Source organism: Salmo salar, chromosome 06, assembly GCF_965601325.2.
Source record: "Salmo salar chromosome 06, fSalSal1, whole genome shotgun sequence".
Taxonomy (NCBI): Eukaryota; Metazoa; Chordata; class Actinopteri; order Salmoniformes; family Salmonidae; genus Salmo; species Salmo salar.
The window spans coordinates 15153921-15298099 of NC_138296.1; the positions used below are offsets into that span (position 1 = coordinate 15153921).

At 41.9% G+C, this 144179-nt stretch overlaps 4 protein-coding genes and 3 long non-coding RNA genes across 12 annotated transcripts; 3 read left to right on the plus strand and 4 right to left on the minus strand.

Annotated features, from left to right (window-relative positions):
• The first annotated feature begins 3346 nt into the window (after positions 1-3346).
• Positions 3347-20001, plus strand: LOC106606342 (elongation factor Tu, mitochondrial). The gene is made up of 10 exons (XM_045719790.2): positions 3347-3479; positions 4115-4161; positions 4389-4533; positions 4745-4911; positions 9437-9706; positions 11000-11132; positions 11781-11885; positions 16292-16443; positions 19311-19430; positions 19578-20001. The coding sequence occupies exons 1-10, from the start codon at positions 3410-3412 to the stop codon at positions 19746-19748; spliced, it is 1380 nt and encodes a 459-aa protein (XP_045575746.1). The 5' UTR covers positions 3347-3409; the 3' UTR covers positions 19749-20001.
• A 13678-nt stretch (positions 20002-33679) lies between these two features.
• LOC106606345 (NLR family CARD domain-containing protein 3) lies at positions 33680-57099 on the minus strand. 4 transcript variants are annotated; one of them, XM_045719773.2, is made up of 8 exons: positions 56947-57099; positions 42667-43716; positions 40458-40571; positions 40284-40349; positions 36903-38654; positions 36579-36752; positions 36298-36471; positions 33680-35917 (listed from the first exon to the last, which is right to left on the minus strand). In XM_045719773.2, the coding sequence occupies exons 2-8, from the start codon at positions 42831-42833 to the stop codon at positions 35740-35742; spliced, it is 2625 nt and encodes an 874-aa protein (XP_045575729.1). In that variant the 5' UTR covers positions 42834-43716; positions 56947-57099; the 3' UTR covers positions 33680-35739. The 4 variants fall into 4 exon arrangements, with proteins under 4 accessions (XP_045575729.1, XP_045575728.1, XP_045575727.1 ...); XM_045719772.2 differs by lacking the exon at positions 56947-57099 and adding an exon at positions 56672-56943; XM_045719771.2 differs by lacking the exon at positions 56947-57099 and adding an exon at positions 55896-56033.
• LOC145879738 (uncharacterized) lies at positions 56777-66137 on the plus strand. Its single transcript, XR_014392503.1, has 4 exons — positions 56777-56956; positions 61030-61160; positions 65511-65647; positions 65886-66137. It is a non-coding gene; the product is annotated as an uncharacterized LOC145879738 (long non-coding RNA).
• A 1694-nt stretch (positions 66138-67831) lies between these two features.
• LOC106606341 (elongation factor Tu, mitochondrial-like) lies at positions 67832-81088 on the plus strand. The gene is made up of 7 exons (XM_082976080.1): positions 67832-67850; positions 68195-68464; positions 74644-74776; positions 75418-75522; positions 76851-77002; positions 79113-79232; positions 79380-81088. The coding sequence occupies exons 2-7, from the start codon at positions 68198-68200 to the stop codon at positions 79548-79550; spliced, it is 948 nt and encodes a 315-aa protein (XP_082832206.1). The 5' UTR covers positions 67832-67850; positions 68195-68197; the 3' UTR covers positions 79551-81088.
• A 2998-nt stretch (positions 81089-84086) lies between these two features.
• LOC145879739 (uncharacterized) lies at positions 84087-85452 on the minus strand. The gene is made up of 2 exons (XR_014392504.1): positions 85284-85452; positions 84087-85052 (listed from the first exon to the last, which is right to left on the minus strand). It is a non-coding gene; the product is annotated as an uncharacterized LOC145879739 (long non-coding RNA).
• A 1704-nt stretch (positions 85453-87156) lies between these two features.
• Positions 87157-93903, minus strand: LOC106606349 (uncharacterized). Of its 3 annotated transcripts, none has more exons than XR_006770152.2 (4): positions 93741-93903; positions 93266-93379; positions 89357-93172; positions 87157-89165 (listed from the first exon to the last, which is right to left on the minus strand). It is a non-coding gene; the product is annotated as an uncharacterized LOC106606349 (long non-coding RNA). The 3 variants fall into 3 exon arrangements; XR_006770151.2 differs by having other exon boundaries at positions 87157-89176; XR_006770150.2 differs by having other exon boundaries at positions 87157-89104; positions 93741-93902.
• A 12448-nt stretch (positions 93904-106351) lies between these two features.
• On the minus strand, positions 106352-117318 carry LOC145879735 (NLR family CARD domain-containing protein 3-like). Its single transcript, XM_082976078.1, has 4 exons — positions 115551-117318; positions 115222-115395; positions 107553-107726; positions 106352-107334 (listed from the first exon to the last, which is right to left on the minus strand). Exons 1-4 carry the CDS (start codon positions 117137-117139, stop codon positions 107322-107324), a joined length of 1950 nt encoding a protein of 649 aa, XP_082832204.1. The 5' UTR covers positions 117140-117318; the 3' UTR covers positions 106352-107321.
• Between the last annotated feature and the right edge of the window lie 26861 nt (positions 117319-144179).

The window sequence follows — 144179 nt, forward strand, 5'->3', positions numbered from 1 at the left end:
ATACACACACACACACACACACACACACACACACACACACACACACACACACACACACACACACACACACACACACACACACACACACACACACACACACACACACATACCTGATGATGTGTGAGGACAAAATTAAGGATGATTCAGAACCTGTCTGATGGAGAGGAGATGAGATTAGAGGACAGGAGAGGTTTAAAATGCTCGATCTTAGAGTTGTCAGACCCTAGGGGGGTGGAAAATTTAAAAAGAGGACTTTCCCCATCTTGTGTTTTGAGATTCAGAGAGATTACGGGTACAGTAGGACAGAGATATGAACACATCCGGATTGGAGGTTGTTTTGGAACACTGAAATATCCAGAACTTTTGACATTTCTGTAGCCTATAGAAGTAGCATTGCTTTTATTATTAAAAATGATTAAAGATGAGAATATGCATCCCAAATGGCATCCTACCTAGTGCCCTACTTTTGACTAGGGCCCCACTGCATAGGGAATAGGGTGCCATAGTGTGCCACTCAATGATTAACAATTAGATGAGGAATGCAATATTAATGTAACCTGGTGGATTTAATCATGAAATAACTATTCCTGTAGTCGCCACCTTTATTATGCAAGAGGTGAGGTCCTCGGGAGTAAACTAAAAACACACAGGTTCTTTAAATATGAGGCAGAGCATGGGAATTAACAGGCCAGGTGTAATACCAAAATAGATTTTATTCACAGAATAGGACCAATGGAAAGCTTAGACTATGACATCATCTTCAGCGCCTAGCGCTCTGTGGGGAATCTGACGACCAGAGAATCAGAGTTATATCATCATCATCACCATCATCGTCATCATCATCATCAACCAGTAATCAATAATCAAAGTATCACATCTAAGTTCTGTTTTACTCTCGACACAATACATACCAGAGGAGGCTGGTGGGAGGAGCTAATGGCTGGAATAAAATAAATGGAACGGAATCAAATATGTGGTTTCCATATGTTTAATGTGTTTGATACCGTTCAATTTATTCCATTCCAGCCATTACAATGAGCCCATCCTCCTGTAGCTCCTCCCACCAGCCTCCTCTGATACATACCAACAACCCAGGAGGGTATGCCAATGGAGACGGCACTCGCCAGAGAATATTTACTCACGATTAAACTCAATGAAATTAAATGTATTTGTCACATGATTTGTAAACAACAGGTGTAGACTAAGAGTTAAATGTTTCCTTATGTGCCCTTCCCAACAATGCAGAGAGACAAAAGCTATATAATAGAAATATTTTTAAATAATAAAACAAGGAATAAATCCACAATGAGTAACGATAACTTGGCTATATACACGGGGTACCAGTACCGAATCGATGTGCAGAGTGCGAGGTAATTGAGGTAGATATGTACTTAGGTAGGGATAAATTGACTAGGCAACAGGATAGACAATAAACAGTAACAGCAGCATATGTGATGAGCCAAAAGAGTTAGTGCAAAAAGGGTCAATGCAAATAGTTAAATAGTTAATCATATAGCTACCCGGACTAACTATTTAGCAGTCTTATGGCTTGGGGTTAAAGTTATTCAGGGTCCTGTTGGTTCCAGACTTGGTTCATCGATATCGCTTGCCATGCGACAGCAGAGAGAACAGTCTATGACTTGAGTGGCTGGAGTCTTAGACAATTTTTAGAGCCTTCCTCTGACATCGCCTGGTATAGAGGTCCTGGAAGTTTAGGGAGCTCGGCCCTAGTGATGGACTGGGGGCATACGTACTACCCTCTGTAGCGCTTTGTGGTCGGATGCCATGCAGTTGCCATACCAAGCGGTAACGCAGCCAGTCAAGACATTTTTAATGGTGGCGCTGTATAACTTTTGTGGATTTGAGGGCCCATGATGAATCTTTTCAGTCCCCTGCGGAGGAAGAGGCATTGTCGTGCCTAGTTCACAACTGTGTTGGTGTGTGTGGACAATGATAATTCCTTAGTGATGTGGACACCGAGGAACTTGACGCTCTTGACCTACTCCACCATAGCCCCGTCGATGTGAATGGGGGTGTGCTCATCCCTCAGTTTGTAGTCCACGATCAACTCCTTTGTCTTGTTGAGGGAGAGGTTGTTGTCCTGGCACCACACTGCCAGTTCTCTGACCTCCTCCCTGTAGGCTGTCTCATTGTCGTGGGTGATGTCTGCAAAGTTAATGATGTTGTTGGAGTCTTGCGTGGTCACGCATTCGTTGGTGAATAGGGAGTACAGCACAACGCATCACCGGGGCAAACTACCTGCCCTCCAGATCACCTACAACACCCAATGTGTGTTGCGTCTCACCCGATTTGATAAGTTTGAAGTGTCGTGTGTGTCTCTTAGGAACAGGGCACCCATCAAGGGGGTTATATCTGGCGTCTCGTGGGAAGTCGATGTTGAAGAGATTAAAAATATTCCTGGAGTGATTTATGCACATCCGATGAATTGTGTGGTGAATGAAGAAAAAGTTAAGAGTCTATCAATTATTTAGTTTTTGATATGGAGTCTCTCCCTACTCAAGTTCAATTAGGGTATATTAACTACAGAGTCAGAGAATTTATCCCAAGATCAATGCAGTGTGATCATTGTAAAGATTTTGGTAATTTTTCAGGTATTTGCAGAAGGGAAAAGCCGAGATGTCCAAGTTGTGGAAAAGATCATATCATGTGTTATAAAAGTGATGAAAATGTGACATGTTGCAATTATGGTGGGAACCATGAAGCCACATCTTCTGAATGCCCCACAAGGGTGAAAGAGAATGAGGTGGCCAATGTCAGGGCTGTCTAGAGCATTTCATATGCAGTAGCTGTTAAAAGGGTTGAGGGTTTGAATGCTGCACCTGAAGAGTCCATGGGGGTGGATAGGCCTCTCACTGCAGGCTGCAGGGGTTGCCTTTAACCAGCAGGATCTTGACATTTTAAAGGTTAAGAAGGTGGACTTTGTGGCCTTTTTAGTTATGGTAATTAATGGCACTGCCAAGGTGGAGAGAAGGTCCAGGAATATATAAATCATTGTGGATGCGGTGGAGCGGTTCCTGGGGCTGAAAGATTTCTTATCGAATGAGTTACATGGAATTTTGTCACAAGCCGTACCACCCTCTCATGCCCTAGAGCCCGAGAAAGGAGATATGGAGAATTGAAAGCAGGAAGAAGTGGGAGTTTTGTTTTGTCAATGTACTATTTTTATTTGGGTGGATTAAGTTAGTTTCCCTATCACGTATGGATTTTCTTTTTACCTTGTTTTGGTTTCAACCCATCCAGACGGTGGCGGCAATACACCTTTTTGGGTTGTAGTCCGCCATATAACCCACAGAAGAAGAAGAAGAAGAAGCAAAAAAAAACAGAAGAAGAAAAAACAGAAGAAGAAAAAACAGAAGAAGAAAAAACAGAAGAAGAAACGTTACATGTAATGACGTCACTTTCATCCGCTTGTCAGTCCAAGATGGCGGCGCTCGTTGGGTTTCGTGCATGTTTCTCTGGTTAGTTAAAGTTATACAACGTATTCACAACCACACGTCCAATATTGTAATTTACTGCGTTCAATTATTAATGATCTTTTTTTACCATTACAATGTTTTGCTTTTTAATCGCGACGAAACGTATGTGGGGTTTGAATGAACCCTAGTGAGCAAGGATGCTGTAGCAGGCTAGCCGCTCGACTCGTTCCGCAGGCATAGCAAGGTCACGTTAAATAATATTAGTTAAACTAGCTATCTCTTGCGTTGTGGAACCTTAGGGCTATCAGATACGTGTCAGATACAGTTAAAAACGAAATTAGTTTTCTAACGATGTAGCTAGCGTCAGAAACATTTGCATTTCGAAAGAATGACATATAGGGAACAGTAATGTGTATTGAAGTAGCCCGGGTTATAACATAACTAGCCTATACACATTATGCATGGCCTAGCTTCGTCCCGCAACATAGCTAAGGGGTTTTGTTGTGACATTGGTCTTATGAGTTTTATATAATAATCCCTTATGTTGCAGGACGAAGCTAGATGGCCCTAAGCCATGTATGTACACCTTGTGATATTTAGCTAGCGACTTCTCTTGACACAGTCGACGGTGTCGGAGTCCACCTGATTACTAAATACATGTTATCGTTCTGTTCTAGCCCTTCAGCTTTCCTCACCGGGGCTCCTGCACAGCTCCTATAAACTGGTGAGTACCTAGACAGTGTTTTGAGTATGCAGTCATTCACACATCCTTTTATATCAGGGATATAAAATCGCAGTCCTAGGGGGTAGTAATGTTTGCTGGTTTTAGTAATGCATTGGGTGGCAAAAACTGGGTTCACGATTGCCTTTTTTTGACTGATCACCTGCCCATATGTGTTTTCTGGCCCTGCTGTCCATCAAACACTCTTCTTCATCCCTTTTCTCTCCCAGTGTGCAGTGCCATTTACCCGGCGGAACTTTGCAGCAGAGGCCAAGGCCAAGAAAACATATGCCAGAGACAAGCCCCATGTGAACATTGGCACGATCGGCCATGTTGACCATGGCAAGACAACTCTAACGGCTGCCATCACCAAAGGTAACTGGTCACCTTTTATTTTTCTCATTTTACATCGGTATTATTGAATTCAAACTAAACATAACAAGTGTGCTTGAAACCCACTGAGTTACTGTGGACTGTTGACCAATCAAAGCATCTGCCAGCAAAATAACAATGTTCTGTCAGATGCTGTGTGTTCTCTATATATGATGCTATTGTATGTTTCTAATTGAGCCTTTGTGGTTCCCAGTGCTGGCTGAGGCTGGAGGCGCCCGCTATAAGAAGTATGAGGACATTGACAATGCCCCTGAGGAGAAGGCCAGGGGCATCACCATCAATGCATCCCATGTGGAGTACACCACAGCCAACAGACACTATGCACACACAGACTGCCCTGGCCATGCTGACTACGTCAAGGTAACACAAGCACCTGAACACACGTTATTCCCATTCTAAAATCCGACCCCAAACCCATACCTCTCTGTTGCCTGGCTACCTAAACTCCTTGCTCCGGCCAAATGCCACGCTACGTCCACGGACAAGAGTTTTTTTTGCCGCAATAAGTCTGGATCTGAGTACCTACCTGACGATTTCTAGAAGACAAATGCATTGTAACCATTCTGATTGGTCCCAGAAATGGATGGGTTGGGCCAGAGGCAGAACACACGTGGGTAAAGTGGTGTTTTGAAAATTTGTCATTGGCTTTGATACTCTGATTGGTAAGAGACGATCCAATCACTGATGACTTTTGTTTTGTACAACACCCATCATTTTGACGTCACCACAAACTAAAATGATGGCAGTCTCAGACTGAAATATGTAGCGAACATAGAGCAGTGGAAGAATTCAGTTTGAGTCGTCAGGTAAACCCCTCTGTGGGTTTGAGAAGATCTGACAGGATTGGATGGGTATACGGCACAGGGATGTTCAGCATATTGCTTATCCATAACCCTGAGTCCCGTTTTCAACAAGTCTCAGTAGGAGTGCTGATCTAGGATCAGTTCCTCCCTCTTATTCACTATAATTTCAGACCTGCCAACCTGCACGCATTTTGCATACCATGGACGCAATTTGAGTTCCAAATACTCCGGTTAAAAAAAGACCCTAAAATATACAGAACACATGATGGTTTTTGACTCAACCATCTGACTTTGGAGCTGAGCCAATCAGAGGTCCTGGGCGAGGAGAGAAAATCTCTCGCTCTCTGCTTTAGTATTATTTGCTCCCTCCAGCTGGATGGCAGCTCTCCACGTGGTCTGTAGATACCACTGATGTGTGAGGAATACGGGGGAGGGAATGTGTTAGTCAAGCACATAACCACTATTATTTGGTTGTTGGCTCCTTAGCTAAGGCCTCATTACGATAGAGGTAGTTAGCTACAGCGTTTAGTCAACGAAGTGAGAACACTTTTTTTTGCCCACAGATGCTTTGATCTCCGCCACCGTAGTAGGCGCTTTGACGAGCAAGGAAACGTGCGGTGCAGCGGTAGTCCAGTGCTCGTCACTGCGTGGATGGAAACAGACATGGCCGTGAGAGCTGTTCCACTAATACAGTCTTTCCCTGTTAGAGATTAGTAGTCCCATGTTAATGAATCAGTTGTTGATCTGTCCTGTTCATATAGCTGGAGGTCAACAGTAGGCTGCTAATGATGTGATAATAGTCAGGTCAGCAATGACAACGAGGCATGTTGAATGAATGGCAGCCTGGTAGTCAGTCCTAACCGGATGGATGAGGTCAGGGATGACGACAAGGCATGTTGAATGAATGGCAGCCTGGTAGTCAGTCCTAACTGGATGGATGAGGTCAGGGATGACGACAAGGCATGTTGAATGAATGGCAGCCTGGTAGTCAGTCCTAACTGGATGGATGAGGTCAGGGATGACGACAAGGCATGTTGAATGAATGGCAGCCTGGTAGTCAGTCCTAACTGGATGGATGAGGTCAGGGATGACGACAAGGCATGTTGAATGAATGGCAGCCTGGTAGTCAGTCCTAACTGGATGGATGAGGTCAGGGATGACGACAAGGCATGTTGAATGAATGGCAGCCTGGTAGTCAGTCCTAACTGGATGGATGAGGTCAGGGATGACGACAAGGCATGTTGAATGAATGGTAGCCTGGTAGTCAGTCCTAACTGGATGGATGAGGTCAGGGATGGAGATCTGGAACCAGCTCATATAGGCCTAGTTCAGTTGTTTTATATTCCAGATAGCCTACAGTCAGTCAGCTGGACGGCTACAGTCAGTCAGCTGGACGGCTACAGTCAGTCAGCTGGACGGCTACAGTCAGTCAGCTGGACGGCTACAGTCAGTCAGCTGGATGGCTACAGTGAGGGGGGAAAAAGTATTTGATCCCCTGCTGATTTTGTACATTTGCCCACTGACAAAGAAATGATCAGTCTATAATTTTAATGGTAGGTTTATTTGAACAGTGAGAGACAGAATAACAACAAAAAAATCCTGAAAAACGCATGTCAAAAATGTTATAAATTGATTTGCATTTTAATGAGGGAAATAAGTATTTGACCCCTCTGCAAAACATTACTTAGTACTTGGTGGCAAAACCCTTGTTGGCAATCACAGAGGTCAGACGTTTCTTGTAGTTGGCCACCAGGTTTGCACACATACAAAATCAGCAGGGGATCAAATACTTTTTTCCCTCACTGTACACTACTACAGTCAGCTGGAACTACTACAGTCAGCTGGAACTACTACTACAGTCAGCTGGAACTACTACTACAGTCAGCTGGAACTACTACTACAGTCAGCTGGAACTACTACTACAGTCAGCTGGAACTACTACTACAGTCAGCTGGAACTACTACTACAGTCAGCTGGAACTACTACTACAGTCAGCTGGAACTACTACTACAGTCAGCTGGAACTACTACTACAGTCAGCTGGAACTACTACTACAGTCAGCTGGAACTACTACTACAGTCAGCTGGAACTACTACTACAGTCAGCTGGAACTACTACTACAGTCAGCTGGAACTACTACTACAGTCAGCTGGAACTACTACTACAGTCAGCTGGAACTACTACTACAGTCAGCTGGAACTACTACTACAGTCAGCTGGAACTACTACTACAGTCAGCTGGAACTACTACTACAGTCAGCTGGAACTACTACTACAGTCAGCTGGAACTACTACAGTCAGCTGGAACTACTACTACAGTCAGCTGGAACTACTACTACAGTCAGCTGGAACTACTACTACAGTCAGCTGGAACTACTACTACAGTCAGCTGGAACTACTACAGTCAGCTGGAACTACTACTACAGTCAGCTGGAACTACTACTACAGTCAGCTGGAACTACTACAGTCAGCTGGAACTACTACTACAGTCAGCTGGAACTACTACTACAGTCAGCTGGAACTACTACTACAGTCAGCTGAAACTACTACAGTCAGCTGGAGCTACACTACTACAGTCAGCTGGAACTACTACAGTCAGCTGGAACTACTACAGTCAGCTGGACTACTACAGTCAGCTGGGACTACTACAGTCAGCTACACTACTACAGTCAGCTACACTACTACAGTCAGCTGGAACTACTACATTCAGCTGGAGCTACACTACTACAGTCAGCTGAACTACTACAGTCAGCTACACTATTAGAGTCAGCTGGACTACTACAGTCAGCTGGACTACTACAGTCAGCTGGACTACTACAGTCAGCTGGGACTACTACAGTCAGCTGGGACTACTACAGTCAGCTGGGACTACTACAGTCAGCAGGGACTACTACAGTCAGCTGGGACTACTACAGTCAGCTGGGACTACTACAGTCAGCTGGGACTACTACAGTCAGCTGGAGGTACACTACTACAGTCAGCCGGAACTACTACAGTCAGCCGGAGCTACACTACTACAGTCAGCCGGAACTACTACAGTCAGCCGGAGCTACACTGGACGGCTGGACGGCTACAGTCAGTCTGGACGGCTACAGTCAGTCAGCTGGACTACTACATTGCATCCAGTAATTTTAATTATTCTGAATTTTCTTCCCATACAAAATGAAGACAGTTTACATATCCACCTATTAATTAGAATAATCATTACCCCTAAATTTAACCGAGAAACATTTGAAAATGTAATTGAGACCACTTAAATTTAGGCTCAAACAAGTCTTCTGTGTTGGCTACATTGTTTGATATAATTTAAGACTCTAGGTTTCAGGAAATGGCAGTTACAGGTTTTTCAAAATTGCTAAATGCTCCAACTTCCTGAGGGGGAAGTTGACTAAACCGCTCTGGACCTCCCTCTACCCAACCTTTGGCCTACATCAGGAAGAGCCCTGATTGCACATTTAAATGTATTTCTAGTTCACTACTGAAGAGCAGCAAATGACCAAGTACCTTTAACATTCTATAGCATACCATTCCTGCTGAGGCAGTCTTCTGCCAACATCATTATTATCCATCAAAAGGTGCATCTGCCTATGATTTCAGCAGTGTTGGTGTCACAGAGCGTTGGGCCAGTAACCGAAAGGCCGCTGGTTCAAATCCCAGAGCCGACTAGGTGAAAAATCTGTCTGGGCCCTTGAGCAAGACACTTAACTGTAATTGCGCCAGTAAGTCGCTCTGGATAAGAGCGTCTGCTAAATGACAAGTGTTTTTAGTTTTTTTTATCTGCGGGGCCGGGGGTGCTGCTGTCGTGCTGAAGTGGTTGGCAGGTCTGTAATTTAAAAAGCTAAACCGATCCTATATGTCCACTCCTACTGAGACGCTTTGTGATTTCGGGACTAGAATTGTAATGGAGGTTAGGAGCAAGGGATCAAATCCTCGTTGATTAGTCACGGGATACAGCAGGTATAAACAGTACAGAGAGATGGTGACTAGCAGGCTCTTCCTCAGTGTTCAGTATGAAAGGTAAAGAAATAGAGAATGACAGTATGAAAGGTCACACAGGGTGACATGTTGACCTTTCTCCTGTAGAACATGATCACAGGCACGGCTCAGCTGGACGGCTGCATCCTGGTGGTGGCGGCGACAGACGGACAGATGCCCCAGACCAGGGAGCACCTCCTGCTGGCCCGGCAGATTGGCGTGGAGCACGTGGTGGTGTTTGTGAACAAGGCGGATGCGGTGGAGGACAAGGAGATGCTGGAGCTGGTTGAGCTGGAGATCAGAGAGCTGCTCACAGAGTTTGGCTACGACGGTGAGAACACGCCCGTCGTCATCGGCTCGGCCCTCTGTGCCCTGGAGGTGAGTGCATGGTACGAGGTAGGGTTGGGGCGGTGACAGAATAACCTCACAACTCCAGATAGGCTATCAGCTCGCTAGCAAGGTTGATCCATTTATTTAATTTGACCGTTTTATAATACAAACTGTTGCTTCAGCCATGTTGGTACAATAATATATACATACATAATAATTGATGTTTAAAACAAAGTCAACTGACTTATTCAATGTGGTCCTTTTAGGTAGCCTCACAAATCCGCCTGACCCCACGAGCTTACATTAAACACGAGCTTACATTAAACGCTGCAGGGCTATCAGTCTGGTAGGGCTATCAGTCTGGTAGGGCTATCAGTCTGGTAGGGCTATCAGTCTGGTAGGGCTATCAGTCTGGTAGGGCTATCAGTCTGGTAGGGCTATCAGTCTGGTAGGGCTATCAGTCTGGTAGGGCTATCAGTCTGGTAGGGCTATCAGTCTGGTAGGGCTATCAGTCTGGTAGGGCTATCAGTCTGGTAGGGCTATCAGTCTGGTAGGGCTATCAGTCTGGTAGGGCTATCAGTCTGGTAGGGCTATCAGTCTGGTAGGGCTATCAGTCTGGTAGGGCTGCGACGGCATGAGTCCCGCCTTTTCTATCACCGTTGCTTTAGACAAATCAGCTCCCTCTTATGAACAATGGGAGTGGTTTAGTAGCGCTGTTGCTGACAGACAGTAGACAACCACATGTAACATGATATTTCCAAGGTGATGGCTAAATATAAAGCTTTACATGACAGTCTGAACTCTGCTAAATAAACTCTGCTCCCTATCAGAGCTGTTCCATTCTGTGTGAAAGCATCTCATCTAAATGAGAGAACTGAAGGCTGTCTGAGGTTACTGTATCAAGACCGTCTGTATTGAATCTGATGCAGTACCCTCATCTCTATCATCTCTACCGTTTGGCAAAGACATTAGGTGTGAATTCATTAGATATACCCCTGGCTGATGTTGGGCTACTGTATTTATGTTAACCTCACGTTGACGTTTATATACTTAGCTGCCTTTTTTGGCTCATTTAGCCGACTTGTTCTGGTGTTAGATATGCCTTTCTCTTGAGAAATGGCAAGTGCTGGTGTTACTTCTGAAAAATGTAGCACTGTGGCTTCTTTTTTTCTGATTGGTTGAAGGTGATCCAATCACTTTTGAATTTGTTTTGTGCATTGCCTCTTGGCCCAAACGGCATCCCTTCCAGACAGATAGTGCAGCAGTAATCAGTCTGGTAATTATGAGGCTAGCTTTTAGGTGAAACCTTACCTGTTGTCTCATCTCATCTAACCTCCCCAGAACAAACAGCCTGACCTGGGGGTGAACGCAGTGCTGAAGCTCCTAGAGATAGTGGATGAATACGTCCCTCTGCCCAAGAGAGAGCTGGAGAAGCCCTTCCTGCTGCCTATCGAGGGAGTCTACTCGATCCCAGGTGACTGAGAACTAGCTCACATTGTAAAGAAACTCAGTTTTGTCATTTAGTTTAAAAGCGGTGTTGCCACTAGGTGGTTTCCTCTCCTCACTATGTCATCGACTCATTGTTAACCTATTTAAAATGACATTCAGAAGTAGTGCATAAATTCAAGCTCTTGCACTGTGCACCTCAGATAGAAGGCGTTTCCTAATGAAAACATGACAATAGATAAAACACTGCGATAGGATCCCACTGTCCCGTGCATACAGAGCCTGCCCCCTTGCTCATCCCAGTGTTTGACTACGGTTTCCGTAGCCACTGAGCTATCTTGATAAAACGTCTTTGAAATGATTCCGTTATGTCTGTGCTGCATGTGTTTTGTGACGGGAACAACGTGCCTGTTTCCTGTACATCTGTGTAGGAATGATCAGTGAATCTATAACATTCCGTTCTCCTCTCCCTGTCGTTGTGACTTAGTAACAGTAACTGTTTGGAAGCACTTGTATCAGTTTCCTTTGTACCTTTCTGTTTCACCGTTTATTTGATTGATGTACTTGTCCCGTCAGCTGTCAGTACTCATGTCTCTGTTCTGTCTGCTGTTGTCTAACCACGTCTCCCTCTGAGTATAAAACCGATGTATTAAACGTGTATTCATCCCTCTTTCAGGCAGGGGTACGGTGGTGACTGGCACTTTGGAGAGGGGCGTCATTAAGAAGGGCGATGACTGTGAGTTTGTGGGACACAACCGTGCCTTCAAGTCTGTGGTCACTGGTAAGTGAATGGGGAGCCACACCACTATAGAAAGGTTGATTTTCAATTCATTTCAAACATTTGTATTTTTAGTCATTCATAGAGCTTTCATTGTTCTAATTGTAGAGCTGTAGCACACCGGTAACAGATGCTGTAAAACTGTGTTCATATTACTCTGTTCATATTACTAGAATTATTCCTGTATGTACAGTTTAACACTAATTAATGTTCATTGTCACAGAGTACTGACAGAACTAGCCCTAACCCCTAGTACAGAGTACTGACAGAACTAGCCCTAACCTCTAGTACAGAGTACTGACAGAACTAGCCCTAACCTCTAGTACAGAGTACTGACAGAACTAGCCCTAACCTCTAGTACAGAGTACTGACAGAACTAGCCCTAACCTCTAGTACAGAGTACTGACAAAACTAGCCCTAACCTCTAGTACAGAGTACTGACAAAACTAGCCCTAACCTCTAGTATAGTAACAGAACTACCCCTAACCCCTAGTACAGTGTAGTGACAGAACTACCCCTAACCCCTAGTACAGTGTAGTGACAGAACTAGCCCTAACCCCTAGTACAGAGTAGTGACAGAACTAGCCCTAACCCTATAGTACAGTGTACTGACAGAACTAGTCCTAACCCCTAGTACAGTGTAGTGACAGAACTAGTCCTAACCCCTAGTACAGTGTAGTGACAGAACTAGTCCTAACCCCTAGTACAGTGTAGTGACAGAACTAGCCCTAACCTCTAGTACAGTGTAGTGACAGATCTACCCCTAGTACAGTGTAGTGACAGAACTAGCCCTAACCCCTAGTACAGAGTACTGACAGAACTAGTCCTAACCCCTAGTACAGTGTAGTGACAGAACTAGTCCTAACCCCTAGTACAGAGTAGTGATAGAACTAGTCCTAACCCCTAGTACAGTGTAGTGACAGAACTAGTCCTAACCCCTAGTACAGTGTAGTGACAGAACTAGTCCTAACCCCTAGTACAGTGTAGTGACAGAACTAGTCCTAACCCCTAGTACAGTGTAGTGACAGAACTAGTCCTAACCCCTAGTACAGTGTAGTGACAGAACTAGTCCTAACCCCTAGTACAGTGTAGTGACAGAACTTGTCCTAACCCCTAGTACAGTGTAGTGACAGAACTACCCCTAGTACACTGTAGTGACAGAACTACCCCTAGTACAGTGTAGTGACAGAACTACCCCTAGTACAGTGTAGTGACAGAACTAGCCCTAGTACAGTGTAGTGACAGAACTAGCCCTAGTACACTGTAGTGACAGAACTAGCCCTAGTACACTGTAGTGACAGAACTAGCCCTAGTACAGTGTACTGACAGAACTAGCCCTAGTACAGTGTACTGACAGAACTAGCCCTAGTACAGTGTACTGACAGAACTAGCCCTAGTACAGTGTACTGACAGAACTAGCCCTAGTACAGTGTACTGACAGAACTAGCCCTAGTACAGTGTACTGACAGAACTAGCCCTAGTACAGTGTACTGACAGAACTAGCCCTAGTACAGTGTACTGACAGAACTAGCCCTAGTACAGTGTACTGACAGAACTACCCCTAGTACAGTGTACTGACAGAACTACCCCTAGTACAGTGTACTGACAGAACTACCCCTAGTACAGTGTACTGACAGAACTACCCCTAGTACAGTGTACTGACAGAACTACCCCTAGTACAGTGTACTGACAGAACTACCCCTAGTGTAGTGTAGTGACATAACTAGCCCTAACCCCTAGTACAGAGTACTGACAGAACTAGCCCTAACCCCTAGTACAGAGTGGTGACAGAACTAGCCCTAACCCCTTGTACAGTGTAGTGACAGAACTAGCCCTAACCCCTAGTACAGTGTAGTGACAGAACTAGCCCTAACCCCTAGTACAGTGTAGTGACAGAACTAGCCCTAACCCCTAGTACAGTGTAGTGACAGAACTAGCCCTAACCCCTAGTACAGTGTAGTGACAGAACTAGCCCTAACCCCTAGTACAGTGTAGTGACAGAACTAGCCCTAACCCCTAGTACAGTGTAGTGACAGAACTAGCCCTAACCCTATAGTACAGTGTACTGACAGAACTAGTCCTAACCCCTAGTACAGTGTAGTGACAGAACTAGTCCTAACCCCTAGTACAGTGTAGTGACAGAACTAGTCCTAACCCCTAGTACAGTGTAGTGACAGAACTAGTCCTAACCCCTAGTACAGTGTAGTGACAGAACTAGTCCTAACCCCTAGTACAGTGTAGTGACAGAACTAGCCCTAACCTCTAGTACAGTGTAGTGACAGATCTACCCCTAGTACAGTGTAGTGACAGAACTAGCCCTAACCACTAGTACAGTGTAGTGACAGAACTAGCCCTAACCCCTAGTACAGAGTACTGACAGAACTAGCCCTAACCCCTAGTACAGAGTGGTGACAGAACTAGCCATAACCCCTTGTACAGTGTAGTGACAGAACTAGCCCTAACCCCTAGTACAGTGTAGTGACAGAACTAGCCCTAACCCCTAGTACAGTGTAGTGACAGAACTAGCCCTAACCCCTAGTACAGTGTAGTGACAGAACTAGCCCTAACCCCTAGTACAGTGTAGTGACAGAACTAGCCCTAACCCCTAGTACAGTGTAGTGACAGAACTAGCCCTAACCCCTAGTACAGTGTAGTGACAGAACTAGCCCTAACCCCTAGTAGAGTAGTGACAGAACTAGCCCTAACCCTATAGTACAGTGTACTGACAGAACTAGTCCTAACCCCTAGTACAGTGTAGTGACAGAACTAGTCCTAACCCCTAGTACAGTGTAGTGACAGAACTAGTCCTAACCCCTAGTACAGTGTAGTGACAGAACTAGTCCTAACCCCTAGTACAGTGTAGTGACAGAACTAGTCCTAACCCCTAGTACAGTGTAGTGACAGAACTAGCCCTAACCTCTAGTACAGTGTAGTGACAGATCTACCCCTAGTACAGTGTAGTGACAGAACTAGCCCTAACCCCTAGTACAGTGTAGTGACAGAACTAGCCCTAACCCCTAGTACAGAGTACTGACAGAACTAGTCCTAACCCCTAGTACAGTGTAGTGACAGAACTAGTCCTAACCCCTAGTACAGAGTAGTGATAGAACTAGTCCTAACCCCTAGTACAGTGTAGTGACAGAACTAGTCCTAACCCCTAGTACAGTGTAGTGATAGAACTAGTCCTAACCCCTAGTACAGTGTAGTGACAGAACTAGTCCTAACCCCTAGTACAGTGTAGTGACAGAACTAGTCCTAACCCCTAGTACAGTGTAGTGACAGAACTAGTCCTAACCCCTAGTACAGTGTAGTGACAGAACTTGTCCTAACCCCTCGTACAGTGTAGTGACAGAACTTGTCCTAACCCCTAGTACAGTGTAGTGACAGAACTAGTCCTAACCCCTAGTACAGTGTAGTGACAGAACTAGTCCTAACCCCTAGTACAGTGTAGTGACAGAACTAGTCCTAACCCCTAGTACAGTGTAGTGACAGAACTAGTCCTAACCCCTAGTACAGTGTAGTGACAGAACTAGTCCTAGTACAGTGTAGTGACAGAACTAGCCCTAACCCCTAGTGCAGTGTACTGACAGAACTAGCCCTAACCCCTAGTGCAGTGTAGTGACAGAACTAGTCCTAACCCCTAGTGCAGTGTAGTGACAGAACTAGTCCTAACCCCTAGTACAGTGTAGTGACAGAAATAGCCCTAACCCCTAGTACAGTGTAGTGACAGAACTAGCCCTAACCCCTAGTACAGTGTAGTGACAGAACTAGTCCTAACCCCTAGTACAGTGTAGTGACAGAACTAGCCCTAACCCCTAGTACAGTGTAGTGACAGAACTAGTCCTAACCCCTAGTACAGTGTAGTGACAGAACTAGTCCTAACCCCTAGTACAGTGTAGTGACAGAAATAGCCCTAACCCCTAGTACAGTGTAGTGACAGAACTAGTCCTAACCCCTAGTACAGTGTAGTGACAGAACTAGCCCTAACCCCTAGTACAGTATAGTGACAGAACTAGCCCTAACCCCTAGTACAGTATAGTGACAGAACTAGTCCTAACCCCTAGTACAGTGTAGTGACAGAACTAGCCCTAACCCCTAGTACAGTGTAGTGACAGAACTAGCCCTAACCCCTAGTACAGTGTAGTGACAGAACTAGCCCTAACCCCTAGTACAGTGTAGTGACAGAACTAGCTCTAACACCAAGTTACAACTACAACAGTTGCTCCACTGCACTTCTAGCACCAATTACCCAGTAATAAGACTACTGGACGGAGTTACCCAAAATATCCCTCTGGTAACCCCTCAACTCCATCCAAAACCTCCAAACACGCCACCATTCTGAGTCTAATTGTTCTCCCTTCACCTCCCTTCTCCATCTTTCTTTCCCTCGCTCCCTCTCTCCTCCCCAGGCATTGAGATGTTCCACCAGTCTCTGGACAGAGCAGAGGCAGGAGATAACCTGGGGGCTCTGGTCCGAGGGCTGAAGAGGGAGGACATTAGGAGAGGGATGGTGATGAGCAAACCAGGCTCCATCCAGCCCCACCAGAAAGTCCAGGCCCAGGTCAGTATCATAAATAAATAAAGTCCAGGCCCAGGTCTGTATCATATAAATAAATAAAGTCCAGGCCCAGGTCAGTATCATAAATAAATAAAGTCCAGGCCCAGGTCTGTATCATATAAATAAATAAAGTCCAGGCCCAGGTCTGTATTATAAATAAATAAAGTCCAGGCCCAGGTCTGTATCATATAAATAAATAAAGTCCAGGCCCAGGTCTGTATCATAAATAAATAAAGTCCAGGCCCAGGTCTGTATCATAAATAAATAAAGTCCAGGCCCAGTTCTGTATTATAAATAAATAAAGTCCAGGCCCAGTTCTGTATTATAAATAAATAAAGTCCAGGCCCAGGTCTGTATCATATAAATAAATAAAGTCCAGGCCCAGGTCTGTATCATATAAATAAATAAAGTCCAGGCCCAGGTCTGTATCATATAAATAAATAAAGTCCAGGCCCAGGTCTGTATTATAAATAAATAAAGTCCAGGCCCAGGTCTGTATCATATAAATAAATAAAGTCCAGGCCCAGGTCTGTATTATAAATAAATAAAGTCCAGGCCCAGGTCTGTATCATATAAATAAATAAAGTCCAGGCCCAGGTCTGTATTATAAATAAATAAAGTCCAGGCCCAGGTCTGTATCATATAAATAAATAAAGTCCAGGCCCAGGTCTGTATTATAAATAAATAAAGTCCAGGCCCAGGTCTGTATCATATAAATAAATAAAGTCCAGGCCCAGGTCTGTATCATAAATAAATAAAGTCCAGGCCCAGGTCTGTATCATAAATAAATAAAGTCCAGGCCCAGGTCTGTATCATATAAATAAATAAAGTCCAGGCCCAGGTCTGTATCATATAAATAAATAAAGTCCAGGCCCAGGTCTGTATCATATAAATAAATAAAGTCCAGGCCCAGGTCTGTATCATATAAATAAATAAAGTCCAGGCCCAGGTCTGTATCATATAAATAAATAAAGTCCAGGCCCAGGTCTGTATCATATAAATAAATAAAGTCCAGGCCCAGGTCTGTATCATATAAATAAATAAAGTCCAGGCCCAGGTCTGTATCATATAAATAAATAAAGTCCAGGCCCAGGTCTGTATCATATAAATAAATAAAGTCCAGGCCCAGGTCTGTATCATATAAATAAATAAAGTCCAGGCCCAGGTCTGTATCATAAATAAATAAAGTCCAGGCCCAGGTCTGTATCATAATAAATAAAGTCCAGGCCCAGGTCTGTATCATATAAAGAAAGTCCAGGCCCAGGTCTGTATCATAAATAAATAAATAATAAAGTCCAGGCCCAGGTCTGTATCATAAATAAATAAAGTCCAGGCCCAGGTCTGTATCATAAATAAATAAAGTCCAGGCCCAGGTCTGTATCATAAATAAATAAAGTCCAGGCCCAGGTCTGTATCATAAATAAATAAAGTCCAGGCCCAGGTCTGTATCATAAATAAATAAAGTCCAGGCCCAGGTCTGTATCATAAATAAATAAAGTCCAGGCCCAGGTCTGTATCATAAATAAATAAAGTCCAGGCCCAGGTCTGTATCATAAATAAATAAAGTCCAGGCCCAGGTCTGTATCATATAAATAAATAAAGTCCAGGCCCAGGTCTGTATCATATAAATAAATAAAGTCCAGGCCCAGGTCTGTATCATATAAATAAATAAAGTCCAGGCCCAGGTCTGTATCATAAATAAATAAAGTCCAGGCCCAGGTCTGTATCATATAAATAAATAAAGTCCAGGCCCAGGTCTGTATCATAAATAAATAAAGTCCAGGCCCAGGTCTGTATCATAAATAAATAAAGTCCAGGCCCAGGTCTGTATCATATAAATAAATAAAGTCCAGGCCCAGGTCTGTATCATATAAATAAATAAAGTCCAGGCCCAGGTCTGTATCATAAATAAATAAAGTCCAGGCCCAGGTCTGTATCATATAAATAAATAAAGTCCAGGCCCAGGTCTGTATCATATAAATAAATAAAGTCCAGGCCCAGGTCTGTATCATATAAATAAATAAAGTCCAGGCCCAGGTCTGTATCATATAAATAAATAAAGTCCAGGCCCAGGTCTGTATCATATAAATAAATAAAGTCCAGGCCCAGGTCTGTATCATATAAATAAATAAAGTCCAGGCCCAGGTCTGTATCATATAAATAAAGTCCAGGCCCAGGTCTGTATCATAAATAAATAAAGTCAGGCCCAGGTCTGTATCATAAATAAATAAAGTCCAGGCCCAGGTCTGTATCATAAATAAATAAAGTCCAGGCCCAGGTCTGTATCATAAATAAATAAAGTCCAGGCCCAGGTCTGTATCATAAATAAATAAAGTCCAGGCCCAGGTCTGTATCATAAATAAATAAAGTCCAGGCCCAGGTCTGTATCATAAATAAATAAAGTCCAGGCCCAGGTCTGTATCATAAATAAATAAAGTCCAGGCCCAGGTCTGTATCATAAATAAATAAAGTCCAGGCCCAGGTCTGTATCATATAAATAAAGTCCAGGCCCAGGTCTGTATCATAAATAAATAAAGAAAGTCCAGGCCCAGGTCTGTATCTTCCGCTAGCAGGCCTAAAGGAGTGTGAACTGTTGGTGTACCGTATGCGCAGTGTTGCAGTCTAGTATTCCCAGTATTTAGTCTTCTGAAATAATTTCCCTTTATTCACCATTTTAAATTTAACTCTCTTAACTATTTGGAGTAGTTGATCAAATGAAATGTGTCTGTCTAGAGCTATGGTGTAGTATGTGGTATATTTGTAAATTGTGTTTATGTACTAGTGTATTGTTCTAGTAGTCCAAGGTTAGGATATGTGTTATTTAATTGAATGAATGTATAATCTGTCATTAAAACATCTCTTCATCCCAGGTCTATGTTCTGAGTAAGGAGGAGGGGGGCAGACACAAGCCCTTTGTCAGTAACTTCATGCCAGTCATGTTCTCACTCACCTGGGACATGGCATGCAGGGTCTCCCTGGCAGGAGACAAGGTGTGTGTCCATCTGTCACCTTTTGAAATGGTCAATCTTTTTCCCTGATGTGATTTGTGTATTCTAAAATAAAGTGTGCACCATAGTCCAGGCCTGTGCTTTATCTTCTTTGAGGAAAGACTGACCCTCTTCTCCTCTCTCTAACAGGACATGGTGATGCCAGGTGAAGACACATCTCTGACCCTCACGCTGCGCCAGCCTATGATTCTGGAGAAAGGTCAACGGTTCACTCTCAGAGATGGCAACAAAACTATTGGCACCGGCCTGGTTACTGACATACTGACCACCACAGAGGAAGACCAACACAACTGGGGCTGAGGAGAGAGGAGGAGGAGAGATGGGAGGGGGACTAATGATGGGGAAGGAAGTATCTGTCCAATATATCGGTCTTTAGACACACACACACACACACACACACACTACAGTAAGGAGCTGCTGAGACTGCATGTCTCTCTGCTTTACTGACCAACCAGAAGACCCACAATGAGATGTTCAGAGTTGTCTTCCTGTGAAAAGGCCAGACTGTCATTGTTTGCTTGTGAAATAAAATGTATTTAATAGTTAAACATCCTGCCTGTTTTCAGATCTACTTCATTGTTTGGTGACTTCGTATAATACAGGTTTTCTAAGTTGTTTAGATTCAGGTTTGGGCAGCAATAGCCACCTGACCGAGCTGCTTCTATGGGTTTCTTGATGTAGGATTTTGAAACTATAAGAAGTGTTATAGTAGTGACATTTATTTTGTTCCATGTCAAATACATTTTAGTTGGAGAACACCTTAAAGGGGCCATCTGCAGTTGGTACATACTTTTTTGGACTTGTAAATGTATGATTTTTACTCATTGATTCTTCAAGAATATAACTTAAATACCTCATGAGCTTAGTTCAACTGTCCTAAATAATCAGAACCCAAAATATGAGATGGTTTTCCTTGTTTGTTAACAATGTAGTTGTAAACAAACAATGTATTACCTCAACATGGTTACATTTTAATATCATGGATGGTCAGGTCTTGTATCCATAACTCTGTCTATTAATTTGATAGTGGTTACATTTTTCCAGCCCCATCCCTAAAAATGTTCACTAAAACAGTGGCAGCGTGACCGCTTTGCTATAGTTTAAGCTGCCGCTTGCCCCCTTTAAAGCCATTGAGTTCACAGTTAGGCCTATAATGTGAGTATGAACATTCATAGCTGTAGAAACCAAGTCATTCAATTAATCACAGATTGACGCAATAGGACAGCTTTACTTCATATATTTAAAGAATATCAAATACAGTTTACCATAGATTAACACACAGGGTTACATAGAATGTAAGAATTTCTACCAAGGTGCTACAATAAAAACACATCCAAGCAATAAGTAGTCAATAGTAGAAAGACTACAGAGGCCTATAATACACTGAAATAAAAATATAGGACATTGTAAGGACATAAACTATTCAAATATATACAACTTTTTTGGGGTAAATGCTGAATATGTCGGCTCAATCGGAAATGACCTTTACATTTCTATAGTGCAATCTGTACCGAAAAAAACTAGTATTATTTGTTTTACTATTCAAATGAAATACTATTTATATTAGATTAATTGGACTATTATTCATTTGTATATACAGTATATACAGTATATTAAAGATTAACACAGGGTCTACAATGTAAGTAATTCTACATTACTACAAGAATATTTTAATTAAATTTGATTTGTAACACGCTTTTCAAAAACCCAAGGTGCTACAATAAGAATCCAAGCAATTAGTACACACACATGACAATCCAGAGACATCTAATACACTGAAATAAAGCTATCAGTCTGGTAAGATGTACAGCAGAGTTACTAGGAAGACAATAAGGTTGTTGAGATCCTGTGACACCGGGTGCTGTAGTTGTCCTGCAGGGCAGGCAGTATGTCCCCAGTGATGAGTTTGCTGATGTTGAGGGAGAGGTTATTTTCCTGGCACCACTTCGCCAGAGCTCTCTGATTGACTGAGAGATTCAAGGAGTTATCATCGTCGAGTCGAAGCATTGAATATTTACATTCATGCACTTTGAAATTAATTTTGTAATTGTTCCAGGAAGCATTTAATTGCAGGGCACTCCAACGACCAAGGACTTGGAGCTGAGGCCATTCCTTCACTGAATCTCAATCATTTAACCTGGGAAAGAATGAAGGGAAGAAATACAGCAGCATAGACATATAGGGATCATATTCACTAGACATCAAAGAGAAGGACACGGAACAAAACGGGCAGGGACTACCTGAACTTATCCAAATATTTCAGAAAATTTACATTTTGCATCTGTAGCGATGTGTCATTTTAATGTCATATGTTGAACCTTTTATTGAATTGAAATGAACACAACTAAACTGACCAATTTTGTTGAATAACGAGCTGGTGCCCCAATTCATAATTTCAAGTGATACCTTTTTGGGGGGTACTGTACCCCTAAAACACTTTAGTCTGCCTGAAGTACCCCCTCATGCGGTGCGACCGGCGTGATTCCTAGATTAGGTTTAAATTTGACAAAAATGTGGTTAAGTTTAGCAGACTTGTTTTCAATGTCAGGGAAGTAGGAGTTGAACTCACTGTTGAGTTTGGATAAACGTAAGCTTACTATTTGCACCATAGGAGCTCTGTCAACATCACCTGTAAAACGTTAGGTGTCATACTGGTGGAAACAACCTACTTCTTCATCTTCACATTTCCTCCCCCTGAGTTTGATCTTCTTCATGAATCCGCACACTTTGTCATACATGTTTAGAATGTGTGTCTACCTTGCAGTTAGATTCAGGTTGTTCAGTTTGCGAACCGATCAGCAAGATGGGCAAGGCGGGCTCCCCCAGTCTGTGTCCTCGAACACAGCCATAAATGGCTGGATTCGGTTGACCGTTTTATGTGTGGATTAATTGTCAGAGTAGAGGACCTTCTGCATTTCTAACAGGGTTATATTGGTGATTCCCCTTGCCACTTTATTGTTAAGCCAATGGGGTTTTTGGTTTTATTTTTGTCTTGCCTTCACCTACTCAACATGGCATCTTATTGGCTGGTTTGCGTAGTTGCTTACGAGGGAGGATGTTTCAGTTAGAATCGTCCCAGTGAACAAGCACCAAACCAGCGGTAAATTGTTGGTTGCAAAGCACTGTACGTCAAAAGTGATTTTTATACTCCCAAGTGATGACTTAAATGTACAATTTATATCAATTTGTTTGTAAATGTTATTGAAACATCACACATAAGATGCAGCGGTTTTTGGTGAATATTGGTTGTGCATTTTGTTGTAAAGAATTCCAGCTAATACTAGCTAGCAACTTACTGTGTCTGGTGGGGGGGGTTGTATATTTTGTACAGTGCGTGAGTGCAGAGTTGGATGGTGAGCCGTGCATTGCATGACGTGCAATTTTTGGGCTGTTCCTATCAGAATAAAGCTCCATGACTGGTGTTACAAGTTGGAGTTCGTGTCGATGATTGATTGCATACAACGCAAGAAGAGTACTGTTACAGTGGTGCCGTGACCGTTCTTCTGGATCGGATCATCCTTCGCTGGATTTCCATCTCAGAACTTCGCCGTGGTTGCCGTTGAAGAATCAGATAAGACGCTGCTGGTGCAGTTTATGGCAATATCGCATTTCGCCACAAGAGGGTGCTACTGCAACGTTTTACTATCGAAATGGATGATTTCTCTGGTTGAGACTTTCTCTTCACGGATAACGATATAACTTTTGTGTTACTTGTTTATTTGCAATTCTAACGTATGTCTGATATAAGTAGGGTGAGTTTTACCAGTGTACATGATATAGGTTAGATTTTGACTTGAGGTAAAAAAAAAATATATATATATTTTTTTTTCCATTTCCATTTTTATTAGTGTGTTGATTTCCCATTATTAACATGGAAGGTGTTGGGAGAGGTAGGGGTTTCCTGACATTTCATCTGTCTCCATCTGTTGGTAGGGGTTCAGCCAAAATTCCAGTTGCTTCTACACCTATGCCTACACTGGAGGGTTTTGGGAGTTTTGATGATAGTTTACCCATGGAAACGCCCAAGGATGTGTATGAAAGAGTTTTGCCAAATACAGGGAGTGGGGAGGTCTCCATGGATTTCATAGCAGACATAGTACAGCAGATTGGTCATTCCATTGGGGAGAACATTGCCTCCTGTTTGGAGTCAAAGGCAATTGTTGGACATTTCGGGGACAATGTTATGGGGAATGCATGCAGCTCTAGGGGTATGAATGTCTCAGGCCTGAACCTGGTATTGAAGTCTGATATCAGGGAACCGGTGTACTTTCGGGGGGATGGCTCTGAAAAGTGCACAGTGCATGAGTGGGAGGATATGGTCATGGTTTACATGCGTAAGAGGGGCGTATCTGTGGTGGACCAAGCAGATGAGGTTATGGGTAGGCTTATGGGAAGGGCCCGCGATGTTGTTAAAGTGGGCATATGCAGCAATCCCTCCGTTGATTTATCTAAAGGCCCGAGTCCCATCTTTGACATACTGAAACAACATTTTAGTGACAGTGCTTTTTCAAGCATGCCCCTCGCTGACTTTTATGCCACATTACCTCTGACTGATGAACAACCATTCGACTATTGGCTCAGACTGAACAGGGCTATGGAGGTTGCTGAAGATTGTCTAAAGAGACAGAACAAAAAGTGTTGAAGACCCATCTCGTGAGCTCACAGTCATGTTCATCAGACATTGCCCTAACGCTGAACTGTCGCTTATCTTTAAGAGCAAGCCATTACAGCAGTGGACCGCTGCAGATGTTCATGAGAGGTTGGATTAATACAGAAGGGAGCAGAGGTACTCTCACTTATCTAAGGTGACCCCAGCCATCGCAACAATGAAGCAGGAAGTTGGTGCTGTCATGCCAATCACCATGCCTGTTGTGAGGCCCCACATGGAAGTACCTAATTTGTTGCCTTCCCCAGCCCAGAGTATTCAGGGCTCAGCTGAGCCGATGGAACGTATCCTTGCAACGCTGGAGCAGAGGCCACAACAGTCTGACCGTCAGTTCCAAAAAGGGAATAGGAGCAAATTGAAGTCTAATGGGCCATGTGACGTGTGCGGGGATGCTGGACATGATACTTACTTTCACTGCAGGGCCAATCACCTCTGCTTTCTGTGTCATGTAGCTGGCCACGCACGCTCTCAGTGCCCCAAGACCGCAGCTCTGAGCACAGCTGGTGGAGTCCCTACAGTAATCACTGCTCATCTCCCGGGAAACTAGTAGGCCTGCATGTAGAAGGGGAGAGTGTTGGGCCTTTTGTAGAGTCCCCATCGGTGAGAGCTGTTGATTTGGAGTCTGTATATAAAAGTGTTTGTGACGAAATGGAGACTGAGAAGAGTATCATAATGCAGAACACACAGAGACTTTCCCCATATGATGATTTATTCTATGCCAAAACGTTAATTGGAGGAGAAGAAGAAGTGAGAGCTATGCTTGACAGTGGGTCCATAGCTTGTACCTTGAGCTCTAGGGTCTTACCTAAACTGTTGCATGCAGGAGTGTTGAAAAGTCCATCATTGAGTCCTACAGAGGTAGTCTTGGTTGGTTGTGGTGGGTTGAAGACGAGGCCTTTGGGAGTATGTGAGCTGGAGATGGAGGTGTACGGCTGTAGAGTTGCCGTGACTACACTGGTGGTTGAAGGCCAGAGTGATGACCTCATCTTGGGCAGCAATCTCCTAAAGCACTTGATTCGCCACCTGAAGACTAATGGAGATCTCTGGAAGAGGGTTTATACTCCTGTGTGTGACGGGGGTGAGGAGAGCAAGCTAATCAACATGATGGCTAATGTGGAGAGATGGAGAGACAGTGAAGTACCTGACAAAGTTGGAACTGTGAGACTAAAAGGGGCTGTGACTCTAGAGCCTATGCAGGAGCACTTAGTCTGGGGCAGACTACAAAACACTCAATCTATCAGCGGGCAGTGCTGTTCTCATTGAGCCCAGCAGTTCAAGGTCAACACCAAGGTCAATCCTGGTAGGGAGGACAGTAGCTCTATTGTGGGGGGATGGGTGGCTCCCTGTTAGAGTGATAAACCCTTATCAGAAGACGGTGACATTGAGACGAAACGCCACTCTAGCCGATGTCTTTCCTTGCATGGCTCTAGAGGACTTTGACTGTTCGTAGGTGAATGATGATTCATCAGCAGCTTTTCAGCAGCAAGTGCAGAGAACGGCTGATATACTCACTGACTGCCAAGATGACTTGACACTGACTGATGACGGTTCGAGCCAACTTCACCATACTGACGGACCTGACAGTTAAAGCAGTCCTGAGGTCTTACGTGACTTAGGTTTGACTGATATTGATGTCGACTCCTGTCAAGTATCTCCTGCTGGTAAGAAGAAACTCATCAAGCTCATAGCTGAGTACCAGTCCATTTTTTCCAGGCACAAGTTGGATTGTGTAAAAGCTTCTGGATATCTTCACTGCATTCAACTGAGTGATGAGAAACCCTTTCGGATGCCCTACCGATGCCTTTCACCAAATCATTATGAGAAGCTCAAGCAAGCATTGAATGAGATGGAAGAACGTGAAATCATAAGGAAGTCTAGTAGTGAGTTCACCTCTCCCCTTGTCCTTGTATGGAAGAAGTCTGGAGACCTGAGACTCTGTACTGATTTTCGTTTGCTCAGTGCTCGCACCATCAAAGACGCACACCCACTCCCTCACCAGGCTGACGCGCTGGCTGCTTTAGGTGGAAATGCCTTTTTCTCGACAATGGACCATACCTCTGGCTACTACAATGTGGAAGTGCATGAGGATGACCGGAGATTCACAGCTTTTACGTCGGCATTTGGATTGTACGAATACAATCGTATGCCACAGAGGTTATGTAATAGTCCTGCAACCTTTATGAGGATGATGCTAAACATCTTTGGGGATCAGAACTTTCTTAGCCTGCTGTGTTACCTTGACGATGTCTTGGTCTATGCGCCCACTGAAGATCTGGCTATACAGCGCCTGGAAATGTTTTTTGAGCGTCTCAAGGCTCACAACCTGAAGTTGGCGCAAAAAAAGTGTAACTTTCTGCAGAGGTCTGTGAAGTTTCTGGGGCATATCATTAGTGCAGATGGTGTAGCTACAGACCCTGAGAAGGTGAGGGCCATTACAGGAGTAACAGAAGCTGATCTGATGGAAGATGGCACTGACATTCCATCTCAGAAGAAATTGAGGTCATTCCTTGGGATGGTGGTGTATTATCAACAGTTCATTGAAGGTTGCTCGACCATCGCAAAGCCTCTCTTTGGATTGACTACTGGACACAAGGCTCCACGCTGGAAAAAGAAGCGACGCTCACCTGTCAGGAAGTTGATGGCTGCCGACTGAACAACAGAATGCAGACAGGCCTTATTCCAGCTAAAGCAAGCCTTACGGGACCAGGTTTTGTTGGCCCACCCCAACTTCGACAAACCCTTTCTACTCTCGGTGGATGAGTCTAGCAACAGCTTAGGTGCTGTGCTGTGCCAGGTGCAGCAACAGGGAGCTACAGCGAGACCTATAGCCTTCGCGAGCATATATATAGAGAGAATTTATAAGTGCAGAAATGGATGCAGCTGTTAGGACCGACGCTGGAGATGAGAAGCAGGTATGGGGAGCTGAACATTTAATGAAGAACAGACAGGTGACAGGAACAGCGTCAGCACACGGGTATACAAAGACATGTGAACATTAATGCTGAAGCTGGGAACAGAACGGGAAAACAGACAGATATAGGGGAAGTAATGACAGAGGTGATTGAGTCCAGGTGAGTCCGATAATCGCTGATGCGTGTGACTGGGGGAAGGCAGGTGTGCGTAATGATGGTGGCAGGAGTGCGCAATGCTGGGGAGCCTGGCGCCTTTGAGCACCAGGGAGGGGGAGCGGGGGCAGGCGTGACAGTAGCAACTACATATTGCCTCTAAGTCTATCAACAGTGTATGAGTTTTTTAAAATTAACATTAATTAGATGACCAATAAAATACCCACTTTTATTCCATAGACTGGGACCCGCACTATGCAGCTGTTGCAAGAGCACAATTTTCACTGGCTGATCACTGGTTTCAAAAACAATGATTGATAGGCAGATTAAACTTCTTGAATTCAACCATTATTGAGTTCAAATACACATTAGATTTGTGAACAGCCATCCACAACAACCACAATCCATGAAGCGCAAATAGCTAAAGGAGAGAGCAGCTATATAGATATCAATAATAAGTAATATCTGTATTGCCGTAGACTACACCACTGCTGTCATCCTTACCTCTAAGCGTTTATTCAAGTTGGATAATCTTTGGATGCCGACAGCAGTCGCACCATTGGAAGACATAGCTTGGATTGTAGCCTACAAAAGCCTATTCCTGCTCTTTCCCCGGGATCCATCAAACAAATTGGTGTGTCATCATAGGGATGGATCTATGACACATCGAACAAATTTAAACTTGCCCCTCTGAGAAAATAGAGAAGTGTCAAAGATTATTTTTATTCGCAAACACCCTTTCTGAATTTAAAAGTAATCCTCAAAGTAATCATCTAGTTTTTCAGAAGTATCTGTAATCTGATTACAATATTTTTACCGGTAACGGATTACATGTAATCTGTTACTCCCCAACCCTATTTATAAAATTGTCATCAATCTAAATGTACATAACAGCTAGGAATAGGTTAGTGATACAGTAAATGTGTCCAACAAAATGTCTGATTCACTTGATCTATTGCATGAAATAAAGACAAATCACAACAATACTGGCTTGTTCGATAGTGGTTACAAACTCTCAGCTCCTTCACACCCATTTGATGATCTTATGTCTTAACTTCACTGTCAGTGTCCTGTTCTGTAGGACAACTCCTTTTACAGGACAGCGCTCCCTCGCTCAGTGACAAACTCATTCCAGAAGCAGTAGCTTCTTCTTCTGTCTTTTCACAGATACTAGGAGGGCCTCCCCCTCTTCTTTCTCCCCAGAGAGACTCATTCTAGAGGGTTCTCTCCCCCTCTTTCTCCCCAGAGAGACTCAACGTCCAACTTCTCACAGTTACTGTTACAGGGACAGGTGCTTCCCAAACTCTTCTCGTAGCCCTACCCATGACATGTTTATTCCAAACATCTGCCAGCACAAAAGTAAAGTCACTGCCAACCATCTGGATTAAAACTGCTTTCAGAGTGCATAACCGCCTCTCAATCTTGGTTTCACATCAAACATAATGCAAATAAGTATTTCTCTTTGTTTATGCATTCATTATAGGCACACTAAAGCAAACCGGTTTGCAACGGAAACTGAACATCTGTTTACCTTGACACTGTGAGGGGTTTGACCTCACAGCCTTCTTATGTGATGATGCAGCCTTATAGCCTGAGGAAACCTAAGGAGAAAAGTTACACAATATAATATATTCCAGAAAATATGTCAGTTTTGAATCCCAGCCCAAGTGAAATGTAAATTAAACTCCATGAGGGTTAGCCTTACCTCAGTGTAAATTCTGGGAGAGGTCTTGGGGTCCTCTCCCAGAATTTTTTGGGGCATCTAAAGCTCATTACCTACAGAACAAAAGTAAGCAAAAATGCCCACAGTCATCAAGCTAGGTAAGAGATAATTTAAAAATATGTTTAAGCATTAATAAGACTGACCTAGATCAAAGGTAACTCAATTATAGATATTGTGTTGCATCTTTAACAAATAGCCAATGAAATGAACAAAATACAAAGACTTTTGATTGTCTTTATTAAGACATCCTCTATATCAAATTTCAGCCAGACCGACCAGCCAGCCTGAGCCGCCTGCACGCCCGACCCCCACCAGTCTAGTCAATAACTCTCCCAAAACAATATCCATCCCAGTTCACATCTTGAATTTTTTGAATTCCCATGGTAAAGGTTTGGGGAAAAGAACACATACACCTCAAATAGACAATAACATACAGAAACAGCAAATCCGCCATATAATTAATCTCATAGGACTAATAGTACTGTAGATCTATTTTTCCTTGCAGACAATATAGCTGGGTCCCCCTATCCTCTCCCTATGGGTCCACAACCCTGCAGCGCCCCAACCTAACACAACCCACTCAGCTTTAGGATCTTAATGAAACATTCATTATTGGTTTTGGGAGTGTGTTAGGCCAGAGTGACAACACACAGGAGAGCAGACCCCCAGGGCCAGGACTGAGCATCCCAGCAGCTAGGGATTGCCTAAATAGGTATCTCCCCTGACGTGGGCTTGTTTTCAATGCAGACCCCTTTAGTCATACAGTATTCCATATAAGGCCTCCAGACTTTATGAAAGTTGCCCAGTATACCCTTATTACCCTGGCAATACATCAAATCTAGGGATACATAACTTGACATTGTGGGAGGATAACCAACTTTCCAATTCATGGCAATGCATTTCTTAGCCGCTATAAATGCATAGTTACACAGTTTGTTCAGATAACAGTCTCTAGTATCAACATTTCCAAGCAAACAAAAACAGGAAGAAGGGAGCATCTGTAGACATGCTGAGACAAAAGAAGATAATCTTTGCCAGAATTCAGGCAACCTTTACAAGACCATAACATATGCAAATATGTCCCCTTTTGTGTTTTACACCTCCAGCAGAGGATTTCTGAGTGCATGTAACTCAGTTTCACTGGCATATAGTACGTTCTATCGATGGTCTTAAACTGGAGTAATTTATGTCTGAGATGATATGAACCTGATTGGGCATTGAAACATATCTGTATCCATTCATCATTATCAGTAGCTTCTACCAGGTCTTCCTCACATTTTTGTTTTCCTCACATTTTATGTTTTGTGTCATCGGGAAAAGCCTTTATCAACCGTTGATACAGTTTGGAAATCAACTTTGGAGGTTTGTCAGACTGTCTTAAAATAGCATCTGGCTTGTCCAGTGTTTGCTGGACAGAGAGAATAAAGTGTTTTATCTGCAAAAATTCACCTCACCTCTGTCACAGACTGGTCTTCCCTGGTTGCCTAACCTTGCTGTCATCATCTGATCCTCCTAAAATGAGACATGACAAAGAATTACCTTGGTGTACATTTATACATTATATTATCCAAGAATATAATCAATGGTTCAATAATTTAAATGACCTTTATTTCCAGATCCCAGAATGTAGCTTTAAGCTTAAGCTGCTGTCCTGTTGGTCTACCCATCAATTCAAAATGGAACTTTGTAGATTTTTTATTTACCTAGGCAAGTCAGTTAAGAACAAATTCTTATTTTCAATGACGGCCAGTGGGTTAACTGCCTTGCTCAGGGGCAGAATGACAGATATGTACCTTGTCAGCTCAGGGATTCGAATTTGCAACCTTTTGGTTGCTAGTCCAACGCTCTAACCACTAGGCTACGCTGCCGCCCCATCATTCACTGATATTGTGAAATTCACCTCAGCTCCATAGACTGGTCTTCCCTGACTGTCTGACCCTGCTGGGACCCGTCACCATCTGATCCTGCTAAGACATGATGAGCATAGTGTTGTGCACTGACTGCATAAGAGGGTGGCATTCCTGTGGGTCCATTCCACAGGACCCGACAGAGATCATTGAAGCATGGTCTACATTTTTCATGCTGCAGGCGAGAGCGGGCGTTCACTTTGGGATGAAAATATTTTTGTTGTCCCAAAGATTATTTGGAAACGGTCCTCTTTCTGCTTTGTATGCGTTAGACTACCTATTGTATTAAAAGCACATATTTTTCGCATTATTCACACACTCAGAATTCTCTGCTTCAACTTCAGTAGCCTACCTCTCCTAGTTGGGAGTACAAGTGCTCCTAGTATGTGTGGTCTCATTGAAATAGAGTAAGCTGTCTACATGTGCGGAGAATCACCTGGTAGTTAACTTGAACATTGACTTATATATGATTAAATTGTAGTTTACTACAGTGTCTGTTAATAAATATTGATAATGGAAGAAGTGGAGGGCGCTCAACCAACGTGAGTCGAAGTGCAATCCACAAATATAATCATCATTGAAAGCAAAAGGCACAACATGCACATACAGTCAGGTCCATAAATATTTGGACATTGACCAAATTATTATCATTTTGTCTCTGTAAGCCACCACAATGGATTTGAAAGATATGAGCTGAAAGTTTCAGCTTTAATTTGAGGGTATTTACATCCAAATAGGGTGAACGGTGTAGGAATTACAGCACTTTTTATATGTGGCCCCCCCAATTTTAGGGTCTCAAAAGTAATTGGACAAACTAACATAATCATAAATTAAATTGTGAGTTTTAATACTTGGTTGCAAATCAAGTCACTGACTGCCTAAAGTCTGGAACCCATAGACATCACCAGATGCTGGGTTTCTTCCCTGGTGATGCTCTGCCAGGCCTTAACTGCAGCTGTCTTCAATTCCTACTGGTTCTTGGGGCATTTTGCCTTCTGTTTATCCTTCAGCGAGTGAAATGCATGCTCAATTGAATTCAGGTCAGGTGATTGACTTGGCCATTGTAGAACATTCCACTTCTTTGCCTTAAACAAGTATTGGGTTGCTTTCGCAGTATGCTTCATGTCATTGTCCATCTGCACTGTGAAGCGCCGTCCAATGAGTTTTGAAGCATTTGGCTGCATCTGAGCAGATAATATAGCCCTAAACACTGCAGAATTCATCCTGCTGCTTTTGTCAGCATTCACAGCATTCACAATGAATACAAGGGAACCAGTTCCATTGGCAGCCATACATGCCCACGCCATAACACTACCTCCACCATGCTTCACAGATGAGGTGGTATGCTTCGGATCATGAGCAGTTCCTTCCCTTCTCCATACTCTTCTCTTCCCATCATTCTGGTACAAGTTGGTATTTGTCTCATCTGTCCATAGGATGCTGTTCCTGAACTTTACAGGCTTTTTTAGATTTTGTTTGACAAACTCTAATCTGGTCTTCCTGTTTTTGATGCTTACCAGTGGTTTACATCTTGTGGTAAACCATCTGCATTTACACTGGTGAAGTCTTCTCTTTATTGTTGACTTTGACACAGATATGCCTACCTCCTGGAGAGTGTTCTTAATCTGGGTATTTTCTTCACCAAGGAAATAATTATTCTGTCATCCACCACAGTTGTTTTCCGTGATCTTCCGGGCCTTTTGGTGTACCTGAGCTCACCAGTGTGTTCTTTCTTTTTAAGAATGTACCAAATAGTTGATATGGCCACACCTACATTTTTTGCTATCTCTGATGGGTTTGTTTAGATTTGTCAGCCTGATGATGTCTTGCTTCACTGGCAGTGACATCTCTTTGGACTTCATATTGCGGGTTAACAGCAACATATACCAAATGCAAATGCCACACTTCAAATCAACTCTAGACCTTTTATCTGCTTACTTCTAAATGAACTAATAAGAGAATAACACACACCTGGCCATGCAACAGCTGAGCAGCCAATTGTCCAATTACCTTTGGTCCCTTAAAAAGGGGGCAGGGGGGGTCACATTTAAAAAGTGCTGTAATTCTTACACACACCGTTCACCTGATTTGGATGTAAATACCCTCAAATTAAAGCTGAAAGTCTGCAATTTCAGCTCATATTCATTGTTTAATTTCAACTTCAATATGCTGTGGTAGACACCTAAAAATGTTGTTGTCACTGAATGTGAAGAGAACTGGGGTTGAGTCCCTGTCAGCATGCTGTCCGAATTCACGACAACATTCTGCTGCGTAGCCTAGGCCAACACTTAGCAAAAGATCTGTGCGTAATAGCAACTATTAACAACCCCCACCACCAGACAGCTACCCACATACACTATATATACAAAAGTATGTGGACACCCCTTCAAATTAGATTCAATTCATATGGCGGAAGTTCAGCATTACAGCGTGATTGAAATGTTAAAGGCAATGTTCCCGCTTTAGCGGAGACTACGTTCATGGTCAATGCTGAATATTTTGGCTCAATGGGAAATTACCTTTACATTTCTACAGCGCAATCTGTACCGCTTCAGTGATGCAGATTGAATAGCGCCCCAAGTCATTCAATGAGTTAATCACAGATGGCAATAGGAATAACAACTTTACTATTATCCATTTTTCTATGAAAATGAAATACTACTTGAAATAGAACTTAAATTAATTTGAATATTATTCATTTTTATTATTAATTTGAAATATACAGTATATCATAGATTAACATACAATGTGAGTTATTGTACATTACTGTAATAAAAATACATTTGATTTGTAACATGCTTTTCAAAAACCCATGGTGCTACAATAACAATCCAAGCAATTAGTACACACGACAATATAGAGACATCAAATACACTGAAATATTTTTTTATTTAACTAGGCAAGTCAATTAGGAACACGTTTAACCACCCGTAGCACGCGTTCCAGCAGGTATATCTCACTTGTCACCCCAAAGTCAATTCCTCCTTTGGCCGCCTCTCCTTCCAGTTCTCTGCTGCCAATGACTGGAACGAACTGCAAAAATCACTGAAACTGGAAACACTTATCTCCCTCACTAGCTTTAAGCACCAGCTGTCAGAGCAGCTCACAGATTACTGCACATAGCACAATCTATAAATAGCCCAAACAACTACCTCTTCCCCTACTGTATTTATTTATTTTGCTTCTTTGCACCCCAGTATTTCTACTTTGCACACTCATCTACTGTCAAATCTACCATTCCAGTGTTTTAATTGCTATATTGTATTTACTTTGCCACCATGGCCTATTTATTGCCTTTACCTCCCTTATCTCACCTCATTTGCTCACATTGTATATAGACTTATTTTCTACTGTATTATGTATGTTTGTTTTATTCCATGTGTAACTCTGTGTTGTTATATGTGTCGAACTGCTTTGCTTTATCTTGGCCAGGTCGCAGTTGTAAATGAGAACTTGTTCCCAACTTGCCTACCTGGTTAAATAAAGGTGAAATAAAATAAAAATAAAATGTATTTACAATGACGGCCTACCCCGGCCAAACCCGGACGACGCTGGGCAAATTGTGCGCCGCCCTATGGGACTCCCAATCATGGCCATATGTGATACAGCCTGGATTCAAACCAGGGACTTTAGTAACCGCTCTTGCATTGAGATGCAGTACCTTAAACCGATGCATTACCAGTCTGGTAAAATGCACAGCAGAGTTACTAGGAAGACAATAAGGTTGTTGAGTTAAAGAAGCTTACTACTACAGTCAATATGTATAGACATGATGGATATAGCATGATGTCATTATAAAATGGCTTTTTACTAAGCTAACAGAACACACTGAACTACAGTCAATATGTATAGACATGATGGATATAGCATGATGTCATTATAAAATGGCTTTTTACTGAGCTAACAGAACACACAGTCCACTGACACGCAACAGAAACAGCACACATCAACCAACATCAAACTATATTTACATTTCCTATAACGCCACCTTACTGACAGACTGACAAGTCATCATTCCAGCCGGGAGTAATAGTCAGTCCATGTACTGCAGTGTAATGAGGTGAAGTAAAAGTAATCAAACTGAATGACCAAATGCAGTTTCTTTTCGCATTTTCTTTGTTGGGGGGGGGGGGGGGGGGGGGTGTTACAGTAACAATTATCAAAAATATTGGTACAGGATTCAAACAAGAAAACTAAAAAGTGGGCCTCAACCTCTCATCCCATTTATCCAACCACCCACCCCTCCCCCCTATTTAACAGTCTGATGGCCTGGAGATAAAAGCTGTATTTCAGTCTCTCTGTCCTGGCTCTCTGTCCCGGCTTTGATGCACCTGTACTGTCTCCACCTTCTACATGGTAGCGAGGTGAACAGGTCGTGGCTCGGGTGGCTGAGGTCCTTGATGATCTTCTTGGCCTTCCTGTGACACCGGGTGCTGTAGATGTCCTGGAGGACAGGCAGTATGCCCCCGGTGATGTGTTTGTTGAGGTTAGTTTCCTGGCACCACTTCGCCAGGGTTCTCTGATTCAAGGAGCTATCATTGTTGATTTCAAAGCATTGAATATTTATATTCATGCAGTTTGAAATTAATTTAGTAACTGTCCCAGATGCATTTAACTGCAGCACACTCCCACAACCAAGGACTTGGGAGCTGAGGCCATTCCTTCACTGACTCTCAGGGAGCTTTCAATCATTTAACCTGGGAAATAAAGAAGTCCACATACAGCAGCATAGACATATAGGGGTAGTATTCACTAGACATCAAAGAGAAGGACACTGAACAAAAAGGGCAGGGGACTACCTGAACTTGTCCAATAAGAAACTAGCATGTGTTGCAAAATGTTTCGCTACAGTTTGCACAAATGAATATGATCCGGGTGTCTGGATGTCTACAATGGCTAATTGTTCACTATATTACTGTGTTCATAAAACTCAACTCAGTGTCTCCAGTTTATAGAGGGCATCCTCTCGTACAGAAGAGAGCAGCTTTACTCCAGAGTCTCCTGGAGTATTTCCACTCAGGTCCAGCTCCTTCAGGTGGGAGGGGTTTGACCTCAGAGCTGAAGCAAGATAAGTACAGCCTTCCTCTGTGATGCTGCAGCCTGCCAGCCTGTGGAAAGTGAGGCAGAAAAGTTACACAGTATAAAATATTCCAGAAAATGTCAGTTTAGCATCTAAAGATAATGACACAATTAATGATAAAAACAGACAAATTGTCTTCGATTAAGGACATCAGAGACCAAGGCCCAATTATGACATCAGAGACCAAGGTTGGTATTTATTCCAAGTCTTGAGCAGAGACTGGACAGCCGACAATGCTGACAACATTATCCCAATGTTTGTGGAAATCTCATTCACTCTAAATGTAGTGCATGTTGATCGAACGTAAATGAGCTTAGAAAGTCACACAGTCAGCTGTCCAGTGCACTGCCTTGTATTAAATCCAGGACCAGTGAAATGTAAGTTAAACTCCATGAGGGTTAGTCTTACCTCAGTGTCTCCAATTTACATTGTGGATTCTCAAGTCCAGCACAGATGAATCTCACTCCTGAATCCTGGAGTTCATTTCCTCCCAGGTCAAGCTCTCTCAAACTTGAGGTGTTTGAGCAGAGAGTTGAAGCCAGCACCTCACAGGATTTCTCAGTTAGGTTGCAATCATTCAACCTGGTGAGAGATAATGCGTCTAAGTAACCCACACAAATCTATAACTACCTTTACAACATTAAGAATTGACATCTTTATATTTACAACACAGTTACAAAGTCACTCACTTCAATGTCTCCAGTTTACAGTGTGGATCCTCCAGTCCAGCAGAGAGCAGCTTCACTCCTGAATCCTGGAGTTTATTGCCACTCATGTCCAGCAGTCTCAGACAGCATGAGTTTGATTTGAGAACAGAAGCCAGTGCCTCACAGCTTTTCTTGGTGAGTTTACATTTGTTCAGACTGTGGAGAGAAAAAAGCTGCATCTCAAGATAACCAGGTGCCCACAAATACATCCCCCCTTTGGGACCGAATTGTTAGTAATGCAAACTGATGTTCATTATTATGTTATATTAGCATGCTGTCTGGAATGTAATTTGACTAAGCACTTACAAGGCTGTTCTAGAGGATCTGACAACTGGGAGAAGTTTGAGAAGAGCGGCATCTGATCTGATGTATTTCTTCAGGTCAAACACATCCAGCTTCTCTGAGGTCAGCAACATGAAGACCAGAGCTGACCACTGTCCAGATGAGAGTTTAGATTTTGAGAGACTTCCTGATCTTAGGTAGCTTTGGATCTCCTCCACTAGAGAATGGTCATTCAGTTCATTAAGACAGTGGAACAGATTGATGCATCTCTCCAGACGGAGGTTCTTTCTGATCTTCTCCTTGATGTACTTGACTGTTTCCTTGTTGCTCTGTGAGCCGCTTCCTGTTGGTGTCAGTAGGTCTTGAAGGAGATGCTGATTGGACTGCAGTGAAAGGCCTAGAAGGAAGCGGAGGAAAAGGTCCAGATGACCATCTTCAAACTGCAAGGCCTTGTCCACTGCATCTTCATATAGACTGTTTTTGTTCCGGAGGGATTTCTCTTTAGCCATCAGATTGACGTTGTTGTTAGTGAACATGAGGAACACATATAGTGCAGCCAGAAACTCCTGGATACTCAGATGTACAAAGCAGTACACCTTCATCTGGTAAAGCCCAGACTCTTCTCTGAAGATCTGAGTGCACACTCCAGAGTACACAGACGCATCCTTGATGTCAATGCCACACTCTCTCAGGTCTTCCTCATAGAATATCAGATGGCCTTTTTCTAGCTGTTGAAAAGCCAGCTTTCCCAGTGCCAGAATCATCTCTTTATCCCAGTGAGAATCGTTGGCATGCTCTACAGGATACTTCTGACTCCTCAGTTTTGACTGGAAGATCATGAGATGAGCGTACATTTGAGTCAGATTCTTGGGGATCTCTCGACTCTCTGCTTCAACCAATAGTCTCTCTAGGACAGTGGCTGAAATCCAACAGAAGACTGGAATGTGGCACATGATGTGGAGGCTCCTTGATGTCTTTATGTGTGAGATGATTCTGCTGGCCAGGTCCTCCTCACCGATTCTCTTCCTGAAGTACTCCTCCTTCTGTGGGTCATTGAACCCTCGTACCTCTGTCACCTGGTCAACACACTCAGGAGGGATCTGATTGGCTGCTGCAGGTCGGGAGGTTATCCAAATGTGAGCAGAGGGAAGCAGATTCCCTTTGATGAGGTTTGTCAGCAGCACATCCACTGAAGTCGACTCTGTGACATCACAGCAGATCTTATTATTCTGGAAGTCCAGAGGAAGGCGACATTCATCCAGACCATCAAAAACAAACGCAACATTTTTGTTTTCTGAGAATTCTGATTCTTTTGTTTCTATGAAGGAGTGATGAAGTAGTTCTATCAGACTTTGATTTGTATCTCTCATCATGTTCAGATCCCGAAAAGGAAGTGGAAAGATGATCTGGATGTCTTGGTTTGCTTTTCCTTCAGCCCAGTCCAACATGAACTTCAGCACAGACACTGTTTTTCCAATGCCAGCAACTCCCTTTGTCAGCACTGTTCTGATAGGCTTGTCTTGTCCAGGTAAGGGTTTGAAGATGTCATTGAGTTGGATTGATGTCTCTTGTTCTACTTGACAACTGCATGCTGTCTCAATCTGTCTCACCTCATTCTGATTATTGACCTCTCCACTTCCACCTTGTGTGATGTAGAGCTCTGTGTAGATGTTGTTAAGAGGTGTTGTTTTTACTTGATCTTCAATGCCCTCAAATAAAGAATATGTCCTATTCTTCAAGTAGGATTTCGTTTTCTCCTGGATTTCTGTTGGGTACCTATATGTGGAAAAGAAAGATACATGTTCCTTGTTGAATTTAATTAAATTGATTTGGGTAAACATTTATAATATAACTAAACTCTAATCTGGATGTGATCAATGATGAAACAGTACAGAGTTTGACATTCTATAGTTTGGTAGGCTAAGTGAAGATTATAGGACAACATTTGGTGCATTTTACTGGGAGACAATGCAATCTGCCTCTCCTGATAGTTACACTAAACCTTGGGTACCTTGGGTCTCACCATTATGAACTCAGCAAAAAAAGAAATGTCCTCTCACTGTCGACTGCGTTTATTTTCTTATTTTCAGCAAATTTAACATGTGTAAATATGTGTATGAACATAACAATATTCAAGAACTGAGACATAAACTGAACAAGTTCCACAGACATGTGACTAACAGAAATTGAATAATGTGTCCCTGAACAAAGGGGGGGTCAAAATCAAAAGTAACAGGCAGAATCTGGTGTGGCCACCAGTTGCATTAAGTACTGCAGGGCATCTCCTCCTCATGGACTGCACCATATTTGCCAGTTCTTGCTGTGAGATGTTACCCCACTCTTCCACCAAGGCACCTGCAAGTTCCCAGACATTTCTGAGGGGAATGGCCCTAGTCCTCACCCTCCGATCCAACAGGTCCCAGACGTGCTCAATGTGATTGAAATCCGGGCTCTTCGCTGGCCATGGCAGAACACTGACATTCCTGTCTTGCAGGAAATCACGCACAGAACGAGCAGTATAGCTGGTGGCATTGTCACGCTGGAGGGTCATGTCAGGATGAGCCTGCTGGAAGGGTACCACATGAAGGAGGAGGATGTCTTCCCTGTAACGCACAGTGTTGAGATTGCCTGAAATGACAACAAGCTCAGTCCGATGATGCTGTGACACACCGCCCCAGACCATGACGGACCCTCCACCTCCAAATCGATCCCGCTCCAGAGTACAGGCCTCGGGGTAACGCTCATTCCTTCGACGATAAACGCAAATCCGACCATCCCCCCTGATGAGACAAAACCGCGACTTGTACGGACATCGCAATTTATTGCCCTGGCCACATCGGCAGTCCTCATGCCTCCTTGCAGCATGCCTAAGGCACGTTCACGCAGATAGCAGGGACCCTGGGCATCTTTCTTTTGGTGTTTTTCAGAGTCAGTAGAAAGGCCTCTTTAGTGTCCTATGTTTTCGTTACTGTGACCTTAATTTCCTACCGTCTGTAAGCTGTTAGTGTCTTAACGACCGTTCCACAGGTGCATGTTCATTCATTGTTTATGGTTCATTGAATAGGCATGGGAAACAGTGTTTAAACACTTTACAATGAAGATCTGTGAAGTTATTTGGATTTTTAATAATTATCTTTGAAAGACAGGGTCCTGAAAAAGGGCCGTTTCTTATTTTGCTGAGTTTGGTAATCATGCAATTTTATTCACATTTCTAGTATGTCAGACTGAATGATGTCCTGTAGACAAGGGATCTAATGACAAGCAAAAGTAGGCATCCTAAATGATGAATTGGAGCCTATTATCTGGAAATTCACAGAGTAAAAAGGTACCAGATGTCAGACACATGGCTGGTGAATAAAATGTATTGATAAAAGGTAGGATGCTGTGCAAACTGTTATAACTTACACTTTGTCATCAGTAGGGACTCTGGGTTGGTTATCCATTGACTGGTCATTCTCCTCAGAGATACCGCTGGGTATAAATGAGCACAGAGAGCAATAACATCAGTCTTTATCTATACAGAAGATGCTAAATAAAAGGAAATGCCATAATCAAACACCATGTTATGTCTCAGTTCACCTTTGCCCAGTGGATAATTCTCCCTCCTTGAAGAAAATAGGATGTCCCATAGACTGGTCACTCTTCATGGAGATACCACTAGGTACAGGTGAGACTGGTCGGTCTGTCTTGATCCTGTTTAAGGCAGGATTACAATTTCCAACATAGGTGAGTTAGCACACATTTTAGATTTGTGTAACTGCTTTTTATGGTTGGTTACTTATTTGTCACCAGTCAATGCACTTACAGCTAGGTATAGGTTAGTGATCTAGTAAATTTGTCTCCAACAAAATGTCTGTTTTGAATGAAATATCTGTTTTGACTGAAATAATGACAAAATTAAATTGTATGCGTCACATGCGCCGAATACAACAGGTGTAGACTTTACCATGAATTGCTTAATTACTAGCCTTTCCCCAACAATGCAGAGTTTACAATAAAATAACAATAACGAGGCTATGTACAAGGAGTACCGGTATCGAGTCAATGTGCACAGGGGTACGAGGTAGTTGAGGTAATACAGTGCATTCGGAAAAGTATTCAGACCCCTTGACTTTTTCCACATTTTATTACCTTACAGCCTTATTCCAAAATGGCACCTAAAGACTCTCAGACCGTGAGAAACAAGATTCTCTGGTCTGATGAAACCAAGATTGATCTCTTCGGCCTGAAAGCCAAGCATCAATTCTGGAGGAAACCTGGCACCCTCCCTATGGGGAAGCATGGTGGTGGCAGCATCATGCTGTGGGGATGTTTTTCAGCGCCAGGGACTGGGAGACTAGTCAGGATTAAGGGAAAGATGAACGGAGCAAAGTACAGGGAGATCCTCAATGAAAACCTGTTCCAGAGCGTTCAGGACCTCAGAATGGGGAGAAGGTTCACCTTACAACATGACAACGACCCTAAGCACACAGCCAAGACAACGCAGGAGTGGCTTCGGGACAAGTTTCTGAATGTCCTTGAGTGGCCCAGTCAGAGTCTGGAGTTCAATCTTGGTTTCATCAGACCAAAGAATCTTGTTTCTCACGGTCTGAGGGTCTTTAGGTGCCTTTTGACAAACTCCTAGCGGGCTGTCATGTACCTTTTACTGAGGAGTGGCTTCCGGCTGGCCACTCTACCATAAAGGCTTGATTAGTGGAGTGCTGCAGAGATGGTTGTCCTTCTGGAAAGTTCTCCCATCTCCACAGAGGAACTCTAGAGCTCTTTCAAAGTGACCATGTGGTTCTTGGTCACCTTCCTGATCAAGGCCTTTCCCTCCGATTGCTCAGTTTGACCATTCGACCAGCTCTAGGAAGAGTCTTGGTGGTTCCAAACTTCTTCCATTTAAGAATGATGGAGCCACTGTGTTCTTGGGGACCTTCAATGCTGCAGAAATGTTTTGGTACCCTTCTCCAGATATGTGCCTCGACACAATCCTGTCTCGGAGCTCTACAGACAATTCCATCAACCTCATGGCTTGGTTTTTGCTCTGACATGCACTGTCATCTGTGGGAACTTATATAAACAGGTGTGGGCCTTTCCAAATCATGTCCAATCAATTTAAATTTACCACAGGTGGACTCCAATCAAGTTGTAGAAACATCAAGTATGATCAATGGAAACAGGATGAACCTGAGCTCAATTTCGAGTCTCAAAGCAAAGGGTCTGAATACTTATGTAAATTAGGCATTTCTGTTTTTTGTTATAAATATGCCAAAAAATTCAAAAAACATGTTTTCGCTTTATCATTATGGGGTATTGTGTGTAGATTGCTGAGGATTTTAACAAATTGTATCCATTTTACAATAAGGCTGGAATGAAACAAAATGTGAAAAAAGTCAAGGGGTCTGAATACTTTCCCGAAGGCACTGTATTCTCCAAAGATAGCACGTTCGCCAATAGAATGGATGGTAGTGGCGGTCTATCCACTTGCCAACGTAGTTTCATAAGGGTGCCCGCACAGCGGCCGCTATAGTGACATATTTTTCTCTTCCAAGTGTCGGGGATTAGTGTCTAGTCCCTGGTGAGCAGTATGTATGTCTTGCGCTAAAGACTCATTGAAGTAAAAGTCCTCATCAAAACCGAGGTTAGTGATTGCTGTTCTGATGCCAGAACCTCTTTTCGGTCACGATGGTGGAAACATTATGTACAAATAAATTAATATTATCCATTCTTCGCAACCAATACTGGTTCGTACAAGAGTTTTGACAAAATATTAGCTCCTTCACACTTACCTATTTGATGATCTTACCTCTTAAGTTCCCTGTCAGTGTCCTGTTTGGCAGGAAAACTTCGTTTAGGGGACATCGCTCCCTCACTCCCTGAGAAACTCATTCCAGAAGCAGTGGCTTCTTCTTCAGTATCTTCACAGATACTAGAGGGAGTGCTTCCCTCTTCATTCTTCCCAGAGAGACTCATTTTGGCACAGTGTACCCCTTGTACACTGGACTTTAAAAAAAACAGCACTATTTGCAACACTTGCAGTGCAATGGTACATTCATTTCAAGCTTAACAGAAATACAATTTCTTAGACAGTTGAAGCTGATCTACCCTGATAGGGGGATGTGCAAAATAAAGTCTTGGTGCTTTGTAGCCTTATATACTTTATGCCTGTAATTCACTGTTGGTACATAATTAAGTATTGTTAGTAGTGCACAGGTGCAACCCAGCTTGCATCCTCCTTGCATCCAACCCACCAAAACTGAAACCAGGAAATGGAAAAGAAAGGTCCCTATTTTAACATTGAGATCCTAGAGTTGTGGATAGTTACCAATAACAATCAATGTAACAAAAAACTTATCTGACAATTTGAGTTAAGGTTTTTCTTCCGAGAGCAACAAAACTTTGCCTGTAACTTAAAAGTCTGTCATAAAGACAAAATGCTTACTTTATGTGCTAGAAGTGTGTGTGGTTGATTGGGTTGATTGATTTTAGTGTTGTGAGCACTGAAAACCAGGGATTATTACCACTAGTGGCAGTTACACTTAGCATATGTCAAGAGGTGCTTCATTTTCTCCTCTTGAGCATTAACTCATGGAGTATATTCCAAGTTTAATAAAGCAACGTTAGAAGAAATACATAATCTACCAATCACAAGTGGGATTCTGATCTGCTCTGAAAATTCTGTGACTTCTGGAAAAAAATACTATTGGTAGCACTGGAGGAGAATTAACAATGTTGGTTGATGATGACAACACAGTTGAGTCAGATTTGCATTTCAAATGAACTGTGTACAAGGGGTCCTACAATGTGCCTCTCCTCGGGGGAATTCATAACAGACCTCTGATCAGGATGTGCTGACCTGTGAACACACAAAGCACTTTACTTGACACACAGCAGAGAAGTGGTTAAATTGAATGTTAAAATCCCCCAAGCTGAATGGGTACTTGCCACACTGTGGTTTCCTTTGCCTTCACAATGGACAAGCCACTATTTTTTCAACTGTAACTAGCCCAAATATTATGGCTTATATAGCTAATATCAGCCATACCAAACAAAAACTATTTTGCCACTAGTTTTGTGAAGGGCATCTTAATACTGCTATTACTGCTGCTAACAGGCCTAATAATAATTATAATAATGGTAATAGTCATGTATAGCCTACACCTTCCATACTTAAAAATACAGCAAAACATGCACGCAGCATCACTTTAGACTGACTAAAGGAATGGTCACTGTCTTGATCTCTTAGTAATGATATCAACAACAGAAATACCCCCCACACACACAAGTTTGCTGCTGTGTCCCAAATAATAATAATAACAATAATAATAATGATTATTATAAACGAGTAGAATAACAAATAAGCCTACATAAGTGTTAATAACAATAATAATTTAGACATAATACTTGGAAATATTTTGGCTACTTTTCATTACATTTTCTATTCTTGGAAATGTGTGTTTATTTTAGTGTTGCATTGCCTATTTCATTGCCTATACTACAGTAATAAATCCCCTACAAAAAAATATATAAAATCAACACATAGCTTTGTTTATGGACATGACGTAGTTAGTTACTTCCCTAACATTCGGATCATAGAAGGAGAAACTTTGCCTACCCAATCATTCCTGTTTGACATGCAAATAGGCTACTTCAGAAATGCATGCCTAAGGAATATCAAGACAGAAATGTGTTTTCAGCAAGGGAGTAATTCAATCGCTTTGTGATGTGTCATGGCCCATTTATGTAAGCCACTTTACAAAGCAGTCTGTAACTCTATTGGAAGGATGCGACACCATTCTTCCATTAGAAATTCAATCAATTAACTCGTTTCAAGAAGCTAGGTGTATGTTGCATGTCACTACTTCACAGGAGAGGCATTTTAACTTATTTTTTTTTATGTATTTCTTATTTTGGCAGAAATGCCTTCTGGAACATGCAAACTTTCATGTGCCTTAATAATAAATGTGTATGTCATCTGTAAATATGAATAAAATTGTTAAATTTAGTCTTCCCTGTGGCTCAGTTGGTAGAGCATGGTGTTTGCAACGCCAGCATGGTGTTTGCAACGCCAGGGTTGTGGGTTCGATTCCCACGGGGGGCCAGTATGATTTTTTTTTATATGTATGAAATGTATGCATTCACTACTGTAAGTTGCTCTGGATAAGAGCGTCTGCTAAATGAATAAAAATGTAAAATGTAAATGTAAAAATTACAAACCTAGTTGGTTTAGCCACAGAAAAAGTCAGCAACCTTCCCTCTAGCCATGATTAGCTGAGATAATGGATAGGCTGGACATGCCGGGAGATGAGTTCGGATTGGTCTGCCATGTAGCATGCTTCTCTCTATAACATGAGCTGCTCAGAATGTGTTGATAATGCATTCTACCTCTGTTTTTTTGAAAGATATAACGTTAGCCATCGAAAACTACAAAAGTGTTGCTACTTTTCTCAACAACATTGATGCCCTGAATTTACCAGGCGCTATCGACAAAGATCAGTTGGATAAAGTTGTGATGGGCTACTTTCTACACACGCCACGGTCAGTGTGAACCGGAGTGCCTTGACACAAAGGTGACCAAACAAGATGTAGCTACAAACAAAACAGAGTTAAATGGATCCAGTCTGCTGTAAAGCATTCATCCATGTATATGGGTAAGAGTCTAGCTACATTTTCAGATATTGTATGTTTCTAATTTTGGCAGAAAGTCGTTTTCATTGCCAGTTAAAGCGTACTGTTAGCTAACTAGCTAACGTTAGCTTGCTGACTCGCTAGCTAACGTTACGTGTATGATCTGTGTAGTAATATTATTCATATCAGAAATCCATTTGCATTGCTAGTTAGAGCCTAATGTTAGCTATAGCTAGCTAGCTAACATTGAACCTAGTTGGTTAGCTTTAGCTACCTACAGATTCATACTACAGCTATGACAATCAATTTGTATTGGTAGAAGTATGTGTTGGGATTATGCTGGTTCATTGTTTAGCTAGCTACATGTCTAAACCAAAGACTCCACTTCGCCAGATGATGACCCATCAAGTTAGCCAGGTGGGTCTGGGGGTGATTACAGCCATCTATTGTATTATATGAACATGTGTACATGTCTAGACAATAGTGACCCATCCACTTAGCTAGATGTGTCTGGGGGGTGGTTATAGAATTTCTTTCACATGACTCATCAATTTAGACAAGTGTGTCTGGTTAAACATCATCTAATAATTATCAAATATTTATACAATATTTGTATCTGGACACTTTCTATTTTTTTATATTGCTAGTATGCAAATATGCAAGTAACCATTTTCACTGTACCGTTTACACCTTCTGTATCCTGCGCATGTGACAAATAAAATGTTGATTTTATTGTATAGTGTGTTTTTTACTAGAGACGGTAATGTGAAGAACAACATGACCTGCACCAAAGTCAGATTAGGATATAGTACTACTTTCACCACTTTTAGTCTTGAAATATTTGGTTGTTTATTACACCTTCTTACAACTCTACAACCAGCGCCTCATCGGCTTCCAGTGGCAGTTTTTTATTCAACGGAGAGACTGGGCCGACGGAAGAGCGGAGGTGCGCACCGACGGGGTAAGAAGAAACGACTATCAGAGGCAGAGGGACGGTCCCAGAACCCACGGGACTGAGTGTCTTTAATTTATCAAGCAAGATATTGAGCCCTGCCCATGTCTCCTTGCTTAATAAAGGGTTATCTTTTGTGTCTACATCCCAGTGCAACGATTTTGATGTTAAGGTAGACATGTTTAAGTTTTTTAGAAACATCCGTTTAAGGGAATACTTTAGCTCCCCCAATCCTGATGTTTCTATTGAACCAGTAGGTTACTCACCTGCACATACTCCAACTCCTTTTAGAAGTAAGAGTTATTTTATACCTCGGGCCAATCGCAATCTCTCTATCGAGACATATTGCAGACTTGTTGAAAAAGATGTTGTTCATCTCCTTAAGAACAAACAGGAGTACATATCTTTCCATAATTTACCTCAGGATGAAAAACAAGCTTTCCTTGATTTACAATCTGATACGTCAGTCCTTACCCGCCCTGCTGATAAGGGTGGGTCTGTTGTACAATCTGATACGTCAGTCCTTACCCGCCCTGCTGATAAGGGTGGGTCTGTGGTACAATCTGATACGTCAGTCCTTACCCGCCCTGCTGATAAGGGTGGGTCGGTGGTACAATCTGATACGTCAGTCCTTACCCGCCCTGCTGATAAGGGTGGGTCTGTGGTACTCATGGATAGGACAGCTTATGTAAATGAGTGTCATAGACAACTACTTGACAACATCTTTTACAAGAAACTCAGAAGTGACCCCACTTCCCAATTTCAGAATATTATCCTTACTGTCCTAGATGGGTATTTACATTCTGGTCAGATAACCAAAAAAGAACACGACTTTTGGGTATTCAACACCCTAAAATTGCCACTTTCTATACTTTGCTGAAATTACACAAGAATGTTACAAAACCTCCAGGGCGCCCTATTGTAGCGGGCATTGATGCAGTAATGGCCCCTCTATCTACTGTTGTTGACTTTTTATTAGACCACTCACAGAACAGCTCACCTCCTTTGTAAAGGACACCAGCAGTATGATCTCTATTACTCAATCTCTTGATCCTCACCCTGAGAATACCATGTTAGTTACTGTTGATGTTGAGTCGTTATACACAAATATTCCACACGAGGGCGGTATTGAAGCTATGGAACATTTTCTTCTACAACATGACCCTAATGAACTACCTTCCAGTGCCTGCATTATAACATTGGCTGAAATAGTACTCACACACAACTACTTCATGTTTCTAAATGATTTCTTTATTCAGACGAAAAGTACTGCTATGGGATCCCCCATGGCCCCTAACTATGCTAATTTGTATGTGGGTTACATGGAGAAAGTCTATTTTTAATCCTCTCAAAAATGTTTTCTTGCCTAACATCATTATTTGGAAACGGTATATTGATGATATTTTTGTTCTATGGAGGGGTGATGCAAAACAGCTACAGGCGTTTTATGCTTTTCTTAACTCCTGTTCTGAACATTTGAGATTTACTATGCAATCTGATACACGTCAAATCAGTTTTCTTGATCTTCTGAGAAAATAATGTTCTGTACACTAATCTACAGGAAACCTACTGATCGTAACAGTTTGTTGAGGACTGACAGTTGTCCCTTGAAAAATAGTTTGCCCTACAGCCAATTCTGTCGAATCAAAAGAATTTGCAAAAAACAATCAGATTTCTGAGACGCAAAGAAAATTCAAGGAGAGGGGGTATAAAAATGGTCAGCTTAATACTGCCATTGAGAAAATTCTAAACAAAATGAGACATGACCTTTTTCAAGGTCAGTCTCGCAAAAAGACGCATTCTTGCGTTCTAACTACCCGCTATTCAAAGTACTCTGGACAAATTAAGGGAATCGATCACAAACATTTGCACATTCTAAAATCCGATGATAGTCTCGGTAATGTGTTTTCGGACCTTCTCTTGGTCGTATTCTCGCGGGGCATAAATCTCAGAGACCAATTGGTGCACTCTGATTTACCACCACAAGATATTCCTGAACAACATCTATTTGTGCCCCTACTGGATGGACACTACAAGTGTAATGGCTGTGCTCAATGCAATGGCACTTATAAATGTAGATCAAACAGGGAAACAGATCCCAATTTAAGGTGTTATCACGTGCTCCACTAAGGCAGTTATTTATCTTAGAACTTGTCCTTGTGGTAAAAATGTGGGTAAAACAAAGCGTGAATTAAAAGTACGAATCTCAGAGCATCGTAGATAGGTGTGCGTTTCTTTTTCTTCTAGATTATTACACCTTCTTACTCACTCCTTTTAGCACATTGCCTCATATGTGAATCCTTAAAGAGATAGGTGGGGCTACGGTTTAAGAGGGTGTGAACGATTAATTAGGGTCGATTTCAAGTTTTCATAACAATCGGTGATCTGCATTTTTGGACACCGATCATGGCCGATTACATTGCACTCCACGAGGAGACTGCGTGGCAGGCTGACTACCTATTATGCGAGTGCAGCAAGGAGCCAAGGTAAGGTGCTAGCTTGCATTAAACTTATCTTGTAAAAAACAATCATAACATAATCACTACACATGGTTGATGATATTACTAGTTTATCTAGCTTGTCCTGCGTTGCATATACCGTAATTTCCGGACTATAAGCCACAACTTTTTTCCCACGCTTTGAACCTCGCGGCTTAAACAATGACGCGGCTAATATATGGATTTTTCCCGCTTTCAATTTTTTTTCAAAAAAAAAAAAACACATTCTGTGACGTGCTCAGTTTTTTGGCGGCATGAAGCTTTCATTAGACCAATGAAATTGCCAAACGGGTTAAGGTTAACTTTTTGGTTTACGGGTTAAGGTTTTGCCAAACGGGTTAAGGTTAACTTTTTGGTTTACTATTTAGATTAAATCGAGCGCGCTCAAACTTCCCATCATTCTGATTACGGTAGTCATTTTGTCACCCTCATCATGGCAAAGACACGGAGAAATGCATATGATGCAGCTTTCAAGCCGTGTTTCGTTAAAGCCTTGTTTCAATGTACCGGTAGGCACCTGCGGCTTATAGACATGGGCGGCTTATTTATGTTCAAAATAATATATATATTTTTTAATTCAGTGGGTGCGGCTTATATTCAGGTGCGCTCAATAGTCCGGAAATTACGGTAATCGATGTGGTGCCTGTTAATTTATCATTGAATCATAGCCTACTTCGCCAAACGGGTGATTTAACCTGTCTAGGATAGGGGGCAGTATTTTCACAGCCGGATAAAAAACGTACCCGATTTAAACTGGTTACTACTCCTGCCCAGAAACGAGAATATACATATTATTAGTAGATTTGGATAGAAAACACTCTAAAGTTTCTAAAACTGTTTGAATGGTGTCTGTGAGTATAACAGAACTCATATGGCAGCCAAAAACCTGAGAAGATTACAAGCAGGAAGTGGCCTGTCTGACAATTTGTGTTCCTTCTGTAGCATCTCTATCGAAATTACAGTATCTGTGCTGTTACGTGACACTTTCTAAGGCTTCCATTGGCTCTCTGAAGGCGCCAGAAAGTGGATTGGGGCGTCTGCTGTCTCTGGGCAAGGTACAGGAACTCTGTTTGTGAGTGGTCTGTCTAAGGACTCAGAGCCTGGAAATGCGCAGTCACGAGAGATCACCATGTTTTTATTTCCCTATTTGAATGAATACAATGTTGTCCGGTTGTAATATTATCGCTATTTTACGAGAAAAATCTCATAAAAATGTATTTTAAACAGCGTTTGACATGCTTCTAAGTACGTTAAAGGAACATTTTGAAATTTTTTGTCACGAAATGCGCCCGCGCATCGCCCTTTGGATAGTGACCTGAACGCACGAACAAAACGGAGCTATTTGGACATATCTATGGATTATTTGGAACCAAAACAACATTTGTTGTTGAAGTAGAAGTCCTGGGAGTGCATTCTGACGAAGAACAGCAAAGGTAGTCCAATTTTTCTAATAGTAATTCTGAGTTTACTTAGCCTCGACGTAGCTCGGCCTTGATGGCCGAGCTACGTACTCAGAATATTGCAAAATGTGCTTTTGCCGAAAAGCTATTTTAAAATCTGACACCGCGATTGCATAAAGGAGTTCTGTATCTATAATTCTTAAAATAATTGTTACGTATTTTGTGAATGTTTATGCTGAGTAATTTAGTAAATTCACCGGACGTTTTCGGTGGGTATGCTAGTTCTGAACATAACATGCTAATGTAAAAAGCTGGTTTTTGATATAAATATGAACTTGATTGAACAAAACATGCATGTATTGTATAACATAATGTCCTAGGAGTGTCATCTGATGAAGATCATCAAAGGTTAGTGCTGCATTTCGCTGTGGTTTGGGTTTTTGTGACATAAATGCTTGCTTTGAAAATGGCTGTGTGATTATTTCTGGCTGGGTACTCTCCTGACATAATCTAATGTTTTGCTTTCGCTGTAAAGGCTTTTTGAAATCGGACAATGTGATTAGATTAACGAGAGTCTTGTCTTTCAAATGGTGTAAAATAGTCATATGTTTCAGAAATTAAAATTATAGATTTTTTGAGGTTTTTGTATTTCGCGCCATGCGACGCCATTGGCTGTTGGCTAGCGGAACGTCTAGATGCAAGAGGTTAACAAGCGCATTTGCGAAAAAAGTGCCTTTCTTAAAATCAATACACAGAAGTATATTTTTTTAAACCTGCATATTTAGTTAAAAGAAATTAATGTTAGCAGGCAATATTAAACTAGGGAAATTGTGTCACTTCTCTTGCGTTCATTGTACGCAAAGTCAGGGTATATGCAACAGTTTCGGCCACTTGGCTCGTTGCGAACTAATTTGCCAGAATTTTACCTAATTATGACATAACATTGAAGGTTGTGCAATGTAACAGGAATATTTAGATTTATGGATGCCACCCGTTAGGTAAAATACGGAACGGTTCCGTATTTCACTGAAAGAATAAACGTTTTATTTTCGATATGATAGTTTCCGGATTTGACCATATTAACGACCTAAGGCTCGTATTTCTGTGTGTTATTAGGTTAGAATTAAGTCTATGATTTGATATTTGATAGAGCAGTCTGACTGAGCGGTGGTAGGCAGCAGCAGGCTTGTAAGTATTCATTCAAACAGCACTTTTGTGCGTTTGCAAGCAGCTGTTTATGACTTCAAGCCTATCAACTCCCGAGATTAGGCTGGTGTAACCGATGTGAAATGGCTAGCTAGTTAGCGGGGTGCGCGCTAATAGCGTTTCAAACGTCACTCGTTCTGAGACTTGGAGTAGTTCCCCTTGCTCTGCAAGGGCCGCGGCTTTTGTGGAGCGATGGGTAACGATGCTTCGAGGCTGGCTGTTTTCGATGTGTTCCTGGTTCGAGCCCAGGTAGGGGCGAGGAGAGGGACGGAAGCTATACTGTTACACTGGCAATACTATAGTGCCTATAAGAACATCCAATAGTCAAAGGTATATGAAATACAAATGGTATAGAGAGAAATAGTCCTATAATTCCTATAATAACCTCAACCTAAAACTTCTTACCTGGGAATATTGAAGATTCATGTTAAAAGGAACCACCAGCTTTCATATGTTCTGAGCAAGGAACTTAAACGTTAGCTTTTTTACATGGCACATATTGCACTTTTACTTTCTTTTCCAACACTTTGTTTTTGCATTATTTCAACCAAATTGAACATGTTTCATTATTTATTTGAGGCTAAATTGATTTGATTGATGTATTATTTTAAGTTAAAATAAAAGTGTTCATTCAGTATTGTTAAAATTGTCATTATTACAAATAAATAAATACTTTTAAATTATTTTTTAGTTTAAAAAATAAATAAATATATAAATATTCTTTATATATACTTTTTTTTGGGTCCTCCAATAATCGGTATCGGCATTGAAAAATCATAATCGGTCGACCTCTACCTGAAACGTCCCATAATTCTATTGGCGATGATTGTACATCCCCTAAGAAAAGTCAGCCAAAACATATAACCAACATCAATATGGAGAAGTGAACATACAAATGTAAGTAAAAACAAATGTAAATAAATTCAATTGTGCTAATAATGCACATGACGGCACAAACATGTATCGTAAAATGAATGATGTTTTTGTTTGGGTAGCTTTTGGAAACGTTAGCTAGCGCATACAACTTTCCCTGACATCACACTTATACATTGTAATTTTCGATTGACCTGATATCGTCGGATGGCTAGCATTCGACGTCTGCGGATGCATTGTCTTCTAGCCATGATATGAAATGACTGTAGTGCATAAGTGACACATTTCCCTGCAAGTGCCAACTGATCAACCAGGGACAGTTCTGGGAGGGGGGAGGGGGGCAGTGCCCCGGTGACAACAATTTTGGACCCCCTTGTGGCCCCCCTAAATGTGGAGTATGAAATCATTTTTACATAACACATTTTTGCTATCGTTCTTTTTTTTTTTTACATCCGTTATTAGAGAGTGGCAACGAGGAACACTAATGATTCTGAATATGGTATTTTGCCTGCTAATGCCAGCAATGCAGTGAAGAAAACGATATGACAACAATAATGTCTAATGAAACTGGCCCCTCTAACAGTACAACTGGCCCCAGCTTGGCCCCACCAGTTGAAATGGTCTAGAACCGCCACTGGATCATACATCATGATACATAATCAGAAGTGTCCCCTTAATTTGAGGGCTGAGGGGAGGTAGTGTGTATTTTACGTGTTTGGAATGCAGCCAAAGAATAGCTCTCCAGTAGATGTGACAAAACATTCAAGCAGTGGCGATCCATCATTCAGGGCAGGTGGCAGAGCCCCACATGTTTGGAGCTCCACATTTGTAGCAAAACATTTAACATTTAAAATTAAACTAAATATATATAATTATTTGGGGGACTTGCCTGTTTGGCATTTTATTTTGGCATTAATACACGTCACATATCAGTTTGCAAACAATGCAACAAAAAATATATATCATTGAGTTAATAAAGCTGCATACAAACATGGTCTCTTTTTTGTTTTCTTGAGTAAGGCAGCTCCAAAATGCAGGCGTTTCAGCCTAGCTCAGTGCTTTCTGTGATGGTGTGGCAAGATAGCAGAAAATAGGAGCATTGTGCCATGATTGGCTCAGTGTTCTGTCACTCATGGGGACACTACGTCACCACCAAGTCTAAGTCCTTAGTAAGAGTAGACATCAAACATTTAAGCCCTTTGGGCCCTGCCATAGAGTTACATAAGTGCCCTTCCAAGGTCATTGGCCACTGATAAAATGATGTCAAATCACGTTTTATGTACATTGGCTTTGATTGGACTGAACATGTCAACATCTTACTTTCAAAATCTTAGCTAGCAGTCATCATCATGAATCAAATCGACAATCTACTGGCAAATCCTTTTTAATCCTTGTCATATGAAGAGAAATAATGAAGATAAATTATAGATAAAATGTATCGGTGCTCATCGGCCATTGAACATAAACATTACACAACAAGTTGGAAATCGCAAATTCAACAATAAGTGGTTTGGAAGGAAACCGCGAGCATTGCAACTGGGAAGTCGGGAATAAACGAGCTCAGACTGGTAAAATACGTTTTGAACGGTCAACCAACTCGAATTGTAAATCTGGCCTCTTTGTCTTTGTTTGATGACAAAATTTGCCCACGAAGAACCGCCACGCCACCTTCCTGTTCAAGTGAGCACATCACAACAAGGTGAGTCCAAAAATGTCTTATCTGCAGCTGCATAAATGATGTAATATGCCAGGGAGATATGGAAACTGTAACTAAGAAAGAATACTAAGTGTATGTTGTGTAGTAAACTGTTAGTAGCCCATGTAATAATTTGGTCTTTTTCACCTCTTAACTTCACCTACTGTTCTGACTCAGTGGTGCACATGTAGCCTATAACCTGTTTTTGAGAAATGTAATCATTGAATATTGTAAGAGCTTTCATTGTCTGCTTATATGCCCCCTTTATTTATCCTACGGTTCTGACTTGGTGTACAGGGAGAACACTAAGAACGGCCCATGTTCTGAATTCTGTCGCTGTACATTTCAAAAGTGCTGTACAAATAGTTATATTGACTAGTCCGTCCTGACTCGCTCATTAATGTCAATCGAAATTACGGATTGCCTCTCATCCGCTTGTCTTCCCCTTATGCCATTGTTTGTACATCTCAATTGTCACTAGAAACCACATGTGTTTAAGCAAGTCAGCCATATCAGCTATGTTTTTTTAAAGGCTCTGCTGATAGCCAGGTGTAGCAGTGGTAAGGTGTTGAGACTCTGCTGATAGCCAGGTGTAACAGTGGTAAGGTGTTGAGACTCTGCTGATAGCCAGGTGTAGCAGTGGTAAGGTGTTGGGACTGCTGTTGGGACAGCTTTATGTAGGCCTTAACAGTTTCTGGGGACCGTTTGTTATAGTGCAATATTGTTTCGTGTTGTTGTGTAGTGGCTTTGCTGGCATGCATTCCACTCCCCCCAAGATTTACATGCTAAAATCGCCACTTCATTCAAGGGCCATTTTGTCAAAAGTGGGGTTACAAGTTTATCAACTTTCAAAGCAGAATTACTTTCCCATTGTTCCTCAAATGCAGTGTATGACATAGCATTTTCTAGAGTCTCTACTTTAATCCAATGTAAAAAGCAGTTTCAAATGTTGCTATATTGGATCGAATCCAGGTGGTGGGTCACATTTGCAGTTTTGTTAATGGTTCGCGGAAAAATGTTGTCTAGGGCATAGCTTGGTATTATGTTGCAAAATTTGAACTTTGGTGTTGGAAACAAACATGATGTTGTCATCCAGAGTCACACTTATTTATTTTCCCAGCTATAGCACACACTATTTCACATACAGTAGGTTTTTAAAGGACCAAAGTTGTTGGTCTGCTTTGCGTTTCCATTTGCGATACTGGTATCGCCACAGCCCTAGCAGCTGTACTTTATGGCGTTTTAACTTCAGGTTAGGTATGTTTTGTTTTGTACACTTTGTACAAAATAATAAAACGCAGAACTACAGGATGTTTCTTAACATAACTCTTTATTAACTAGCTACAACTACATGTTAGCCTATCTCCAACCACGATCAACTGCCCATGACCTAACCGTCTGGGTGGTCTTAACCAATCACCGCACAGTATGATACGGCGGTAAAATGCATCCAATTATAATTCAGTATGTATTCACATATGAATATTACAAGGTATATCTGTAAACACATGGATAAACAGTAGGCTAGCCTATTTTGTTACTGGTGCATGTTCTTTTAAGCAATCCGGAGAAGTTGCCTACCTGTCTTTTGTCTCCTGAAAATAGCATTCATTTTCCAGACACAGACAACTACATCCAGCGCCTGTCGTACAAGTACGTGGCGATTTCTTTGTTGTGTGCACTTCCTTGCCTACATGTATTTTGTCTACTGCAAATAGCATACATTTTCCATACACAGCCAACTACATTCAGAACCTGTTATATAAGGAGATGGCGTTTCACCTGAGGGGTATCCAACGAAGCAAGCTAGATCTACTCAGTGTTTTCTAAAGATAACCAGCTTCACATTCCAAATCAGGCTTCTTCCATACTACTACGGATATTGCTCTTCCGTCTGCTTGTTGCAAATTCTGTTTAGCCTCAGGCTAAAAGGGGACAGATCGAAAAAGGGGAGGGTTATCCCCCCCAAAATTGCTTTGGAGAGGGTTGTGTGGTTTTTCATTGGGTACAGGGGAGGGTAGTGCATTGTTTCCCTAGTTTACATTTGCTCTTTTGCAGGTTTTAATATATAATTTCTTCCATCCTATCCACATTTCCATATCTGCTTGCATATGCCTCCCCTGTATGTGACGCGCTCTTTCATAATCAGTTGGAAGTTGAAATGGATCATCATACGTTGTGTTTTTCAACATTTAGATTTTTTGCAACCCTCCCCTATTCCGAAATAATGAATGGATTTCAAACTAGCTAGCTACCTATATATATTTGAATCAAGCTACAATAGGCTATTCAATCGGATGATTTTCCTGTTTGCCCAAATTTGTCAAAGTTACTATCATCCGCAGAAAAAAAAGTGTACCTCACACTCGCTTTTCAAAACCCATCATACATAGTCACTGTTACTACTGACTACACATTAGCTTCTAGATAGTTAGCTTAGCTTTCTACTGTATCGATGGATTCCAGGGAGAGTGAAATCGCTAGATTTTTAAATAGTAATGATGTTGAGCTGGTTCAGACGATTAGTGGCGTCAATTTATTGGCTACTACTTTTTTACCTGAGCTGGAGCGCCGCCATCATCAGCGACTCAGACGAGCTCACCAAAGTCGAGGCCGAGCCCCGCCTTGGGAGGCAACCGATGAAGACCACCCGTGGTGGATCCGTCAATTACGGTGCTTCAGTCAGTCGAGGTGAAATATGTCAGTGATGCTGCGCAACAAATTGAAAATGCTCGCGTGTTCAGGTGCACTTGCAAATCCAACGAAGGGTAGCCCTGCTATTTACTTTTTACCCCCGAGGAGATAAGAGACGTGACCAGATGAATTAACTCACCAATGGTACTGTAAGTGCTTGTCATTCAACTATTAGTCCATTTTTGTTGGCTGTGTGTGTGTTTCAGTCTAACGTTATCTGTCAGTGTCTGTGTGATGAGGCACAAGTGTACTGACTAGCTGGCTAGTTTATTATAGCCAAGTGTGTGAGAGTGAGTGGGTGGCATTAGAGGGAGAGAAGTGGGGGATGTGTAGCCCATGCAACGTAGCTAACTACTGTATGTGGCTAGTAACTTATGGGACCCGTGTGTGTGTGTGTGTGTGTGTGTGTGTGTGATTGATTGATTATGGAACGCCGTTTGGGTATTTGCGTGTCTAAGATACACGCCAAATAACACGATTTTACGCGTTAAATAAGGTTATAAATGGACACGTCAAATAATACTGTTCTATTATAGAATGTTGTGTGTGATGAATTTGCACGTGCAAGCCAAGCGCCACCACTACTACCAGAGCACGGTCAAAGCTGTACAAAAAGTCTGCAAACAAGCAAACACCTGCCACGAACGATGTGTTTACAATACCGCCTTGGTAATAAAGCATTATTTGTTCGACCGCAACTTCAACTTCTGGGTAGCTAGCTAGCTTTAGCTTGGTACTGTTGGGTTGCGTCAATCAAATCTGGTATCAGAACAGAATTTAACACTAAGTCACTGAATATATTCTCTACTTTTTATTCAATTTAATTAGTCAAGCGAATAAATGGTAAATGCAATCTTCGGGCTCACTGTAACACCTCACAGGGCAAACAGAGAACTGAACTGTTCAAACACAAAGTTCTTCTTTAATACTCTGACAGAGATAGTTCCTGCTCAGAGCGGGCCTGTCAGAGTAGAGATTGAGCGTGGTTTAGACTTGCTCAGCCTATCGCAGGCGCACAGGCTGGTCCCAGCCTCTTGGCGCATCACTGTTGCCAGGTGTATTTGTCTGAGTCAGCCACCCCAAGGACAATGCCTGTTTTTATGCTACAGTTATTTTCCACTCTACCAGTTCCTCACGAACACATGTCCTTGAGCGGCTTCACAACCAGGCAGTGTGTGTGTGTGTGTGTGTGTCTGTCACGAGTCTAACTCAGCCTACACCCCTGCTGCACAGCAACCCTCCAGTTAGTCACGTCTATTATATGTTGCTCAATCTATGTTAATACAATACAAACCTGTTATGTTTAACATTAATGTATTCATAAGCTATGCACCACATCTAGTTTAATAAAATATACTGCTCAAAAAAATAAAGGGAACACTTAAACAACACATCCTAGATCTGAATGAAATAAATAATCTTATTAAATACTTTTTTCTTTACATAGTTGAATGTGCTGACAACAAAATCACACAAAAATAATCAATGGAAATCCAATTTATCAACCCATGGAGGTCTGGATTTGGAATCACACTCAAAATTAAAGTGGAAAACCACACTACAGGCTGATCCAACTTTGATGTAATGTCCTTAAAACAAGTCAAAATGAGGCTCAGTAGTGTGTGTGGCCTCCACGTGCCTGTATGACCTCCCTACAACGGCTGGGCATGCTCCTGATGAGGTGGCGGATGGTCTCCTGAGGGATCTCCTCCCAGACCTGGACTAAAGCATCCGCCAACTCCTGGACAGTCTGTGGTGCAACGTGGCGTTGGTGGATGGAGCGAGACATGATGTCCCAGATGTGCTCAATTGGATTCAGGTCTGGGGAACTTGCGGGCCAGTCCATAGCATCAATGCCTTCCTCTTGCAGGAACTGCTGACACACTCCAGCCACATGAGGTCTAGCATTGTCTTGCATTAGGAGGAACCCAGGGCCAACCGCACCAGCATATGGTCTCACAAGGGGTCTGAGGATCTCATCTCGGTACCTAATGGCAGTCAGGCTACCTCTGGCGAGCACATGGAGGGCTGTGCAGCCCCCCAAAGAAATGCCACCCCACACCATGACTGACCCACCGCCAAACCGGTCATGCTGGAGGATGTTGCAGGCAGCAGAACGTTCTCCACGGCGTCTCCAGACTCTGTCACGTCTGTCACGTGCTCAGTGTGAACCTGCTTTCATCTGTGAAGAGCACAGGGCGCCAGTGGCGAATTTGCCAATCTTGGTGTTCTCTGGCAAATGCCAAACGTCCTGCACGGTGTTGGGCTGTAAGCACAACCCCCACCTGTGGACGTCGGGCCCTCATACCACCCTCATGGAGTCTGTTTCTGACCGTTTGAGCAGACACATGCACATTTGTGGCCTGCTGGAGGTCATTTTGCAGGGCTCTGGCAGTGCTCCTCCTGCTCCTCCTTGCACAAAGGCAGAGGTAGCGGTCCTGCTGCTGGGTTGTTGCCCTCCTATGGCCTCCTCCACGTCTCCTGATGTACTGGCCTGTCTCCTGGTAGCGCCTCCATGCTCTGGACACTACGCTGACAGACACAGCAAACCTTCTTGCCACAGCTCGCATTGATGTGCCATCCTGGATGAGCTGCACTACCTGAGCCACTTGTGTGGGTTGTAGACTCCGTCTCATGCTACCACTAGAGTGAAAGCACCGCCAGCATTCAAAAGTGACCAAAACATCAGCCAGGAAGCATAGGAACTGAGAAGTGGTCTGTGGTTCCCACCTGCAGAACCACTCCTTTATTGGGGGTGTCTTGCTAATTGCCTATAATTTCCACCTGTTGTCTATTCCATTTGCACAACAGCATGTGAAATTTATTGTCAATCAGTGTTGCTTCCTAAGTGGACAGTTTGATTTCACAGAAGTGTGATTGACTTGGAGTTACATTGAGTTGTTTAAGTGTTCCCTTTATTTTTTTGAGCAGTGTATATCCTCACACTAGCCAGCTACTTAACCCTGTTGCCCAAAGCTAAAGTTATAAGCAGCCAGCTACCTTCATCTGGCGAGTGAGGATCGACCGACCGGGTCGTGTTGTGAAGCTAGCCACAATAAGGATTATGCACAATAGTGGAATTTGTGGGTTACCTTCAAAATAAAAGTACCTATTTGAAAGTGATGCAGAAGGTTACAATTGGTGGTATCATGCCATATTTAGACTAGATAATGTTAAACAAGGTTGGAATGTGAAGCAATTAAATGGGGTGTCAGTCTCCTCTGTGACACCCACAGAACACATCTGTGAAGAGTTTATGCAAATATTAGCACTGTAGCTCTTATCGCGGGACTGTGACTGTGAAGTCACCTCCCCAGTCAGCCTGTTGTGTGTATTGACATTCATATTGCACTGTACAGCTTTACCAAGATTGGGGATCAATGAATTAGGGTCAGTCTACTCAAGACCCAATATATTTTTTCCCACCGTCCTCCTCAGAGTTATCAGACGCCAAAACATCCACGCAGTATTGTTTTTCCTCTGGAATAGTGTTCAATACACATAGGTTGACAATAAATGTGGCTCAATTCACAGTTGTTTCAGTCCCACAATAAAACCGCAAAGTCCAACGAATCGTTGTGACATGAAATACGAGTGTTAGTGTAATCAATGTGTAATAACTATGTTAAAAAATGTATGAACGCGTTAAATTAGTATGTGACGTGCAGTCATATTCAGGTCCTGATTGGTCAACAAGCTTATTTGACATGTCAAATAGTGTTATTTGACGTATATCTTTTTTGACACGCAAAGACCCAAACGGCGTTCCATAATTGATTGAGTGAGTGTGTGTGCGTGGGCACGAGAGAGAGAAATGGGGAATGTGTAGCCCATAAAACATTTGCAGTAACTTGCAGTAACTTACTGAAAATGTTCTTATTCCTTAAGTGCAAAGTGCACATGGGACCTGTGTGTGTGTGTGGTGGGTGCTTATTTTTGTCCTAAAGACAGGTTCCATAAATGCATGAAATGGCCATCTATAAAGTTATGTCAAACATGACCCATTTACAATACCAACAAAAGTGTGTGTGTGTACTTTTTGTGTGTGTTTGTGTGTGGGTTTCATGCATGCATTTCAATAAGTGCAGGTTGTGTGTAGTATGTGTGGGTTATTGAAAGTGTTTTAATATTACTTAAATGTATTGGCTAGAATAGATTGATGATGACTGAATGTTAATGATATATTGTTATTTGTCTTATTTTTCAAATGAAAAACATGTAGTGCTCATTGGAAAGATCGCTGGTTCCATGAACCTCTCCAAGGAAACTGTCATCTCGAAAAGGAGTAAACAAGCAGAAAGGAGACATCAGATGATGTCATATTTCCTTGATAGCCAGCAGATCTGATGACTCGTAAGTTTTCTTTAGAGTAATACCACTTGATGCTTTCTGTTATTATTGGGGCTGCAACAGTATTAAAAGTGCTTCCCAAACTGTTCACGTTGCCCTTCTGCTATAGGACAACACCCATGACGTATTTATTTATTCCAAACATCTGTCAGCACAAAGATTCAAGTCACTACCAGCCATCAGGATTTAAAACTGCTTTCAGAGGGCATAACCACCTCAAACTTGCTTTCAAAATAATCAATTTGCAACTGAAACTGAACATCTGTTCAGGCAGTCATATCTAGGCTACTTCCCCATTTCACATCACAAAACATTTCCCAATTACTGAACTATGCAATGGAAATGCACACAGGTGTACACACACACACCATTCAAATGATTGTAAAAGTGCCATCATCCATTCTCCCTTCATTTAAGTAGCCTAATCACTCATTTGAACTGACTATAGAAGTGAAAGCCAAGGAGCCCTTTTGTTCACCTGTCCAATCAGTGATTCAAGGAAGGGAGGAGGGATGGATGCACTTAAGGAATAAGAACGGGGCTGAAATACCCAATCCTAGTCTTCATATATCAAGTCTCATTTTCACTTGGCTTTTGGAACAATTAACATATATAATACAGTTTATCATAGATTAACACAGGGTTACATACACTGACAGATTATACTGAGATTAACACAGAGGTACATACAATGTAAGTAATTCTACATTACGATAATAAGAAATATATTTGATTTGTAACACACTTTTCAAAACCCAAGGTGCTACAATAAATAAATAAATAAAATCCTCGAAGCAGTGTACAACACATATTCAAGACAGTCCAGAGACTTCTAATACTCTGGAATATAAAGATATCAGTCTGGTAAGATGTAGAGTTACTAGTAATACAATAAGGTTGTTGATATTAAGTTTACTATAGTGACACTAGTAGAGACACTGAACTACAGTCAATATGTATAGACATGATGGATATAGCATGATGTCATTATAAAATGGCTTTTTACTGAGCTAACAGAACACACTTTACTACAGTCAATATGTATAGACATGATGGATATAGCATGATGCCATTATAAAATGGCTTTTTACTGAGCTAACAGAACACACTGAACTACAGTCAATATGTATAGACATGATGGATATAGCATGATGTCATTATAAAATGGCTTTTTACTGAGCTAACAGAACACACTGAACTACAGTCAATATGTATAGACATGATGGATATAGCATGATGTCTTTATAAAATTGCTTTTTACTGAGCTAACAGAACACACTGAACTACAGTCAATATGTATAGACATGATGGATATAGCATGATGTCATTATAAAATGGCTTTTTACTGAGCTAACAGAACACACTGAACTACAGTCAATATGTATAGACATGATGGATATAGCATGATGTCTTTATAAAATTGCTTTTTACTGAGCTAACAGAACACACTGAACTACAGTCAATATGTATAGACATGATGGATATAGCATGATGTCATTTTAAAAGGAGAGCTTTTTACTAGGCCTGGGCTGTATACCGTTTTTTGCGATATACCGGTATTGATGCACGGACGGGTTTGGGTTTTACTTTACCTTCTGTACCGGTATTTGAATGTTTGGTTTGTTAAATGTGAGACGCAGTGTGTAACGTCCATTTTTATAGTTTACTTCGCTACTGGAGTCATCTCTCTCCACTCTCCCCTAGGTCGCTTTCCACACAGACCTAGCCACGCCCCCTGTCACTCAAGGAGCACATTTGATGTTCCTCAACCACGAGACACTTGCGTTCAGTCTACATGGTCAATGTAACATTATGAAACACTGTTGCTGACAACGATGCAGTTGTCACTTTGCTTCTTAATATTAATCTATTCGCATTCTATAATTACACAATTAGCTTGTGTTTCTTACATCTGCAAACAGCTAGTTTGTCTTTTCTAAACAAGTTTTTCCTAAATCTTGTTAGCCGCTAATGCTAATCGCTAGCTAGCTAATAAATGTACTGAGTAAGAGCAAACGTAATTAGCTATACAGCCTAATAATACCAGTGATCGTGTAGACCTAAATCAGCATGCTGTTTGTACAACAGTGTCTTCTAAATTAAAGCGGTAAACGCAAAGCATGAACGTTAGCTACATGAAGTAGCTAAGAGAACTTTCAATGTAGCCAAAGATTATAGGGTCCCCTAGGAAACACCCATCAACACATTAGTTCTTACCCTGTCACAATAACTGGAAATGACCTCAAATGCAGAAATTGAAGTTGAATTGAACAGTATAACAAAATCAGAATGGAGAAAGACCCATTGAAATCACCTAGAATATTTGTGTTGTCACACACTACTCATAAAGAAAATGTAGAATTATTATTAAAAAACAAAATACTGTCAAATCATAAAGCAAATTTAGAATTGTTATTATTAAAAAAAACATTAAATACTGTCAAATACAGTCATTATTATTTATATTTTTAATACCATGATAATATTTTGGCCATATCGCCCAGCCCTACTTTTTACTAAGCTAACAGAACACACACTCCACTGACACGCAACAGAAACAGAAAACACATCAAATCACATTTACATCTATTTACAGTTCAATCAAACCAAGGACTTGGAGCGGAGGCCAGTGCTTCATAGCATCTCAGTGAGCTTTCAATAATTTAACCTGGGAAATAAAGAAGGCAAGTGGATCTAAGTCCACATACAGCAGCATAGACATATAGGGGTCATATTCACTAGACATCAAAGAGAAGAACACGGAACAAAAACGGACCTGAACTTAGAAACTAGTTTTTGTTGCAAAACCGGTTTGCACAAATGAAGATAAGTGTCTGGATGTCTACAATGGCTTATTGTACACTTTATCAGTGTGCTCATGAAACTGATCAGTAAAACTCACCTCAGTGTCTCCAGTGTATAGAGTGGATCCTCAGCCTTCCTCTGTGATGCTGTCTTCAATTATGACAGAGACCAAGGCCCAATTATGACCGAGGCAAAGCCGGAATTTAGTCCCAAGTTATAGAGCTGTGCACTGGACAGCCGACAATGCTGATGAAATTTTCCCATTGTTTGTGGAAAACTCATTCACTCTAAATGTAGTGCATCACTCAATCATAAATTACCTTTGAAAGTAGCATTGTCAGCTGTCCAGTGCACTGCCATGTATTAATTTCAGGACCTGTGAAATGTAAGTTAAACTCCATGAGGGTTAGTCTTACCTCAGTGTCTCCAATTTACATTGTGGATTCTCAAGTCCAGCACAGATGAATCTCACTCCTGAATCCTGGAGTTCATTTCCTCCCAGGTCAAGCTCTCTCAAACTTGAGGTGTTTGAGCTGAGAGTTGAAGCCAACACCTCACAGGATTTCTCAGTTAGGTTGCAATCATTCAACCTGGTGAGAGATAATGCGGCTTAGTAACCCACACAAATCTATAACTACATTAACTAGGTTTCCATCCAAACCTTTTACGCACGTAAAGTACATGTCGGGTAAAAAATGTAATGACAGGCCTAATGGAAATAGAAAATCTGTCAGTTACCTTTCCAAATGAAATACTCTAGACAAGGTGGGATCTTTTTGTGTCTGTAAAATGTATTATCAGAGAAATGGCGGTGGAAACGCTTTTATCAGCAAATGTTGATATAATAACCATCATATCGAGGTATATTTGGAGTCACATGTTGTGTGGTCCTCCTACTACGACTCAGGAAAGCACGCAGTTTATTAGTCTTACAGGTGAGATTCGTTACGATGAACTTCACAGGGTGGTGAAAGATGAGCTTGATGCTCCTTTCCAAATATCAAGGGTCCTATTCTGGTGATATTATGATCGATGCTCGCTGCTGTCTCTCTTTTGTTCATAATAATTTCATCATATAGGCTATATACCTGCACTGTATCTGCCAGCTGTTGGCTAGAGCGCAAGTGCCAATACCAGAGAGGGCACATTCGCTATATAAGCAACATTTTTTGTTACAAAACCATCAGTAGGCCAACAGTTGAAAATGCGATGGAAACCATCAAGCACAGACTTATCTGCAACAAGTCAATTTTATAGGGAAATTAGCATATTTCATGTGTACGGATTTTTTTATATTCACATGAAAACCTGTTGCCAATTGTATGGAAACCTAGCTTTAGACAACATTAAGTTGTAATTTACAGCTTCATAATATCATCTGACAGTCACACATCTCAGTTTCTCCAGTTTACAGTGATGATGCAGCTAAGTAATCCACACAAATCTATAACTACATTTACAACATGAAGAAGTTACATCTTTATAATTACAACATCCACTTTCCTTTGCAGTGGAGACAGTCAAAGTCACTCACTTCAATGTCTCCAGTTTACAGTGTGGATCCTCCAGTCCAGCAGAGAGCAGCTTCACTCCTGAATCCTGGAGTTTATTGCCACTCATGTCCAGCAGTCTCAGACAGCATGAGTTTGATTTGAGAACAGAAGCCAGTGCCTCAGCTTTTCTTGGTGAGTTTACATTCGTTCAGCCTGTGGAAACATAGCTGCTTCTTACCCATGTGCCAACAAATAAATCCCGGCTTTTGGGACTGAGATGTCAGCCGAACTAGTAATGCAAACTGATTATGTTATATTAGCATGCTGTCTGGAATGTAATTTGACTAAGCACTTACAGGGCTGTTCTAGAGGATCTGACAACTGGGAGAAGTTTGAGAAGAGCCGCATCTGATCTGATATATTTCTTCAGGTCAAACACATCCAGCTTCTCTGAGGTCAGCAACATGAAGACCAGAGCTGACCACTGTCCAGATGAGAGTTTAGATTTTGAGAGACTTCCTGATCTCAGGTAGCTTTGGATTTCCTCCACTAGAGAATGGTCATTCAGTTCATTCAGACAGTGGAACAGATTGATGCATCTCTCCAGAGGAAGTTTCTTTCTGATCTTCTCCTTGATGTACTTGACTGTTTTCTTGTTGCTCTGTGATCTGCTTCCTGTTGGTGTCAGTAGGCCTTGTAGGAGATGCCAAGAAGGAAGTGGAGGAAAAGGTCCAGATGGCCATTTTCAGTCAGCTGGACTACTACAGTCGGCTGGGACTACTACAGTCAGCTGGAACTACTACAGTCGGCTGGGACTACTACAGTCAGCTGGAACTACTACAGTCAGCTGGAACTACTACAGTCAGCTGGAACTACTACAGTCTGCTGGAACTACTACAGTCGGCTGGGACTACTACAGTCAGCTGGAACTACTACAGTCAGCTGGAACTACTACAGTCAGCTGGAACTACTACAGTCTGCTGGAACTACTACAGTCTGCTGGAACTACTACAGTCGGCTGGGACTACTACAGTCAGCTGGAACTACTACAGTCAGCTGGAACTACTACAGTCAGCTGGAACTACTACAATCAGCTGGAACTACTACAATCAGCTGGAACTACTACAGTCAGCTGGAACTACTACAATCAGCTGGGACTACTACAATCAGCTGGAACTACTACAATCAGCTGGAACTACTACAATCAGCTGGAACTACTACAGTCAGCTGGACTACTACAGTCAGCTGGACTACTACAGTCAGCTGGAACTACTACAGTCAGCTGGAACTACTACAGTCTGCTACACTACTACAGTCTGCTGGAACTACTACAGTCTGCTGGAACTACTACAGTCTGCTGGAACTACTACAGTCAGCTACACTACTACAGTCAGCTAGACTACTACAGTCAGCTACACTACTACAGTCAGCTGGAACTACTACAGTCTGCTGGAACTACTACAGTCTGCTGGAACTACTACAGTCTGCTACACTACTACAGTCTGCTGGAACTACTACAGTCTGCTGGAACTACTACAGTCTGCTGGAACTACTACAGTCAGCTGGAACTACTACAGTCAGCTGGAACTACTACAGTCAGCTACACTACTACAGTCAGCTACACTACTACAGTCTGCTGGAACTACTACAGTCTGCTGGAACTACTACAGTCTGCTGGAACTACTACAGTCTGCTGGAACTACTACAGTCTGCTGGAACTACTACATTGCATCCAGTAATTTAATTATTCTAAATTTTCTCCTCAAACAAAATTAAGACAGTTTACATTTTCACTAGACAATCCACATAAAGACAACTATTAATTAGAATAATCATTACCCCTAAATTGAACCTAGAAAAATGTTGAAAGCTTAATTGAGACCACTTCAGTTTTATTTACGCTCAAACAAGTCTTCTGTGTTGGCTACATTGTTTGATATAATTTAAGACGTTTCAGGAAATGGCAGTTACAGGTTTTTCAAAATTGCTAAATGCTCCAACTTCCTGAGGGGGAAGTTGACTAAACCGCTCTGGACCTCCCTCTACCCAACCTTTGGCCTACATCAGGAAGAGCCCTGATTACACATTTAAATGTATTTCTAGTTCACTACTGAAGAGCAGCAAATGACCAACTACCTTTAACATTCTATAGCATACCATTCCTGCTGAGGCAGTCTTCTGCCAACATCATTATTAGGTTAAAAAAACTAAAATGTGTATTTGCCTATGATTTGAGCAGTGTGGGTATCGCGCGTGCGCTGTCGTGGGGCGGCAGGTAGCCTACGGGTTAAGAACGTTGGGCCAGTAACCAAAAGTTCGCTGGTTTAAATCCCTGAGCTGACAAGGGGAAAGATCTCTGTGCCCTTGATCAAGGCACTTAACCATAATTGCTCCTGTAAGTTGCTCTCGATAACAGCGTCTGCTAAATGACAGAAACATTTATTTTAAATGATCGGGGGTGCTTACGTGGTTGGCAGGTCTGTAATTTAAAAGGCAAAACCGATCCTAGATCTCTACTTCTACTGAGACGCTTTGTGATTACGGGACCAGAATTTTAATGGTGGTTAGAGGCTATGGATCAAATCCTCGTTGATTAGTCACGGGATACAGCAGGTATAAACAGTACAGAGAGATGGTGACTAGCAGGCTCTTCCTCAGTGTTCAGTATGAAAGGTAAAGAAATAGAGAATGACAGTATGAAAGGTCACACAGGGTGACATGTTGACCTTTCTCCTGTAGAACATGATCACAGGCACGGCTCAGCTGGACGGCTGCATCCTGGTGGTGGCGGCGACAGACGGACAGATGCCCCAGACCAGGGAGCACCTCCTGCTGGCCCGGCAGATTGGCGTGGAGCACGTGGTGGTGTTTGTGAACAAGGCGGATGCGGTGGAGGACAAGGAGATGCTGGAGCTGGTTGAGCTGGAGATCAGAGAGCTGCTCACAGAGTTTGGCTACGACGGTGAGAACACGCCCGTCGTCATCGGCTCGGCCCTCTGTGCCCTGGAGGTGAGTGCATGGTACGAGGTAGTGTTGGGGCGGTGACAGAATAACCTCACAACTTCAGATTTTTTTATTTATTTATTTTATTTTATTTTTATTTCACCTTTATTTAACCAGGTAGGCAAGTTGAGAACAAGTTCTCATTTACAATTGCGACCTGGCCAAGATAAAGCAAAGCAGTTCGACAACATACAAAAACACAGAGTTACACATGGAGTAAAACAACATACAATCAATGATGCAGTAGAAAAAATAAAAAATAAATAAAAAAATAAGACTATATACAATGTGAGCAAATGATGTGAGATAAGGGAGGTAAAGGCAAAAAAATGCCATGGTGGCAAAGTAAATAAAGTATAGCAAGAAAAACACTGGAATGGTAGATTTGTAGTTTGAAGAAAGTTCAGAGATAAAATATAAATAATATGGTGCAAAGGAGCAAAATAAATAAAATAAATAAATACAGTAGGGGAAGAGGTAGTAGTTTGGGCTAAATTATAGATGGGCTATGTACAGGTGCAGTGATCTGTGAGCTGCTCTGACAGCTGGTGCTTAAAGCTAGTGAGGGAGATAAGTGTTTCCAGTTTCAGAGATTTTTGTAGTTCGTTCCAGTCATTGGCAGCAGAGAACTGGAAGGAGAGACGACCAAAGGAGGAGTTGGCTTTAGGGGTGACCAGAGAGATATACCTGCTGGAGCGCGTGCTACAGGTGGGTGCTGCTATGGTGACCAGTGAGCGGAGATAAGGGGGGACTTTACCTAGCAGGGTCTTGTAGATGACCTGGAGCCAATGTGTTTGGCGACGATTATGAAGCGAAGGCCAGCCAACGAGAGCGTACAGGTCGCAGTGGTGGGTAGTATATGGGGCTTTGGTGACAAAACGGATGGCACTGTGATAGACTGCATCCAGCTTGTTGAGTAGGGTATTGGAAGCTATTTTGTAAATGACATCGCCGAAGTCGAGGATTGGTAGGATGGTCAGTTTTACGAGGGTATGTTTGGCAGCATGAGTGAAGGATGCTTTGTTGCGAAATAGGAAGCCAATTCGAGATTTCACTTTGGATTGGAGATGATTGATGTGAGTCTGGAAGGAGAGTTTACAGTCTAACCAGACACCTAGGTATTTGTAGTTGTCCACAAATTCTAAGTTAGAACCGTCCAGAGAAGTGATGCTGGACAGGCGGGCAGGTGCAGGCAGCGATCGGTTGAAGAGCATGCATTTAGTTTTACTTGTGTTTAGGAGCAGTTGGAGACCACGGAAGGAGAGTTGAATGGCATTGAAGCTCGTCTGGAGGGTTGTTAACACAGTGTCCAAAGAAGGGCCAGAAGTGTACAGAATGGTGTCGTCTGCGTAGAGGTGGATCAGAGATTCACCAGCAGCAAGAGCGACATCATTTATGTATACAGAGAAAAGAGTTGGCCCAAGAATTGAACCCTGTGGTACCCCCATAGAGACTGCCAGATAGGCTATCAGCTCGCTAGCAAGGTTGATCCATTTATTTTATTTTACCATTTTAATATACAAACTGTTGCTTCAGCCATGGTAGTACAATAATACATACATGCAACATAATTGATGTTTAAAAACACAAAGTCAACTGACTTATTTCAATGTCGTCCTTTTAGGTAGTCTGGTAGGGCTATCAGTCTGGTTGGGCTATCAGTCTGGTAGAGGTATCAGTCTGGTTGGGCATCAGTCTGGTAGGGATGTCAGTCAGGAAGGGCTGCGACGGCAGGTGCCCCGCCTTTTCTATCACCGTTGCTTCGGACCAATCAGCATCCTCTGAACTATGGGGGTGGTTTAGTTGATGACGGACATGTAGCGCTGTTGCTGACAGGCAGTAGACAACAGGACAACAACGCATGTAGCGTCATACTTCCAAGGTGATGGCTAAATATAAAGCTTTACATGACAGTCTGAACTCTGCTAAATAAACTCTGCTCCCTATCAGAGCTGCTCCATTCTGTGTTTAAAAAAAAGTAAAAATAATTTCACCTTTATTTAACCAGGTAGGCTAGTTGAGAACAAGTTCTCATTTACAACTGCGACCTGGCCAAGATAAAGCAAAGCAGTGTGACACTGTCACGTCCTGACCAGTAATAGGGGTTATTTGTTATTGTAGCTTGGTCAGGATGTGGCAGAGGGTATTTGTTTTATGTGGTTCGGGGTGGTGGTTTGTTTAGAAGGGTGTTTGATTTATTATTTCCGGGTTTTGGGTTATGTTCTATGTTTTTGTATTTCTGTGTTCTTTCTAGTTTAGTATTTCTATGTTTAGGTATTGGGTGTTGGACTCTCAATTGGAGGCAGGTGTTTTGTAGTTGCCTCTGATTGAGAGTCCTATCATTAGGTATGTGTTTGTGTTTGGAGTTTGTGGGAGATTGTGCTAGGTATAGCTTAGTTGCCTTACCAGCCTCTTATGCGTCATTGTGTTTTGTGTACGTGTTTATTTTGGTTTCCCTTCTTTTCCTAAATAAAGAAGATGAGTACACATGATCCCGCTGCGTTTTGGTCCGACAATGATTTTTCCTTATCGTCTGACGAAGAAGAATGTGACAGACACAGACAACAACACACAGTTACACATGGAATAAACCATAAACAAGCCAATAACACAATAAACAAGTCAATGACACAGTAGAAAAAATAAAGTCTATATCCAGTGTGTGCAAAAGGCATGAGGAGGTAGGCAATAAATAGGCCATAGTAGCAAAGAATTACAATTTAGCAGATTAACACTGGAGTGATAAATGAGCAGATGATGATGTGCAAGTAGAGATACTGGTGTGCAAAAGAGCAGAAAAGCAAATAAAAACAGTATGGGGATGAGGTAGGTAGATTGGGTGGGCTATTTACAGATGGACTTTGCACAGCTGCAGCGATCGGTTAGCTGCTCAGATAGCTGATGTTTAAAGTTGGTGAGGGGAAATAAAAGTCTCCAGCTTCAGCGATTTTTTTTTATTTTTTATTATTTATTTATTTTATTTTTTTTGCAATTCGTTCCAGTCACTGGCAGCAGAGAATTGGAAGGAAAGGCGGCCAAATGAGGTGTTGGCTTTGGGGATGATCAATGAGATATACCTGCTGGAACATGTGCTACGGGTTATCGTGACCAGTGAACTGTTGTTATCGTGACCAGTGAACTGAGATAAAGCGGAGATTTACCTAGCATAGACTTATAGATGACCTGGAGCCAGTGGGTCTGGCGACGAATATGTAGCGAGGGCCAGCCAACTAGAGCATACAGGTCGCAGTGGTGGGTGGTATAAGGTGATTTGGTAACAAAACGGATGGCACTGTGATAGACTGCATCCAGTTTGCTGAGTAGAGTATTGGAAGCTATTTTGTAGATGACATCGCCGAAGTCGAGGATCGGCAGGATAGTCAGTTTTACTAGGGTAAGTTTGGCGACGTGAGTGAAGGAGGCTTTTTTTGCGAAATAGAATGCAGATTCTAGATTTGATTTTGGATTGGAGATGTTTGATGTGAGTCTGGAAGGAGAGTTTACAGTCTAACCAGACACCTAGGTATTTGTAGTTGTCCACATATTCTAGGTCAGGACCGTCCAGGGTGGTGATGCTAGTCGGGCGGGCAGGTGCGGGCAGCGAACGGTTGAAAAGCATGCATTTGGTTTAAGTAGCGGTTAAGAGCAGTTGGAGGCCACGGAAGGATTGTTGTATGGCATTGAAGCTCGTTTGGAGGTTAGTTAGCACAGTGTCCAAGGAAGGGCCAGAAGTATACAGAATGGTGTCGTCTGCGTAGAGGTGGATCAGGGAATCGCCCGCAGCAAGAGTGACATCATTGATACAGTGGGGGGGGAAAGTATTTGATCCCCTGCTGATTTTGTATGTTTGCCCACTGACAAAGAAATGATCAGTCTATAATTTTAATAGTAGGTTTATTTGAACAGTGAGAGACAGAATAACAACAAAAATATCCAGAAAAACGCATGTCAGAAATGCTATAAATTGATTTGCATTTTAATGAGAGAAATAAGTATTTGACCCCCTCTCAATCAGAAAGATTTCTGGCTCCCAGGTGTCTTTTATACAGGTAACGAGCTGAGATTAGGAGCACACTCTTAAAGGGAGTGCTCCTAACCGCAGCTTGTTACCTGTAAAAAAGACACCTGTCCACAGAAGCAATCAATCAGTCAGATTCCAAACTCTCCACCATGGCCAAGACCAAAGAGCTCTCCAAGGATGTCAGGGACAAGATTGTAGACCTACACAAGGCTGGAATGGGCTACAAAACCATCGCCAAGCAGCTTGGTGAGAAGGTGACAACATTTGGTGCGATTATTCGCAAATGGAAGAAACACAAAAGAACTGTCAATCTCCCTCGGCCTGGGGCTCCATGCAAGATTTCACCTCGTGGAGTTGCAATGATCATGAGAACGGTGAGGAATCAGCCCAGAACTACACGGGAGGATCTTGTCAATGATCTCAAGGCAGCTGGGACCATAGTCACCAAGAAAACAATTGGTAACACACTATGCCGTGAAGGACTGAAATCCTGCAGCGCCCGCAAGGTCCCCCTGCTCAAGAATACATATACATGCCCGTTTGAAGTTTGCCAATGAACATCTGAATGACTCAGAGGACAACTGGTGAAAGTGTTGTGGTCAGATGAGACCAAAATGGAGCTCTTTGACATCAACTCAACTCGCCGTGTTTGGAGGAGGAGGAATGCTGCCTATGACCCCAAGAACACCATCTCCACCGTCAAACATGGAGGTGGAAACATTATGCTTTGGGGGTGTTTTTCTGCTAACGGGACAGGACAATTTCACCGCATCAAAGGGACGATGGACGGGGCCATGTACCGTCAAATCTTGGGTGAGAACCTCCTTCCCTCAGCCAGGGCATAGAAAATGGGTCGTGGATGGGTATTCCAGCATGACAATGACCCAAAACACACGGCCAAGGCAACAAAGGAGTGGCTCAAGAAGAAGCACATTAAGGTCCTGGAGTGGCCTAGCCAGTCTCCAGACCTTAATCCCATAGAAAATCTGTGGAGGGAGCTGAAGGTTTGAGTTGCCAAACGTCAGCCTCGAAACCTTAATAACTTGGAGAAGATCTGCAAAGAGGAGTGGGACAAAATCCCCCCTGAGATGTGTGCAAACCTGGTGGCCAACTACAAGAAACGTCTGACCTCTGTGATTGCCAACAAGGGTTTTGCCAGCAAGTACTAAATCATGTTTTGCAGAGGGGTCAAATACTTATTTCCCTCATTAAAATGCAAATCATTTTATAACATTTTTGACATGCGTTTTTCTGGATTTTTTTGTTGTTATTCTGTCTCTCGCTGTTCAAATAAACCTACTATTACAATTTATAGACTGATCATTTCTTTGTAAGTGGGTAAACCTACAAAATCAGCAGGGGATAAAATACTTTTTTCCCCCACTGTATATACAGAGAAAAGAGTCGGCCCGAGAATTTAACCCTGTGGTTCCCCTATAGAGACTGCCAGAGGTCCGGACAACATGCCCTCCGATTTGACACATTGAACTCTGTCTGCAAAGTAGTTGGTGAACCAGGCGAGGCAGTCATTAGAGAAACCAAGGCTATTGAGTCTGCCGATAAGAATACGGTAATTGACAGAGTCAATGAAGAGTCGATGAAGATGGCTGCACAGTACTGTCTCTTATCGATGGCGGTTATGAAATCGTTTAGTACCGTTTAGTGTGAAAGCATCTCATCTAAAGTAGAAGGTTGAATAAACTGAAGGCTGTCTGAGGTTACTGTATCAAGACCGTGTCTATTGAATCTGATGCAGTACCCTCATCTCTATCATTGCTACGGTTTCGCAAAAACATTAGGGACAAATTCATTAGATATACCCCTGGCTGATGTTGGGCTACTGTATTTATGTTAACCTCACGTTGACGTTTATATACTTAGCTGCCTTTTTTGGCTCATTTAGCCTACTTGTTCTGGTGTTAGATATGCCTTTCTCTTGAGAAATGGCAAGTGCTGGTGTTACTTCTGAAAAATGTAGCACTGTGGCCTCTTTTTTTCTGATTGGTTGAAGGTGATCCAATCACTTTTGAATTTGTTTTGGGTATCGCCTCTCGGCCCAAATGGCATTCCTTCCAGACAGTGCAGCAGTAATCAGTCTGGTAATTACGAGGCTACCTTTTAGGTGAAACCTTACCTGTTGTCTCATCTCATCTAACCTCCCCAGAACAAACAGCCTGACCTGGGGGTGAACGCAGTGCTGAAGCTCCTAGAGATAGTGGATGAATACGTCCCTCTGCCCAAGAGAGAGCTGGAGAAGCCCTTCCTGCTGCCTATCGAGGGAGTCTACTCGATCCCAGGTGACTGAGAACTAGCTCACATTGTAAAGAAACTCAGTTTTGTCATTTAGTTTAAAAGCGGTGTTGCCACTAGGTGGTTTCCTCTCCTCACTATGTCATCGACTCATTGTTAACCTATTTAAAATGACATTCAGAAGTAGTGCATAAATTCAAGCTCTTGCACTGTGCACCTCAGATAGAAGGCGTTTCCTAATGAAAACATGACAATAGATAAAACACTGCTATAGGATCCCACTGTCCCGTGCATACAGAGCCTGCCCCCTTGCTCATCCCAGTGTTTGACTACGGTTTCCGTAGCCACTGAGCTATCTTGATAAAACGTCTTTGAAATGATTCCGTTATGTCTGTGCTGCATGTGTTTTGTGATGGGAACAACGTGCCTGTTTCCTGTACATCTGTGTAGGAATGATCAGTGAATCTATAACATTCCGTTCTCCTCTCCCTGTCGTTGTGACTTAGTAACAGTAACTGTTTGGAAGCACTTGTATCAGTTTCCTTTGTACCTTTCTGTTTCACCGTTTATTTGATTGATGTACTTGTCCTGTCAGTACTCATGTCTCTGATCTGTCTGCTGTTGTCTAACCACGTCTCCCTCTGAGAATAAAACCGATGTATTAAACGTGTATTCATCCCTCTTTCAGGCAGGGGTACGGTGGTGACTGGCACTCTGGAGACGGGCATCATTAAGAAGGGCGACGACTGTGAGTTTGTGGGGCACAACCGTGCCTTCAAGTCTGTGGTCACTGGTAAGTGAATGGGGAGCCACACCACTATAGAAAGGTTGAATTTCAATTCAGTTCAAACATTTGTATTTTTAGTAATTCATAGAGCTTTCATTGTTCTAATTGTAGAGCTGTAGCACACAGGTAACATATGCTGTAAAACTGTGTTTAGATTACTAGAATTATTCCTGTAAATACAGTTTAACACATTGCTGTTCATTGTCAGTGTAGTGACAGAACTAGCCCTCACCCCTAGTACAGAGTACTGGCAGAAGTATCCCTAATCCCTAGTACAGAGTACTGTCAGAACTAGCCCTAATCCCTAGTACAGAGTACTAACAGAACTCGCCCTAACCCCTAGTACAGTGTAGTGACAGAACTACAACTAACCCCTAGTACAGTATACTGACAGTACTAGTCCTAACCCCTAGTACAGTGTGCGGACAGAACTAGCCCTAACCTCTAGTATAGTAACAGAACTAGCCCTAACCCCTAGCACAGTGTAGTGACAGAACTAGCCCTAACCCCTATTACAGTGCAGTGACAGAACTATCCCTAGTACAGTGTAGTGACAGAAGTAGCCCTAACCCCTAGTACAGTGTAGTGACAGAACTATCCCTAGTACAGTGTAGTGACAGAACTAGCCCTAACCCCTAGTACAGTGTAGTGACAGAACTAGCCCTAACCCCTAGTACAGAGTACTGACAGAACTAGTCCTAACCCCTAGTACAGAGTACTGACAGAACTAGCCCTAACCCCTAGTACAGAGTACTGACAGAACTAGCCCTAACCCCTAGTACAGAGTACTGACAGAACTAGCCCTAACCCCTAGTACATTGTAGTGACAGAACTAGCCCTAACCCCTAGTACAGTGTAGTGACAGAACTATCCCTAGTACAGTGTAGTGACAGAACAAGCCCTAGTACAGTGTAGTGACAGAACTAGCCCTAGTACAGTGTAGTGACAGAACTACCCCTAGTACAGTGTAGTGACAGAACTACCCCTAGTACAGTGTAGTGACAGAACTAGCCCTAACCCCTAGTACAGTGTAGTGACAGAACTAGTCCTAACCCCTAGTACAGAGTACTGACAGAACTAGCCCTAACCCCTAGTACAGTGTAGTGACAGAACTAGCTCTAACACCAAGTTACAACTACAACAGTTGCTCCACTGCACTTCTAGCACCAATTACCCAGTAATAAGACTACTGGACGGAGTTACCCAAAATATCCCTCTGGTAACCCCTCAACTCCATCCAAAACCTCCAAACACGCCACCATTCTGAGTCTAATTGTTCTCACTTCACCTCCCTTCTCCATCTTTCTTTCCCTCGCTCCCTCTCTCCTCCCCAGGCATTGAGATGTTCCACCAGTCTCTGGACAGAGCAGAGGCAGGAGATAACCTGGGGGCTCTGGTCCGAGGGCTGAAGAGGGATGACATTAGGAGAGGGATGGTGATGAGCAAACCAGGCTCCATCCAGCCCCACCAGAAAGTCCAGGCCCAGGTCTGTATCATAAATAAATAAAGTCCAGGCCCAGGTCTGTATCATAAATAAATAAAGTCCAGGCCCAGGTCTGTATCATAAATAAATAAAGTCCAGGCCCAGGTCTGTATCATAAATAAATAAAGTCCAGGCCCAGGTCTGTATCATAAATAAATAAAGTCCAGGCCCAGGTCTGTATCATAAATAAATAAAGTCCAGGCCCAGGTCTGTATCATATAAATAAATAAAGTCCAGGCCCAGGTCTGTATCATAAATAAATAAAGTCCAGGCCCAGGTCTGTATCATAAATAAATAAAGTCCAGGCCCAGGTCTGTATCATAAATAAATAAAGTCCAGGCCCAGGTCTGTATCATAAATAAATAAAGTCCAGGCCCAGGTCTGTATCATATAAATAAAGTCCAGGCCCAGGTCTGTATCATAAATAAATAAAGTCCAGGCCCAGGTCTGTATCATAAATAAATAAAGTCCAGGCCCAGGTCTGTATCATATAAATAAAGTCCAGGCCCAGGTCTGTATCATATAAATAAATAAAGTCGAGGCCCAGGTCTGTATCATATAAATAAAGTCCAGGCCCAGGTCTGTATCATAAATAAATAAAGTCCAGGCCCAGGTCTGTATCATAAATAAATAAAGTCCAGGCCCAGGTCTGTATCATAAATAAATAAAGTCCAGGCCCAGGTCTGTATCATATAAATAAATAAAGTCCAGGCCCAGGTCTGTATCATAAATAAATAAAGTCCAGGCCCAGGTCTGTATCATAAATAAATAAAGCCCAGGTCTGTATCACATCATAAATAAAGCCCAGGTCTGTATCAGAAATAAATAAAGCCCGGGTCTGTATCACATCATAAATAAAGCCCGGGTCTGTATCACATCATAAATAAAGTCCGGGTCTGTATCACATCATAAATAAAGCCCGGGTCTGTATCACATCATAAATAAAGCCCGGGTCTGTATCACATCATAAATAAAGCCCGGGTCTGTATCACATCATAAATAAAGCCCGGGTCTGTATCACATCATAAATAAAGCCTGGGTCTGTATCACATCATAAATAAAGTCCAGGCCTGTATCACATCATAAATAAAGTCCAGGTCTGTATCACATCATAAATAAAGTCCAGGTCTGTATCACATCATAAATAAAGTCCAGGTCTATGTATGACGTCATAAATAATGTCCGGGTCTGTATCACATCATAAATAAAGTCCAGGTCTGTATCACATCATAAATAAAGTCCAGGTCTGTATCACATCATAAATAAAGTCCAGGTCTGTATCACATCATAAATAAAGTCCAGGTCTGTATCACATCATAAATAAAGTCCAGGCCTGTATCACATCATAAATAAAGTCCAGGTCTGTATCACATCATAAATAAAGTCCAGGCCTGTATCACATCATAAATAAAGTCCAGGTCTGTATCACATCATAAATAAAGTCCAGGTCTGTATCACATCATAAATAAAGTCCAGGCCTGTATCACATCATAAATAAAGTCCAGGCCTGTATCACATCATAAATAAAGTCCAGGTCTGTATCACATCATAAATAAAGTCCAGGTCTGTATCACATCATAAATAAAGTCCAGGTCTGTATCACCTCATAAATAAAGTCCAGGTCTGTATCACATCATAAATAAAGTCCAGGCCTGTATCACCTCATAAATAAAGTCCAGGTCTGTATCACATCATAAATAAAGTCCAGGTCTGTATCACCTCATAAATAAAGTCCAGGTCTGTATCACATCATAAATAAAGTCCAGGCCTGTATCACCTCATAAATAAAGTCCAGGTCTGTATCTTCCTTTAGCAGGCCTAGAGGAGTGTGAACTGTTGGTGTACCGTATGCGCAGTGTTGCAGTCTAGTATTCCCAGTATTTAGTCTTCTGAAATAATTTCCCTTTATTCACCATTTTAAATTTAACTCTCTTAACTATTTGGAGTAGTTGATCAAATGAAATGCGTCTGTCTAGAGCTATGGTGTAGTATGTGGTGTATTTGTAAATTGTGTTTATGTACTAGTGTATTGTTCTAGTAGTCCAAGGTTAGGATATGTGTTATTTAATTGAATGAATGTATAATCTGTCATTAAAACATCTCTTCATCCCAGGTCTATGTTCTGAGTAAGGAGGAGGGGGGCAGACACAAGCCCTTTGTCAGTAACTTCATGCCAGTCATGTTCTCACTCACCTGGGACATGGCCTGCAGGGTCTGCCTGGCAGGAGACAAGGTGTGTGTCCATCTGTCACCTTTGGAAATGGTCAATCTTTTTCCCTGATGTGATTTGTGTATTCTAAAATAAAGTGTGCACCATAGTCCAGGGCTGTGCTTTATCTTCTTTGAGGAAAGACTGACCCTCTTCTCCTCTCTCTAACAGGACATGGTGATGCCAGGTGAAGACACATCTCTGACCCTCACGCTGCGCCAGCCTATGATTCTGGAGAAAGGTCAACGGTTCACTCTCAGAGATGGCAACAAAACTATTGGCACCGGCCTGGTTACTGACATACTGACCACCACAGAGGAAGACCAACACAACTGGGGCTGAGGAGAGAGGAGGAGGAGAGATGGGAGGGGGACTAATGATGGGGAAGGAAGTATCTGTCCAATATATCGGTCTTTAGACACACACACACACACACACACACACACACACACACACACACACACACACACACACACACCACACACACACACACACACACACACACACTCTGCAGTAAGCAGCTGCTGAGACTGCATGTCTCTCTGCTTTACTGACCAACCAGAAGACCCACAATGAGATGTTCAAAGTTGTCTTTCTGTGAAAAGGCCAAACTGTCATTGTTCGCTTGTGAAATAAAATGTATTTAATATTTTAACATCCTGCCTGTTTTCAGATGTCATGACGTTGGCCTGTTGGGGGAGGTTTATGACCCCCATAAATACCTTTCCCCTTTTCTCTCTCTCTACTTTATAGAGTTGACTCTTGTAAAGCCTTTGTAACATAAAGAGTCTAGTTACATCAAAAGGTGGGTAACGGAACCATATTTCAGTAATCTAACCAGTTGAAAATATGCATTGGTACTTAATGAATATGATCTCAGATCAGTTGTTGTCTGAGACATTACTACTAATGACAGGATGACATAAACTGTATCTTGGAAAGCCGGCACATTCTAGTTTCACATGGAATTGTTGTGCAATTTAAATGTTTAAATATGAAACTATTTGTGAAAAGATTAAATGTAATTTTAGCTTCTTAAATGAGAGAACGGTTTGTCATAGAGAAACTCTGCTCACTCAGAGGCCCCGCCCAAGTGAACAGACTTTGGTTGTAAACTATGAAACACGCCCTTCTTTCACCACTATATAAACCCGTTGACGAAAATTCTACTTTCTGTTCTGAGGACGTGAGGACGACGGTCCTACGTTAAAAGGGCTCAGATAATAACCTAACGAAATTAGCATAGTGTTCAATGTGAAGGTGACTATCGACACGCCAAAAGGATGAATTTCGACTATACCAGCCAGAATATAGCGCAAGCTTAAAAGTATGGCAACTTGGTATGAATTTTGAACTCTTATTCATTCCAGAAGTGATACCTCCTAGCCGTTGAGTTAGCAGCAGCCGCTGTAAACGTGGGCTAGGAAAGGACGGATGAAGTATCTAGTCTAACACATTCAACGATACTACAACGTATCTAGTTTACCACCAGAGATGTTCTTCAGAGGACAAGAGATCCCTGCTGGGCAACACGGCCTTCCATCTACGACCAACCTATTAAAGTGCAGCTCAGAGTAAATATTCCTTGCCTTTTCCTTTTCCAAATGGGCGGTTATTTATAATGCATAAGATATTGTATTTACGATAGCATAGCTGCCTACGGCCCGATAGAGAGACAAAATATTTTTTGTTTCTCAGTCTTCCCGCTCTTTCATTCAAAACCCAACCCCCTTTCTTTGTGTAACCAGCCGTCATATCTGTTCCGTCCACTAGGGACGTTTTCCTGTATGACATAATTTGTAATCAATGTATGATCCATTCTGTGTATAGGTAATTCTGTGTGATTATTTAGGTATTTAGTAAATAAATAATTAAACCAAGTTTTGTATTGCTGATTGAACTTGTTAGCCAGGGTTCGTGAAGATAATCAAGAATTTAACTTTCAGATGAGACTGAAATAAGTGACGATTAAATATTGACTGCTACTGATGTAAAAGATTACTAGGTCTTTAAGAGTTTATTCGGAAGATAACATTATTTCGTGGTGCCCTGACTTTCTAGTTAATTACATTTACCTGATTAGCTTAATCAGGTAATATTAATTACAGAGAAATTATTTTATAGAATAGCAGGTCATATCACTTAATCCGGCATAGCCAAAGACACAACACAGATCTACTTACATTTACATTTAAGTCATTTAGCAGACGCTCTTATCCAGAGCGACTTACAAATTGGTGCATTCACCTTATAATATCCAGTGGAACAACCACTTTACAATAGTGCATCTAAATCTTTTAAGGGGGGGGTTAGAAGGATTACTTTATCCTATCCCAGGTATTCCTTGAAGAGGTGGGGTTTCAGGTGTCTCCGGAAGGTGGTGATTGACTCCGCTGTCCTGGCGTCGTGAGGGAGCTTGTTCCACCATTGGGGTGCCAGAGCAGCGAACAGTTTTGACTGGGCTGAGCGGGAACTGTGCTTCCTCAGAGGTAGGGAGGCGAGCAGGCCAGAGGTGGATGAACGGAGTGCCCTTGTTTGGGTGTAGGGCCTGATCAGAGCCTGAAGGTACGGAGGTGCCGTTCCCCTCACAGCTCCGTAGGCAAGCACCATGGTCTTGTAGTTCATTGTTTGGTGACTTTGTATAATAAATATTTTCTAGGTTCTTTAGATTCAGGTTTGGGTAGCAATAGTCACCTGATCTAGCTGCTTCATATACCATTTAGGAACTATTAAAATATGGTATAGTAGTCACATTTATTTTGTTCCATCAATTTTAGTTGGGCCAGCAGAGAACACCTTAAAGGCCTTGAGTCCACACAGGTAGACCCATTCATTACTGTGAGTATGAACATTCATAGCTGTGGGAACCAAGTCATTCAATTAATCACAGATGGACACAATGTCACACAGCAATAGGAATAAAAGCTTTACTTCATATATTTAAAGAATATGAAATACAGTTTACCATTGATTAACACACAGGGTTACATAGAATGATAGAAATGTTTCAAAACACAAGGTGATACAAAAAAAAACAAAGCAATTAGCACACAAGACAATCCAGAGACCTCTAATACACTGACAATCCAGAGGCCTATAATACACTGACAATCCAGAGACCTCTAATACACTGACAACCCAGAGGCCTATAATACACTGACAATCCAGAGGCCTATAATACACTGACAATCCAGAGGCCTATAATACACTGACAATCCAGAGACCTCTAATACACTGACAACCCAGAGGCCTATAATACACTGACAACCCAGAGGCCTATAATACACTGACAACCCAGAGGCCTATAATACACTGACAACCCAGAGGCCTATAATACACTGACAATCCAGAGGCCTATAATACACTGACAATCCAGAGACCTATAATACACTGACAAACCAGAGGCCTATAATACACTGACAATCCAGAGACCTCTAATACACTGACAACCCAGAGGCCTATAATACACTGACAACCCAGAGGCCTATAATACACTGACAACCCAGAGACCTCTAATACACTGACAACCCAGAGACCTATAATACACTGACAATCCAGAGGCCTATAATACACTGACAATCCAGAGGCCTATAATACACTGACAAACCAGAGGCCTATAATACACTGACAAACCAGAGGCCTATAATACACTGACAAACCAGAGGCCTATAATACACTGACAATCCAGAGGCCTATAATACACTGACAAACCAGAGGCCTATAATACACTGACAATCCAGAGGCCTATAATACACTGACAATCCAGAGGCCTATAATACACTGACAAACCAGAGGCCTATAATACACTGACAATCCAGAGGCCTATAATACACTGACAATCCAGAGGCCTATAATACACTGACAATCCAGAGGCCTATAATACACTGACAATCCAGAGGCCTATAATACACTGACAATCCAGAGGCCTATAATACACTGACAAACCAGAGGCCTATAATACACTGACAAACCAGAGGCCTATAATACACTGACAATCCAGAGACCTCTAATACACTGACAATCCAGAGACCTCTAATACACTGACAACCCAGAGGCCTATAATACACTGACAATCCAGAGGCCTATAATACACTGACAATCCAGAGGGCTATAATACACTGACAATCCAGAGGCCTATAATACACTGACAATCCAGAGGCCTATAATACACTGACAATCCAGAGACCTCTAATACACTGACAATCCAGAGACCTCTAATACACTGACAATCCAGAGACCTCTAATACACTGACAACCCAGAGGCCTATAATACATTGACAATCCAGAGGGCTATAATACACTGACAATCCAGAGGCCTATAATACACTGACAATCCAGAGGGCTATAATACACTGACAATCCAGAGGCCTATAATACACAGACAATCCAGAGGCCTATAATACACAGACAATCCAGAGGCCTATAACACACAGACAACCCAGAGGCCTATAATACACTGACAATCCAGAGGCAAGACAATCCAGAGGCATCTAATACACCGAGATAAAGAGCTAGCAGTCTGGTAAGATGTGGAGTTACTAGGATGACAAAGTTGTTGAGATTAAGAATCTTACTAGTAGAGACAGTGAAATCTACAGCCAACATAATGGATATAGCATGATGTCATTATAAAATGGCTTTTTACTAAGCTAACAGAACACACTGAACTACAGTCAATATGTATAGACATGATGGATATAGCATGATGTCATTATAAAATGGCTTTTTACTAAGCTAACAGAACACACTGAACTACAGTCAATATGTATAGACATGATGGATATAGCATGATGTCATTATAAAATGGCTTTTTACTAAGCTAACAGAACACACTTTACTACAGTCAATATGTATAGACATGATGGATATAGCATGATGTCATTATAAAATGGCTTTTTACTGAGCTAACAGAACACACTGAACTACAGTCAATATGTATAGACATGATGGATATAGCATGATGTCATTATAAAATGGCTTTTTACTAAGCTAACAGAACACACTTTACTACAGTCAATATGTATAGACATGATGGATATAGCATGATGTCATTATAAAATGGCTTTTTACTAAGCTAACAGAACACACTTTACTACAGTCAATATGTATAGACATGATGGATATAGCATGATGTCATTATAAAATGGCTTTTTACTAAGCTAACAGAACACACTGAACTACAGTCAATATGTATAGACATGATGGATATAGCATGATGTCATTATAAAATGGCTTTTTACTAAGCTAACAGAACACACTTTACTACAGTCAATATGTATAGACATGATGGATATAGCATGATGCCATTATAAAATGGCTTTTTACTAAGCTAACAGAACACACACACACTACACTAACAGAACACAAAGTACACTAACAAGCAACAGAAACAGACCACAGGTACAATATTCAAACAAGAAAACAATAAAGTGGGCTAATTTATCCAACCACCCACCCCTCCCCCCTATTTAACAGTCTGATGGCCTGGAGATAAAAGCTGTTTTTCAGTCTCTCTGTCCTGGCTTTGATGCACCTGTACTGAGAGGTCCTTGATGATCTTCTTGGCCTTCCTGTGACCAGGTGCTGTAGATGTCCTGGAGGGCAGGCAGTGTACCCCCGGTGACGTGTTTGTTGAGGTTAGTTTCCTGGCACCACTTTGCCAGGGTTCTCTGATTCAAGGAGCTATCATTGTTGATTTCGAAGCATTGAATATTTATATTCCTGCACTTTGAAATTAATTTAGTTACTGTCCCAGAAGTATTTAACTGCAGCGCACACCCACAACCAAGGACTTGGAGCTGAGGCCATTCCTTCACTGACTCTGTGAGCTGTCAATCATTTAACCTGGGAAGGAAAGAAGTCGTCGCTCTAAGTCCTCATACAGCAGCATAGACATATAGGGGTCGTATTCACTAGACATCAAAGAGAAGAACACTGAACAAAACGGGCAGGGACTACCTGAACTTATCCAATAAGAAACTAGCATGTGTTGAATATGACTCAGTGTCTGGATGTCTACAATGGCTTACTGATCACTACATCAGTGTTCTCATGAAACTGATCAGTAAAACTCACCTCAGTGTCTCCAGTGTATAGAGGGGATCATCTTGTACAGAAGAGAGCAGCTTTACTCCAGAGACTCCTGGAGTATTTCCACTCAGGTCCAGCTCCTTCAGGTGGGAGGGGTTTGACCTCAAAGCTGAAGCCAGAGAAGCACAGCCTTCCTCTGTGATGCTGCAGCCTGCCAGCCTGTGGAAAGTGAGAGAAAAAAATTCCACAATATAAAATATTCCAGAAAATGTACATTTTGCATCTGTAGCCGTGTCATTTTAATGTCATATGTTGAACAATGTTGAACCTTTTATTGAATTGAAATGAACATGAACTAAACTGATTTTGTCGAATAATGGACTGGTGCCCAGATTCATAATTTCATGTGATAATTGTACATACTCCATGATACATCTAAAGACAATTGTTTCTGTTTAGGTTTTTGCACCTGACAGGACTGTTTGGCTGTCGGTTTTCTTGTTTTGTTTTGTATAGTGTTCTTCAGAAGGCGAGGTCAGTACAGGTGCATCAAAGCTGGGACCGAGAGAATGAAAAACAGCTTCTATCACAAGGCCATCAGACTGTTAAACAGCCATCACTAGCCGGACTCCACCCAGTACCCTGCCCTGAACTTAGTCACTGTCACTAGCCGGCTACCACCCAGTACCCTACTCTGAACTTAGTCACTGTCACTAGCCGGCTACCACCCAGTACCCTACTCTGAACTTAGTCTCTGTCACTAGCCGGCTACCACCCAGTACCCTACTCTGAACTTAGTCTCTGTCACTAGCCGGCTACCACCCGGTTACTCCACCCTGCACCTTAGAGGTTGCTGCCGTATGTACACAGACATGGAATCACTGGTCACTTTAATAATAAAACACTGGTCACTTTAATGGTACATACTGTTTTACTAATTTCATATGTATATACTGTATTCTAGTCAATGCCATCCTCTTCAACTATTGCTGTACATATACTATTTTATCCTACTGTACGTATTCTTCAGATATACTAAATATTCTATCCACATACTGTCCATAATGTCTATACATCCCATCACATATACCAGTGGAGGCTGCTGAGGGGAGGACGGCTCATAATAATGGCTGGAATGGAGCAAATGGAATGGCATAAGACAAATGGAAACCATGTGTTTGATGTATTTGATACCATTCCATCAATTGCGCCTCAGCCATTACCATGAGCCCGTCCTCCCCAATTAAGATGCCACCAACCTTCTGTGACATATGCACACATATATTATTCATACTCCGGTCTCCAACATTGCTCGTACTAATATTTATATATTTCTTAATTCCATTTTTTTACTTTTAGATTGGTGTGTATTGTTGTGAATTGTTAGATATTACTGCACTGTAAGAGGACCACAATGGAAATTAGTCCCAGACTTTAATGTGTGTTATCCTCCATGATTTAACAATGGAAATTAGTCCCAGACTTTCTTGTGTGTTGTCCTCCATGATTTAACAATGGAAATAAGTCCCAGACTTTAATGTGTGTTATCCTCCATGATTTAACAATGGAAATAAGTCCCAGACTGTATTGTGTGTTATCCTCCATGATTTAACAATGGAAATTAGTCCCAGACTGTATTGTGTGTTGTCCTCCATGATTTAACAATGGAAATAAGTCCCAGACTTTAATGTGTGTTATCCTCCATGATTTAACAATGGAAATAAGTCCCAGACTTTAAAGGTTAGTGTGTGTATGGTTTCTCATGATGTCCACTAGGTGTCATCACACTTTCAATATTGTTTCATTATTGTTACACCAGGTTCACAACATGATTCACACAGGTTTTCATGTAACAATGGTCCTTTCAAGTCCAGTGGTGTAAATTACATAATTCAAAATAATTTAAAGTACTAAGTCGTTTTTTTGTGTATCTGTACTTTATTTATAATTTGACAACTTTTACTCCACTACATTCTGTTTACATCTATATATAGTATTTTTCTTCAGTTTTCATATTTCACAAATATTTCATCTACACATCATTGTTTACAATATCAAATCATTTCATACAGTTATATCAGATGGGTCATGACATTTTTTTAGAGGGAAATGCTTCTCAACTACTGGCCTTGGGACTCCACTACATTCCTAAAGAAAATAATGGACTTTTTACTCCATACAATTTCACTGACACCCAAAAGTACTTGTTACATTTCGAATGCTTAGCAGGACAGGAAAATGGTCAAATTCACACACTTATCAAGAGAACATCCCTGGTCATCTCTACTGCCTCTGATCTAGAGGACTCACTAAACACATGATTCGTTTGTAAATGATGTCTGAGTGTTGGAGCGTGCCCCTGGCTTTCTGTAGATAAAAAAACAAGAAAATGGTGCCATCTGGTTTGCTTAATATCAGGAATGTTAAATAATTTATACATTTACTTTTGATACTTAAGTATATATTAGCAATTGTTTAATTTTGATACTTAAGTATATTTAAAAACAAATACTTTTACACCTTTACTCAAGTAGTATTTTACTGGGTGACTTCAACTTTTACTTTTAATTTTCTATTAAGGTACCTTTACTTTTACTCAAGTATGAGAATTGGCAAATTTTTTCATCACTGTTCAAGTCATTTAGCACCCCAGACACAATATTCCCTTGGTGACTTGAAGTAGGAGTGGATCGTAGATCAGCACTCCTACTCAACGCCAGTTGCTATAACCTAACATTTTATAATCCATTTCCCTTGTTGTCGAATGTCCTTCCGGAACCCACCTCAACATTGTTCTGTCAATGCCACAAAAGCAAGTTGGCATACTCTTCCAAGGATTTTAACACACAACCTCTCCTTTGGGAATCCACTACCATAACCACTACTACTCTTATTAAAGCTATCATAACATGTGGGTATCTTCATGGAGACCAGGATTAAGAACGCCTCTAAATGGTCTACAAAACATGCCCCCAGGAAAAGGTAGCCTTTTCAGAGAAGGTTTGTATTCTTTAGAGGTTGGGGTCAATACCATTTAAATATCAGTCAATTCAGAAAGGAAACCAAATTCCAATTCCTATAAAAACATTTGAAAACCATTTGTTTTTAAAGCTCTAACAAAATTATTTACAAGGTGTTACTGTATTAATGGCAGCTGATGGGAACCCATTTTTCCCTTCTCAATGTCCTTCCGAAACCCACCTCAACATTGTCAAGGCCACAAAGGAAATAATACAAGAAAGCATACCTTGTCAAGGACTTAAACGTACAACCTCTCTGTCAGGAACCCATAACCATAACTCTACCAGCCCCAGTGGTTTAAAGTACTGAAGTAAAAATACTTTGAAGGACTACTGAACCAGATAAAGGTGTACTGCTTTGTACATCTGAGTATCCAGGAGTTTCTGGCTGCACTATATGTGTTCCTCATGTTCACTAATGACAACAACAATCTGATGGCTAAAGAGAGATCCCTCCGCAACAAAAAAAATCTATATGAAGATGCAGTGGACAAGGCCTTGCAGTTTGAAAATGGCCATCTGGACCTTTTCCTCCGCTTCCTTCTAGGCCTTTCACTGCAGTCCAATCAGCATCTCCTAGAAGGCCTACTGACACCAACAGGAAGTGGCTCACAGAGCAACAAGGAAACAGTCAAGTACATCAAGGAGAAGATCAGGAAGAACCTCCGTCTGGAGAGATGCATCAATCTGTTCCACTGTCTGAATGAACTGAATGACCATTCTCTAGTAGAGGAGATCCAAAGCTACCTGAGCTCAGGAAGTCTCTCAAAATCTAAACTCTCATCTGGACAGTGATCAGCTCTGGTCTTCATGTTGCTGATCTCAGAGAAGCTGGATGTGTTTGACCTGAAGAAATATATCAGATCAGATGCGGCTCTTCTCAAACTTCTCCCAGTTGTCAGATCCCCTAGAACAGCCCTGTAAGTGCTTAGTCAAATTACATTCCAGACAGCATGCTAATAATATAACATAATAATAAACATCAGTTTGCATTACTAGTTCGGCTGACATCTCAGTCCTTAAGGGGAGATGTTTTGTTGGCACCTGGGTATCTTGAGATGCACCTTTTTTCCACAGGCTGAACGAATGTAAACTCACCAAGAAAAGCTGAGGCACTGGCTTCTGTTCTCAAATCAAACTCATGCTGTCTGAGACTGCTGGACATGAGTGGCAATAAACTCCAGGATTCAGGAGTGAAGCTGCTCTCTGCTGGACTGGTGGATCCACACTGTAAACTGGAGAAATTGAAGTGAGTGACTTTGTGACTGTCTCCACTGCAAAGGAAAGTGGATGTTGTAAATATAAAGATGTACATTCTTCATGTTATAAATGTAGTTATGGATTTGTGTGCATTACTTAGCCACATCCGCTCTTCCCAGGTTGAATGATTGCAACCTAACTGAGATATCCTTTGAGGTGCTGGCTTCAACTCTCAGCTAAAGCACGTCAAGGATGAGGAAGCTAGATTTGGAGGAAATTAGCTCGAGGATTCAGGAGTGACATTCATCTGTGCTGGACTTGAGAATCCACAATGGAAATTGGAGACACTGAGGTAAAACTATCCCTCATCAAATCAAATTGTATTGGTCGCATACACATATTTAGCAGATGTTATTGCGGGTGTAGAAATTCTTGTGTTCCTAGCTACAACTTAGTTACATTTATGCATTTTTAAAAACAAGCACACATAACACTTGAAAAAGCCATACATGCACACAATACAGTCTGGGACTTATTCCCATTGTTAAATCATGGAGGATAACACACAATACAGTCTGGGACTTATTTCCATTGTTAAATCATGGAGGATAACACACATTAAAGTCTGGGACTTATTTCCATTGTTAAATCATGGAGGATAACACACAATACAGTCTGGGACTAATTTCCATTGTTAAATCATGGAGGATAACACACATTAAACAAATGCATGTTTTACATATAGTGTCTAATAAAAAAGAGCAATGTTAGATATGTCCAATCAAGAGACATTCAAAAGTGCAGTACAAGTCGGAATGTAGAGCACAAACGACAGGAATGTTATTCAAAAGCAGCTGTAGCGTGTCAAGCATCGTGATGTTACCTAGGTCAAAGCATATATTAAATTGAACTCAACATCTTCGACAAGTTAACTGCTATATATTTGGGCAGCAGGATTAACACAGAGAGAACTTGGCAAAATACAATTCATGTTTCTGTAGTACGAGTAGGCTGGTATATACAGTATCATCGGTAACAATTGTGTACAAACCACCTAGCTAGTAAAATATTGGAGCTAGTAGTTATTAGTGACATAACCTCATTTTTAATCACAGCAATAGCCAAATCGAGGCACAGTTCACTGACAAATGCGGACACACCGGAAAAAATAACTAAACCAATGAACGATAATATCTTGTAGGCTACCAGATGGAGGACACACATTTTTCGGAATAAACGTGGTGAGTGAAAAACGTTATTAAATAACTCACTCCCTAACCGGTAACTTATCTTATTCTGCCGCTATATAAAAACGTTGTATGCAATTGTTTGTTGGCAACCTTGTTATTTACAACGTTTTTGGAACAGATTCCTGTTGGAACGTTCCACAAGTTATACTCACCCTGTTATGCAGTGTAGCCTAGTTTGTTTTACATCATTCCAACAAGGCAAAAGACTCGGTGTCGAGACAAAATCATTCCGGGCTAGAGCCCCGAAAGCATGGGTCTGGTGACGTCAATGCTACAGTGTCTTAATTGTCCAAACGCACGGGCGCTTTCCCACTGTATAATACTAGATACTTTTTACACATGCCTTTGTTTGTAATTCCCAAACATTCTAAGAATTTATGAACACTATGGTCATTTAAGTTGTGGCTTCTCAGATTTAAGTGTAATTCTTCCTGGGGGTGTAACGTAAACTCACACCATTCCGTACAAATGTGCGCAACAGCGACATTCAATCGAGGCTGCAAAGAAAACTAATGGGACTGTGTTGACTTCAAAATCTGGGGTGTGAACTACGTTTCTATTCAAGCGTTGATCGACATGGTAATGGCTCTATAGTATTGGAGAAAAGTTGAAAAAACTGACCCTCGTGTCATGCCGTAACGTACAGCACGCATAAAGCAACTATTTCTGTCTTACACTCTCTCTCCACCAGGTGTAGCACCAACCAGGTGTAGCACCAACCAGGTGTAGCACCAACCAGGTGTAGCACCAACCAGGTGTAGCACCAACCAGGTGTAGCACGGGGAAAATTGCTTTTTTTCACTCGATCTGTCCAATTTATCACCTCATCGCCTCTAAAATGTAAATAAAACACTATAAAGAGTTTATATATAGCACTTCTCTCATCGTTTAAAAACAAGAAATGGACAGTGACCGGGTAATACCTAGTCATTTTTTGCGTCATCACTGCAAGCAATCATGACTCTCAAAGCCACTGTTTACTTCTGAAGATCACTTTAGCACCGCCCTAAAAACCCGATTCAAATTCGACACAAACCTTCAAATAGGTATGTAATGACACATTATATAAACTCTTTATAGTGTTTTATTTACATTTTAGAGGCGATAAGGTGATAAGTTGGACAGATCGAGTGAAAAAAAGCAATTTTCCCACACGACATCTCTCCTTCTCACTACCACGCATTAATTTCGCTTCCCCACCCGCCATTTTTAAAAAGACCCGACGGAGCTCATTGCCTTCTTGAATCATGCAGAAACGGCAGCGTGGAGGTCTCGGGATGGATTTTTTTGGAAAGGGGAGAAATTGTGCTTTACAATGGTATTGACATTACAGTTGATCTGGAAGTATTACGTTTTTGGGGCGCTAAAATAAGGTCAATTGTACGGACCAAGGCGATGTACAAAAGTGAGTGAGTTAACGTTATACGACCACATTTTTAGAAGATTTCATGTTGCTGAAATTCTGACAGTTCCACTTTAAATGCAACAATGTTTCACTCACGCCTTATTTTCAAAGAGATGGCTAACAGCAAGCATGCTGCAATAAGACACAGTTACCCTGACCAGATGGTAATTTGAAACTTCTTTACAGTTATTCTTGAAAAGGGAAATGCTAACAAATTAGCAGCAACATCCTCTTTGATAACACCTGCTGCAGCCGCTTCAAACTAGCCAAAAACAAAAGCTAGCTAGCTAGACCGGGAGAAAACTACTGCTAGCTATGGTGCAGTAACTTGTTGGCCTTCAAATCCAAGTTTCCATAAGTTTTTGTAAAAACGGTACCACCCATTAAGTCAAAATGTGATTGGTTGATTCCAATGTAACTCCAAAATGTTGCCATAATACAGTTGAATGGCAGATGCATTTATCTAGCTTCTGATGGCCAAGCCAATGGCTGACTTAGCTAGCTTTATCCCCCAGAGACCAGCAAAGAAACAGCCTATCTTTTTTTCCCTTCAGTGTTAACCATTTCCTTTCCAACAAAAACTGAAGAGATTCGATCAGAACATAATTGAAAATAATAACATAATTATCATTATTATATTATTATAATAATTATTTAAAAAATCCGTAGCCCTTCTCTGAAGGCGTAGAAGGCCCATTGTTCCCCACTGTGTTTGGTTTAGTAATAATTTGTAGAGTGGTTCTATTTTCCCTCAGAATGAATTTTTTCCCTATTCTGAATGTCTAAAGAATCCATATGTTGTTCTGAAATATGAACACAGAAATACTGGACATTTTGAACCCTAATTATGGTGGTTATTTGACAATTCTAATCATGGTCTTGAATTGGAGTTGCATTTTTCTGGTCTCGGTCTTGACTCTGTTTCGTACCTCTCGCCCCACCTCCGGTCTTGGTCTTGACTCGGACTCCATTTGCTGCGGTCTTGGATGATCGTTCTCGCTTTAGGTGGTTTCTAACACAACAACACTGCTGTTCGGTCTGTCTTGAACCTGTTAAAAGCTACAGGAGCAGAAATAACTAACCTTCCCTCAGAACCCCCACAGAATAAAAAAACTGAAAAAAGCATAATATATCTGAAGCACAAGGGCTCACCTTTGCTCAGTGGAAAAGTCTCCCTCCCTGAAGTGAATAGGAGGTAGCATAGACCTGTCACTCTTCATGGAGACACAGCTAGGTACAGGTGAGACTGGTCAGTCTGTCGTGATCCTGTTTAAAGTAGGATGTGAGTTTACAACGTACACAATTAGAAAAACGTTTTCCGAAAAGGTTATTCGGCTGTCTACATAGGATAACCCTTTTTGGTTCCAGGTAAAACACTTTCCACAGAGGGTTCTACATTGAACTTAAAAGTGTTCTACCTGGAACCAAAAAGGGTTATCTACCTGTAACCTACCTAGATAGAAACTTTTTGTTCTAAGAGTGTAGATGAGTTTGCGCATATTTCAAATCTTTGAAAATGCCTGATTCACTTGACCTATTGTATGAAATAGACAAATCACAACAATACTGGTTTGTACGAGAGTTGTTACAAACTCTCAGCTCCTTCTTACCTATTTGAGGATCTTACCTATTAAGTTCAGTGTCCTGTTCTGCAGGAAAACTCCTTTTAAGGGACAACGCTCCCTCACTCCCTGAGAAACTCATTCTAGAAACAGTGGCTTCCTCTTCAATCTCTTCACAGATACTAGAGTGAGTGGCTTGTATAGTTTTGCCTTCCTTTTTACTTCCTAGTAGAGCCTTTTATAAGAGGAGGTGGAGTTTCTTTGTTGTGCTCCACAAAGCTCAGGTTCAACAAGTCTTTCAACATCAGACTGTTCTTGTAGTCATAGGTACTGCAACAACATTAAGTTACTTTTAGATTACTTTCCCCTTGAGGCATTAGAAGACAAATGTATGTTACCAATTGAACCACATCTATTGCAGGATAAATCAATGTTAAAGTTTACATAGCTAGCCATATATGGATGTTCAATTTTACTTTATGGGTTAGTTATGTAGGCTTCTAAGACATCGCTTTCTACTACATTTAATAATACGATTAAATTATATCTTTACATTTAATAACCAAAGTCTATCAGATTTCCAGTCATTCCAATAAATGTTATATCAAATCAAATTTCAAATCAAATGTATTTATATAGCCCTTCTTACATCAGCTGATATTTCAAAGTGCTGTACAGAAACCCAGCCTAAAACCCCAAACAGCAAGCAATGCAGGTGTGGAAGCACGGTGACTAGGAAAAACTCCATAGAAAGGCCAAAACCTAGGAAGAAATCTAGAGAGGAACCAGGCTATGAGGGGTGGCCAGTCCTGTTCTGGCTGTGCCGGGTGGAGTTTATAACAGAACATGGCCAAGATGTTAAAATGTTCATAAATGACCATCATGGTCAAATAATAATAGTCACAGTAGTTGTCGAGGGTGCAACAGGTCAGCACTTCAGGTGTAAATGTCAGTTGGCTTTTCATAGCCGATCATTAAGTGTATCTCACCCGCTCCTGCTGTCTCTAGAGAGTTGAAAACAGCAGGTCTGGGACAGGTAGCACGTCCGGTGAACAGGTCAGGGTTCCATAGCCGCAGGCAGAACAGTTGAAACTGGAGCAGCAGCACGGCCAGGTGGACTGGGGACAGCAAGGAGTCATCATGCCAGGTAGTCCTGAGGCATGGTCCTAGGCCTAGAGGCATGGTCCTAGGCCTAGGCCGAGAGAGAGAAAGAAAGAGAAAATTAGAGAGAGCATACTTAAATTCACACAGGACAACGGATAAGACAGGAGAAATACTCCAGATATAACAGACTGACCCTAGCCCCCCGACACATAAACTACTGCAGCATAAATACTGGAGGCTGAGACAGGAGGGGTCAGGAGACACTGTGGCCCCATCCGATGATACCCCCGGACAGGGCCAAACAGGCAGGATATAACCCCACCCACTTTGCCAAAGCACAGCCCTCACACCACTAGAGGGATATCTCCAACCACCAACGTACCATCCTGAGACAAGGCCGAGTATAGCCCATATTATACCCATTGATCTTCAAGAATAGGACTTGGAAATATAATATAGATTAGCCAAATTGTTTTACCTGAGCATAACCCCAAAACTAAAGATTTAGTAGCCAGCCCTACTCTGTGGTTTATGATTTTGTTGTCATGGAGGACTGATTGGGCTCATTGATTTGAGTTGAAAATAAATGCTGAGCTCATGGAATGGCATGTGAAAAATGAATGCCATATGCTGCATTTTCTATAGGCCTATTGTTTACCTTTTTGTTGGTGACACTTTGATATCATGATAATATGCAGCTGTTTAAAGGGCAAATCCACAGATGAAATAATAACAAAATCACACCCCTCCTCTGTGATGGGCCTGGAGAAATGTAACCACTCTCAGATGAATAGTCAGAGCTATTGATGCAAGGACTGACCATCCATGATATCAGAATTATTGTTTTAACCATGTTATGAGGCTATACAGTGTTTGTTTACATTTACAATGTTTACAAACATTGGAGAAAAACAAGCTTATAATTTGTGTTCTCATGGATTGTGACAGTTGAACTAAGCTCATGAGGCATTTGTAAGTTATATTCTTCAAGAATCAATATATATATTGATGTATTTATTTGTCCAAGTCCAAAAATGGATGTAGCAACTACAGTTTGCCCCTTTTTAAGTCTATAAAAAGTGTGTGAGTTTGAACATGTCCATTAGGTCTATGGATAATTTTTTTTTATCTGCATGAATTAGATTGAGCAATTTAAAACCCCCCACTTTAATTTCCATAGGCTGGGATCCGAACTGTGCAGCTGTTGCAAGAGCGCATTTTTCACTGGCAGTCCACTGGTTTCAAAAACAATGATTAATAGGCAGCTTAACTTCTTGAATTCAACCATTATCCGTATCGTCGTAGACTACACCACTGCTGTCGTCCTTACCTCCAAGCGTTTATTCAAGTTGGATAATGTTTGGATGCCGACAGCAGTCGTACCATTGGAAGACATAGCTTAAATTGTAGCCTACAAATTCCTTCTCTTTTCCCGCGATCCATCAAACACAATTGGTGTGTCATCCTAGTGTTCTCTGATTTGTGGTCAGACTCACTCAGGTGGAACAAACTTAAACTTGTGCCTTTGTTCAATGCTGATTTAAATGTAATTGAGAAAACAAAGATTTTTTTTCACAAACCCCTTTTCTGAATTTAAAAGTAATCCTCAGTCATCATCTAGTTTTTCTGATTACAATATTTTTGCTGGTAACGTAACGGATTAAAGTTACCGGTTTTTGTAATCCCTTACATGTAATCCGTTACTCCCCAACCATGCTGCCAGCCACCCGGATTAAAACTGCTTTCAGAGGGCATAACCGCCTCACAATCTTGGTTTCATTTTTCTTTGTTGATGCGTTCATTATAGGAACACTAAGAAAACCGTTTTGCAATGAAAAATGTACATTTATTATTTTTATTTAACCTGTATTTAACTAGGCAAGTCAGTTAAGAACAAAGTCTTATTTACAATGACAGCCTACTGGGGAACAGTGGGTTAACTGCTTGTTCAGGGGAAGAACGACATGTTTTTTTCTTGTCAGCTTGGGAATACAATCCAGCAACCTTTCGGTTACTGGCCCAACACTCTAACCACTAGGCTACCTGCCGTCAAGGTGAACATCTGTTCACCTTGACACTGTGAGGGGTTTGACCTCAGAGCTCAAACCAGAAAACCACAGCCTTCTTATGTGATGCTGCAACCTGATAGCCTGAGGAAACCTAAGGAGAAACGTTGCACAATATAAAATATTCCAAAAAATATGTTTGTTTTGAAACCTGGCCCAAGTAAAATGTAAATTAAACTCCATGATAGTTAGCCTTACCTTTACATTGTAGATTCCAGGGGCGGTAGTTTGGTTTTAGAAGTGGGGGGTCCTCCCCCAGAACTTTTTCAGGTATCTAAAGCGCATTTCCTGCATTTTTACACAATCCAATATGCCGTCTCTGTTTAGGACAAAAAGTCAGCAAAAATGCCCACAGTCATCAAGCTAGGCAAGATGTCATTATTAAACTTTTCACAGTGAGTTCCAAATATCTCTAACGGTCACCCCAGTGTGAATTGTTTTCTGCATGTGATGTCAGAATGCACTCACTTTTCCAAAATGTGACTGTTACGCAACAGTTAACACACTGCCTGCTAATAACTTCTGTGAATGTCTGAATATTGCATCCAAAAATAAAATTGTCATATTCAGGACATAACTTTGTAAAGACTGTGTTTATGCTAAATGTTTCTGTGAAAAAACAGTGTGGCTCAAATGCTGACTGTTGCGTCAATTGAAACTGGACATTCTAAATAAGCGTACCATTTTCGAGGCATGGTTCACATCAGGCAATGCTTCTTGTGAATAGCAAACCTACATTTTGTGAGTGTTTTTTATAGGGCAGGGCAGCTCTAACCAACATCTCCAATCTCATCTCATTGATTGGACTCCAGGTTAGCTAACTCCTGACTCCAATTTGCTTTTGGAGAAGTCATTAGCCTAGGCGTTCACATACTTTTCCAACCTACGCAGTGAATGTTTAAATTATGAATTCAATATAGATAAGAAAAATACAATAATTTAAGCACACTGTGTTTGTCTATTGTTGTGACTTAGATGAAAATCAGATCAAATTTTATGACCAATTTGTGTAGAAATCCAGGTAATTCCAAAGGGTTCACATACTTTTTCTTGACACTGTATTTTTGTTTTGCACGTTTAGTGTCATTGGGAAAAGCCTCTCAACCCTTGATACAGTTTGGAAATCAACTTTGGAGGTTTGTCCGACTCCACAGAGAGTATAAAGTGTTGTATCCGTAAAAATACACCTCACCTCCGTCATGGACACGTCTTCCCTGGCTGCCTGACCCTGCTGAGACCCCTGTCACCATCTGATGCTCCTAAAATGAGACATGACAAAGAATTACCCTGGTGTACATTTATACATTATATTATCCAAGAATTGAATCAATGGTTCAATAGTTGAAATGAACATTATTCCAAGATCCCAGACTGTAGCTTTAAGCTTAAGCCATCAATTCAAGGTAGTACTTTGTATCATTCACTGACATTGTTAAAATGGCTGTCTGACCCTGCTTGGACCCCTGACACCATCTGATCCTGCTTAGACATAATGAGCATAGTGTTGTGTACTGACTGCACAAGAGGGCTGCATTCCTGCGGGATGCCTGCGAGCATGTCCTGACATATCATTGCGGCACGTCAGTATTTTTCATGCTGTGTGCGGGAGCTGGCGGTCAGACAGACGACTTTGGGATTTGAATATTTTTGTTGTCCCACAAATTATTTGGAAACGGTCGTCTTTCTGCTTTGTATGCTTTAGCCTACCTATTGTATTAAAAACACATATTTTTCACATTATTCACACACAGAATTCGCTGCTTCAACTTCGGTAGCCTACAAACAACAGCTGTTAGTGATATGAGGTGGCTATTATTACTATCTGACAGATAGCTAGAGGCTAGAGCTGACCTGGCTGTGGTAGCCACTAGCTAGAGTAGATAATTCATTCACCTCAGTCAAGAAGGAATTAAACATTACCTATCGTTACATGCCAGTTAAAATACTAGCTCAGCACTGCGAATAAACACTAGTTTAGTTTTTTTCTGGTAAGTTAAACAGCAGTTACCTTGCCAGCTACACCAGACAACTAAATAGTAGCCAGTTTCTGCTCTGCATGCTTTTACAACTCGGTGAAAGAGCACAACACACACACTCTGAACTACACTCAACTATTCCGTGCTGGTCCAGCCAGCCTTCCAGAAGCTTTGCCTCCACACAGCCTGTCAGCCTAAATCCAGCCAGCTGAACACTCTAAGCAGCCTACCCGACCTTTCGGAAGCATCAGCATTGTCCTAAAGCACACCGTTCCTGCTTTTTGTATCACATTGCAATGATAAAACAGGGGGGGATAAAAATGCAATTTCAGAATGTGGGGGGGACATGACCCCCCGTCCCCAGTGAAGGTTGCGGCCCTGATGGATTCTAAAGTACAGCACAGATTAATCTCTCTCCTGAATCCTGGGGGTTTATTTCCTCCGAGGTCAAGCTCTGTCAAACTTCAGGTGTTTGAGCTGAGATTTGAAGGCAGCACCTCACAGGATTCTCAGTAAGGTTACATTCATCATTCAACCTGTGGAGTGATGATGCAGCTAAGTAATCCACACAAATCTATAACTACATTTACAACATGAAGAATGTACATCTTTATATTTACAACATCCACTTTCCTTTGCAGTGGAGAAAGTCACTCACTCACTTCAATATCTCCAGTTTACAGTGTGGATCCTCCAGTCCAGCAGAAAGCATATTCACTCCTGAGTTTGTTGCCACTCATGTCCAGTACTCTCAGGCAGCATGAGTTTGATAACAAAACAGAAGTCAGTGCCTCATAGCATTTCTTGGTGAGCTTACATTTATTCAGCCTGTGAACAAAAAAGGTGCATTTCATACAGAAGAGTATTAGGGCCAAGTGAAGTAAAATATATATATAAAAATGGCAATATTTCGGAAATAAAGTGCCAATATTTTGAGAATAAACTCTCAATTTAATTTAGCGAATAAAGTCAACATTTTGAGAATAAAGTTGCAGTTATAGTTAAAGATTAACGTAGGGGATTTGGTTAATTGCATTTCTTCCTTGTTGCTGTGCACGCCACTGTTGAAATTCCTGAGTTAGATGACTAGAATTGGCTTTAGTAACAAGGAAATCCTTGCTCTTTTAGCACATAATAACCATCATATTATAAGTATTAGGACCAGGAAGAGGTTGTACAACAGACTATTTTCAGAAGGAGAACCCATGGTTACATACAGTAGTAGGTAGAGACGGGCCGGCTGTGTGTGTATGCAGGTGTGTGTGTGTGGGTGGCAAAAAGTAAGGGAAAAACAAAACAAATCGCCATCAATCTAACGATCTAACACACTTGTTTAAACAGGCGTCACTGCAAACTCACGTTTATCAATCAACTGATCTAAAAACTCGCACACATACACACACACACACACACATCCCAAGTTTCCCCCTTGCAATTTCAGACTATCATACACTCTTCTAACGGCCATATTGCGGTATGAGCACAAACAAAAAACTTTCTCATCACTGAATGTGAAGAGAACTGGGGTTGAGTCCCTGTCAGTCTGCCGTCCTAATTTCGCTACAACGTTCTGTTGTGTAGTTTAGGACAAAACTTTGAAAAAAATTAACTATTAACGACCTTGTTCATGGTGCTTTACGAAGAGTAGTATTTATTTCCCCCACATGGCAACTATCCGTCTAACGACTATAGGCTAGTAGGCTACGTGAGCACACCCATTAAAACACATGATCTTAGGATCCTGGAGACTGGGGGCTATGTGTTTGTATGTTTCCCATGTCAAGCTGCTCTCCAAATTTGCCACAACACCACACTGCTATTCTGCAGCCCATTATAAACCTATAGTGGCCACTGGCGTAATGCAGTTTCTCTGGACCTCCCGCAAGGTCAGAGTTGGTTTGTCGAGATCGGTGTGAAAAAACTTAACTGGCCTGCACAGAGCCCTGACCTCAACCCCATCGAACACCTTTGGGAGGAATTGGAACAGCGACTGCGAGCCAGGCCTAATCGCCCAACATCAGTGCCCGACCTCACTAATGCTCTTGTGGCTGAATGGAAGCAAGTCCCCGCAGCAATGTTATACCATCTAGTGGAAAGCCTTCCCAGAAGAGTGGAGGCTGTTATAGCAGCAAAAGGGGGACCAACTCCATATTAATGCCCATGATTTTGGAATGAGATGTTTGACGAGCAGGTGTTCACATACTTTTGGTCATGTAGAGTATATAACTTTCTCACACATCATTATTCAAGATTCATTCAGGATTATCCGTAATAATGGATCATAATAATGCATCCACATTAATGTCGAAGGGTTTAGAAACATTTTACTCTTCTGAAATTAACTCTCATACAACCAAGTCATTCTCTTCAGCCAACCTGTTTTCAGAACATTTCATATTATTCTGTATGTAAACACAAGACAGTCCATTTAGTGTAATATGCTACGTGGCGTACGGTATGTATTATTTTAAGGATGTCCATCAACAATTTTGTTTAATATGTTACAAATCTGGAAAATGTACAATATGTTACCAATTTGCAAAATATATGATATGTTACGAATTCTAGCTAAGTGGCTAGCATTAGCTAACTGGCAAATATTAGCTAGGCTAGGGGTTAGGGTTAAGGTTAAGTTTTGGAGTTAGGTTAAAGGGTTCAGGTTAGGGGAAGGGTTAGCTAACATGCTAAGTATACTGAACAAAACATTTTATGCAAAAATGTCAAAGGTTTTGCTGAGTTACAGTCCATATATGGAAATCAGTCAATTGAAATAAATTAATTAGGCCCTAATCTATGGATTTCACATGGGCAGGAGCACAGGCCCACCCACTGGGGAGCCAGGCCCAGTCAATCAGAATTAGTTTTTCCACACAAAATGGCTTTATTACAGACAAAAATAGTTGCCAATTAGCTAAAGTTGTCCATGATGAGATTTGAACTCGCATCCTTTGTGTTGCTAGACATTCGTGTTATGCACCTAACCAACTCGCATCCTTTGGGTTGCTAGACATTCGAGTTATACACCAAACCGTCCACACTACTTCAGTTTTTGCCTTAACCTGTTGGGGCTAGGGGGCAGTATTTGCACGGCCGGATAAAAAACATACCCGATTTAAACTGGTTACTACTCTTGCCCAGAAACAAGAATATGCATATAATTAGTAGATTTGGATAGAAAACACTCTAAAGTTTCTAAAACTGTTTGAATGGTGTCTGTGAGTATAACAGAACTCATATGGCAGGCCAAAACCTGAGAAGATTCCATACAGGAAGTGCCCTGTCTGACAATTTATTGTCCTTCTGTAGCCTATCTATCGAAAATACAGCATCTGTGCTGTAACGTGACATTTTCTAAGGCTTCCATTGGCTCTCAGAAGGCGCCAGAAAGTGTTATGAGATGTCTGCAGTCTCTGGGAAAAGAACAGCAGCAGAGTTTGTTACTGGCCTGCCTGGGGACAGTGACACTGGAGATGCGCGTTCATGTGAATTCTCCATTTTGTTCTTTCAGTCTTTGAATGAATACAACGTCGCCCGGTTGGAATATTATCGCTATTTTACGAGAAAAATCGCATACAAATTGATTTTAAACAGTGTTTGACATGCTTCGAAGTACGGTAATGGAATATTTTGAATTTTTTTGTCACGAAATGCGCTCGCGCGTCTCCCTTCAGATTGTGACCTGAACGCACGAACAAAACAGAGCTATTTCAATATAACTATGGATTATTTGGAACCAAAACAAAATTTGTTGTTGAAGTAGAAGTCCTGGGCGTGCATTCTGACGAAGAACAGCAAAGGTAATCCAAATTTTCTTATAGTAAATCTGAGTTTGGTCAGGGCCAAACTTGGTGGGTGTCAAATTAGCTAGCCGTGATGGCCGGGCTATCTACTCAGAATATTGCAAAATGTGCTTTCGCCGAAAAGCTATTTTAAAATCTGACACCGCGATTGCATAAAGGAGTTCTGTATCTATAGTTCTTTAAATAATTGTTATGTATTTTGTGAACGTTTTATGCTGAGTAATTAAGTAAATTCACCGGAAGTTTGCGGTGTGTATGCTAGTTGCTAGTTCTGAACATCACATGCTAATGTAAAAAGCTGGTTTTTGATATAAATATGAACTTGATTGAACAAAACATGCATGTATTGTATAACATAATGTCCTAGGAGTGTCATCTGATGAAGATCATCAAAGGTTAGTGCTGCATTTAGCTGTGTTTTTGGTTTTTGTGACATATATGTTTGCTTGAAAAATGGCTGTGTGGTTATTTCTGGCTATGTACTCTCCTAACATAATCTAATGTTTTGCTTTCAATGTAAAGCCTTTTTGAAATCGGACAATGTGGTTAGATTAACGAGAGTCTTATCTTTCAAATGGTGTAAAATAGTCTTATGTTTGAGAACTTTGAATTATGACATTTTGTGGTTTTAAATTTGGTGCTCTGATGTGTCACTGGCTGTTGAATAGTGCGGGACGATTTCGTTCCACCTACCCTAGAGATCATGTGTCTTATGTAACCATACCAAACGTAACACATACTAATTTCTGTGTCCCGGATTTTCATGTTTTATGTTACGTCTGCTGCTGCAGCTGGCGCCTATTTTCTGTGATTTATGTTCCATCCCTGCAGTGTCATCACAGCCCAAGCAGTTAGCTGTACTTTATAGCGTTTTAACTTCACATATATCTGTATACACATGGATTAACAGTAGGGTAGCCTATTTTCCTAGAGGTGCATGTTCTTTTAAGCCATTCGGGAAAGTTGCCTAGCTGTCTTTTGTCTCCTGCAAATCATTTTCCAGACAACTGGCCCGCATACTGTATAAGGAGGTGGAGTTTCTTTGTTGTGGAACATCCACCTGGTGTCTCCAATTGCCCCCTTCTCATTTTTTCCCCTTCGTTTTCTCGTGTCCTTTTCCACAAAAAAAACCTGCGTTCAGGTTCAACAAGAGTCTTTCAGTTGTTTTTCAACCGTTCAAGACGGGCCCAACTGCTATCAGACAACACCCATAACGTATTTATTCAAAACATCTGCCAGCACAAAGACTCAATTCACTGCCAGCCATCAGGATTAAAACCGCTTTCAGAGGGCATAACTGCCGCGCAAACTTGCTTTCACAATAAACATTCTACAAATCAGTACTTGTCTTTGTTTATGTTCCTGCATAGCCAAAGATCAAGTGGCTGGGATGTGTTCAGTATAGGCACACGAAAGCAAAACATTTTGCAATGAAAAAATGAACATCTGTTCACGCAGGTATATCTAGTCTACTTCCCCATTTCACATTACTGAACATTTTCCAGCAACTGAACTACACTTTGCAAATACACGCAGGTGTACACACAAAACATTCAAATGATTTTATTATTTTTTATTTTTTGCCTTTACCTCCCTTATCTCACCTCATTTGCTCACATTGTATATAGACTTATTTTTCTACTGTATTATTGACTGTATGTTTGTTTTACAACATGTGTAACTCTGTGTTGTTGTATGTGTCTAACTGCTTTGCTTTATCTTGGCCAGGTCACAATTGTAAATGAGAACTTGTTCTCAACTTGCCTACCTGGTTAAATAAAGGTGAAATAAAATTATTAGTATTTTTTAAAATTCTCCCTTCATTTAAGTACTCTAGTCCTGCGTAGCTCAGTTGGTAGAGTATGGTGGTTACAATACCAGAGTTGTAGGTTTGATTCCCATGGGGGACTAAGAAAATATATGGATAAGAGTGTCTGCTAAATGACAAAAAATGTAACCTAATCACTGTTTGGAAGTGAATGAGCACTTTGTTCACCTGTCAAATCAGTGATTAAATGAAGGGAGGAGGAATGGATGCACTTTTAAGGAATAAGTCTTCAACTACCAAGTCTCGTTTTCACTTGGCCTTTGGAACAAACAATTAAGGAACATGAGAAATTCAGAAATGAAGATTTGCCAAATCCATATAAAAATGCAGTGTTAGGGGCAGTACACTTTATAACAAGACAACAGAAAACACGTCAAATTAGTGTCAACATTTCAAGTTCAAACTGGACAGAAGATTTAGGCCTACTTCAAAGTTCAAAGTTTGGAATTTCAGTTGATTACTATAGTGCCCCCCTTGGGCCAATCAGTGTAATTTTGTAAATGCCGGATCTCTATGGCAAGACGCATCATTAGCCCAAGTTTCGTCGAAATCAGGCCAGTGGTGTCTGAGATATTGTGTGACTAACGTACTAACGGACGGAGACAGATCCATAGTTCCCCCTTCGATTTCATTGTGGGGGACAATAAGTCAATATGCCACTAGAATAAATGGTATAGAGACAGATCCATAGTCCCCCCTTCGATTTCCTTGTGGGGGACATTAAGTCAATATGCCATTAGAATAAATGGTATATACAGTGGTGGTAAAATACACCATGTGAGCATAATCAGCATATAACAGAATCAGTTGACTTTATGTACAGAGAACAGGAGAGGACCTAGTACAGATCCATGGGGGACAACAGTAGCACGACCTCATGGTCCAGACTCAGACCTTCTCCACCTCTCTTGGTAGGAGCGACCTGCCAGGTAGGATGCAATCCAAGAGTGTGCGGAGCCTGTGATGACCAGCCCTGAGAGGGTAGAGAGGATCTGATGGTTCATTATGTTGAAGGCAGCAGAGAGATCTAGGCCACTATCGGAGATGGCAACAAAACCATCGGCACCGGCCTGGTGACTGACTGACCGACTGACACACACACACACACTACAGTAAGGAGCTGCTGAGACTGCATGGCGCTTTTCTTTACTGACCAACCAGAAGACCCACAATGAGATGTTCAGAGTTGTCTTTCTGCTAAAAGGCCGGACTGGCATTGTTCACTTGTGTAATAAAATGTATTTAATAGTTAAACATCCTGCCTGTTTTCAGATCTAATTCATTGTTTGGTGACTTTGTATAATAATGATTTTCTAAGTTGTTTAGATTCAGGTTTGGGCAGCAATAGCCACCTGATCGAGCTGCTTCTATGGGTTTCTTGATGTAGGATTTTGAAACTATTACAAAGTGGTATAGTAGTGACATATATTTTTGTTAGTTGGACCAGCAGAGAACACTTTAAAGGGGCAACTTGCATTTGGTGCATACAATTTTCTACTTAAATTAATATTTACTCATTGATTCTTCAAGAATATAATTTAAATGACTCGTGAGATTAATTCAACTGTCGTACATAATCATAACCCATAATAGAAGCTGGTTTTACTTCTGTTTGTTAACCATGTAATTGTAAACAAACACTGTTTTGCCTCAAAACATGGTTACATTTTAATATCAGGTCTTGCATCCATAACTCGATTAATTTGATAGTGGTTACATTTTTCCAGCCCCATCCCTAAAAATGTTCACTAAAACAGTGGCAGCGTGACCGCTTTGTTATAGTTTAAGCTGCCGCTTGCCCCCTTTAAAGCCATTGAGTTCACAGTTAGGCCTATAATGTGAGTATGAACATTCATAGCTGTAGAAACCAAGTCATTCAATTAATCACAGATGGACATAATGTCACACAGCAAAAGGAATAACAGCTTTACTTCATATATTTAAAGAATATGAAATACAGTTTACCATTGATTAACACACAGGGTTACATAGAATGTAAGAGGTGCTACAATAAGTAGTCAATAGTAAAAAGACTACAGAGGCATATAATACACTGAAATAAGAAGACAGGTAAGGCGTACAGCAGAGTTACTTGTAAGGACATAAACTTTTAAAATATAGAGATATTTTTTTGGTAAATGCTGAATATGTCAGCTCAATGTGAAAGGACCTTTACATTTCTATAGTGCAATCTGTACCGCTTCAGTTATACAGATTGAATATCGCCTCAAGTCATTCACGGCAGTAGGAATAACTTTACTATTATTCATTTTACTGTTAAAATTAAATACTACTTATATTAAATTAATTTGACTATTATTCATTTGTATTATTAATTTTGAATATACAGTATATCATAGATTAAAACAGGGTTACATACAATGTAAATAATTCTACATTACTATAATAAAAAATATATATATTTGTAACACGCTTTTCAAAAACCCAAGGTGCTACAATAAAAATCCAAGCAATTAGTACACACACATGACAATCCAGAGACATCTAATACACTGAAATAAAGCTATCAGTCTGGTAAGATGTACAGCAGAGTTACTAGGAAGACAATAAGGTTGTTGAGATCCTGTGACACCGGGTGCTGTAGTTGTCCTGCAGGGCAGGCAGTATGTCCCCAGTGATGAGTTTGCTGATGTTGAGGGAGAGGTTATTTTCCTGGCACCACTTCGCCAGGGCTCTCTGATTGACTGAGAGATTCAAGGAGTTATCATCGTCGAGTCGAAGCATTGAATATTTACATTCATGCACTTTGAAATACATTTAGTAACTGTCCCAGAAGCATTTAACTGCAGGGCACTCCAACGACCAAGGACTTGGAGCTGAGGCCATTCCTTCACTGACTCTCAGGGAGCTTTCAATCATTTAACCTGGGAAATAAAGAAGTCCACATACAGCAGCATAGACATATAGGGGTAGTATTCACTAGACATCAAAGAGAAGGACACTGAACAAAACGGGCAGGGACTACCTGAACTTATCCAATAAGAAACCAGCATGTGTTGAATATGACTCAGTGTCTGGATGTCTACAATGGCTTACTGATCACTTTATCAGTGTGCTCATGAAACTGATCAGTAAAACTCACCTCAGTGTCTCCAGTGTATAGAGGGGATCCTCTTGTACAGAAGAGAGCAGCTTTACTCCAGAGTCTCCTGGAGTATTTCCACTCAGGTCCAGCTCCTTCAGGTGGGAGGGGTTTGACCTCAGAGCTGAAGCAAGATAAGTACAGCCTTCCTCTGTGATGCTGCAGCCTGCCAGCCTGTGGAAAGTGAGGGAGAAAGTTCCACAATATAAAATATTCCAGAAAATGTACATTTAGCATCTGTAGTGGTGTGTCATTTGAATATTTAATGTCATATGTTGAACCTTTTATTTAATTGAAATGAACACAACTAAATGTATCAATTTAGTCAAATAATGGACTGGTGCCCAGATTCATAATTTCATGTGATAATTGTACATACTCCATGACACATCTAAAGACAATGATACAAACTGCTGACAAAATATCTACAATTATGCTACATCAGAGACCAAGGCCAGGATAAATTAAACTGGTATTTGTCACATGCTTCTTAAACAGCAGGTGTAGACTAACAGTGAAAAATGAATTTACGGGTCTTTTTCCAACAATTCAGAGTTAAAGATGAAAAATGTAATAGAAATAGTGACACCAGGAATTCAATCAAGGCTCGTTATAGAACAGAACAACTACAGTGCTCTCCAGAGGGTGGTGAGGTCTGCCCAACGCAACACCGGGGGCACACCGCCTGCCCTCCAGGATACCTACAGCACCAGATGTCACAAGAAGGACAAAAATATAATCAAGGACATCAACCACCCGAGCCCCGGCCTGTTCACCCCACTATCATCCAGAAGACGAGGTCAGTACAGGTGCATCAAAGCTGGGACCGAGAGAATGAAAAACAGCTTCTATCACAAGGCCATCAGACTGTTAAACAGCCATCACTAGCCGGACTCCACCCAGTACCCTGCCCTGAACTTAGTCACTGTCACTAGCCGGCTACCACCCAGTACCCTGCTCTGAACTTAGTCACTGTCACTAGCCGGCTACCACCCAGTACCCTACTCTGAACTTAGTCACTGTCACTAGCCGGCTACCACCCAGTACCCTACTCTGAACTTAGTCACTGTCACTAGCCAGCTACCACCCAGTACCCTACTCTGAACTTAGTCTCTGTCACTAGCCGGCTACCACCCGGTTACTCCACCCTGCACCTTAGAGGTTGCTGCCGTATGTACACAGACATGGAATCACTGGCCACTTTAATAATGGAACACTGGTCACTTTAATCTTACATACTGTTTTACTAATTTCATATGTATATACTGTATTCTAGTCAAGTCCATCCTATTCAACTACTGCTGTACATATACTATTCTATCCCACTGCACGTATTCTTCAGATATACTAAATATTCTATCCACATACTGTCCATAATGTCTATACATCCCATCACATATACCAGTGGAGGCTGCTGAGGGGAGGACGGCTCATAATAATGGCTGGAACAGAGCAAATAGAATGGCATAAGACAAATGGAAACCATGTGTTTGATGTGTTGGATACCATTCCACTAATTGCGCCCCAGGCAATACCATGAGCCCGTCCTCCCCAATAAAGGTGCCACCAACCTCCTGTGACATATACACATATACACTGCTCAAAAAAATAAAGGGAACACTTAAACAACACAATGTAACTCCAAGTCAATCACACTTCTGTGAAATCAAACTGTCCACTTAGGAAGCAACACTGATTGACAATAAATTTCACATGCTGTTGTGCAAATGGAATAGACAACAGGTGGAAATTATAGGCAATTAGCAAGACACCCCCAATAAAGGAGTGGTTCTGCAGGTGGTGACCACAGACCACTTCTCAGTTCCTATGCTTTCTGGCTGATGTTTTGGTCACTTTTGAATGCTGGCGGTGTTTTCACTCTAGTGGTAGCATGAGACGGAGTCTACAACCCACACAAGTGGCTCAGGTAGTGCAGCTCATCCAGGATGGCACATCAATGCGAGCTGTGGCAAGAAGGTTTGCTGTGTCTGTCAGCGTAGTGTCCAGAGCATGGAGGCGCTACCAGGAGACAGGTCAGTACATCAGGAGACGTGGAGGAGGCCGTAGGAGGGCAACAACCCAGCAGCAGGACCGCTACCTCCGCCTTTGTGCAAGGAGGAGCAGGAGGAGCACTGCCAGAGCCCTGCAAAATGACCTCCAGCAGGCCACAAATGTGCATGTGTCTGCTCAAACGGTCAGAAACAGACTCCATAAGGGTGGTATGAGGGCCCAACATCCACAGGTGGGGGTTGTGCTTACAGCCCAACACCGTGCAGGATGTTTGGCATTTGCCAGAGAACACCAAGATTGGCAAATTCGCCACTGGCGCCCTGTGCTCTTCACAGATGAAAGCAGGTTCACACTGAGCACATGTGACAGACGTGACAGAGTCTGGAGACGCCGTGGAGAACGTTCTGCTGCCTGCAACATCCTCCAGCATGACCGGTTTGGCGGTGGGTCAGTCATGGTGTGGGGTGGCATTTCTTTGGGGGGCCGCACAGCCCTCCATGTGCTCGCCAGAGGTAGCCTGACTGCCATTAGGTACCGAGATGAGATCCTCAGACCCCTTGTGAGACCATATGCTGGTGCGGTTGGCCCTGGGTTCCTCCTAATGCAAGACAATGCTAGACCTCATGTGGCTGGAGTGTGTCAGCAGTTCCTGCTAGAGGAAGGCATTGATGCTATGGACTGGCCCGCCCATTCCCCAGACCTGAATCCAATTGAGCACATCTGGGATATGATGTCTCGCTCCATCCACCAACGCCACGTTGCACCACAGACTGTCCAGGATTTGGCGGATGCTTTAGTCCAGGTCTGGGAGGAGATCCCTCAGGAGACCATCCGCCACCTCATCAGGATCATGCCTTGGCGTTGTATGGAGGTCATACAGGCACGTGGAGGCCACACACACTACTGAGCCTCATTTTCACTTGTTTTAAGGACATTACATCAAAGTTGGATCAGCCAACTCCAAATCCAGACCTCCATGGGTTGATAAATTGGATTTCCATTGATTATTTTTGTGTGATTTTGTTGTCAGCACATTCAACTATGTAAAGAAAAAAGTATTTAATAAGATTATTTCATTCATTCAGATCTAGGATGTGTTATTTTAGTGTTCCCTTTCTTTTTTTGAGCAGTGTATATTATTTATACTCCGGACTTCAACATTAGTCCTCCTAATATTTATATATTTCTTAATTCCATACTTTTACTTTAAGATGTGTGTGTGTGTATTGTTGTGAATTGTTAGATATTACTGCACTGTAAGAGGACCACAATGGAAATAAGTCCCAGACTGTATTGTGTGTTATCCTCCATGATTTAACAATGGAAATAAGTCCCAGACTGTATTGTGTGTTATCCTCCATGATTTAACAATGGAAATAAGTCCCAGACTTTATTGTGTGTTATCCTCCATGATTTAACAATGGAAATAAGTCCCACACTTTGTGTGTTGTCCTCCATGATTTTACTCATGTGCATGTATGGCTTTTTCAAGTGTTATATGTGCTTGTTTATTAAATGGTCAAATTAATAAACTAAACTAAGTTGGAGCTAGGAATACAAGAATTTCGCTATAATAACATCTGCTAAATATGTGAATGCGACCAATACAATTTGATTTGATGAGGGATAGTTCTACCTCAGTGTCTCCAATTTACATTGTGGATTCTCAAGTCCAGCACAGATGAATCTCACTCCAGAATCCTGGAGTTAATTTCCTTTAAGTCTAGCTTTCTCAAACTCGAGGTGTTTAAGCTGACATTTGAAGACACCACCTCACAGGATTTCTCAGTTAAGTTGTAATCATTCAACCTGGAGAGAGAGGATGCGGCTAAGTAATGCACACAAATCTATAACTACATTAACCAGGTTTCCATCCAACCTTTATATGCACGTAAAGTACATGTGGATGGAAACAGGCCTGATGGAAACAGCAACTTTGCTGGTTACCTTTCCAAATGTCGACAAACAAAATACGCTAGACAAGGTGGGATCTTTTTGTGTCGGTGCAATGTGTTATTTGAGAAATGGCGGCGGAAACGAGTTTATCAGCAAATATTGGTATAATAACCATCATATCGAGGGACGTTTGGAGTCACATGTTGTGTAGTCCTCCCACTACGACTCGGTAAAGCAGGCAGTTTATTAGTCTACAGGTGAAATACATTATGATGAACTTCACAGGGTGGTTACGTAACATTGCAAAAATCAGAAACTTTCTGTCCAAAAATGACGCAGAAAAATTAATCCATGCCTTTGTTACTTCTAGGTTGGACTACTGCAATGCTCTACTTTCCGGCTACCCGGATAAAGCACTAAATAAACTTCAGTTAGTGCTAAATACGGTTGCTAGAATCCTGACTAGAACCCAAAAATTTGATCGTATTACTCCAGTGCTAGCCTCCCTACACTGGCTTCCTGTTAAGGCAAGGGCTGATTTCAAGGTTTTACTGCTAACCTACAAAGCATTACATGGGCTTGCTCCTACCTATCTTTCCGATTTGGTCCTGCCGTACATACCTACACGTAAGCTACGGTCACAAGACGCGGGCCTCCTAATTGTTCCTAGAATTTCTAAGCAAACAGCTGGAGGCAGGGCTTTCTCCTATAGAGCTCCATTTTTATGGAATAGTCTGCCTACCCATGTGAGAGACGTAGACTCAGTCTCAACCTTTATGTCTTTACTGAAGACACATCTCTTCAGTAGGTCCTATGATTAAGTGTAGTCTGGCCCAGGAGTGTGAAAGGGAACGGAAAGGCTGGAGCAACATACCGCCCTTGCTGTCTCTGCCTGGCTGGTTTCCCCTCTTTCCACTGGGATTCTCTGCCTCTACCCCTATTACGGGGGCTGAGTCACTGGCTTACTGGTGTTCTTCCATGCTGTCCCTGGGAGGGGTGCGTCACTTGAGTGGGTTGAGTCACTGACGTGGTCTTTGTGTCTGGGTTGGTGCCCCCCCTTTCGGCTGTGCATTGGCGGAGATCTTTGTGGGCTATACTCGGCCTTGTCCCGGGATGGTATGTTGGTGGCTGGAGATATCCCTCCAGTGGTGTGGAGGCTGTGCTTTGGCAAAGAGGGTGGGGTTATATCCTACCTGTTTGGCCCTGTCCGGGGGTTTCATCGGATGGGGCCACAGTGTCTCCTGACCCCTCCTGTCTCAGCCTCCAGTATTTATGCTGCAGTAGTTTATGTGTCGGGGGGCTAGGGTCAGTCTGTCACATCTGGAGTATTTCTCTTGTCTTTTCTGGTGTCCTGTGTGAATTTAAATATGCTCTCTCTAATTCTCTCTTTCTCTTTCTTCCTTTCTCTCTCTCGGAGGACCTGAGCCCTAGGACCATGCCTCAGGACTACCTGGCTTGATGACTCCTTGCTGTCCCCAGTTCACCTGGCCGTGCTGCTGCTCCAGTTCCAACTGTTCTGCCTGCAGCTATGGAACCCTGACCTGTTCACCGGACGGGCAACCTGTCCCAGACCTGTTGTCCCAGACCTGCTGGAACCCTGACCTATTCACCGGACGTGCTACCTGTCCCAGACCTGCTGTTTTCAACTCTCTAGAGACAGCAGGAGCGGTAGAGATACTCTCAAAGATCGGCTATGAAAAAGCCAACTGACACTTACTCTTGTGTTACTGACTTGTTGCACCCTCGACAACTACTATGATTATTATTATTTGACAATGCTGGTCATTTATGAACATTTGAACATCTAGGCCATGTGCTGTTATAATCTCCACCCGGCACAGCCAGAAGAGGACTGGCCACCCCTCATAGCCTGGTTCCTCTCTAGGTTTCTTCCTAGGTTTTGGCCTTTCTAGGGAGTTTTTCCTAGCCACCGTGCTTCTACACCTGCATTGCTTGCTGTTTGGGGTTTTAGGCTGGGTTTCTGTACAGCACTTTGAGATATCAGCTGATGTAAGAAGGGCTATATAAATACATTTGATTTGATTTGGTGAATGTGCAAGGTGATGAGCTTGATACTCTTTTCCAATAAATATCAAGTGTCTTATTCTGGTGATATTATGATCGATGCTTAGCTGCTGTCTCTCTTTTGTCCATAATATTCTCATCATGTCTACAGTCGTGGCCAAAGGTTTTGAGAATGACACAAATATTAATTTCCACAAAGTTTGCTGCTTCAGTGCCTTTAGATATTTTTGTCAGATGTTACTATGGAATACTGAAGTATAATTACAAGAATTTCATAAGTGTCAAAGGCTTTTATTGACAAATACATGAAGTTGATGCAGAGTCAATATTTGCAGTGTTGACTCTTCTTTTTCAAGACCTCCGCAATCCGGCCTGAAGCCTTCTTCAAAACAATTGAACCGCTCTCCTTGAAGTTCATGATGATCCAATAAATGGTTGATTTAGGTGCAATCTTACTGGTAGCAATATCCTTCCCTTTTTGTGCAAAGCAATGATGACGGCACGAGTTTCCTTGCAGGTAACCATGGTTGACAGAGGAAGAACAATGATTCCAAGCACCACCCTCCTTTTGAAGCTTCCAGTCTGTTATTCGAACTCAATCAGCATGACAGATTGATCTCCAGCCTTGTCCTCATCAACACTCACACCTGTGTTAACGAGAGAATCACTGACATGATGTCAGCTGGTCCTTTTGTGGCAGGGCTGAAATGCAGTGGAAATGTTTTTTTGGGGGATTCTGTTCATTTGCATGGCAAAGAGGGATTTTGCAATTATTTGCAATTCATCTGATCACTCTTCATAACATTCTGGAGTATATGCAAATTGCTATCATACAAACTGAGGCAGCAGACTTTGTGAAAATTAATATTTGTGTCATTCTCAAAACTTTTGGCCACGAATGTAGTCTATATACATTATATACATATACCCGTACTGTATTTGCCAGCTGTTGGCTAGAGCACAAGTGCCAATACCAAAGAGGGCACATTCGCTATATAAAGCAACATTTTTAGTTACAAAACCATCAGTAGGGTTGAAAGTGCGATGGAAACCATCATGCTTATACTTTTATCTGCAACACGTTCATTTTGTGGAAATCGCTCTGGTGGGAAAATGTGCATATTTTATTTATGCTGATTTTAGAATATTTGTCACCAATTGGATGTGCACCTAGCTAATGGTGCTATAGACAACATTAAGTAGTCATTTCAACCTTCATAATAACAACATCCAACAGTCATACATCTCAGTTTCCCTAGTTTACGGTGTGGATTTCCCAGTCCAGCAGAGAACACCTCTACTCATGAAGGTAATTTCCTCCCAGGTCAAGCTCTCTCAAACTTGAGGTGGTGAACCCAGAGAGTTGAACCCAGAGAGTTGAAGCCAGCACCTCAAATCATTTCTCAGTGAGGTTGCAATCATTCAACCCGGGAAGAGATGATCCAGCTAAGTAATCCACACAAATCTATAACTACATTTACAACATGAAGAATGTACATCTTTATATATACACAACATCCACTTTCCTTTGCAGTGGAGACAGTCACAAAGTCAGTCAAAATCCAGGCTGCATCACATCCAAATGTGATTGGGAGTCCCATAGGGTGGTGCACAAATGGCCCAGCGTCGTCAGCGTCTTCCAGGTTTGACCAGGGTAGGCCGTCATTGTAAATACGAATTTGTTCTTAACTGTCTTGCCTAGTTAAATAAATGTGTATTTATTTTTTAAGTCACTCACTTCAATTTCTCCAGTTTACAGTGTGGATCCCCCAGTCCAGCAGAGAGCAGCTTCACTCCTGAATCCTGAAGTTTATTGCCACTCATGTCCAGCGGTCTCAGACAGCATGAGTTTGATTTGAGAACAGAAGCTATTGCCTCACAGCTTTTGTTGGTGAGTTTACATTCGTTCAGCCTGTGAAACAAAAGGTTCATCTCAAGAAACACAGGTGCCAACAAAACATCTCCCCTTAGGGACTGAGTTGTCAACCTAAATGGTAATGCAAACTGATGTTTATTATTATCTTATATTAGTATGCTGTATGGAATGTAATTTGACTAAGCACTTACAGGGCTGTTCTAGAGGATCTGACAACTGGGAGAAGTTTGAGAAGAGCCGCATCTGATCTGATATATTTCTTCAGGTCAAACACATCCAGCTTCTCTGAGGTCAGCACCATGAAGACCAGAGCTGACCACTGTTGAGATGAGAGTGTAGATTTTGAGAGACTTCCTGATCTCAGGTAGCTTTGGATTTCCTCCACTAGAGAATGATCATTCAGTTCATTCAGACAGTGGAACAGATTGATGCACCTCTTCAGAGGGAGTTTCTTCCTGATCTTCTCCTTGATGTACTTGACTGTTTTCTTGTTGCTTTGTGATCGGCTTCCTGTTGGTGTCAGTAGGCCTTGTAGGAGATGCTGATTGGACTGCAGTGAAAGGCCTAGAAGGAAGCGGAGGAAAAGGTCCAGATGGCCATTTTCAAACTGCAAGGCCTTGTCCACTGCATCTTCATATAGACTGTTTCTATTGCAGAGGGATCTCTCTTTAGCCATCAGATTGTTGTTGTTGTTAGTGAACATGAGGAACACATATAGTGCAGCCAGAAACTCCTGGATGCTCAGATGTACAAAGCAGTACACCTTCATCTGGTTAAGCCCAGACTCTTCTCTGAAGATCTGAGTGCACACTCCAGAGTACACAGACGCATCCTTGATATCAATGCCACACTCTCTCAGGTCTTCCTCATAGAATATCAGATGGCCTTTTTCTAGCTGTTGAAAAGCCAGCTTTCCCAGTGCCAGAATCATCTCTTTATCCCAGTGAGAATCTTTGGCATGCTCTACTACAGGATAGTTCTGACTCCTCAGTTTTGACTGGAAGATCATGAGGTGAGCGTACATTTGAGTTAGATTCTTGGGGATCTCTCGACTCTCTGCTTCAACCAATAGTCTTTCTAGGACAGTGGCTGAAATCCAACAAAACACTGGAATGTGGCACATGATGTGGAGGCTCCTTGATGTTTTTATGTGTGAGATGATTCTGCTGGCCAGGTCCTCCTCGCCGATTCTCTTCCTGAAGTACTCCTCCTTCTGTGGGTCATTGAACCCTCGTACCTCTGCCACCTGGTCAACACAATCAGGAGGGATCTGATTGGCTGCTGCAGGTCGGGTGGTTATCCAGATATTAGCACAGGGAAGCAGATTCCCTTTGATGAGGTTTGTCAGCAGCACATCCACTGAAGTCGACTCTGTGACATCACAGCAGATCTTATTATTCTGGAAGTCCAGAGGAAGGCGACATTCATCCAGACCATCAAAAACAAAAACAACCTTTTCGTTTTCTGAGAATTCTGATTCTTTTGTGTCTATGAAGGAGTGATGAAGTAGTTCTATCAGACTTTGATTTGTATCTCTCATCAAGTTCAGATCCCGAAAAGGAAGTGGAAAGATGATCTGGATGTCTTGATTTGCTTTTCCTTCAGCCCAGTCCAACATGAACTTCAGCACAGACACTGTTTTTCCAATGCCAGCAACTCCCTTTGTCAGCACTGTTCTGATAGGCTTGTCTTGTCCAGGTATTGGTTTGAAGATGTCATTGAGTTGGATTGATGTCTCTTGTTCTACTGGAAATCTGCATGTTGTCTCAATCTGTCTCATCTCATGTTCATAATTGACCTCTCCACTTCCACCTTGTGTGATGTAGAGCTCTGTGTAGATGTTGTTAAGAGGTGTTGTTTTTACTTGATCTTCAATGCCCTCAAATAAAGAATATGTCCTATTCTTCAAGTAGGATTTCGTTTTCTCCTGGATTTCTGTTGGGTTCCTTCAGTGGCAAGAAAAAGTATGTGAACCCTTTGGAATTACCTGGATTTCTGCAAAAATTGGTCATCAAATTTGATCTGATGTCTGTTGGCTACCTACATTTGGAAAAGAAAGATACATGTTCCTTGGGAATTGAATTAAATTTGGGTAATTTTTTTTAAATATAAACCCTGACCTGGATGTGATCAATGATGAAACAGCACAGAGTTTGACATCTTAGAGTTTTCTAGACTCAGTGAAGATTAAAGCATAAAATGTGGTGTATTTACTGAGAGACAATGCCCTCTGCATCTCCTGATAGTTACACTAAACCTTGGGTCCAGTCTCACTATTATAGTCATCATATTATTTTATCTACATTTCTAGTATAAAGTCAGACTGAATGATGTCCTGTAGATAAGGTATCTAATAACAAGCTAAATTACGCGTCCTGAATGATGAACTATTATCTGGAAATGCACAGAGTAAAGGTACCAGATGCCATCAGACACATGGCTGGTGAATATAATTAATAGAAAATAGGTAGGATGCAGTGCAAACTGCGATCACTCACACTTTATCATCATCAGTAGGGACTCTGGGTTGGTTATCCATTGACGTGTCATTCATCTCAGAGGTACTGCTGGGTAAAAATTAGCACAGAGATCAATAACATCAGTCTATCATAAGATGTTAAATAAAAGTAAAGAAATAATAATAAATAAAATATTCATCACTGAATCTTTTTCTGAAGTACTCCTCCTTCTGTGAGTCATTTTACACTCGTACCTCTGTCACCTGGTCAACATACTCAGATGGAATATGATTGGCTGCTGCAGGTCAGGTGGTTATCCAGATGTTAGCAGAGGGAAACAGATTTCCTTTGATGAGGTTTGTCAACAACCCATCAGTCTTTATCTATACATAAGATGATAAATAAAAGGAAAAGCAATAACCAGGTTATTTCTCAGGTCACCTTTGTTCAGTGGAAAGTTCTCCCTCCCTGAAGAAAATAGGAAGTGCCATCGACTTGTCACTCTTCATGGAGATACCACTAGGTGCTGGTGAGACTGGTCTGTCTGTCTTGAACCTGTCAACAGAGAATAATCAACTTTCACTCATAAAACACATTGAAGCTTCGGAAAGTATTTACAGCCTTTTACTTTTTTCACATTTTGTTGTGTTACAGCTTGAATTTACAATTGGTTAATTTGAGATTTTTTGATCATGGGCCTACACACTTTTCAAAATTTTTACAAATTAATAAAAAATGAAAAGCTGAAATGTCTTGATTCAGGAGTAAAACATTTCCTTAAAAAGTCACATATGTTGCATGGATTCACAATGACTACCTCATCTCTTTACCCCACACATACAATTATCTGTAAAGTCCCTCAGTCGAGAAGTAAATTTCAAACACAAATTCAACCACAAAGACCATCGTTTTCCTTTTGGTAGATGGGTAAAAAAAAAAAGAAATTGAATATCTCTTCGAGCATGGTGAAGTTATTAATTACACTTTGGATGGTGTATCAATACACCCAGTCACTAGAAAGATACAGGCGTCTTTCGTAACTCAATTACCGGAGAGGAAGGAACCCACTCAGGGATTTCACCATGAGGCCAATGATGACTTTAAAACAGTTACAGTGTTTAATGGCTGTGATAGGAGAAAACTGAGGATCGATCGACAACATTGTAGTTACTCCACAATAGTAACCTAATTGACAGAGTGAAAAGAAGGAAGCCTGTACAGAATAAAAAATATTCCAAAACATGTATCCTGTTTGCAACAAGGTACTAAAGTAATGCTGCAAAAATTGTGGCAAAGCAAATAACTTTTGTCCTGAATACAAAGTGTTATGTTTGTAGCAAATCCAATACATCACATTACTGAGTACCACTCTCCATAATTTCAAGCATATTGCAGGCTGCATCATGTTATGGGTATGCTTGTAATGGTTTAGGAGTAGGGAGTTTTTCAAAAAAAAAACGTAATGGAGCTAAGCAGGCCAAATCCTAGAAGAAAACCTGGTTCAGTCTGCTCTCCACAAGACACTGGGAGGTTAATTCACCTTTTAGCAGGACAATAACCTAAAAGAAAAGGCCAAATTGACACTGGAGTTGCCGAGTTACAGTTTTGACTTATATCTGCTTGAAAATCTATGGCATGACTTGAAAATGGTTGTCTTGCAATGATCAATTATCATATTGACAGAGCTTGAATACTTTTGAAAATAATAAAAACGGGCAAATAGTGTACAATCCAGGTGTGCAAAGCTCTTAAGAGATTTATCCAGAAAGACTCACAGCTGTAATCGCTGTCAAAGGTGATTACGACATGTATTAACTCAGGGGTGTGAATACTTATGCAAATGAGAAGTTTCTCGATATTTGCAAACATTTCTAAAAACATGTTTTCACATGTTTTTTCATTATGGGGTATTGTGTGTAGATGGGTGAGAAAAATGCCTTTAATCCATTTTGAATTCAGGCTGTAACAACAAAATGTGGAATAGGTCATGGGGTGTGAATTCTTTCTGAAAGCAGTCGTGGCCAAAAGTTTTGAGAATGACACAAATATTAATTTTCACTAAGTCTGCTGCCTCAGTTTGTATGATGGCAATTTGCATATACTCCAGAATGTTATGAAGAGTGATCAGATGAATTGCAATTAATTGCAAAGTCCCTCTTTGCCATGCAAATCAACTGAATCCCAAAAAAGCATTTCTACGGCATTTCTGCCCTGCCACAAAAGGACTAGCTGACATCATGTCAGTGATTCTCTTGTTAACACAGGTGTGAGTGTTGACGAGGACAAGGCTGGAGATCACTCTGTCATGCTGATTGAGCTCGAATAACAGACCGGAAGCTTCAAAAGGAGGGTGGTGCTTGGAATCACTGTTCTTCCTCTGTCAACCATGGTTACCTGCAAGGAAACACGTGCCGTCATCATTGCTTTGCACAAAAAGGGCTTCACAGGCAAGGATATTGCTGCCAGTAAGATTGCACCTAAATCAACCATTTATCGGATCATCAAGATCTCCAAGGAGAGCGGTTCAATTGTTGTGAAGAAGGCTTCAGGGCTCCCAAGAAAGTCCAGCAAGCGCCAGGACCGTCTCCTAAATTTGATTCAGCTGCGGGATCGGGGCACCACCAGTACAGAGCTTGCTCAGGAATGGCAGCAGGCAGGTGTGAGTGCATCTGCACGCACAGTGAGGCGAAGACTTTTGGAGGATGGCCTGGTGTCAAGAAGGGTAGCAAAGAAGCCACTTCTCTACAGGAAAAACATCAGGGACAGACTGATATTCTGCAAAAGGTACAGGGATTGGACTGCTGAGGACTGGGGTAAAGTAATTTTCTCTGATGAATCCCCTTTCTGATTGTTTGGGGCATCCGGAATAAAGCTTGTTCGGAGAAGACAAGGTGAGCGCTACCATCAGTCCTGTATCATGCCAACAGTAAAGCATCCTGAGACCATTCATGTGTGGGGTTGCTTCTCAGCCAAGGGAGTGGGCTCACTCCCAATTCTGCCTAAGAACACAGCCATGAATAAAGAATGGTACCAACACATCCTCCGAGAGCAACTTCTCCCAACCATCCAGGAAAGGTTTAGTGACGAACAATGCCTTTTCCAGCATGATGGAGCACCTTGCCATAAGGCAAAAGGGATAACTAAGTGGCTCGGGGAACAAAACATTGATATTTTGGGTCCATGGACAGGAAACTCCCCAGACCTTAATCCCATTGAGAACTTGTGGTCAATCCTCAAGAGGCGGGTGGACAAACAAAAACCCACAAATTCTGACAAATTCCAAGCATTGATTATGCAAGAATGGGCTGCCATCAGTCAGGATGTGGCCCAGAAGTTAATTGACAGCATGCCAGGGCGGATTGCAGAGGTCTTGAAAAAGAAGGGTCAACACTGCAAATATTGACTCTTTGCATCAACTTCATGTAATTGTCAATAAAAGCCTTTGACACTTATGAAATGCTTGTAATTATACTTCAGTATTTCATAGTAACATCTGACAAAATAACGAAAGACACTGAGGCAGCAGACTTTGTGAAAATTAATATTTGTGTCATTAGGCCAAGACTGTACAGTGTGGGATGAGAAAAACAACAAAATGGCCACCCCACCACTTGTTTTGGTAAAAAAATGAGGCTAGGGAAATGTAACCCCACTCAAATTCATAGGACTGACAGTCCGTGAAAGGATAGTTTTGAAGCTATACTTTGTTTACAATTAGTGTTTAGAAACCACTAAAACAAGTTTATATCTTGGGTTTTGATTGGGAAAGACAGTTGTACAAAGCTCATGGGGCATTTCTAAGTTATATTCTTTAAGAATCAATGGCTAGGGCCTCCCGAGTGGTGCAGCGGTCTACGGCACTGCATTGAAGTGCTAGCTGCTTTACTACAGATCCTGGTTCGATACCGGGCTGTGTCGCAGCCGGCTGCGACCGGGAGACCCATGGGGTGACGCACAATTGGCCGAGCGTCGTCCAGGTTAGTGGAGGGTTTGGCTGGCCGGGATGTCCTTGTCCCATCGCGCTCTAGCGACTCCTGTGGCGGGCCGGGCGCATGCACACAGTCACCAGGTGTATGGTGTTTCCTCTGACAAATTGGTGTGGCTGGCACCAGGTTAAGCCTGCATTGTGCCAAGAAGCTGAGTAGCTTGGAAGGGTTGTGTTTCGGAGGACGCACAGCTCTCGACCTTCGCCTCTCCCGAGTCCGTACGGGAGTTGCAGCAATGGGACAAGACTGTAACTACTACCAATTGGATATGATGAAATTGTGGAGAAAAAGGGGTAACAAAATGTAATCAATGGCTAGATATGATTCAATTAAGTAAAATGATCTACCAATCCTAGACTGTAGCTCTAAAGAAAAAGCATTTATTTGAAGGTCTCAACTTTGTTAATTGGAAAGTTCTCCCTCCCTGAAGAAAACAGGATTAGAATTTCCAACATAGGCGAGTTTACACACATATCTGATTTGTGTAACTGTGCTTTTTATGGTTGGTTACTTATTTGTCACCAGTCAATGCACTTACAGCTAGGTATAGGTTAGTGATCTAGTAAATTTGTCTCCAACAAAATGTGTGTTTCACTTACCTATTGCATGAAATAAAGACAAAATCAAAATTGTATTTGTCACTTGCGCCGAATACAACAGGTAGACTTTACCGTGAAATGCTTAATTACGAGCCCTTTCCCAACAATGCAGAGTGCAAAAGTAAGAAAAAGATAAATAAACATTTGCAAAAATATAATTAAAAATACATGAAGGCAGGGGTAAGAGTGACTAGGCAATCAGGGTAGTTAATAAACAAGGGTCAGTGTAAATAGTCCGGCTAGCCATTTGATTAACTGTTCAGCAGTCTATTGGCTTGGGGATTATGTGTATTTGTATTTATTATGGATCCCCAAGGCTACTCTTCCTGGGGTCCAGACACATTAAGGCACATCACACAATAAACAAACAAAAACATTTAATAAAACAGTACATCATATAATAATTTCACCACTATATATCTACAAGACAAAATGTATAGTACCACCATACAACAATATTAAAATGTACGTGTGTGTAGTGTGGTAGCATGCGTGCGAGTATGCGTGTGCCTGTGTGTGCGCCTTTTCACAGTCCGCGTTGTTCCATAAGGTGTAGTTTTATCTGTTTATTAAATCTGATTTCACTGCTTGCATGAGTTACTTGATGTGGAATAGAGTTCCATGTAGTCAAGGCTCTGTGTAGAACTGTGCGTTTCCGGGAGTCTGTTCTGAATTTGAGGACTGTGAAGAGACCCCTGGTGGCATGTCTTGTGGGGTATGCATGGGTTTCTGAGCTGTGTGCTAGTTGTTTGAACAGACAGCTCTGTGCTTTCAACATGTCAATGCCTCTAACAAAGATGTAGTGATGCAGTCAATCTCTGCTCTAGTTTGAGAAAGGAGAGATTGACATGCATGTCATTGATGCTAGCTCTCTGTGTACATTTAAGGACCAACCATACTGCTCTGTAGAAGCTGTTCAGGAGCCTTTTGGGCCAGACTTGGCACTCCGGTACCACTTGCTGTACGGTAGCAGAGAGAACAGTCCATGAATTGGGTGGCTGGAGTCTTCGACAATTTTTAGGGCCTTCCTCTGACACTGCCTGGTAGAGGTCCAGGATGGCAGGGAGCTCAGCCCCAGTGATGTACTGGGCCGTACGCACTACCCTCTGTAGCACCTTGAGGTTGGATGCCGAGCAGTTGCCATACCAAACATTGATGCAGCCAGTCAAGATGCTCTCAATGGTGCAGCTGTAGAACTCTGAGGAACCGAGGGCCCATACCAAATATTTTCAACCTCCCGAGGGGGAGGAGGCATTGTCGTGCCCTCTTTACAACTGTGTCGGTGTGTCTGCATCATGATAGGTCCTTAGTGATGTGGACATGTGGAACATGAAACTGCTGACCCTCTCCACTACAGCCCTGTGATGATGGTGTTGGAGTTGTGCACGGCCACACAGTTGTGGGTGAACAGGGAGAACAGGAGGGGACTAAGCACGCACCCCTGAGGGGCACCCGTGTTGAGCGTCAGCGTGGCGGATGAGTTGTTGACTAGCCTCACCACCTTGGGGTGGCCCGTCAGGAAGTCCAGGATCCAGTTGCAGAGGGAGGTGTTCAGTCCCAGGGTCCTTAGCTTAGTGATGAACTTGGAGGGCACTATGGTGTTGAGCACTGAGCTGTAGTCAATGAACAGCATTCTCACATAGGTGTTCCTTTTGTCCAGGTGGGACCGGGCAGTGTGGAGGGCAATAGAGATTGCGTCATCTGTGGATCTGTTGGAGCGGTATGTGAATTTGAGTGGGTCCAGGGATTCTGGTGTTGATGTGAGCCATGACAAGCATTTCAAAGCATTTCATGGCTACAGATGTGAGTGCTACGGGGTGGTTTAGACAGGTTACCTTGGCGTTCTTGGGCACAGGGACTATGGTGGTCTGCTTGAAAATTGCAGGAATTTCAGACTGAGTCAGGGAGAGGTTGAAAACGTCAGTGAAGACAGTTTCCAGCTTGTCTGCGCATGCACCAAGTACGCGTCCTGGTAATCCGTCTGGTGTGAATGTTAACCTGTTTAAAGGTCTTACTCACCTCGGCTACGGAGAGCGTGATCATAGTCGTCCGGAACAGTTGGTGCTCTCATGCATTGCAGCATGCAGTGTTGCTTGGCTGAAAGCGAGCATACAAGGCATTTAGCTCGTCTGGTAGCCTCGCATCACTTGGCAGCTCGCAGATGGGTTCCCCTTTGTAATTCGTGATAGCTTGCAAGCCCTGCCACATCAGACGAGCGTAAGAGCCAGTGTAGTAGGATTCGATCTTAGTCCTGTATTGACGCTTTGCCTGTTTGATGGTTCATCGTAGGGCATAGCGGGATTTCTTATGAGCATCCGGATTAATGTCCCACTCCCTGAAAGCAGCAGCTCTAGACTTTAGCTCAGTGCGGATGTTGCCTGTAATCCATGGCTTCTAGTTGGGATATGTACGTGTGGTCACTGTGGGGATGACGTCGTCAATGCACTTTTTAATGAAGCAGGTGACTGATGTGGTATACTCAATGCCATTGGATGAATCCTGGAACACATTCCAGTCTGTGCTAATTGAAACAGTCCTGTAGCTTAGCATCCGCTTTATCGGACCGCTTCCATATTGAGCGCATCACTGGTACTTCCTGTTTGTATGCATCTCTGTGTGTGGAGTAAAGGTGATCTAAAGTTTTTTTCCTCTAGTTGCACAGGTGACATGCTGGTAGAAAATAAGTCAAACTTATTGATGTTTTCCTGCATTAAAATCACTGGCCACTAGGAGCGCCACCTTTGAATGAGCATCTTCTTGTTTGCTTATGGCCCTATACAGCTGAACGTACTATTATCTGCTGTTTTGTCCTGCCGATGCCCAGAAAACACAGCAAACTGTATATTATCCATGTCCTTGTTCAGCCATGATTCCGAGAAGCATAGTATAATCAAGTTCTTAATGTCCCGTTGATATGATAGTCTCGAACGAGATGGCACATTCGCCAATAGAATGGAGGGTCAAGGCGGTCTATCCACTCACCGATGTCGTCTTTTAAGGATGCCCGCACTGCGGCCCCTATAGTGCCGTCTTTTTCTCTTCCGAGTGTCGGGGATTAGTGTCCTGGGTGAGCAATTTGTATACCTTGAGCCGAAGTCTCATTGAGGTAGTCTTCATCCAAATCGAGGTTAGTGATTGCTGTTCTGATGTCCAGAAGCTCTTTTTGGTCATAGGAAATTATGGTGGAAACATTATGTAGAAGTAAATTAAGATTAGTGCAAAAAAAATAGCAGAATTGGTCATGAGCCCGTAAACGGTGGCTAAACATCCCAGCGCCATTCTTCGCAACCAATACTGGTTCGTACGAAAGTTTAAAAAAAAATCTCAGCCCATTCACACTTACCTATTTGATGAGCTTACCTTTTAAGTTCACTGCAAGTGTCCTGTTCAGCAGGAACATGTATTTTAGGTGACATCGCTTCCTCATTCCCTGATAAACTCATTCCAGAAGAACTGGCTTCCTCTTCAGTGTCTTCACAGTTACTAGGGCTGCTTCCCTCTTCAATCTTCACAGAGAGACTCATTTTGACACCTTGTACACAAAAATAATATTATATATACATATATATATATATACTTTTTACAACACTGGCACTGCACAGAATTACAACTTTTTAGACAGTTAAAGCTGATCTACCCTGATAGGGGGATGTGCAAAATAAAAAACGTCTTGGTGCTTTGTAGCCTTATTTACTTTATGCCTGTAATTCACCGCTGGTAGACAGAAGTGCATAATTAAGTATTATTAGTAGTGCATAAGTGCAACCCAGGTTGCATCCTTGCTGTCGGAAGAAAAACCTCCAAAACTGAAACCAGGAAATGGAAAAGAAAAGTCCCTATTTTAACATTGAGATCTTAGAGTTCTGGACTTTCCGAGTATATAAAGGAGAGTTACCAATAACAATTACTGTAACAAAAAACAGACAAAAATTGAGTTACCAGGTTTTCCAAGAGCGACCTGTGACTTGAAAGTCCATCATAAAGACAAATAGCTAACTTCACATGCTAGAAGTGAGTGTGGTTGATTAATATAATTCACCAATACATTTCTTGGTAGTCCAAAAAATATTGCTATCAAGTTGTAAATCGGAGTTGGCCTGCCTGGTACATTGTTTGCTTCCTCCATTCGGGATGCACTGTTTCAGTTTCAAGGACTCAATATGTTGAATAAAAACGGACAAATGTAACTAAGGCTGAGAATGTCAATACAATCAAACTAGCAAGGGCAATGATCACAAGTCAGTCAAAACGTGGCCAATAAGCTTGCGTATCTATGTAGCAAGCTAAAAACATGGAGCCTAACGTTAGCTAGATAGCTAGCTGTTTGGAGGATGTCATGTCGTTGCAGGAGTGGGTGAGTGACTGAGTTTTTCCCCCTCATATTGTTTTTCGGTGGCTACACAGCTAGAGATCCAGGTGTAATTTGGTTAGCTAGCAAGAAATGTGAAACACTTTGCTAGCTAGCTATGCTGAACTTGAACGACTTATCCAGTTAGCATATCTCTTACGTTCATAAAATCACTCTGGCCATCTGCTCCGATTTCAGAGGACTCTCGTCTGTGTGCCAGAGCGCAGAATAACTAATGAATTTACGAGCGCGCAACACCCGCTGAATATGACCGGTGTCAGTAAACGTAGGCCAAAAAAGTAATAGTTAGTCACAAACGCTATAACCTGCGAGGGCGAGTAAAATGGTCAGAGTGAGGTGTTCTAACATTTGTGTCTGGAAGTAGCTAGCTAGCAAGCTATCCAACTTTATCCAGTTAGCTTGGGTGCTTGGTTGGGACAAGCATGCATTGGCAGGCAAGCTGCAGAAGGACGAGCAGGCTACTTACTATTAACCATCATTAATCAGTGCAATTTTGATAGCCACCTTTCTGAAAAAGATTATGATTTATCTAATGTTCCTTCGTTAGATTTTAGCTCATCTTACTCTGGCTAGCATGAGTTGTTGATCTTGTTGTTGTTGATGTGCATAACTGAGTGAGAGGGAGCCTACCTTTTAATGGATGTTTGATCAATAGGACTGTAAAGTTCCCAAATGTAAGAAGACTCCTGTGGTATTTACATATTTGCAGAATTCCATTCAGATATATTTTGTGGCTTTTGCGGAATGTTTTCTAATGATCTAAAGTTGTGCTGTTGCAACTGCCTGTAAACACACAGTCCAGTTCAAAGTGAATGATGGCAGGCCTATGTGGCAAATGATTTGTTTGCATGAAGGCCTACTGTAGCTCTGATTGGCTATGGCGCACCGGTCTGTGTAGACCGGTCTTGGACGAGACAAATGTTTTTATTTGGTTTTATTTACTGCAGTGTCTATTAATTGTCTAAACACACGTCTGCTTTCCCACTCTATATTGCTATAGAATTTTCACAAATGCCTTACTACACGTAATTCCCAAACATTCAAAAAATTTATGAAACTGTGAAAATGACCATATGTGCTCGCTTGTCAGAAAATGTAAAAAAGAATAAGTGTCATATTCTTCTTATGGGAGTATATGAACAGATTTTAATAGGATGTAATGTTGCTAAAATGCTGTCAGTTCCACTTTAATAAAGCAACGTTAGGAGACATACATAATCCACCAATCAAAAGTGAGATTCTGATCTGCTCTGAATTCAGTGAAAGTGTCTTAAGATCTAAAAAGGACACTGTGGGTAGCACTGCAGGAGTGGTAGCACACTAATGTAATCTTAATGAACAATGTAATGTAATCTTAATCGATGTTGATTGATGATGATAATAATAACAACACAGGTGAGTCAGATTATCATTTCAAATGAACTGTGTACAAGGGGGCAGACAAGGCGCCTCTCCTTGGGGGAATCAATGAAAGACCTCTGATCAGGATGTGCTGAACTGTGAACACACAAAACATTATTTGACACACAGCAGAGAAGTGGTTAAATTGAATGTTAAAATCCTCCAAGCTGAATGGGCACACTATGGCTTAATTTGCCTTCACTATGGTTAAAGACAAGCCACTGTATTTTCAACTGTACCTAGCAAAAATATTACCCTCTAAAAATTAGGGGTTCAACAAGGGTTATTCTAAGATCTTCAAAGTTCTTCGAAGAACCTTAGGGTTCTTGGCAAGGAAAATGGCCCCAAAAACGTTATTCCAAGAACCCCATAGGAGGTGGGGTTCATCAAGGAACTTCCTTCGTTGGTGGGGGTTCTTGCTGGACCCTGACTGACCAACTGAAACTTTTGGATTTGAATTTGAAAGGACAGCAGGTGCAGGCACTTAACTGAAAAATGTAAAGATCTCCTCAATTTAAAGTAAGGTTTGTCCCTTGTATGATATCAATTGATATTGTTTTATGGTAATACCATCTATCTTTTCATATTTGTGCAAGGATTGGAGAAGAACCCTTGTTGAACCCCTAATTTTCAGAGTGTAGGCTATTTAAAGAGTGCGAGGTGGGTGGAGGAATTGACCTATAAATCTATCGATATAGCAGCCCATAGCATAAGTTCGTCTGTCAAACGTGTACAGTGCCTTCAGAACGTATTCACACCCCCTTGACTTTTTCCACATTTTGTTGCGTTACGGCCCCAATTTAAAATGTATAAAATGTAGGTTTTTGTCAATGGCCTACAAACAATACCCTATAACGTAAAAGTGGATTTTTTTTATGAATTAAAAATTAAAAGTTTAAATGTCTTGAGTCAATAAGTATTCAACCCCTTTATTATGGCAAGCCTAAAAAGGTTCAGGAGTACAAATGTGCTTAACAAGTCACATAATAAGTTGCATGGACTAAATCTGTGTGCAATAAGTGTTTAACATGATTTTTGAATGACTGTGTCACGTCCTGACCATAGAGAGCTCTTATTTTCTATGGTAGAGTAGGTCAGGGCGTGACTGGGGGCTTTATCTAGTTTATTTATTTCTATGTTGGGTTCTATTTTTTTTTTTCTATGTTGGGGTTTTTGTATGATTCCCAATTAGAGGCAGCTGGTCATCGTTGTCTCTAATTGGGGATCATATTTAAGTAGTTGTTTTTCCCACCTGTTTTTGTGGGATATTATTTTGAGTTACTGCATGTTGCACCTCTGTCGTCACGGTTTGTTGTTTTGTTTATAGTTTATTGTATGTCTTGCTAAGTTTCACATATTAATAAAGATGTGGAATGATACTCTCGTGGCGCCTTGGTCCTTCTCTACAAACGGACGTGACAGACTGCCTCATCTCTGTGCCACACATAGAATTATCTGTAAGGTCCCTCAGTCGAGCAGTGAATTTCAAACACAGATTCAATCACAACGACCAGGGAGGTTTTCCAGTGCCTCACAAAGAAGGGCAACTATTGGTAGATGGGTAAAAAAACATTGACATTGAATATCCCTTTGAGCATGGTGAATTTATTAATTACATTTTGAATGGTGTATTAATACACCCAGTTACTACAAAGATACAGGCGTCCTTCTTAACACAGTTACCAGAGAAGAAGGAAACCACTCAGGGATTTCACCATGAGGCCAATGGTGACTTTAAAATAATTACAAAGTTTAACGGCTGTGATAGGAGGAAACTGATAATGGATCAACAACATTGTAGTTACTCCACAATAGTAACCTAATTGACAGAGTGAAAAGAAGGAAGCCTGTACAGAATACAAATATTCCAAAACATGCATCCCGTTTGCAACAAGGCACTAAAGTAATACTCCAACAAATGTGGCAAAGCAAATAACGTTTTGTCCTGGATACAAAGTGTTATGTTTGGGGCAAATCTAATACAACACATTCCTGAGTACCACTCTCCATATTTTCAAGTATAGTGGTGGCTGCATCATGTTATGTGTATGCTTGTAATTGATAAACGACTGGGGAGTTTTTCAGGATAAAAAATAAACAGAATGGAGCAAAGCACAGGCAAAATCATAGAGGAAACCCTGGTTCAATCTGCTTTCCACCAGACACTGGAAGATTAATTCACCCTTCAGCAGGGCAATGACCTAAAACACATGGCCAAATCTACACTGGAGTTGCTTACTAAGAAGACCGTGAATGTTCCTAAGTGGCCAAGATACAGTTTTGAATTAAATATATGGCAAGACCTGAAAATGGTTGTGTAGCAATGATCAACAACCAATTTGACAGAGCTTGAAGAATTTTGAAAATAATAATGGGTAAATGTTGCACAATCCAGGTGTGGGAAGCTCTTAGAGATTTACCCAGAAAGACTCACAGCTGTAATCACTGCCAAAGGTGCTTTCAATTTTCTAAAAACATGTTTTCACTTTGTCACTATGGGGAATTGTGTGTAGACGGGTGAAACAAAATCTATTTAATTAATTTTGAATGGATTAATACCACAATGTAAATTACTTGAATCTGGTTTATTGTGTGGTCAATAACTGATAAATGCATAATGGGCAAGAAACATATTGTTTTTAATAAAATCAATTATAGTAGTAGCAAGCTATCAAAGTTGACCTCCGGTCCCCGGCTTCTCATCTTTGCGCTCTCCTCCTCAAACTGAACAGAACACAGGCTAGTCAGAGTACAAGGCCTAATAACCATTTTTTGGGGGGGAAGAAGACTGACTCTCCTCCTGAACTGTCACCACAGGCTTACACAGCACAGCCATTGGTTAGACATCACAGAAAAACGTATTTTTTTTTTTTAACCACAAGATCAAAGCGGGCTCAGGTTTGGAAGGAATGTTCATTGCAGTGTGCAATGCAGCTTGTTGTATTTTACACCATCCCAGCAGCTATCCTAAAAATATAACATTTGCTTGTGCTTCCCCAAGCATGCACTTCATAGCCTATTACCTATAGGTTATGGATAATTTGATTGAGGCCACATTAAGTAGCCTATATGCAGTGGTGGAAAAAGTATTGTCATACTTGTGTAAAAGTAAAGATACCTTAATAGAAAATGACTCAAGTAAAAGTGAAAGTCAACCAGTAAAATACTACTTGAGTAAAAGTCTAAAAGTATTTGGTTTTAAATATACGTAAGTATCAAAAGTAAATGGAATTGCTAAAATGTACTTACAGTGGGGGAAAAAAGTATTTGATCCCCTGCTGATTTTGTACGTTTGCCCACTGACAAAGAAAGGATCAGTCTATAATTTTAATGGTAGGTTTATTTGAACAGTGAGAGACAGAATAACAACAAAAATATCCCTAAAAACACGTAAAAAATGTTCTAAATTGATTTGCATTTTAATGAGGGAAATAAGTATTTGACCCCCTCTCAATCAGAAAGATTTCTGGCTCCCAGGTGTCTTTTATACAGGTAACGAGCTGAGATTAGGAGCACACTCTTAAAGGGAGTGCTCCTAACCGCTGCTTGTTACCTGTAAAAAAGACACCTGTTCACAGAAGCAATCAATCAATCAGATTCAAAACTCTCCACCATGGCCAAGACCAAAGAGCTCTCCAAGGATGTCAGGGACAAGATTGTAGACCTACACAAGGCTGGAATGGGCTACAAGACCATCGCCAAGCAGCTTGGTGAGAAGGTGACAACATTTGGTGCGATTATTCGCAAATGGAAGAAACACAAAAGAACTGTCAATATCCCTCGGCCTGGGGCTCCATGCAAGATCTCACCTCGTGGAGTTGCAATGATCATGAGAACGGTGAGGAATCAGCCCAGAACGACACGGGAGGATCTTGTCAATGATCTCAAGGCAGCTGGGACCATAGTCACCAAGAAAACAATTGGTAACACACTACGCCATGAAGGACTGAAATCCTGCAGCGCCCGCAAGGTCCCCCTGCTCAAGAATACATATACAGGCCCGTCTGAAGTCTGCTAATGAACATCTGAATGACTCAGAGGACAACTGGTGAAAGTGTTGTGGTCAGATGAGACCAAAATGGAGCTCTTTGACATCAACTCAACTCGCCGTGTTTGGAGGAGGAGGAATGCTGCCTATGACCCTAAGAACACCATCTCCACCGTCAAACATGGAGGTGGAAACATTATGCTTTGGGGGTGTTTTTCTGCTAAGGGGACAGGACAACTTCAACGCATCAAAGGGACGATGGACGGGGCCATGTACCGTCAAATCTTGGGTGAGAACCTCCTTCCCTCAGCCAGGGCATTGAAAAAGGGTTGTGGATGGGTATTCCAGCATGACAATGACCCAAAACACTCACACCTGTGTTAACGAAAGAATCACTGACATGATGTCAGCTGGTCCTTTTGTGGCAGGGCTGAAATGCAGTGGAAATGTTTTTGGGGGAATTCTGTTCATTTGCATGGCAAAGAGGGACTTTGCAATTAATTGCAATTCATCTGATCACTCTTCATAACATTCTGTAGTATATGAAAATTGCCATCATACAAACTGAGGCAGCAGACTTTGTGAAAATTAATATTTGTGTCATTCTCAAAACTTTTGGCCACGACTGTAGATATTCCATTAAAAATCTGCCGTTTCCAGCTACAATAGTCATTTACAACATTAACATTGTCTACACTGTATTTTTGAAAAATTGTATGTTATTTTAATGGACAAAAAATTTGCTTTTCTTTCAAAAACAAGGACATTTCTAAGTGACCCCAAACTTTTTAACAGTAGTGTATGTGCTTTTAAAACAATAGGTAGGCTAACACACAAAGCATAAAGAGGACTGTTTCCAAATAGTCTGTGGGACAATACAAATATTTGAATCCCAAAGTAATCTGTGTTACCGACCGCAGCCTGAAAAATGCAGACCGCCCCTCAATGATCTGTGTTGGACCCGCAGGTCCCGTAGGCATCCTGTCAGTACACAACACTGCTCATCATGTCTTAGCAGGATCAGATGGTGACACGGGTTCCAGCAGGGTCAGACAACCAGGGAAGACCAGTATATGGAGCTCAGGTGAATTTTGCAGAATATTAACAATATCAGTGAATGATACAAAGATCCACCTTGAATTGATGGGCAGACATACAGTAGCTACAGGACAGAATCTTAAACTTAAAGCTACAGCCTTTGATCTGGGAATAATAGTCATTTCAATGATTGAACCATTGATTCTATTCTTAGATAAAATAATGTATAAATGTATACCAAGGTAATTCTTTATCATGCCTTAGGCAGCCAGGGAAGACCTGTCTGTGACGGACCTGAGGTACATTTTGGCAGATACAACACTTTGTTTTCTCTGTGCAGAAAACACTGGACAAGCCAGATGATATTTTAAGGCAGTCTGAAAAACCTCCAAAGTTGATTTCCAAACTGTATCAAGGGTTGATAGAGGCTTTTCCCAATGACACAAAACATGTAAAACAAACATGTGAGGAAGATCTGGTAAAAGCCAATGATGATGAATGGATACAGATATGTTAGAATGCCAAGTCATCTTCATAGAATCTCAGACATAAATTAGTGCAGTTAGTGCACTTCGGGCTAGGGGGCGGTATTCGGAAGTTCGGACAGTCTGACGTGCCCAAAGTAAACTGCCTGTTACTCAGGCCCAAAAGCTAGGATATGCATACTGGTTGTATTTGATAGAAAACACTTTAAAGTTTCTAAAACTGTTAAAATAATGTCTGTGCGTATAACAGAACTGATATGGCTGGCAAAAACCTGAGGAAAATCCATCCGGAAAACATTTTTTTTGGAGCTCCCAGGCCATTCCTATGTTTGCCTATTGAATTATCAAAAAAATAGCACCCAGATTGCAGTGCCTATGGCTTGTTTTTTGAAAAACGAAACAAGTAGTTGTAGTTTATCCAAGGTGTTCCTCATTAGGACTGTAGTCTTGTGGCGTGCGTGAATGAGGGCGAGCTCTTTGTTATTTATCTCCGGAATTGAACATACTACATTCCGTCTTAAATATTATCATTTATTTACATATTAGGGCACCTGAGGATGGAATAGAAACGTTGTTTGACTTGTTTGGACGAAGTTTACCGGTAACTTTTTGGATTCTTTTGTCTGCATGTTGAACGAGTTGAATGAGTGGATTACTGAAATCAAACGCGCCAACTAAACAGACTTTTTAGGATAGGATTTTATCGAACAAAACAACCATTTATTGTGTAGCTGGGACCCTTGGGATTGCAAACAGAGGAAGATCTTCAAAGGTAAGTGATTTATTTTATCGCTATTTGTGATTTTTGTGACACCTGTGCTGGTTTGAAAAATATGAGTGTGTGAGGCGCTGTCCTCGGATAATAGAATGCTATGCTTTTGCAGTAAAGCCTATTGGAAATTGGATAACGCAGTTCGATTACCAAGATTCTAAGCTAAAGAATGATGTATGACACTTGTATTTTCATGAATATTTAATATTACGATTTTTGTATTTCCAATTTGGCGCTCTGCAATTTCACCGGATGATGTCAAATCGACCCCGCTAGCGGTATCCGATCCACAAGTTAACCTGTTGGGGGTAGGGGGCAGTATTGACACGGCCGGATAAAAAACGTACCCGATTTAATCTGGTTACTACTCCTGCCCAGTAACTAGAATATGCATATAATTATTGGCTTTGGATAGAAAACACCCTAAAGTTTCTAAAACTGTTTGAATGGTGTCTGTGAGTATAACAGAACTCATATGGCAGGCAAAAACCTGAGAGGATTCTATATGGGAAGTGGCCTGTCTGACAAGTTGTTGCTCATCTGGGCTCTTTTTATTGAAGACTGAGGATCTTTGCTCTAACGTGACACTTCCTACTGCTCCCATAGGCTCTCAGAGCCCGGGAAAAAGCTGAATGATATCGAGGCAGCCTCTGGCTGAAACACATTATCGCTTTTGGCAAGTGGCCGATCAGAGGACAATGGGCTTAGGCGCGTGCCCGAGTCGACCCCATTTTTTATTTTCTTTCGTCTGTTTACCTAAATGCAGATTCCCGGTCGGAATATTATCGCTTTTTTACGAGAAAAATGGCATAAAAATGGATTTTAAACAGCGGTTGACATGCTTCGAAGTACGGTAGTGGAATATTTAGACATTTTTTGTCACGAAATGCGCCATGCTCGTCACCCTTCTTTACCCTTTCAGATAGTGTCTTGAACGCACGAACAAAACGCCGCTATTTGGATATAACAATGGATTATTTGGGACCAAACCAACATTTGTTATTGAAGTAGAAGTCCTGGGAGTGCATTCTGACGAAGAACACCAAAAGTAATAACATTTTTCTTATAGTAAATCTGACTTTGGTGAGTGCTAAACTTGCTGGGTGTCTAAATAGCTAGCCCTGTGATGCCGGGCTATCTACTTAGAATATTGCAAAATGTGCTTTCACCGAAAAGCTATTTTAAAATCGGACATATCGAGTGCATAGAGGAGTTCTGTATCTATAATTTTTAAAATAATTGTTACGCTTTTTGTGAACGTTTATCGTGAGTAATTTAGTAAATTCACCGGAAGTTTGCGGGGGGTATGCTAGTTCTGAACGTCACATGCTAATGTAAAAAGCTGTTTTTTTATATAAATATGAACTTGATTGAACAAAACATGCATGTATTGTATAACATAATGTCCTAGGTGTGTCATCTGATGAAGATCATCAAAGGTTAGTGCTGCATTTAGCTGTGGTTTGGATTTATGTGACATTATATGCTAGCTTGAAAAATGGGTGTCTGATTATTTCTGGCTGGGTACTCTGCTGACATAATCTAATGTTTTGCTTTCGTTGTAAAGCCTTTTTGAAATCGGACAGTGTGGTTAGATTAACGAGAGTCTTGTCTTTAAAATGGTGTAAAATAGTCATATGTTTGAGAAATTGAAGTAATAACATTTCTAAGGTATTTGAATAACGCGCCACAGGATTCCACTGGCTGTTACGTAGGTGGGACGATTTCGTCCCGCCGGGCCTAGAGAAGTTAAGACCATCCATAGAACGTACTATATGCCAGTGAAACTGAGTTACATGCACTCAGAAATCCTCTGCTGGAGGTGTAAAACACAAAAGGGGACATATTTGCATATGTTATGGTCTTGTGAAGGCTGGCTGAATTCTGGCAAAATAGTATGCTTTTTTTTTGATCTCAGTATGTCTACAGATTTTCCCTTCTCCCTGTTTTTGTTTGCTTGGAAATGTTGACACTGTAGACTTCTTTGAAGAAATTGTGTAACCAAGCATTTATAGCAGCTAAGAAATGCATTTCCATTTATTGGAAGGTTGGTTATCCTCCCAAAATGTCAAGTTATGTATCACGAGATTTGATTTATTACAAGATTAAGGGTATACTGGGCAACTTTCACCCACACTTAATATGTTGTGAAATCTGTTATTAATGTATTTCAATGTTTTTAAAATGTATAACTGCCTTAATTTGGCTGGACCCCAGGAAGAGTAGCTGCTGCCAGGGGATCCATAATAAATACACATACAAATAAGGTCTGGATGCCTTATATGGAATACAGTACGACTAAAGGAGTCTGTATTGAAAACATGACCACATCAGGGGAGACACCTATTTAGGCAATCCCTAGCTGCTGGGCTGCTCAGTCCTGGCCCTGGGGGTCTGCCGTCCTGTGGGTTCTCACTCTGGCCTAACACACTCCCAAAACCAATAATGAATGTTTCACTAAGATCCTAAAGCTGAGTGGGGTGTGTTGGGGCGCTGGAGGGTGGTGGACCCCTAGGGACAGGATGGGACAACCCAGCTATATTGTCTGCAAGCAAAAAGAGCTCTACAATACTATTAGGCCTATGAGATTAATTATATGGAGGATTTTCTGTTTCTGTGTGTTAATGTATATTTGAGGTGTATATGTTTATTTATTTATTTCAAACCTTATTAGGGAATAAAACATTTTAAGGTGAGAACTGGGAAGGAAATTGTGTTGGGAGAGAGACTGGTGGGGGTCGGGCGTGCAGGCGGCTCAGGCTGGCTGGTTGGTCTGGCTGAAATTTGACATAGTCTTAATAAGGACAATCAAAAGTCTTTGTATTTTTTCAAGAGTTGTTAATTTGTTATGCTATTGGTTAAAGGTGCGAAACAATATTTATTATTGAATTACCTTTGATCTAGTTCCGTCTTATTAATCCCTTATTTAATAATGATCTCTTACCTTGCTTGATGACTGTGGGCATTTTTGTTTACTTTTGTTCTAAATAGAGACGCCATATTGTATTGTGTAAAAATGCAGGAAATTAGCTTTAGATGCCCCCCCAAAATATGGGGGAGGAACCCCTGATCCTTCTAAAACCAAAGTGGCGTCCCTGCCTACTTAGTTAGTAGGCTTGTTGTTGTGTGTTCTATGTGATATAAATATTCCTCTCAAGGGGCATTTAAGTTGCGAGTGATAGGGAGAGAAACACGTAGACTATTCTGACAAGCACTCAATTCACAACAATTATTAATGCAATGGGGGAAAACAATTTTGAATGCAGTTTTGGGGAAGCTATTTTGAAACCAGTGTTGGCCTTTGTTCAAAAAGCGTGGCGTCCCAGTTTACCATTGCTAACATTTTATTTCTTTACTCCTTCAATTGCGCAAGAGGCATCGTTTTACAAACTCGGTTACAACTGGAGTTTCAAGCATGAGGGGTTGCGCAACGAAAGAACGGTTAATTTGGCTCCCCGATTTGTATACTTTCAGTATTGCTTTTTGAGCTCCAGACGTCAATTATCTGCTCCATGCTATTTTTTTCTGTGCTTATTTTTTGGTTGTTGTTGCAGGCCATCTAATAATTTGGTCAGGTAAAAATTCACATTTCACGACCGGCCATAATGGTAGGTAACGTTTTAGGCTATACATTTGGAGTGACATTTTTTTTCATGGTTTTTCAATTTCTAAACCTTACTGAATGATGAGCCGTTTGGGAGCCAAATTAACGGCTGTTTTAGTTGAATGGAGCCAAATGATCTGGCTCACAGAAAATACTCGCAATGCCAATAACTACGCAAAAGAGCTCAAAGGAGACAATGCATCTTAAAAGGGCAATGACATACTTTTTAATATATACCCCCAAAAATCTAAAATTAATAAAATAATTATTAACAATAATAACCACAGTCAGGATGTTGTGTCCAATGGGGTAAATGCAGATGGACAAACTCCGCTTCAGTTTATGCATATTTTATAGCAACTAATCCGTTGGGCTACAGGAAATAATGCGTATTTCTAATAGCACATCTGATAATAGGTCCAATATGTACGCATTGTTTTAACATAATTTTTCCCAATATGTTTTGGGGCTAATTTCTGGAGGTGGAAATTATATTTTAGATTGTTTCAGCATCCTTTTATTTTCATTAATTTTGCAGTAGAATGTCCTTTTAAAAAGTCACCAGAACTGAGCTTTTCAGTCCTATATACACATGATTCTGGGGAGGAACCCGGACCCCCTAAACAAAGGGACTGGAATTGGCCAAAATCGCAATTTAATACATGTACCAAAGTATCCTCTTTTCCTAAAACATGATGGTCATGACTTCCTTACATGAAAGGAGAGGTTAACTTGGCCAAGAAAAACCATCTGAGATCAATATATGTTTCAAATGTTCTTTGTTGTCGTTTGTTTTAAATACTGCATATAGTGTTGTGTATTCACGCATGTAAATTCAGGAGGAAACAAAGAACGGATGGATTGACCGCATTGAAAAACTGCCCAAATAGCGATGTTTTACATACAGCCGTTTTTTAAAGGACCAAAGAGTAATATTGCGATACTGTACTGTAATATTCATATGTGAATACATACTGAATTATAATTGGATGCATTTTACCGCCGTATCATACTGTGCGGTGATTGGTTAAGACCACCCAGACGGTTAGGTCATGGGCAGTTGATCGTGGTTGGAGATAGGCTAACAGGTAGTTGTAGCTAGTTAATAAAGAGTTATGTTAAGAAACATCCTGTAGTTCTGCGTTTTATTATTTTGTACAAAGTGTACAAAACAAAACATGTACTTTATAGAATTTTAACTTCAGGTATATCTGTAAACACATGGATTCCCAGTAGGATAGACTATTTTGTTATTGATGCATTTTATTTTACGCCATTCGGAAAAGTTGCCTACCTGTTTTTTGTCTCCTGCAAATGTAATCCAGAGCCTGTTATTAAGGAGGTGCTGTTTCTTTGTTGTGCACACTTCCACATGGTGTCCGCAATTGACTCCCTTCTCTGTGTCTAACGTTCTTTTCCGCCAAAAAACACGTGATCAGGATCAACAACAATCTTTCAACATCCAGCTGTCAGTAGGGTACTAAGGGGTAACTACTAGCCCCCCTCCCTGGCTGCCACTGCTCTTGCTCAACAAGACAATTCCTGGGTCATCAGAACTTTTTAAGGTATTTCAACAAAACGATTTTGTGGTAAATTGATCAAATTCTTTGACATTTGGAAAGTTAGATTAAGTTAGTTCGATATTTTTTTTTTTTTTAAATATACAAGTAGGAAAACCTTAAGAAAAATAATCCACTTGTTTAGAGAGAAAAATTTTGATCATTTTGGAGTAAAGTAGAACTATGTTGAATGAGTGTGTTGGTAACTAGGGGATAACTGGCCCCTGGGGGCTAGTTACCCCTTTATGGTTATGAATGTGTTTATACCTGTCATTTAGACAATGACTAGCCCAGTTAGCGCTAGTTTATGCAAACTTTCTAGCTAGCAACTTCACTAGCAGTAAATGTTAGCCAGCTAGCTAGTTTAAGCTGCTAGGAGTGCTAGCTAGCAACCTTACTACCAGATCGTCTGAGGTAAAATACATAAAAAAGATAACATACTTAATTGCAGTTGTAAATGTTTCCACTAGTGACTGATAGCTTTACAGTTAATATTACTTTATAAGGGTTTCCGTTGGTGCTACTACGGAGTCCAGACCAGGTCTCCACCGTGCGCATTCCCCCTGAATATGCCGATTTGGCTCTCGCCTTCTCCAATTACCACCTCATCGACGGGGCGATTGTGCGATAGATCTCCTGGTAGACTCTGCACTTCCCAGGAGTCACGTGTATCCCCGCTCACAGGCGAAGACGGAGACTATGGAAACATATGTCTCCGAATCCCTGCGTCCTCCACTTCACCCGCCTCCTCGAGTTTCTTTTTGTGAAGAAGAAGGAGGGAGGTCTGCGCCCGTGTATTGACTATCGGGGTCTGAATCAGATCACTGTGAGGTATAGTTACTTATAGCCACAGCGATAGAGTCAATGCATGGGGCGCGCTTCTTCACCAAACTAGATCTCAGGAGCGCTTACAACCTGATGGGTATCCGAGAGGGAGACGAGTGGAAGACGGCTTTCAGTACCACCTCTGGGCACTATGAGTATGTCGTCATGCCGGGTTGATGAATGCGCCATCAGTCTTCCAAGCCTTTGTAGACGAGATTTTCAGGGACCTGCACGGCAGGGTGTAGTGGTGTATATTGATGACATTTTGATATACTCCGCTACACGTGCATGTGTCCCTGGTGCGCAGAGTGCTTGGTTGCCTGTTGGAGCATGACCTGTACGTCAAGGCTGAGAAATAGCTGTTCTTCCAACAGTCCGTCTCCTTCCTAGGGTATCGCATTTTCACCTCAGGGGTGGAGATGGAGAGTGACCGCATTGCAGCCGTGCGTAATTGGCCGACTCCCACCACAGTAAAGGAGGTGCAGCGGTTCTTAGGGTTTGCCAACTACTACCGGAGGTTTATCCGGGGTTTTGGTCAGGTAGCGGCTCCCATTACCTCACTGCTGAAGGGGGGCCCGGTGCGCTTGCAGGGGACAGCTGAGGCGGACAAGGCTTTTAGTCACCTGAGGGCTCTGTTTACCTTGGCTCCCGTGCTGGCCCATCCGGATCCCTCTTTTGCGTTCATAGTGGAGGTGGACGCGTCCGAGGCTGGGATAGGACCAGTGCTTTCTCAGCACTCGGGTATGCCACCGAAGCTCCACCCCTGTGCCTTCTTCTCGAAGAAGCTCAGCCCGACGGAGCGAAACTATGACGTGGGGGACCGGGAGTTGTTGGCTGTCGTCAAGGCTTTGAAGGTGTGGAGATGTTGGCTTGAGGGGGCTAGACACCCTTTTCTCATCTGGACTGACCACCGCAATCTGGAGTACATCCGGGCTGCGAGGAGACTGAACCCTCGCCAGGCAAGGTGGGCCATGTTTTTCACCCATTTTGTGTTTACCCTTTCTTACAGACCAGGCTCCCAGAATGCGAAGGCAAACACATTGTCTAGGCTGTATGACACAGAGGAGCGGCCCATGGATCCCACTCCCATACTGGTGGCGGCGGTAGTTTGGGAGTTGGACACGGACATTGAGCAGGCGTTACGTGCAGAGCCCGCTCCCGTTCAGTGTCCCATCGGGCGTCTGTACGTCCCGTCTGCTGTTCGTGACCGGTTGATCTATTGGGCCCACACGTCACCCTCCTCTGGTCATCCTGGGATCGGTCGGACAGTGCGCTGTTTGAGCGGGAGGTACTGGTGGCCTACCTTGGCTAAGGACGTGAGGGTTTATGTTTCCTCCTGCTCGGTGTGCGCCCAGTGTAAGGCTCCTAGGCACCTGCCCAGAGGTAAGCTACACCCCTAACCCGTTCCACAGCGGCCTTGGTCGCACCTGTCGGTGGATTGTCTTACTGATCTTCCACTCTCACAGTGTAACACCACGATCCTGGTCGTTGTGGATAATTTTTCTAAGTCCTGTCATCTCCTCCCTTTGGAGGAGACGTGGAGGCCTTGTTTACACACGTCTTCCCGGCACTACGGGGTGCCTGAGGATATAGTGTCTGATCGGGGTCCCCAGTTCACGTCTAAGGTCTGGAAGGCGTTCATGGCTCGTCTGGGGGTCTCGATCAGCCTTATTTCAGGTTTTCACCCCGAGAGTAATGGGCAGGTGGAGAGAGTTAACCAGGATGTGGGCAGGTTTCTGCGGTCCTATTGCCAGGACCGGCCGGGGGAGTGGGCGGAGTTCGTGGCCTGGGCCGAGATGGCACACACTTCGCCACTCCTCCACTAACATCTCTCCCTTCCAGTGCGTATTGGGGTACCAGCCGGTTCTGGCGCCTTGGCATCAGGGTCAGACCGAGGTTCCTGCGGTGGACGACTGGTTCAGGCATGCGGAGGAGACATGGGAAGCTGTCCGTGTCCACCTTCAGCAGGCCGTGACGTGCCAGAAGAGTAATGCAGATCGCCACCGCAGTGAGACCCCGGTGTTCGCACCGGGGGACCGGGTCTGGCTCTCGACCCGTAACCTGCCACTCCGCCTGCCCTGCCAAAAGCTGGGTCCGTGGTTTGTGGGGCCATTTAAAGTCCTGAGGAGAGTGAACGAGGTATGTTATAGGTTACAGCTTTTATAGGTTACAGCTTCCCCCCAATTACCGCATTAACCCCTTGTTCCATGTGTCTCCCCTCAGGCCGGTGGTGGCTGGTCCGCTCCAGGAGTCTGAGTTGCGGGAGGTTCCTCCGCCCCCTCTGGACATCGGGGGGGCCCCGGCGTACTCCGTTCGCTCCATACTGGATTCGAGGCGCCGGGCGAGGGGCCTTCAATATCTCGTGGAGTGGGAGGGGTACGGCCCGGAGGAGAGGAGCTGGGTTCCGGTGGAGGACGTGTTGGACCCATCTATGCTGCAGGAGTTCCACCGTCTTCGTCCAGATCGCAATGCGCCTCGCCCTCCGGGTCGTCCCCGAGGCCGGTGTCGATGCGCTGCTGGAGCCGCGCGTCAGGGGGGTGGGGTACTGTCACGACTTCCGCCGAAGTGTGTCCCTCTCCTTGTTCGGGCGGCGTTCGGCGGTCGAAGTCACTGACTTTCTAGCCATCGCTGATCCTCTTTTCATTTTCCTTTGGTTTTGTCTTATCTTGTATCATACCTGGTTCCAATCCCATCAATTACATGTTGTGTATTTAACCCTCTGTTCCCCCTCATGTCTTGTCGGTGATTGTTTGTTTGTAAGCTATGAGCAAGTTATGTTCTGGTGTGCGACAGGTTTTGTACCCACTTGTATTATTTTGTATATTTTGGTTGTCAGAGTTTCTGAGCACCTATTAAACTGCTCCGTTTATACCAAGTTCGATCTCCTGCGCCTGACCTCCCTGCCACCAGCACGCACCCCCTTACAATAGCCTTTAAGCTATTTTACACAGCATTTTATGTCATATTGCTGGATAGCTAGCTACATTTTTAAGAGAGAGCTTTTCAATTGGCATCTCTCCCGCTGTTTTCAGTCAAAAGTGGGGACTGGATTAGGTGTGAGCAGTGCAGGAGATGAGTTCATGAGTTGTGCTTCAATTTTACTGGGGATCGCTTTATTTGTGACGTATGTACAAATTAGAATCGTGCAATAGCAGAGCATAAGAGAGTTACCACATCAATATTCCACTGAGTTAATTAGTTAAGTTATTGTTATTAAATGCTATATTCCAATGTTATTTCATGTTATTAGTTATATTCCATTCCAATATTATATTCCATATACATTCTTTTAATTAATTATATACAACTATTGAAAACCCTTTGCTCCTGAATGTCATTTTAAAGACTGCTGGGATTTAAAATCTTCCATTATTCAAATAATATTTAGTGCAATTGTACATAATGGATTGTATTTTATTTTATTTCCCAAGATGGCGTAGCAGTTCAGACGTCCTTTGTCTTCCTCTTGTCGTGTCCCGTGTATATATATATTACATCTTTTTTTACATATTTTCTTCGCATATCTTTTTACATATCTTTTTTCTTCTAAAAACTCAACCTCAAAACACTCTCCTGCAACCCGCCTCACCAATTTAAAAAATAAAAGTATTATTTACCTCAAATCTGAAATCCACAACAGAAGCTAGCCAGAGGTTAGCCAGTTCAGCTAGCCACGGTTAGCGGTCCTCGGCTATCCATTAGCTCGACAAGCTATCGCCAGTTTTTGTACAGCGC

Coding starts and splice junctions, on each gene's coding strand:
- LOC106606342 (XM_045719790.2), top strand. CDS start 3,410: ATGACGTCACTTTCATCCGCTTGTCAGTCCAAGATGGCGGCGCTCGTT. Junction 11,133..11,780: donor GGGAGTCTACTCGATCCCAG/GTGACTGAGAAC, acceptor TCCCTCTTTCAG/GCAGGGGTACGGTGGTGACT. Junction 11,886..16,291: donor CTTCAAGTCTGTGGTCACTG/GTAAGTGAATGG, acceptor TCTCCTCCCCAG/GCATTGAGATGTTCCACCAG.
- LOC106606345 (XM_045719773.2), bottom strand. CDS start 42,833: ATGAGTCTCTCTGGGAAGAATGAAGAGGGAAGCACTCCCTCTAGTATC. Junction 40,350..40,457: donor GAATTATCCACTGGGCAAAG/GTGAACTGAGAC, acceptor ATTTATACCCAG/CGGTATCTCTGAGGAGAATG. Junction 36,472..36,578: donor TGTAAACTGGAGACATTGAA/GTGAGTGACTTT, acceptor ATCTCTCACCAG/GTTGAATGATTGCAACCTAA.
- LOC106606341 (XM_082976080.1), top strand. CDS start 68,198: ATGATCACAGGCACGGCTCAGCTGGACGGCTGCATCCTGGTGGTGGCG. Junction 74,777..75,417: donor GGGAGTCTACTCGATCCCAG/GTGACTGAGAAC, acceptor TCCCTCTTTCAG/GCAGGGGTACGGTGGTGACT. Junction 75,523..76,850: donor CTTCAAGTCTGTGGTCACTG/GTAAGTGAATGG, acceptor TCTCCTCCCCAG/GCATTGAGATGTTCCACCAG.
- LOC145879735 (XM_082976078.1), bottom strand. CDS start 117,139: ATGAGACAGATTGAGACAACATGCAGATTTCCAGTAGAACAAGAGACA. Junction 115,396..115,550: donor AGATCCTCTAGAACAGCCCT/GTAAGTGCTTAG, acceptor TTTGTTTCACAG/GCTGAACGAATGTAAACTCA. Junction 107,727..115,221: donor TGTAAACTGGAGAAATTGAA/GTGAGTGACTTA, acceptor CACTTTCCACAG/GCTGGCAGGCTGCAGCATCA.